This window comes from Saccopteryx bilineata, chromosome 5 (assembly GCF_036850765.1).
Source record: "Saccopteryx bilineata isolate mSacBil1 chromosome 5, mSacBil1_pri_phased_curated, whole genome shotgun sequence".
Classification (NCBI taxonomy): Eukaryota; Metazoa; Chordata; class Mammalia; order Chiroptera; family Emballonuridae; genus Saccopteryx; species Saccopteryx bilineata.
This window is the reverse complement of record NC_089494.1, coordinates 235,135,998-235,280,176: the sequence shown is the minus strand read 5'-3', so window position 1 is coordinate 235,280,176 and position 144,179 is coordinate 235,135,998. Positions and strand designations below refer to the sequence as shown.

The 144,179-nt window shown below is 38.4% G+C and overlaps 2 protein-coding genes, 1 long non-coding RNA gene and 1 pseudogene across 4 annotated transcripts in view; 2 read left to right on the top strand and 2 right to left on the bottom strand.

The window, feature by feature from the left end:
* Positions 1-13,547, top strand: part of TMEM33 (transmembrane protein 33) — a 19,290-nt gene extending 5,743 nt beyond the window's left edge. For both annotated transcript variants that reach the window (XM_066278649.1, XM_066278650.1), the window contains exons 5-8: positions 793-860; positions 2,165-2,298; positions 6,758-6,841; positions 12,103-13,547. In XM_066278649.1, the coding sequence (XP_066134746.1) occupies positions 793-860; positions 2,165-2,298; positions 6,758-6,841; positions 12,103-12,232 (416 nt within the window). In that variant the 3' untranslated portion in view covers positions 12,233-13,547. The remainder of the gene's footprint in view (positions 1-792; positions 861-2,164; positions 2,299-6,757; positions 6,842-12,102) is intronic.
* Positions 13,548-39,875: 26,328 nt separating this feature from the next.
* SLC30A9 (solute carrier family 30 member 9) lies at positions 39,876-113,735 on the top strand. Its single transcript, XM_066233628.1, has 18 exons — positions 39,876-40,114; positions 48,553-48,720; positions 64,508-64,570; positions 68,321-68,420; positions 71,311-71,403; positions 71,790-71,872; positions 75,487-75,545; positions 81,832-81,899; positions 83,950-84,052; positions 87,071-87,126; positions 89,167-89,302; positions 91,103-91,142; positions 91,900-91,971; positions 92,407-92,514; positions 97,859-98,024; positions 100,350-100,479; positions 104,102-104,215; positions 112,520-113,735. The coding sequence occupies exons 1-18, from the start codon at positions 40,003-40,005 to the stop codon at positions 112,562-112,564; spliced, it is 1,716 nt and encodes a 571-aa protein (XP_066089725.1). The 5' UTR covers positions 39,876-40,002; the 3' UTR covers positions 112,565-113,735.
* Positions 59,072-59,186, bottom strand: LOC136307094 (U6 spliceosomal RNA; annotated as a pseudogene).
* Positions 112,683-122,203, bottom strand: LOC136306871 (uncharacterized). Its single transcript, XR_010725697.1, has 2 exons — positions 116,209-122,203; positions 112,683-115,997 (listed from the first exon to the last, which is right to left on the bottom strand). It is a non-coding gene; the product is annotated as an uncharacterized lncRNA (long non-coding RNA).
* Positions 122,204-144,179: the final 21,976 nt, after the last annotated feature.

Sequence of the window (144,179 nt, the reverse complement as noted above, 5' to 3'; positions counted from 1 at the left end):
AACCAAATCATGTGTTAAAATATTTAATAAAATATACCACAATAATATTTCAACAATGTAAACTCAACAGCAGTATTAACAACTATTAGCACTGTAATTAACAAATGAGAAGAGACTTTAATGTTCAAATACTCTTCTAGTTGTCCGGGAACCCGCAGCAGCTAAAAAAATGAACATTCGCTCCATTCCCCCTCCACTTTGGGGGGAAAAAAGTGCGTCTTAGGGAGCGAAAAATAAGTTAACTCATTTGGAATTTGTATGTTTGCACATTTCAGAAGCGTTGTGGGGTAAGAATAAGTATTCTAAAAAAAAGGAGAGAGATGAAGGACAGAGTAGGCTGTTCAGTAGGTTGGGGAAGCACCAGTTTAACAGCTAAATAGGTTTCTTTGCTGTAGGACCTTTGGTACGCTGATACACTGTGAGCCTGAAAGAAGTACTGAGTGTGTTGTTTTCAGTGTGGCTCTCCTACTGTGGGTCATCCCTCAGGAAGGCGTTCTGTGCTTGGAGAAATGCTGCTCTTTAAGGTTCCTTCAATATTTATGGTACAACTATACATAAAGGAAGCACAATGAAATATATCTGTAAGACGAAGTATAAGAGGAAACATTTTTTGAGCACTTATTTTGCCAGCATATATGAATTTGACATACTTAATTCTTACAACACTGGAAAAAATGATCCCTGAACTCCTTTTAGCAGATGCCATTTCGGATGTGTGTATTTGGACATAATACATAGCCTGTTTTGTAAAGTAGAATTGTAAATGTTGTTTTCCTTAATTGTTTTCTACAGTGAGTATTTTCCCAGTCTTGTTGTTCTCTTTGCTTCATGCTGCCACATACACAAAAAAGGTCCTTGATGTACGTAAAACTGCTTTTTTTTTAACTCCTGGATTACAGCTAGTTGACATAAATTAAAGCTCTAAGGCATTTTGGCTTTTGTCATAAGAAGTTTCTCTAATCCCTACAAATTTGTTCTAAATTATTTAGTGATTTAAAAGTTTTAAGTTTGGAATAGTTGATTTACATTTCTTAAAATAGTGTATTTTGTAGATAAAAAAATTGAAATTTCTAAAATTTGAAATAGATCTCATTATTTAAAGGAATCAAACCTTTGAGGTTTGATAAGTTGTCAGAGATTTTTTTTTTTTTTTGTATTTTTTTGTATTTTTCTGAAGTTAGAAGCAGGGATGCAGAGAAACAGACTCCACATGTGCCTGACCAGGATTCACCCGGCAAGCCCACTAGGGGGCGATGCTCTGCCCATCTGGGGCGTTGTTCCTTTGCAACTGGAGCCATTCTAGTGCCTGAGGGGGAGGCCTTGGAGGCATCCTCCGTGACCAGGACAACTTTGCTCCAATGAAGCCTTAGCTGTAGGAGGGGAAGGGAAGAGAGAGAGAGAGAAAGAAAAGAGGGGGAAGGGTGGAGAAGCAGATGGGTGCTTCTCCTGTGTGCCCTGACCGGGAATCAAACCCAGAACTTGTACACACTAGGCTGACGCTCTACCACTGAGCCAACCAGCCAGGGCCTGTCAGAGATCTATCTCTTGATCTGTCAGTATTTAATTCTACCATACCAGTTAGGTAGAGTGTACTGAATTTCTTTTACTCTAATGTTCAAAACTGCTACTTTCTGAAAAGTTCTTATTCTTGGGTTGGAAAATTAAGCCTAATTTTAGTGTGTCAGGCAGATTGACTGCATAGGCACAGAAATTTGAATTAAAATATCCAAATTTGCCTCATGCCATTTTTTTTTATCCCTTTAGTTCTTTGATCACAGTCATAATTGGACTTGGTAATTTCTACCTTTAGTTTGCTAAGGAGTCACAGATACTTCCACTGTTTTACTAAGTATTCAGATTTTGTTATAGTTAGAGAGGAATAACCACTATTTTTGTGAAATAATCTAATTTTAAGAAAAATGAATCCTCAAAGATTGAAAAGGACTTGTATTAAAGTTGTTGTTTTTAATCTTCAACTACACAATATAATAAAGCAAGAAAATACAGTAAGTTTTGTCCTTAAGTAGTTCCTATACTTTATATCATTATTCCCAAATAATTATCCTTTGCTTGTATGGCTTGTTGAATATGCTGTTAAGAAAGAAAATAATTGAGTGATCAGAAATGCTTTGTTATTTCTAATGTCTGTTTTCTTATGTTTTAGGCAAAGGGTTCAAATAGTTTACCTCTGCTGAGATCTATCTTGGATAAATTAAGCACTAATCAACAGAATATTCTGAAATTCATTGCTTGTAATGAAATACTCTTGATGCCTGCTACAGTTTTTATGCTTTTTAGGTAAGAATAAAAATACATTTCTTTTGGGAGGCCAACAACTAAGTGAATATAATAAATTTATTAACTCAAATTTTATCCTGCTTAAATCCATTGAAGTGGATCCTGACATGTAGCGCTGGGCGGGTCTCAGCAGTTTTCCTTTCACTTACAGCGAGCACCTGAAACACAGCACACCTAGGATCACGTCTTAGTTATCGTTCTTTGTGATGTATAACATTTTGAACACAATTTCAGAACAACTACCTTTGCAGGAATCTCAGGAAGTCTAGTTTAGTCCCTTCTTCTATTATTGAGATGATTTTTCCTATATTAGAGAAAAATCTGAAAAATTATGATCTGGTATTATTGCCCACTAACACCTCCATAGTTTGTATTTTAATTATAAAAGTAGTGCAAAAGAAATTGTAATGCATGAATAAAGAAAGGCTTCCTTTTTATAAGAATATTAGGAAAGTAAGCTATCAACCACTCCATCAATGTTCTTTTTCTTTTTAAAAAAAATTTTCCGTTGATTCCGGGGGGTGGGGGAGGAGAGAGAGTGGGGGGAAGGAAGAGAGAGGAACATTAGCTTTGTTCCACTTAGTAGTTCCACTGAGTTGTGTACTCATTGGTTGCTTTTCCTACATGTCCTGACCGGGGGTCGAACCTGTGACCTCTAGCAGGCCAGATAAACGCTTTATCCACTGAACCACCTGGCCCACGGCCTCCATCAATGTTCTTGCATTTAAGTTTTAAAACTACATTTATGCCTATATTATTATTTTTTCAATTTTTAGTTTCACAAGTATTAAGACACTACTTATAAAAGCTAAAATATCATTTGACTATGAATCCTAGTGGTAATTCTGTCCTCTCCTTCCCAGAGGTAAGGAGTTTCACAATGTAGACATGTATGTAGTCCTTTAAAAATGCTTATGCAGGGCCCTGGCCAGTTGGCTCAGTGGTAGAGCGTCGGCCTGGCGTGCAGAGGTCCCGGGTTCGATTCCCAGCCAGGGCACACAGGAGAAGCGCCCCTCTGCTTCTCCACCCCTCCCCCTCTCCTTCCTCTCTGTCTCTCTCTTCCCCTCCTGCAGCCAAGGCTCCATTGGAGCAAAGTTGGCCCGAGCACTGGGAGTGGCTCTATGGCCTCTGCCTCAGGCGCTAGAATGGCTCTGGTCGCAACAGAGCTACGCCCAAGATGGGCAGAGCATCGCCCCCTGGTAGGCAGAGCGTCACCCCCTGGTGGGCGTGCCAGGATCCGGTCGGGCGCATGCGAGAGTCTGTCTGACTGTCAGAAAAATTTCCAGCTTCAGAAAAATACAAAAAAAAAAAAATGCTTATGCAGATAGGTAGAAAATATATTTCATTATGGGTGTGGGATTTTGTTTGTTTAGTTTTTATTTTAGGTTAGAAGTATCATATCAGTTGCCCATATCTTGCTTTTTACAGTCATAAAGTATGTTTTTGTGATCTATTTATATTGACATAAGAATTCTTATTTGTTTTAATGAGTGGCTATGTAGTGTTCCAGCATGTTAATATGCTACATTTTATTACACATTCCCCTGTTGATGGACATTTGTTTCAAAATATTTACTTTTTCAAATATTGATGTAGTAGACATGTTTTTCCTTGTCTGTTACACTTTCCTCTCAGTGTTATCTCTAACATAGATGCCTGAATTTTGCTGCGTCTAAGCTAGGTGCGTTTTATATTCAATAGTCCACGACAGATTGTCATCTAAAATGTCTGTACTACCTGTTTTCCATAATCTCATTAATTTATGAGACGAATGGGATAGCTACTACACTACAGAAACTATATAATCTCATTAATTTGTAACAAACTTGATTTTGTTTATGAAATGTTCTAATACTCATTGACTGAGGTTTTTATGTACCTGACAGTTCCTCTCTTTCACAGTCTCTTTTCAAGCTAGTAGAAGTTGCATAGATTTTCTCATAAAAGCATCTGTTTCATTCTTTTAATTATTGTTTTCTTCTGAATCCAGGCTCACCACATATTACTTAAGTTGTGGGTCCCAACTAGATAATATAACCTAAATAAAGTTCTGGAATGATGTAATGGGAAGACTTCTTACTGGGTGACAGGGACCTGAATGAATTCTAGTTGATTTGACCATTAACTTAGCCTTCTGAGCCTTGAGCCTTGATTTTCCACATTTAAAAAACTAGTAGTACAGTGGTTGAAATAAATTGCCTAAAATCCTTCTAGCTCTTACATTCCATGAATGCTGAATGTAGGAGTTGATGCAGCTGTATTTGTCTATTCTGCTCAAAAACTTTCACCCTAAAGGTTAGTTCTCTCTCTTTTGTGATTCTGCTTAGTCACTAAGCACTTCAGTTAGTAAAGGGAATCTTTTTGCCCTCTTACTTCCTTATTCATTTTTTTGTTTCTTGAGTCACTTAATCTTGGTCTTGGGTCACATGAGGTTCTGTGATTTGTTTCATATAATGGGATAAGAGTTAAAATGTAGATTACCAAAGCTAGTTCTTTATATGAGTATAATTAATATCTATCTGAAACCTCTAGATTCTGTTTAACAAGTAAAATAATTTACTCTCTTAAATCAACTTAAGATAATTATAATGACATGCTGCGATGTTATGCACACTTAAACAAAAACCTCATTTTGGGAACTGCAGTGAATATTTTTTGGAAGGCCAAGTTTTGACAGTACTGGTACATTAACTCAGTTCTGCTACTTAATCTTTTATTTAAATACTTCTATGCACAAAGTGGTTTTATTTTTTCAAGATAACTATAAAGGGGATGAGAATTTACCAGAAATATTTAACTAGAACAAATCACTTTGTTATTATAAAAAAAATTAAGGTTATAAAGTTTGATTCACTCTCTAATGGGAAAAGCTGTGAGTATGCCACTTGAATATAACATGAACTGTAAAGTTAAAAAACATTTTTAAATTATTATTTTTTAAATGGTCTTTTCCTGGTAGAAGCACTAAGTAATATTTGTAGCAGTATTGCTTAAAGCTGTGTATTTAAAAATGAACATAAAATAAAAGTTTACCTTACACATACATGCAGACGTGCAAAGACAGATTAAGAAGGACCATTGTAGCTTTATTTATTCACTATTAGAGAGCTTATTACATAATAGTACATGCATACGCTAGGATACTGGAAGCTGTAAAAAGAATGAGATAAATTTATGTGCTGTGATAAAGAATGATCTCCAAGATATAATAAATATAAAGGTTTAAGAACCTTATGGTAAAAACAAAAAACTGTATGGCGTTCTGCATTTAAATTGTGGGGTGTGTTTATGTGTTTGAGAGCATATATATGTTTCTTCCTGCCTTGGTTTCTTCATCTTTAAAATAGGAATGACAATACTTCCTTCCTTGAGTTGTTAAATAGATTCAGTGAATTACAAAGTGAGCACTATATCAGTGTTTGTTATGTATGCTTGTATATGTAAATTTCTGGAAGGACAGAGATGGTGCTATCTATACCTTTGAGAAAGGAGCTAACTTGGATGATGGAAAGTTTGTTTTTCGTTGAATATTTTTTCCTAGCTATAGTTTCTGTAGTATGAATATTAAGTTTTCAATTTAAAAAGTTAAAAATTTGTCACAAGATTGGGACAAATTAGTGAGAAGTTTATAATCATATAAATTATTTTTATTATGAAAGGAATATCACATAATTTAGAAGAAAATGTTAAAAATTAACCTAAACAAACATTTTACATCTTAATGTATTTGCTCCCCAAAAGAAAGTAAATATGTATAGTTTTTATATTCTGCTTTCTTCAAAGTTGTGTAGTTTTCATAATCAAGATTTTAAGTACTTGCTTATTAAGTCTATCAAATAAACATAATATAACTTACTTAGCCTGTTACCTAACTGTCCATGTTGTTGCTGCATTTTATTTGTAGCTCTTTCAGTGAATATCTTAATCCCGATAGTTTTTCCTAGGAAAGGATCCCAGGTTTAGAATTTCATAAACATATGTTTGACTCTTGAGTATTGTAATTTTGTTTCTTAACTAAGAAAAATAATTAGAATAGGCTATGTAAATTTACAAGTGAGCCTGTCTGATTTTATTAGTGTTTCTGTTGTATATATAAAATGAATCATTTTTTAATTTTAATGTTACAAAGTTTAAAATTTGATTATCAATTAATAATAATGGAAGCACTTATATATGGCACTTATATACATTTTTGATTTAGTAGCTTTAAAATTTTTTTACGTTATACATGCATGAATACATGTTAATATAAATTTCAATAGTAACATTTTACTCTTTACCTATTATATATATTCTTTTATTTTTTTTAAAGAATAACTTAGATTTAGATGTGATAGATATTACTCTGAGCAATTGTTGAATGAAGACACATTTCCAGTTAAATTGCCTTCAAGTTTTGAGAGTATTTGTATGAGTTGTGATAATGTATATTGATTACCTTTGTATTTATTTATTTTAGCGGTCAAGGAAGTTTGCTCCAGCCTTTTATATACTATAGATTTCTTACTCTCCGATACTCTTCTCGAAGAAACCCGTATTGTCGGTAAGCTGGTGATTAGTTCACATCCATTTTATTTGTTAAGAGTAATGGGAAATACGGTATTTGTAACCTGTAAGTTATTTTGCTTTTATGTTAGAATTAGAAGCAAGCAATGATTTTATACATTTAAGTCTAGGCCTTAGAACTGTCTAGGGTTAATGAGATGGTGGTTGTATTTTTTTTTTCTTTTTTTCAAAAAACGAGGCTGGAGTTACCTTGACTATTTCTAAAAGAGTACTAAAGCTTAAGGAATTTAAAGATGTGTAAGACTTAAGTCCCACTCTTAAGGAACTTTCCTATTTGAAGAAACAAAACACATGTCAAATAATAAAAGAGGAAAACAGTAGTCCAGGATACAGTATTCACAAGTCAGTTTAAGATTAATTGTTGCAGGTTTACTTTTATCATGTCAATACTGTAGTCGACAGGAGGGAGAAGTCATTAAACCAGAAGATAGAAGAGTCTAGATTGGGTAACAACATTTTAGGTATGCAGCGGTGGGAATACAAGCTCAGAGGTGAGAAGGTACAAGCCATGCTTAAGAGACATGGAGTAGGTCTGTGTGACTATTAATGGAGATTCTGAATGGTGGATAGGTGGAGTGATGATGACAATGGTGTATTGGGGCCATGTCATTAAATTTCCTGAGTTTCAGGGTAGGAAGTGTGGAATTTATCTTTTAGATGTATGGGGATGATAGTTTTGACATGATCATAATAATCTTCAGATAGCCCTGTGCAAAATAGTTTGGAGTGGAAAAGTAAGGAAGAAGAAAAATATTTAGTGACTTAATGTAGTGTTTGGGAAGAGAGGCTTAAATTATTTTATAAGAAATAATGCTTGCTTATCTCAAAAGTTAGAATAAGACTAAAATAGATGACTTTTTAATGGCCTCTTAAATGTGTTATTCAGATAGCCATGTTAAATAGTTTTTTGTTTTCAAATTTAAAATAAATTCATCTTGTAGTAGAATTCAGCCAGAGACCCATTGAGTACATTAGCCTGATCTCTTGTATTTTTCACGTAAAAATATAATACAAATACAAAGTAAAAAGAGCTGAATGTGAATGCTGGCCCATCATTTGCCTGGTGTGTGACTTTAGACAAGTTATTTACATTTTATTTTCTTCATTGGTAAAGGAGGAAACATGGGATGAAATGAAGTAATGTTTAGGTTCTAATAGGTTCTTAATAGTTTATTTTCCTTTTTCTGTGATTCTGATTCTTCTTGTTTGAGGGGTTTTAATGCTTTCTTACACAGTGTCTTTACAATATTTCGTAAAATGGAGTTTACTTACTTTAGTCGTAACTTCTTAATGAACCCCTCATTGCAAATAAGTCTTCAATTTTACTTGACTCCGTCAGTTTTTGCCCTTTTTCTTTCTGGACCTTGTATTCATTTCAGGCATTTTTCTGGTCCTTGGTCATCCATTTTTCAGCAGCAGTTTTGTTTTGTTTTTCTCACATTTTTTCTACATACCCCTAAATAAGATCTGGACAGATCGATGTGGTGGCTTTTTGCTCTCCCAGGACGGGAAAGAAAATACTGAGATCAGGATGAATAGAAGTTTAGAAATGTCTAGTGAATAAAAAACAAAGGAGAGCCGAGGATCAGAACAACAGAACTTTGTGCTGATAAATGTCTTCAAAGATCTCACACTTTTAACCAATACAAGAGAAAAGGTAATGGAAAAATATTTGAGCTTATACACATTGGCGTACAGGCTATCAGATCACATTTTCTACACTACACTTTGCTTTGTTAGGGTTTTGAGACAGTCTGTAGTTGCCAGTTTGTACCGCTTTCACCTACCAGGGTATTTATTCTCAAGTTAGTGGTACCAGTGTTTTGTAGATGTCTAGTGTAGATTGTCCAGAGCTGTGCTGGCTAATATGGTAGCCACTAGCCACATTTGACCTTTTAAATTAAAATTTATAAAATTAAAACTCAATTCCTGAATTATACTGACCACCTTTCAGTTGCTTAAAAGCTATGTGTGACTGACGGCCTGTGTATTTAACAGCAAAGATAGACTTTTTGGTCATCGAAAGTTTTGTCAGTGCCCCTCCAGTTCAACTCTGGAGTTTGGTCTAGATTATGTCAGGGGTGGAGCCAATAATATCGGGACTAGGGACTAGCTGTGTGATTTGGGGCCAGCTGCTTTAGGCCACATCTATAACTTGAGGGGAACTGACTATTTTCCATATGCCTTCTAGTGTCATTCATTAGACCAGTGGTTCTCAAAGTGTGCACCAGGGCGCACTGGTGTGCCATAGAAGATTTCCAAGTGTGTCTATGGTATTCAAGATAAATATGTGCCTGTTGGGGACCAAAAAACCAATAGGGTTTTTGGAGTTTAGATTTTGGGGGACAGAGGTGTGGGGAATTGGCTGTAAGCTGACAGTCTGCCCAACCCCCCACCTCACTTGCATGATTAAGTAGCAAAAGGCTGTTAAGCTGTGGTGCTGGATTGTTTACACTACCCCCCGTGTTCCCCGGAAAGATTGGAGGCAAGTTTCTTCTATCCTTTGTCTGGTGTAAAGTTAAGATGATATGTATGGTGGGGGTTTTGGATTGATGATTAAACATAAGGAATTGTCTCTTGAAGCCTTTTGGATTTATATAAAAGAAGAATATGTGGCAATATCTAAAAAAGCTTTAAACATTTTACTACAATTTTCAACATCCTATTTATGTGAATTAGGATTTTCTACCCTCAACACAATTACGAGTAAAAAGAGAGGAATTCTTCAATGTATTGATGAGGAAATGAGAGTTTGTCTTTCAAATATATGCCCAAACATTGAAGAAATCGCTAGGACACATCAGGTTCATGTTTCTCATAAACACAAGAGTGAAAAAAGACTTAACACATATGTGCCAGGACCTACTGAATTTACTAAATCTTACTAAGAATGTATCTATATATATAAAAAGATAACTTTTCTGTTGTTTTTTTATTTTTAACCCATTTTTTATGAATTCTAAAAAGTATAAGTCAAAAATGTAACATAAAAATGTTTTTTAATGTCAGAATAAATTTAATTTTGTCATATTTATTTCATCTAATTACCATAAAAGCACACTTGGACTTTATTTTTTTTCTTTAATATTTGACTTAATTATTATAACATATTTCTCAGAAATTTGTATATAGTGCGCCTACAATTATTTGTAGGATTTTAAATGCACCCTGACTTCAAAAAGTTTGAGAACCACTGCATTAGACTCATTTATTCAGAAGACAGTGGCTGTGTGTTGGTGATAAGTTTTTGTAGTGTTGAGATAGCTGCTTACTGGGGACTCAGAGCTAAGCGCGTGGACAGCTGCGAGGAGGGCCATGCTGCTGGGGAAATGCAGGAGGCGGAGGGAGAGAGGAGAGTGCAGCAGGGGCGGCCGTGGGAGCCAGGTCTTCTCACTTCCGAGTTCTGACACAGGGCTGCCTGAGAGGGCGTGGCATAGCGCTACATAGCGCTAGTTCCTGTTGCTTGAGTTGAGAAGTATATAGGAAAATAATATAAGCTGTATGCCAAGAAAGGTAAACGGAGTAGATCGTGAAAGTGTGACTTTTATTTCAAGGTAGATAGGGCATTTGATGTATCATAATGGGGAGGGGTTAAGAATGAGATGAACTCTGATTTAGAACTGCCATTCCAGGAGATGAATTACAGTCTCACCAAGATGAGAAAAAGACCAACCTGGAAACTGTTAGAGTAGTCCAGAGCCTGGACCAATTCACTGGTCAAGGAAAAAGGACATAAATGTGTTTCAAGCCCGGAAACCTAAGAGGAGTTGTGAGTAGTAGGGCTGTCACAGTTAGGAGTTACAAGAAGAGTGGCAGGTTTGGGGGTAAATAGACATATTTCCAGATTTCCTCCCTGTCTTTTTGTGAGCACAGACTACATCCTTTCTTTTTGTTTTTTAGAAACAGTAGATTATGCTTTTTTTTTCCTAACCATAAAAATAACACAGAGGCTACAGGAGTAGTTGTCTTTATTCAGGATGAGTCATCACATAAGGTGAAAATTGTATATAAATTACAGTACAAGATACATAATATTATGTCTGCTAGCCTGTACAATACATGTGTAATATGTACAGTATGTAATAGAGAGTACTTGCAGGCAACGGGCATGGTTAAGGCAAAGGCAAAGTCTCCAGACTGTTTTGGGCACACACATGCGACATACCTGGAACATGGGAGTCCTGGCAGGAAGTAGCAGGAAGTGAAGCAGAAGATTTGATTGAGACCAGACTTGGGAGGGCACTGTATGATCAGGAGCTGGGTTTCCGTCTGAAGGCAAATTGCCGCGGACCAGCGCAGCTTCCAAATAACGGTGCAGAATTAAGGAAACACACTTTGTCAGAACAAAACCGATGGGACCGGGAGGACTCCTCAAACTGCCTGGCAGCATCTGAGTGCCTCACAGCCTCAGTTCGCTTTATTATATGGACCTATGCAAATCAAGGACCCTGATACAAAGTTGCACATCAAAGGCTAAGACAGGAACTCTCCCAAGGCAAAAACAGTATACATTAGTGAATTTTACAAACATCTGAAAACAAAGAGTCAGAGGAAGGGTATGTATATTGCTTCCTGCAACCCAAGGAAGGAAGGGGAGTAGGTGCAAACACAGAGCATCAAAGCCAAATATGGAGATGGAGGGGGTAGAACTTAAGCCCCCTGCCAAGCCTTGAATCTATAATGGCTTTTTGCCATTACCGGTCCACAACAGCAAATGATAAGTGGATTCCAGTTGATAAGTGGAATGATCCGATTGGGAAGGAACATCCATTGAGCATCTGCTGTGCTGTCTCCTTGAAACTTCAGTGTGACTCTGAAGTACATGTTCCTGTTCCACAGTCGGAAGCTCTAAGGCAGTATTTCATTTAAGGAAATGGTAGGTGGGACTGCCCATGTCACAAAATTTTCACTTTCTTGCTCTTTTTTAGAACTAGTTGAATTTGCCTAAGTGAAATGTGAAAATGCTGTGATCTACTGTAAAGATAGAAATCATCTCTAATCTCAGCCCTTAGGGGTGGTAGCCCTTTATTAAATGCTTTCTTAAATGAACTTTTCTTCCCCAAAAGACAGGTGTTGATTGGGATTTTTATTTTGTGTTTTCTCGAGAAAACTGTTGGCAGTGCCCTAGTTATTTCTTCAGATTCTTTAATGGCTGTAGGAAATTCCTTTGTCAGCATTTGCTGTGCATTATGTTGCTTTTTTCCTGTGTTTCTGAAAGAAAACTATTTTATCTTGCAGGACCTTGTTTAATGAATTGAGGATTATTGTTGAACATATGATAATGAAGCCTGCTTGCCCGCTGTTTGTGAGAAGACTTTGTCTCCAGAGCATTGCCTTTATAAGCAGATTGGCCCCAACAGTCGCCTAGTTTAATACCCAGCTAAGTTATACATAATATAAATAAGCATTATTAGCAGCTGGTAATTCTGCTAGGGTTTGTTAATTCCAGGTGTGAAACTGACCTCAATCCAATTTACGTAATTTACACAAATGCATCTATAATGCAAATAATGTTCTCCTGGCATGTTAAATCCAGCCTTTATAAAAAGAAGTTTCCAAGAAAATTCTACTGTGTTGTGTTGTTAATGGTTAAGGAAGTTTGTATTTTGTAATAAATGTATCAGATTTTTTTAGATGCTGCTGTGCCTTGATCATGTACATTTATTTTTCCTGTAAAAATAGTTCTAATATTTGTTTCAGCCTAATTGGTAACCTGAATTTCTTTATATTTGGCATTAGTTCATTGTAATATTTGCATATGTGAATTCATTGTATTTTGAGACAGTGTTCTTTTGCCATGTATGAATTTTGATTGATGATTTTAACAGAAGCACTTCCCACTGTATTTGATTTCAAATTGTTATTCAACTGATTTTGTATTGCTTTGTTAGGACAGATTTATTTTAGATGTGCCACTGTAAGAGGAATTCTGTATGTGTCTTGTGCTATGACCTTCCACAATTTTATTTCCAAAATTACTTATGTGGATTTGAATTAAAAAAAAAAAAGTTCAACTGTAAGGTTGTTAGCCAATTGGGTAAATATTTGAGGTCACCTAACCATTTTACCTCAGAGAGCAGTACTACAACTTTCCTTCCAGTGACTCACTGAATAACATTTCTCAGATAGGAAACCCTTCTTTACCAATGTGGACACATTGCTTCCTGGTATCATAGTTTATAGAATTACCCAGATCAGGTTCTTGACTACCAGTTTTCTTGGTTTCTTAGGCTTAAATTTTCATAGATAATTGGAGCAGTTCAGATACCTTTTTGAAAGGAATGTAATTGAAGATTGATCATATGACTATACTTACACTGAAATAATGATTATCCTGTAGATTGCATACACAGCAAATCTGATTTGAAGATTAAATGGAAAGGTTCGTAGGTAAGGTAATTGGGAATGGTGTACTTTTCAACTTCATAATGGATAAATGAATGGGGGATTTGGATGTATTATGCAACTGTGATTTAAGTTGTATAATATGTTAAGTCCTGTTTGTTGAGCTTCTATCAACTTTACAAAATTTATTTTGTTTTTTATTGTTGCATGATTGGAAATGTTTAAAATGTTGTAAAAATAATAGTACAGATTGATGTAATGGTTTTTATAACCAGTTTTCTTCTGTCTGCATGTAATTTGGATTTCTCAAATACATTCATTGGTTAACTTATTAGTAATAGTTTTCTTTTTGTTTAACTTTTTAGTCTATAGAATGTGGTATCTACTTGATAGCTCAACTACAACCAGCTCTTTTTGTAATATTTTTCTACTAAGTTAGAGAAGCAGCCTCATAATACAGTTGATTTTGTGTATGTATGTGTGTGTGTGGCTGGCCTCATTATCACTACGTGTGTAATTTGATGATTTTAAGAACTAAATTTTCTAGAGCAATAAAGTGACTATAATGTTAATAGTATATTATTGATTTCTAATGATGTTTGTAAAAATTGTCTTGAATTATATCAAGACACTGACAAAATTATATTTTGGCAGTGAAGCCATGTTTATTTTGAAGTTGCTAGTTTTTTTGTTTTATTCTTTATTTTTTACAAATTTTCAAGTCTTGAGATAATTTTAGATTTATAGAGGAGATGCAAATATAGCACAGAGAGTTCCTACATATCCCTGAGCTTCCTTTATGTTAACATCTTATATAACTATACATTTATCAAAACTAAGAAATGAACCCTGGCCACATAGCTCGGTTGGTTAGAGCATCATTCCCATACACAGAGGTCGCCGGTTTGATCCCCAGGCAGGGCACAGACAGGAGCAGATCGATGGTTCTGTCTCTCTCTCCCTTCCTCTTTCTCTAAAATCTCAATGAAAGAAAAAGAAAAAATTTTAAATTATTTAAAAATACAGAACCTTTACAGATTTCACCAGTTCTTACATTTAATATTCTTTTTGTGTGTTTTTTTAAATACCATGATTATTGTTTATTTTAAATGACCTGTAAGTGTGCCTCTGTTTTCTCTTTTTATTTTGAAAATTATTTTTGGTCAAAAAGATTTTCCTAAGGAAAAGAATTCATGTTGGGTTTTAACAAAGAGAATTTTGACATTTAGACTTTTACAATTTAAAATACTCTGTGCTTTAAAAGTCAAGACTTTTTATCAAACACAAGATTATATTTTTGACATCCTCATGTTTGACTGTCTTTAAACCAGTGTTTTTCAACACCGGTCTGCAGACTGGTCCACCTGAAATTTCATTCCAGTCCGTGAAAGAGTTAACCACCCTGATGTTGTATGAAGACTCTAGACCAGTGGTTCTCAACCTTTCTAATGCCGTGACCCCGCAATACAGTTCCTCATGTTGCGGTGACCCCAAACCAAAAAATTTGGTGGCTACTTCATAACTAATTTTGCTACAGTTATGATTCGGAATGTAAATACCTGATATGCATTATGTATTTTCCAATGGCTTTAGGCGACCCCGCTGGGGTCGCGACCCACAGGTTGAGAACCGCTGCTCTAGACCCAGTGATCTTAGTCAAATTTGCTTGTGCTCAGGGTATTTCTGCCTAGTGGTCCCCCCCTAAACTGTATTTTGACCATTCCCCAAGTGTAAAAAGGTTGAAAACCATTGGAAAGGTTGAGTTATACATAAGATATTCCTACACTCCTGAAAAATAAATTTTGAACACTAGATTATTAGTTTGGGTGAACTTGTCAAAAATTCTGTGATACAAATATATACAACCAGCTGATACAGCATCTGAAATCACAGTGTAACGTGTACCCATCAAAATCAAGGAAATCCAAAAGCAGTATGTAGAATGAATACGTAGGAAAAGCAGCAGCATAGCTGAACTTATTTTTACGTACAGGCTTAAAGAAAAGTTGATATAACATCCAGAATACCTGACTCTTCAGGAAGTGGCACGGTGCTGCTGTCCTAGCACTTAGATATTACACCCTCTCGGACATGTGGAAGCCTCGGACAACGCCTACTGTATCTAGCAATGCGTCTGTGTTCCTTTTCTATACTTGGTTCCTCATGAATTTAAACTATTTAACATCATTCTAAAGAGAAATTTCTTCTTTTTTTTTTTTTTTACAGAGGCAGAGATAGACAGGGACAGACAGACAGGAACGGAGAGAGATGAGAAGCATCAATCATCAGTTTCTCGTTGCGCATTGCGACTTCTTAGTTGTTCATTGATTGCTTTCTCACATGTGCCTTGACCGCAGGCCTTCAGCAGACCGAGTAACCCCCTGCTGGAGCCAGCGACCTTGGGTCTAAGCTGGTGAGCTCTTTGCTCAAGCCAGATGAGCCCGCGCTCAAGCTGGCGACCTCAGGGTCTCGAACCTGGGTCCTTCCGCATCCCAGTCCGACGCTCTATCCACTGCGCCACCACCTGGTCAGGCTAAAGAGAAATTTCTTAACAGTTTGTACTTAAATTGACTTGGGATGAAATTTGCCAAGGTAGGTGCTCTTGGAAGTAAGCAAGAATGAAAGCTAGTGTTTTTGTTTGTTTGTTTGTTTAATTTAGCTATTTAGGAACCTCCCTTACAAGGAAAATCAAGGCATGTTAATATTAAACCAGAAGTTATAGAAGATTTATGAGGTCTGTTGTATAACTAAGAATTATAAAGCTGTCAGAATACTTCCTTCCTAAAAGTCAGGATCACAAATTCAATTAGGTTTATAAGTTTAGGACATAAATATCATTCATCCTGGAAAAGAAAATGAGTATATATGTAATTGATAAATTAAGTTTTTTTTTTAAGTTTGCGGTCAGAATGAATGAAATTAATTTGGGGGAATTGTGGTAAAGACCTCTACCTAATGCTAAGGAATTAATTTTGATTATTATAGTTATTCTAATGCTTCTTCCCTGCCAAATCCCCTTAGGATCTGCTAGCCTCCAAGCTGTTACCCAGATTTAGACTAATTTTGCTACCTATTCTGTCATGAAAACCTCAGGGGAGAGGGTAACCACAGACAGGTGTGTTTATAGGCAGTAGGTGGCACTCTTTCCTCAAGAAGCCCCTCAGTTTCATATGCTGTGTTGGAAGGTCAAAAGCTACTAAAAGGGCTGGGTCGGCTATAAAACCAGGGATCTTAATTCCATGGCCTTTTAAAATACATAATTATTCTATTCAACAAGTACTTAGCAAGCATTTATTCTGAGCACATTTTTTAAATATCGAAATGTTCCAAAGCTGGAAGAAGTATCCTGTTATATCTGCTTTCTAGGTAGACAGTGAAATAGGCCACGATTGGGAGTGGCGTTATTCAGGTCATGATCTCTTTCTTTTCATTGTAGGTCTCTACATCACCTAAACACATCAAGTATAAAGTTGTTCTTTATTTTCAAGTGTAGAAAAATGGTACTTAAATATTTTTCATGGTTATTTTGTAGGTACACAAGGTATAGGCAGTTAAACCTTAAAATTTAAACTTTCATAGAAATACAAATGTGTATTGAAATTTTTAGATAGTATCAGGAGTGATACCTAGATTTATAAATTCAGTTTGGGTTTCAGAGCCAACTAGTTTCTCTTAACACCTCATTGGATTTCTCTAGAATTAGAATTCTTCAGAGGCTTTATGATCGTATACAAAAGCGTATGTTTACATATCTAGGAATTATTTCCAGATACTGTTTTAATAAGCAGTCCTCTTATAATATTCTGGGTGGAAAGTTGTTACAGGATCTGGAGTTAAGGATAAGAGTTGAGCTGCTCAAGTTTTGGGAGGTGACTTGACTTGGGGTGGTAAGCACAGTACAGTGTACAGATGATGTGTTACAGAATTGCACACCTCAAATCTATATAATTTTATTAACCAATGTTACCTGAATAAATTCAATAAAAAATTTCGGGAGACTTCCTGGTAGTAATAAGTTTTCTAGGACATGGTTATCTTCTAAGGCAGGGGTAGTCCACCTTTTTATACCTACCACGCACTTTTGTATCTCTGTTAGTAGTAAAATTTTCTAACCGCCCACCGGTTCCACAGTAATGGTGATTTATAAAGTAGGGAAGTAACTTTACTTTATAAAATTTATAAAGCAGAGTTACAGCAAGTTAAAGCATATAATAATAATTACTTACCAAGTACTTTATGTCAGAGTTTCGCTAAGTTTGGCAGAATAAATCTTTATAAAACAACTTACTACAGTTAAATCTATCTTTTTATTTATACTTTGGTTGCTTCGCTACTGCCCACCATGAAAGCTGGAATGCCCACTAGTGGACGGTAGGGACCAGGTTGACTCCCACTGCTCTAAGGGGACCTTAAAGTGGGTTCCTAAAAGGAACACGATCCTGTGTGAGGGATTAACTCCAGAGCAGTCCTTCTTCTGTGCAGTGCGAATAGGAAAACTGATCTTCGACTTTGAGTTGATGTCAGAACAGAATAGAGTACGTATGGTATTTCTTTTAATTCTAAAGCAGATAGATTCTTTTTCTTAGAAAGTGATAGTAAAAGAAAAAAATTATTCATGCGTAGCTTTCCTGGAATCTAAAAATTAGCTCTTATTCCAGAAGATAGAAGGCCCCAAAATCACTTCACTTTTTTCTTCCTAGCCTTCTGAAGCTACATTTTTGATGTGCTCAGTATTTTTAAACTCTTTTTCCCTTGGTTCATGACAGTTCAATTTCAACCTGTGACTTTTTTTTTTTTTTTTTTTTTTTGTAACTTGGAAACAATTGCTGTTGACATGACTTTTTGCTTACATATATAAGTTGAGACCAGTGGGCAAAGTCTTGGGCAGGTAACATTTGTGATGTGTTATATTGGAACAAATGTAAAAGGGTTGCAGAGATTAGAGTCATAATAAAACTGCTTGATTTATAAATGCGTTATTTTTGGTGCTCTATATAATGGGATATATTGAACTAAAAAATTTGTATATACAGTATGTCAGCATTTCTTAGTAACTTCTCTTGAATCCATTTTTAATACCTAATATTGTACAGGTTGGGGAGTTACACTCTTCAGGCCAATACTATCCAGACTGTATAAATTTATAAAGTAAATTGAAAAATTCATCATTCTCCTGTATTCAAGACCAGAGCACATAAATGCTAATGTAGGGCTCAGAGGGGAAACAGATTTCTCCAGAATATTTGAGAAAATGTGAAGTCCTTTCAGGAAAATCTAATAAACATAATAATCATAGCCTGCTGACATGAAGGAAAAAGGACCTCATTTGCTCTTTCTTTTATGCAGCGACTTACTGGTCCCTCCTGATTTCCAAATTGGATCACTGTAGTCAATTATCTCTGCTGGTACCTGTGAAAGTAAGCCCTGGGATCCATATTTGTTTTGTGTTCTGCTTAAATCAGCAAGAATGATAAATTTGATGGTGTCAAAATGGAAGTGTCAAGGGCTTTCTTTGGTGATTGAGCAAAATAATGTCTCCACTTGTAATTTATTGTGCCCCCTTTTCACTGTGTGTGCTTTGTTTATCTAATATTTATTTCAGTACAAATTGTTCCTTCACCTGTATTGCTATATCTATGATTTTATTGATGTAAAATTAAATTCTGTAATAAAAACCTCTGAATTTAAGCAGTTTTGAAAATATGTTACAGAAAACATTTACAGCTAGAATCCAGCTTTCCACTGTGCTTCATTGCCCTATTGTTAGAATACGATGAACTTGAACACTTCCGTTGTCCTCAGTTCATCACCAGTAATAGAAATGATATAGTTTTGTTGTCTAATATGAAACTAGAAAAAAATAATGGTCTAAAGTAAAACAGGAAAAATATTTCAGGGCTCACCGCTTCCTTCTGTACTTTTTCATTGTGTGAAATTTACAGCCTAATGTATGAGTTATTTATAACCCTAAAATGAATCATAATATACAATATATCTAAAGTCATAAATCAATACAGGACAACACAGAGTGTGTCTGTGTGTGTGTGTGTGTGTGTGTGTGTGTGTGTGTATATATTTCCCCACCTGGGTGTTCAGTGTTGTCACATATTTACTGTGGCAATTTTTAACAATTTGTACTAAGCAAAAACACAGTACAAGCAAGTTAAACAAATCCTTGTCCATTTAGAGATTATAATCTAAGAGGGATTATGGAAGTCAGGTGTATAAAGGCAATTTCCATAGCTGAGTAAATATTGAAATAGTAAATGAATTAATTATCTACATAAGGGGAAAGAGTATTAGGAAAATGGATTTCCTAAAGATTTAATGGTGTACGGGTGTTAGGAATTTACACATTGTTGATTCATGTGTTTTTTAGCATATAGGATTATGTGGAGCTGTTTTATAAAATATAATTCTATACTTTGGGATGGGAAGGGCCATCTCATTCCTCAAGGGTGGTTGAATGGAGAAACTTCTCAAAGAAACGGTTAACTGAGACCCTTGGGAATTGTCCGTTCTAAGTAGGTGATTTGTCAACAAAGTGCTTTTTAAAATGTATTATGGTCCCTGACTGGTGGTGGTGAAGTGGATAGAGTGTCGACCCAGAATCCTGAGGTTGCCAGCTTTAGCATGTCACCAGCTTGACCCCAAGGTTTTGGCTCTGAGCCAGAGGTCACCAGCCCAATCCCCACTCAAGGTACTTAAGAGAAGCTGTCAGTGCACACTAAAGGGAACAATGAGTTGATGCTTCCCTCTCTCCCTTCCTGTCACTCCCTTCTTCCTCTTTTTTTTTTTTTTAAATTTTTTATTCATTTTAGAGAGGAGAGGGAGAGACAGAGAGGAGAAGTGGGGAAGAGCTGGAAGCATCAACTCCCATATGTACCTTGACCAGGCAAGCCCAGGGTTTCGAACCGGCGACCTCAGCATTTCCAGGTCGACGCTTTATCCACTGCGCCACCACAGGTCAGGCTCCCTTCTTCCTCTTGCTCTCTCTGAAAAACAAAAAAGTTGCTATGGTGAGTTTTGAACAGACATAAGAATGGAATGGCACAATGAACCTCCCTTTTATTACCCAGCCGTACCAATCTTCCAGCGCTGCTTGATCCTCACCTGTGTTCACTTTCCCTTCTGGCTTAAGCAATTTCACGTTAGTTTATATCACTTATTAAATTTTTCATTATGTGTTTCAGGTAAGAATCCTCTTTAAGAGCAATGTAAAAAAATAACAGGTATTTCAGACTGGATAACTAGAAGTGATTGACCTAGCATAATGCCCTGAAATGAAAAAGACTTACACAATTCTATAACAAGCATAAGATGAAGGGAGGGGGAAATTCCAGTATTTTTCAGTAAAAGGAAAATTTTTTTTCCCTATATTTCTGCTGTCACAGAGCATCCTCCTCGTGGCAAAATGATTGATTTTGTCTTCCTTCCTAAAGAGGAGAGTGTATCCAATGATTTTTTCCTTGAAGATATGGAAGTGTGGGACTTTGATGGTCTTTCCGGGAGCAGTGGGCAGATCACTTCTTCAAAGGAAGGGAGTGCTGTTAGTCAAAGAAGGGGATAATTAATTTGGGGCCAAGACACTAAAGTAAGGGGTTTGAGATTAGAACCTTGTTCTTGTTAAATTGCCTTGTAAATATTTCCAAGTAATTAAAAATTGTAAAATTTAGGTCAATTTATTCCCAATTTTGCTTCTAAATTTACATTCTTTAATAAAATACCCAGTAGTTGGTAGTAATTTTTCCCATTAAATTCTTCAAATTTGGAGCTCTGCAACTTTTTTTTTTTTTTTTTTTTTTTTTTACAGAGACAGAGTCAGAGATAGGGATAGATAGAAACAGACAAGAACGGAGAGAGATTAGAAGCATCAATCATTAGTTTTTCATTGTGACACCTTACTTGTTCACTGATTGCTTTCTCATATGTGCCTTGACCATGGGGCTACAGCAGACCTAGAAACCCCTTGCTCAAGCCAGTGACCTTGGGTCCAAGCTGGTGAGCTTTGCTCAAACCAGAGGAGCCCACGCTCAAGCTGGCGACCTCGGGGTCTCGAACCTGGATCCTCCATGTCCCAGTCTCATGCTCTATCCACTGCGCCACCGCCTGGTCAGGCTGCAACCATTATTACCTAGAGTTTCAAGAGTAGTGGGCTATTTCATTTAAGCAACAAACCCAAAACTCTGAAGACAAAGAAATGAAACTTGCAGTGATCCAGAATAAAGTAGATATGTCTTTTTTTTTTCAACTCATACAGTTGTATAAACAGGTTTCTCCAGTCTGAAGTAATGGCCCTTGACACTGAATTATCAGGTTTATGTTTTGAAGTTCAATTTAGTAATGTCCAAAGCATATAGTTCTTCTTTTGAAATGCTTAACAATTATATTTTTACCCCTTTATCAAAAGGCTAAACTTCCTTTTTGGGCTTATTGTACTATCTGGCTTATTTTAAATTAGTGTTTTTTATATGAGTTTTATATTTCCCTTTCCTGAGGACAGTCCTCAATTTCAAAATAAAAGCAGAACATTTCTTACAAAAGTATTGGAACAAGTTTTAGAAAGATATTTTAATTTGGGCCCTTTTATATTTTTAGTTATATGGATATATTTCTGGGAATAAAGTTTTTTTCCCAAAGTGAGTAGTACTTAAACATTTACGCTAATAATTAAAACCTACAAAAAGTTTTTTTTTTCTTTGACTTTTTATTGTGATAAAGCCAAATGATATGTAAGGCGTACTACAACTCTTTGGTTTTCAATGTTCATTATACTTCCTCTAGAAAGGTTTTGTGGAAGCTATAATTAACTATAGCTTTTTTTTGGTGCATATTTATACATATTTATATGGTGCTAATATGCTTTCAAAAGCATCAATATCTTTTAACCCTTTGACATTAAATTATACAAATAACCTTGAAGCCGGTTTATAAAGTCTTTCTTTGTCTATTTTCTATATACTGTTATCAGATTCTTAAAATTTAAGACATTAGAATCTTATTAAAATTACAAGCAAACTGACCCCTGGTGGCAAGTTTTCTGAAAAACAATTCTAGTGGCTCTCATTTTGCATATAATAAATGACCATGAGGTGGAAGAGGGAAGAAACATCGCTTGGCTCTTGATTTTATTTCCCATCGGTTTTTATATTAAAAACCTAATCAAGGTTATAAAGGACTTATGATTTTAATCTTTTAATGTTATAAAAGTTTTTAGACCATTATCATTGGTTAATAATTACTATTTGTCTTCAAGATGCCTAAGTAAGCTAATAATTTTTTCCATTATATTTTTGAGACAAGTAGACAGACTTTCTGTCTCTATCTTAAGACTGAGAAACCAAAATTCCACAGAAGAGTCAGTGGGAATTCCTGACTGATAACTTATGAAGGAAATCATTACAGAGTACCCTCGTTCTGACCATGTTCACTGAGTGTGCCTTTTGTAGTCTGAGCGACAGCCTTAGGAAACAGCAGCCAGGGGTGTTCTTTCAGATACCATCAGAATGGGCATTCATTCAATTAGCTCATTCTTTTAAAAAATGTGTAGAATGAATGATTCAATACGTACTTAGGAGATTCCTCCATATACTTGCTGTTTGTCCAACCACAGGATGTCATCTTAGATAATTACAAGTCTCAAAGTTTTGAGAAAGGATAAGAGGAGGTACTCTTCTGTAAATGAACATTTTTTGGTTCTCAATAATGGTTCACTTATAAATGAATCTAATTACCATGCCAAGAAAAAAAGTATTACATAACCATTTACACCAAATATTCTAATTCTTTCCTTGAGTTAATACATTGTCGCTCACAGACATCAGTAGATCTTAACACTGGTTATTTTAGTGTCATTTCTGTATAATCTTGACTTAGGTTTTGTTTTGATTGGCATTTTTTCCATCCCATCTCCTCCCTCCCCTACCATTTTGGAATTAATACACACTTGCTACCATTTTTTGTTGTTGTTGGTTTTTTTTTTCATTAAACTTTAGACGTTTGAACGTGCATACTTAATAAGTCTGAGGTTAAAAGGATTTACATTTGCTTCTGTCAAGTGCCCCGGGCACTACCAAGTTGGTACCACTTTAAATTTTTAGTTTTCTGTATTTTTTCCTATATAGGAAGAATAAATTTGGGACATAATGTTATGAATACTGGCTTGTGGTTATGACTTCTTAGGGGAGATTGTTTTTTCCACCTGGCACCAAGGTAGAAAAAGGCACTTTCCTCGCTGTCTCATGAGACTTCAAATGCAGTGGTTATGCAGACATCTCCCGTGAGGTTCCCCGCCTTGGCTGGGCCTGCTTCTTTATCTCCTGCATTCAGTGTCCCAGCCCTTACCCCACGTGTACTCAGAACTGAATATTGATAGATGACCTGTGTGCATTCACTCATTTGGAAAATTCTTTGCATTTTGCCTTCTTGAAGTTACTTTTAAGGTATGTGTGTGTTTTCTGTTTAATATATTTTTAGGTTGATTTGAGCTGAAAGATTACTTGGGGTATGTCTAGTTGGCCATACTACCAGAAACAAATCAGTCCTGAGTTAGGCTTTGAGATTTGAGAACCAGTCAGCAGTCAGTGAAAGGTTTGTTTGGTAGGGTTTTATTTTGAACAGTCTGAAGGACTGGAAGCTTTCTCCAAAGATAGGTGGGACCTACAGATCCTTTATTGCCCACCAAGATAGAGATGGGAACATAATGGGAGCCAGAGGGCAGGAAAAGATTTGGGAGAGGGGATGGAGAGAAGGAAGAAGATGATGGAGAGGCAAGGAGCCAAGAGAGAAAGGACTACTGTGATCTGTTAAGAGACTTCATGGGAAAAGTAATTAAATGTTTCATCACATTCTCTGGGCTCTTTTATTCAGGATGTCTCTGGTTTCCTTTCTGGTGATGGATTCAACTGACATACCAGTTCAAGTATTAAAGCATGGTCAAGGACTTACAAATACATACACCATCAGGATAAGGTCAAAGTCCACAAGTGGTGTTTCCAACCTGTGTTCACTGGACCTCAATTTCTTCATTTGTAGGATGTGGCTAGCACAAAATTATGTTAGGGTGAACATATCTGTACACTATAAAGGTTGGTACAAACAAATAGCTACATTCTATATTACGCTTCTCATTTCACCTTAGGAGATTCTGGGACTTTGAAATTTAAAGAACTTCCCCAAGGTCCTAATTGAAGAATCAGTGTTGGTTAAAAGTAATGTTGCTATGCTTTACTTCAACACCTTTCTGGGCCAAAAGGAAACTTTGGACCCTGTTAAGAGTTGTGTTTTTTTTTCCTTTTTCCTCAGTAAAGTACACAACCTTGTGTTGACAGTTGGATTTTTTTATTTTACTCTCAGATAAATTCCGGGGAAAGCAAGCGAAAGTGCTATGACTTAGCAAAATCAGATCAGCTTCAGAGACTGTAAGAGCTCTCTGCAGAAGTGCATCTTCAGAATCAGTGACTGATTCTGATCCACGTTCTTCGTCAGCTTTCCCAAATGAACGCATAAGAAGGATGCAATCATAGTCTATAAAATACTCAAACTCAAATTTATCTATAATGTGCTGAGAACGAGCCCCAGAATTACAATTCTGTCTTCTTTAGGGAGTCTGCCAAAAATTGGGAGTGACTTGATTCTTATCCTAAGAGGAACACCGAGGAGGTAGAGGAAGGACGACCGTCACCACAGCAGGGCGGTAGAGCACGGCCACACTGGGGTTCTGAAGTCTAAGCCCATTGCATATCTTAGTTGAGTGATCTCTGTTTCTCCTGTAAAAAGGGAGAATGCCATCGATATTGTGAGATGACAAAATGAGCCCATAGACTTTTAACATAGTGCTTCATGTAAACGGCCCAAAACATAGTAGCTGTCATAATCTGTAATTTAGAACTATTCTCTTACTATAATTTCCCAATTATCTATATCCCAAACAGTCCTGATAACTATTTTCCAGATACTATTTGTAGTCATGACCACATCCCATTTTCTCCCCTACCTAGATACCCTCACTTTTTTAATTGTCAAAGAAAGTTTAAGTTTTGGAGATTACAGGATATTGTGATATTAACAGTAAGAGCACAGAATAAGGGTTAGAAATTAGGTTTCAGTAGCAACTACTTCAATACGGATCTGTGACTGTGGATGATACATTTAACCACTCTTCATGTCTGTTCTCTCTTTTGAAAAATAAACTAGACTAATATTGCATCAAAATCATTAATGTATGTGTGGATGTATGATGGCATGGGGATTTCTGCCCTGCTGTTCCCTTCCATTGTCTAGAATGCTGAATTCTGGAGGCTACAGTAATAGCAGGGAGTTGTTTTATTTCAGGGTACTTTTAAAATACTGTATCTGTGAGACAAGTGGATATACCTGGTTTCGAACTCCTGCTTTTTTTTTTTTTTTTTTTTTTGTATTTTTCTGAAGCTGGAAACGGGGAGAAACAATCAGACAGATTCCTGCATGCGCCCGACCGGGATCCACCCGGCACAACGCTCTGCCTACCAGGGGGCGATGCTCTGCCCCTCTGGGGCGTCGCTCTGCCGAGACCAGAGCCACTCTAGCGCCTGGGGCAGAGGCCAAGGAGCCATCCCCAGCACCCGGGCCATCTTTGCTCCAATGGAGCCTTGGCTGCGGGAGGGGAAGAGAGAGACAGAGAGGAAGGAGGGGGGGGGGGTGGAGAAGCAAATGGGCGCTTCTCCTATGTGCCCTGGCCGGGAATCGAACCCAGGTCTCCCGCACGCCAGGCCGACGCTCTACCGCTGAGCCAACCGGCCAGGGCCCGAACTCCTGCTTTATAGGGAAGTAAACTCACAAGGTGGAAAATCCCCCAGATGTTGGCAGTATGTTCAAAATATTCTGGGCAGCCTTAAAATATAAATGTCCTTCATCGGCACTGAGTTCTATCATTAAAAAAAATTCCAGATCAGGAGACCTGAATTTAGTTAAAAAAAACAAAAAACAAAACTTTATGTTTAATCCAGAATTTGTTTTCAATGGCAACTGTTAAACAATCTGTCTGCTTTCAAATATATATGTCTTCATTCCTGACCTTGGCTCCAAGCCTTGCCGGTTGCATATTTTCTCTTTTGATATCTTTGTAAACAGCCAGAACTCCATTGTCTGGAATAGGGTTTCCATCATGGACTTGTACTTCTTGGCCTGGAGGGTGCAATGACTAAACAATTTGAAGCTTTCTTTACTTACAGAAAAGGAATAAGAGTATGAGCCCATTATCTGAAAAAAAAACAGCAAGGATGCAAAATATTGTGCCATTTCAGAACTTCTCACCTGTTGCCATGAAAACCACTGTATTCTACAGGTAGGTCAGTGAGCAGCCTGCAGCCCAGTTCACCCAGTGTATTAGATTCTATGACCAGTCTTGACACCATTTAATCACCTTTTCAATAACTTTTCTTTCTTCTTCTTCTTCTTTCTTTTTTTTTTTTTTTTTTGCAAGTATGGTACAGGAAGAACTGCTAAATTATTACATATTTCAGTTTAGTATTCACTATCTTTACTACAAAATTCAGTTTCTGAAAAACCATGTAGCAGATGGTACAGTGCAAGTTAATGAATAATTTTTTTTGTACTCTGGCCTTTGGTTGCAATCCATTTGTCACCACCATGTGGGTTTGGTAATTATCTTTTTGCTGCTTATTTTAAAGTTTTGTTTAGTTCTTTTCTATTTATTGAATTCTTCTATTTACCCCAATTCTTTGGAAAGTCTCATGGCTCCTACTGGTCTCCTTTTGTCTAAGTATAAAGAGGAACGTGAAATTCTTCAATTGTTTTATTCTTTATTGTAAATTAGCCAAAGCCATAGTCAAGGTTGTTTACCATTTCACGGGGACTGTTCAGGCCTCAGCTTTCAAGGGCGTATTTGCAGCTTGTTACAAACCATGCTGTGGCCTCCCTTCTCCAAAACTGGCTTCTCCTTAACCAGGAAACAGGGCAGGGACAGGCTTCTTTTCCTCTCTTTTCAAATTCTCTATAGCTGCTTGTGTCCAGGAGTAAATACAGCATAACCAAAATTAATACCAGAATTTACTCAATTCAACCTATTAAAAAAAAGAACAGGCTGAAAGGTAAAGTCCTAGATATTTTAAAGGGCAAATAATTGGTGTAAAATTTCAAAGAAATTTGATACATATACATGTCAGACAAAAGTATTTCCAGCGAGCTACCCAATGACAAGAGAATGAATGTTGGACGTGTCAGGAGAAAGTGTATTAAAGCTGGTGGGAACAATGAAATTCTAATGAAGATGTCCATGCTGTTGAAAGATTTGGAAGATGGGTTTGCAAAAGGTTGAGAATAAAATAGAGCAAGAATCTAGGCCCGTTTATCTTTTTACCTTCCTATTCTACTTGTATAGATATTGGAGGCAAGAAGATGAGGAGTCTCAATCGCTGTTCCTTTTTCCCCGATTCCAGCAGGGATGTTCAAGTGGAGGCCTGGCTTCAGACATGGACAGAGCTGGTGGATTTGAAAAACTGTCAGTATTAAGATGCATGTGTAAGGATTTAGCAATTTAAAAAAATATGCTATGCACATACACATGCATATATTTAGTAGAATCGTGGACATTGCCTTTAATATGTAGTTCTGAATTGCGACTCTGAGAGAAGCAGGTTTCTTTTCTAACGTTTCAAGGGGTATAATTCTTTGTTTTAACAGGCTGCCCTGTGCACTGTAGGATGTTGAGCAGCATCTTTGGCATCTGCCCACTAGATGCTAGTAGTATCTGCTTGTGACAACTAAAATGTCTCCAAACAACAGCCAAAAGTTGCCACTGGTTGAAAACCAGCGCTGCAAAGGCAGCATGATGTGGTTAGGCTGCGGCACTGGGGACCTTGAGCCAGGAGAGCAGGTGTAAGGCTGGAGGAGCAGAATTGTGAGGGTACTGATGGGAAATGGGAGGAGATGGCGGAGGAGGAAACTGAGTAGAATGCTCAAGACAGAGCAGGTCGATTCCTGAAAGAGGGGAAGGATCCTAAAGGCTGAGATAGCCTTTTAGGAATGTGGGTCAAAAGTCATTAACTATTTAAGGGGAAAGTCTGCTTGCTCTTCTGATGGTGGGGTCAGAGGGAAGAAGGAAAGAAAACAGTCACTACTTTAAGTGGCTGACTGTGGCAAGGATCCCCTTTCTGAAGGTCACGTGGCTTATCTAGCTCATTGTCAGTGAGAATGTATGGGACCTTGAGTTTCCCAACGAGGCCCATTGAGAAACTCAATCCCAACCAGCCCCTTATGTAGCTCTTTGCAAGACTTGCAGCATCTGTCCGCTGACTCCCCTCTGGCAGCAGTGAACAACATTTATTTGATAATATTAATACATATCTCTTGCTGCATGTTGTGGTGTTCCATGACAAGTCTACAGCTCTCAATCTCATTTACTCTCTGTGATTCCAACTCTGAGGTCTGTAGGATCAGACAGGATCCATCTGTATGTGACATGAATTCTCTCTGCTCCCCAGTGCTCAAAACATCCTCCCTATAGCATCGTGATGGGTCAGCAAGCTTGGTGGCTAAGCAAACATCCAGATGGGATGGAGATGATCAGTTTCCTCTTCTTGAAGACACCACACAACTTCACAAGTACCCTGGATTAGACACAAATTTCCTAATCAAAACTCAATAGCTACTAACTATTAATGAAACACATTAATAACACTGGGGAACAAAATTTTTGTTGCATCCACAAAAACACTTGTTCTTACCTAATTCGAGTGTGCTGATCTCAAATCTGACATTAGGTTTTCTCTGTAAGCTACAATTTTTTTGCAATTCAAGATTTTAGGTTTTCATCTTATTGTAAAATTTTCAACATTTAGTTTAATATAATGAAGTAGAAAGTCTTGGGCATCATCTTTGTAAAAATATAATAATCTATATTATGCAGTAAATGCACTAATACACTAAAAGATATGATTGCATCAGAATTTGTCTACAATTTTGAAATAGAACATATTAAAACACTTATTTTAATCATAAAATTTGCACAAAATTTATTTAAATTCTATTCAGGAAAATTTGGGTTTGTAGCTCATGCTTTTGTGTACTTGTTGAAGACAGTCTTGTTTGATGCTCCAGCAGTAGTCTGCTCATCACTAACAGCTCCAAGATTTTTGGGAAACTTATCAAGGTGACTGTTCAGGAAGTGAATCATAACACTCATGTTACATCTAATGTCGTGGAAAGCCAACAGCATCCTTTGAACCAGAAGTTCATAGTTTTCTGCTTTTTTGTTGCCAAGGAAGTGCCACAAAAGACTGCCATGCTGCTTTCTCCTCATATTCATCTTCCTGGCAAATTCTTCGTCATGTATGAGGGTTCAAAGTTGAGGTCCACTGAACACACCTGCTTTTATCTTCTCGAAAGGCAGAAAAAGCAAAAATAATATGTTGAAAGCATTCACTTTCTCTATTCAAAGCCTGAACAAACTGCTTCATTAAGCCAAGTTTGATGTGAAGTGGGGGAAAAATGATCCTGTCTCGATTAACTACAGGTTGATTCACAATATTTTGCATCCCTACTTCCAGAGCTTCATGTTTTGGCCACTCCTTCTGTGTCCAGTGTTTCTCCTGAGCTCGGCTGTCCCACAAACACAGAAAGCAAGGATACTTCGTGAAACCTCTCTGTTGTCCTAGCAGGAAATTTACCATTTTAAGATCCACACAAATGATGCAGTTATGCTCCTCATATTTCAGAAAGTGGAGGACAATTTTTATGTCATTATAATCTCCTCGCAGATGAGTTAAATAAACAATTGGAACAGCTGCATAAACATTACCATTGTGTAGGAGAACACATTTCAGACTCCATTTAGAGCTGTCAAGAAATAGCCGCCATTCTATTGGACTGTAAGTGGTAAGAGCTAGCTGGCTGAGAGGACGACTGATATCATGACAGTAAACAAAGTGTTTGTTTTTGGAAAAAAAGTCCATGCTTCTTGAAATGGGATACTTTAGCTGACCGGTGAAGAACATTCTTTTCTTGAAGACTGGAGGCTAATAGCTCATCTGCTTTCTTTGATAAGCCCAAATCTCTTACTAAGTCATTCAATTCAGGTTGGCTAAACTGCTGAGGGGTTAATGACTTCTTGTCATCAGAAGAAGACCCTTCAGATTCTACAACCATTTCCTCATGCATCTTATCAAAATACACTTGATCACCATGTTCACTTTCTTCATCCTTAAAAGAAATAAAACCATTGAAAACTGGAACCGGGAGTGTCTCAGAGTGTGGGATAGGTCATATTGCTGAAGGAGTATTAGGATATGCGATCATATGCCGTTTTTTTCTGGCTGATGCCCTTTGTATGGATCAGACAGAAATAACAGTCACTGCTGTGGTCCTTAGGTTCACGCCAAACCATGAGAATACCAAAAGGCATTCCTTTGTGGTTTCCTTTTGTCCAGTCACAAAGCATTTCCTCACAGTTATGACACACAATATGAGGATATCAATTCTTGTCTTGATTGCCAAGGGAACTTGAAAATAGGCAATATATGCACGTGTCACAAATGATGAAATATTGCACCTTTGACGTTGAAGTGTGTAACAGCCACATATATAACAGAAGGTGTCAGGACTATTCTTACATTTATGCCCAGTCAAAGAAGCCATGATTCAATCTTAAAATAAGAGGGTGTTTTTATCAGATAATAATTTTTTACATTTAAAAACAACTACAGTTATGTAAAAGTGATGTTTGTAAAACATTAATTGCCTTGTGGTTATGTTCAATCCAAGAGTCGTTGCCCTTTAACTCCAATTTAAAAACCAATGCATGCCATTAACTGTAACAAAAAGAAATTAAAATTGCATGAAAACTAGAGCATGCACCAAAAAAGGGATTTCAGATTTGGAATCAGCGATGCAGAAATATATAGAAGCAGTTCTAAAACCTCATGCAACAGAAAATGAAAAAAAAAAATTGTTCCCCAGTGATAATTTGCACAAATTGATAATTTAGTATTAAGAACTTCCTCTCATCAATAGACTCTACTAAGAAAATGATAAAACAATGCACAGTGTAGAAGATTTTTGTAATACATATATACAACAAAGGACTTGTTTTCAGACTATATTAGAAGCAAATACAAATCAATAAGAAAAACCATAGACACCCTAAAAGAAAGGATAGGGTATTTAAATGGTCAATATCCATTTGAAAATGCATCCAACTTCATTTATTATCAAGGAAATGCAAATTAAAATCACAAATTAAAACCATAGTGGCTAAAATAATAAAAAAAGATAGCAAATGTTGGTACAGTTGTGAGCAAACAAAACTTTCATATACTATTGTTGAAAGTGTATATTAGTACAATTACTTTGGAAACCTGCTAGGAAATGCTGAAGCTATGACCCAATAATTTCAGTTCTAGAAATATATCCATCAGAAATGGTACACATGTCCATGATAATTTATAATGCAGTCGTCTCTCGCCATATATCGTGGTTCACTTTTCAAAGTCTCACTGCATTGCGGATTTTTAAATTGTATATATCTAATTTTGTATCATGAATATTTTGCTATTATGGGATTTTGTGGTATATAAATATTTTTATATATTTATTATTTTAATTATTTTGCAGTAAAATAAGCATTTTCTAGCCTAAAAATTGAAAACTATAAAATATATAAAATATTAGTTAAAACATATTAAAAAATAAAGGCTTAAAAATATATAAATTAGAAAATAAATATAAGGTTGTTACTTCATGGATTTTCGCCTATCATGGGGGGTTCTGGAACCCAATCCTCATGATAGATGAGGGACCACTATACCTCCAAACTGGAACTACCAAATGCTAATTATTGGTAGAATGTATAAATTATAAGATATCCATACAGTGGGATCCTTTATAGCAATGAGAAAAAATACAACAATATGGACGAATCCTGCAAACATAATTTTAAGAGAAAAAGAATCCAGACTCTCATATGTACTGTGAAAGAGTACATAACATGCAATTCATGCATATAAACTCCCCAAACAGGCAAAATCTATCTGTAGTCAGAAGCAGGATTAGTGGTATACTTGAAGGTCAGGAGGGTAGTGACTGGAGGAGAGGCCTCGGGGAAGTTGGTAATGCTGGATACTAGTTAGTTTTGTTAACTAGTTAAAATTTTTAGAGGTGTGCCCTTAAGATTTGTGCCTTCTTCTGTGTATTATATACTTCAGTAAAAAGTTAAATTTTGAAAAACTTCATGAGAATTTCTCTTGGTACCCCAATCTGTGGCTTTGATGAAGAACTTGACTCTCTTTAGAAATGCTGTCCTCCAGCCCCAAGGACCTTATCTACATGCTCTCAGTCCCCAGCTTACTTTTCTCGAGGATAAAGGTTATCGAACAGCTCAGTCTCCCTTGCCTCCAGGAGTACTTAGTCATTTGAGTTTCCAAGCTGGAATAAATCCCAATCTTGTTCACTTACCTCTGAGGAAAGGAGTGGGGTTGTGGTGGAATACATTTATAGATAACGTCTTCTCCACTTCACTGGATGAATTTCAGGTGGGGGTATTACTGGAGAAGCTATGAAAAGTTGAATATAATAGCCAGGACCCAGGAATGTGGCTATCACTGGAGAAATCATTCTTTTTATTCCTGGCTGGAAGTGGCAAAGAATGAACTCATATTTAATGGTAATGGAGTACTATGTGGTTATTTCACATAATAGTAATAAAAACCCCACAAGTAACTTCATAGAATAATGTGGAGGGAAAATCCATCAGAACAACCAACCGTATCTCACATACACTGATTTGAAGTAAGAGGATTCGGGTATAATTCCATGTTCTAGCACATCCTTGCTGAGTGACCTTGGGAAAATTACTCAACTTCTGTGAAAAATAGAGGTGAGGATTAGTGACCTGGTCAGAACCATATCAACTGCACGATCTACTTCCTTTGCTTGTTTAGGAAAGGTTTGCTTATATACACAAAATATGTCTGCAAACCCACTTTGGTTGTACAGCAGAGAATGACACCCTCAGGTATGGCTAGAAATTTTCCTTTTTTTTTTTCACTACTAACATTTATTGAAATAGGCATTGTAGGTATATAGGTCGGAGATGAAGCAGAAAGGCAGAAATTGCACTAGGTTCTGTGAACAGAAGACATTTTTTTATTTTAATGGGGTGACATTGATTCATCAGGGTACATAGGTTTAGAGAAGACATCTCCAGGTTATTTTGACATTTGATTATGTTGCATACCCATCACCCAAATTCAAATTGTCTTCTGTCACCTTCTAACTGGTTTTCTTTGTGCCCCTCCCTCTCACCTCCTCCCACTCTTTCCTCCCCCCCCCCATAACCACCACACTCCTGTCCATGTCCTCGAGTCTCATTTTTATGTCCCACCTATGTATGGAATCATATAGTTCTTAGTTTTTTCTGATTTACTTATTTCACTCAGTATAATGTTATCAAGGTCCATCCATGTTGTTGTAAATGATCCGATGTCATCATTTCTTATGGCTGAGAAGTATTCCATAGTATATATGTACCACATCTTCTGTATCCAGTCATCTATTGAAGGGCTTTTTGGTTGTTTCCATGTCTTGGCCTTGGTGAACAATGCTGCAATGAACATGGGGCTGCATGTGTCTTTATGTACCAGTGTTTTTGAGTTTGGGGGGTATATACCCAGTAGAGGAATTGCTGGGTCATATGGTAGTTCTATTTTTAATTTTTTGAGAAACCACCATACTTTCTTCCATAATGGTTGTACTACTTTCCTTTTTCCTTTTAATGTCCGTAAGCCATTTTCTTTCTGAAGTTTTCAGGTAGGAAAACTCCCTCCTCCCCCAATCCTGCAAGCATTTTTTTTTTTTGTATTTTTCTGAAGCTGGAAACGGGGAGAGACAGTCAGACAGACTCCCACATGCGCCCGACCGGGATCCACCCGGCACGCCCACCAGGGGGCAATGCTCTGCCCCTCCAGGGCGTCACTCTGTTGCGACTAGAGCCACTCCAGCGCCTGGGGCAGAGGCCAAGGAGCCATCCCCAGCGCCCGGGCCATCTTTGCTCCAATGGAGCCTTGGCTGTGGGAGGGGAAGAGAGAGACAGAGAGGAAGGAGAGGGGGAGGGGTGGAGAAGCAGATGGGCGCTTCTTCTGTGTGCCCTGGCCGGGATTCGAACCCGGGACTTCTGCACTCCAGGCCGACGCTCTACCACTGAGCAAACCGGCCAGGGCCTCAAAACATTTTTTTTAATGTTCAACTAATATGTGTTCAAAATTAAATGTCATGACAGAGCCACTCACTTTACTTCATAATGGAGTATCTAAGTCAGCTTTCCAGATAAACAGTCATGTTTGTCTCAAGAACAGAATCATTATTTTCTCCAAGCTATAGACAAGATGAAACCAAAGAATTGTCAGCTCAGGTGTAGGAGCAAATTTTCAAAAGATGTTGGAATTTCTTTAGAGTTAGTGGAAAATCTTGCAGGCATTCTGATGTCTGGTAATAAACAAATGACACGTCACCTCTTTCCTACTTCTATTTCCATCTATCTGACTTAATAGTTACCTATATTTAGGCATCTATCTATATCACAAATCCTCATGAAACTCAGACAATATGTTGATCACACATAAATGGTGTAAAAAGATATATGGGGAAATGCTCTTTCTTGACCTACATTTCAGAAAATCATGTCTTTTGAAAGACCTCATATTTTCTTTCAAAGGACAAAAACTCACTGACTTAATCAGTGTGGTGGTTAAGACCAAGATGTTTTTGCCTTAGTTTCTTCATCTATAACTTGTGAAAGTGTTATGAATAAGATAATGCTCATAAAGGATGTGCATTAATCAATAGTACTACCAATACCACTATTTAAAAATGATCTCTGTGTTTATTGTAAAATAGTCTGTCTCCTTAAATAGAAATAAACTCCATGATGCTGGAATCTGACCTGTTTAGTACACACAGGCCGCTTCTGACTATGTCTCCAGTAGACCATTAAAGCAGTCTCTTGGTAAGAATGGGATTTCTCAAAAAATTTAGGGTTGAAGAAATTCCTCTAAAGAACTCTAAAAGTGACACTGCCTTTTTAGCACTTGGGAAAATTTTGAAGACTATCCAGCAGAACAAACATATGATGACAATACAGTGGTACCTTGAGATACGAATTTAATTTGTTCTGTAACCGAGCTCATAAGTCAGTCAACCCGTATATCAAACGCTGATACTGGACCCATGTGACAACGCGCCAACTAGCGGCAGCTTCCCGAATCACGACTCCTATCTCGGAATTTCACTTGGATCAGTAACAAAAATACAGACCGAGTAGCAGACCTTATTATGTGATAGAGCTTTGTGAGTGTCGGGCAGATAAAGTTACTGTTTCTCACCCTTTATTGTTAAAAATGGCACTGCTCGTTGCCCAGGCGATAATATTAATGCCCTCTTGCTTGGGAAGGGGTATGGTTGTGCTAATGTGTGTTGGGGGAGTGCTTTAGCACCAAAAGGTTTTAAAAGGTGGAGCTAGGAGGCCATTTTAGGGAGAGTGGCATTATTCTTGGAGGGAGGAGGAGCCCAGGCTGGAGCAGGGCAAGGAGGCCACGTGGAGGAGGCAGCAGAAATGGAGGAATGGGGAGAGGAGAAGCCATTTGTGGAGAAGAAGAAAATGGGGAACAGATGTGGATAAGACTGGTGAGGTGGAAGCCTTTGATTCTAGGAAAACTCAGATGTGTCGGTAGCTTTGTGAATGCTGAATGAGTGGGTTTTGGAGCCCAGTGTGTTTGTTTTTACTTGCTTGCCGACTGCGAGTCTAGAATAAAGAAAAATGGACCACCAGATTTTGGCTCTGTTGCTTCATTACCATCTGTCCAAATCAAACCTGAACCTGCGCTTGCCAGGAGGCTGTGATGGTGGCTGTGAATACTGGCTATACAGTGAGGGTTAAACAAGATAACAGCATAATCCACTTTATTCTTCAAACTTACTTGGCAAGTCAAGGTTTCTGGAGGTTTATCAGAATTAATAGTGTTTAAGTCGTTATACCCAGACGATATCAGGGGAAAGGAGCACGGGATATAATGCTGGTGAAGATGTACTACGCACCAGCTTTATGTTCTACACATCTCACAGCTGCGTTATTATTTTTAAAACCCTGCAAAAAGTGTATTTAAAGTTTTTTATATCACAGATGGAGTGAATATTCCTCTAAGAATGATTAGAAAATACATATAAACAAAAAGGAAATTAAAATCTTATTGTGCTTAAGAGACTCTAAGAAGCTTTGATTAGTTTTGATTAAAATGATAGTTGAAACCAGGGGCCATCTTAAGACTCCAAAGCATTTAAGAAGCATTATAGCAAAGGGTAATGATATTTACATACAGTTACCATAAAATTAGTTAAGCCCTTATATATTTTATATCATAAAGTTGAATTTCTATGAAAATCTATCTTAATAGTTATTTCCAGAGTTTAGAGGAAATTTGAGGTCAAGAATATTTATGCAACAACTTTTTTTGATATATAATAATTATTTATGTTAGTAGTAGTAGTAACAGAAAACAGCAAAGGCCAGTTGTGACAGGTGACATCTATATTAATTTGCTTGGGCTACCATAACAAAATACCTACTGTCTTCAACAACAGGAAATTAATTTTCTTATACAGTGTGTCCGTAAAGTCATGGTGCACTTTTGACCGGTCACAGGAAAGCAACAAAAGATGATAGAAATGTGAAATCTGCACCAAATAAAAGGAAAACCCTCCCAGTTTCTGTAGGATGATGTGGCAGCATGTGTGCATGTGCAGATGATGACGTAACACTGTGTACACAGCAGAGCAGCTCACGGCCATGTCAGTCGAGATGTGGACGGTACAGAGGAAAGTTCAGTGTGTTCTGTAGCTCGCTAAATTTGAATCCGTGACCAAAGTGCAACGTGAATATTGGCGCGTTTATAACGAAGCACCACCACATAGGAATAACATTACTCGGTGGGATAAGCAGTTGAAGGAAACCGGCAGTTTGGTGGAGAAACCCCGTTCTGGTAGGCCATCAGTCAGGACGAGTCTGTAGAGGCTATACGGGATAGCTACCTAAGGAGCCCTAAAAAAGTCTGTGCGTGAGCCCACATCGAACTGCACTGAATAGGTATGAAACTGGGGGAGTTTTCCTTTTATTTGGTGCAGACTTCACATTTCTATTGTCTTTTGTTGCTTTCCTGTGACTGGTCAAAAGTGCACCATGACTTTACGGACACACTAGTTCTGGAGGCAGGAAGTTCACGATCAGGGTGTGGCAAATTTGGTTTTAATGAGGCTTCTCTCATTGGCTTATAGATGGCTGCCTTCTCACTGTATCCTTGCATCGTCTTCCTTCTGTGTGTGCACGTCTCTGGTATTTCTTTGGATGTCCAAATTTCCTCTCCATAAGGACACCAGTCAGATTGGATTAGGACCCACTCTAATGATCTCATTTTAAGTTAATCACCACTTTAAAGGCCAAAATAGTCACATTTGGAAGTTAGGGCTTCAACATATGAAGGGGAGATGGCACAATTCAGCCCAGAACTAGAACCAATCCCAGGGTCAGGATCTCTGAGGATCAGACAGAAAAGACCCTCCCTAGTGATCCAGAAACAAAAGTGGGATCCAAACATGTCCCCGGGAGCAGCTGGTCATGCTGTGGTCGGCCAAGCAGCCCATCCAATTGGACTTGGCTATGGTGCCAGGTACAGTGCCTTTAGTTTTATCATCTATGGCTGGATTTGCCTCATCCCAGCCTGGCAGGTGTGGGTGAAAACAGCTCCATGGGTAGAGTGGGGAAGTGAGTGTGGGGAAATGCTAAAGGAAAAGAGCAGATGGTGGTGGAACAGTATTTTTTAATGTTTGACCACTTAATGTTTTAACTTTGTCTTAGGAAGTAAAATTTGCTTACCAATTTTGTGATAATTTAATCACCATAACTTCATTAATCTGGTTGTATTTAATTAGCATAAAAGCATAAAAGACTGTTGATTCTCTCTCTCTCTCTTTTTTTTTTGGATTTTTTTGGACTGGGATCCAACCCGCATGTCCACCTGGGGGCGATGCTGGGCCCATCTGGGGCTTTGCTCTGTTGCAATTGGAGCCATTCTAGCGCCTGAGTTGGAGGCCATGGAGCCACCCTCAGCACTCGGTCTAAGTTTGCTCCAATGGAGCTGTGGCTGCAGGAGGGGAAGAGAGAGAGAGAGAGGAAGGAGATGGGAAAGGGTGGAGAAGCAGATGGGTGCTTCTCCTGTGTGCCCTGGGAATCAAACCTGGCTGTTGATTCTCTTAAAATTAGGAATATGCTAATTATTTCTTCTTGAAATAGTTCTTGTGTAATAACATGGTTAAGTGACTCAGATTAATTTTAAAACAAAGAACTGTGCACTCCATTAAATTATTTGTTTTAACCCCTGGGAAACAGCAATGTACATAATACAAGATTCCAGCATGATGCTTTATTTTCTATTTTGATAGAAAATTAAATAGATACTTTCACATAGTGATAAGCATCTTGATATGTACACAGGACAAGGCAGAGAATAACCAGGCCTACTACAGCAAGGGTGATCAGGAAAGCCTCTCTCCAGTGTGAGTTAAGACCTGAATAAGCACTTCAGAGATAAACAGTTAACGCTGAGGTTCAGTGACCAGGGGTCCCCAAACTTTTTACACAGGGGGCCAGTTCACTGTCCCTCAGACCGTTGGAGGGCCGGACTATAAAAAAAACTATGAACAAATCCCTATGCACACTGTACATATCTTATTTTAAAGTAAAAAACAAAATGGGAACAAGTACAATATTTAAAATAAAGAACAAGTAAATTTAAATCAAGAAACTGACCGGTATTTCAATGGAAACTATAGGCCTGCTTTTGGCTAATGAGATGGTCAATGTGCTCCTCTCACTGACCACCAATGAAAGAAGTGCCCCTTCCGGAAGTGCAGAGGCTGGTAAGTGGCCTCAGGGTGCCCCATGGGGCCTGCAGGCGGTCGTATGGGGACCTAGAGAGAAAAGAGACTGAACCAGGGGTCCAGACTGATTCCTGTTTCGATGTCTGCACACCTCCAATTATGCAGACAAATCTTGAATTTATGAAAGTCTTATTGTATTATAGGCAAGAATCTGAGGTTTAGAGGGTGGTAGGGCAAGCAAGTGATTCCAAGTGGGTCCTTGCCTTCCTCGCACTGGGTGCACAATGGAATTACAGGCTAAGAACACTGTATTTTGGTAAAAGTTGGTACAGTACAGAGGACACATTGGCCTCATCTAGGAAGGCTCCAGAGGGAGAATTGGGTGACCAGCGTCCTTCCTTCGCACCTTTCTTCCCATTTCCAACACACCACCCAGCTATCAAGCTGGGGGGGGGGGGGAGGAAGAAAAGCAAGCAAAAGCCCTAAAGCCTGTCTCTTCTCTCAAAGGTTTTCTTTGCTGTCTAGATGTCAGCAACTTGCACAACGATTTCAAAGCAGGGCGTAAAAGTACAGGCGCGGAGCAGGATAAGAATACACCCCAAAATTCATCAGGAGCCAGGCCGCCACGCCCCCACGCCACCCTGCGGGGTGCACCGACGCCGAGCCTCGCGATTCGCTCTCCGTGCTCACACCACTTCCGCTGTCTCCGCGGCAGGCGTCAATAAATGACGTTACCGCTTCCGGGTTACTGAGGCCGCCCGCGGCGGCGCACGCGCCGTTGGTCCGTGGTACCCGGTCTATGGAGTTAGTTGGTGCCGGCGGCGGCGCTGAGGCAGGAGGCGGTGTCGGAATAGGGGCCTCTGCCCCGCCAGGATGTTACCAGGCTTGGCCGCCGCCGCCGCGGCCCACAGATGTAGCTGGTCCTCCCTGTGCCGGCTCCGTCTGCGCTGCAGGGCGGCGGCCCGCCGCTCCAGCGAGCTCCAGGGTGAGTGTCCGGTCCCGGCCGCTGACTGCGCGGAAGCCGGACTGGAGGACCAGAGGCCGAGCGCGCGCTTTGCGCCCTGCCTCGGGCAGCGAGCCCGCTAGCCTTTCCCCAGTCCCAGCCCCTTTCGGGTCCCCGCCTTTGCAGTTGGGCCCGCCCAGCCCGGGGGGCTCCTGACAGGCCTTCCTGACCCTGATGTCGCCTGCGATCCTAGCTCTGGTCCCGCAGAAACTGGCGGGCAGCTCGCGGGCCGGCTCGCAACCATGAAGTCGATCTCTTTGTACCAAATAAAACGTTACGTGCGCATCACGGTGTCCCGCGGTGACAACCCCGCACTCCTCACCCCCTGGGCTGTGGGAAGCTCCTGACTCCACAACGTCCCGGGGTCTTTTGACTTCACCGACTCACCTTCATTGAGTGCTTGTAACCGATTAGTTTTTGCTCAGCCCCTTTCTCATACTCCCAGCTTGTTTTCTTAAATTTCTTAAAAGGAGGAAGGCACGGCGGGTTGCTGTTCCACATTTACGAGTCACTTTTAAGTATGAGGGTATGACCATCCCATAGTCATTCAGTGAGCTCAGTTTGGGGATGAAAGACAAAAGAAGTCTTCAGTTCCGTTAAACAAGCTTTTTGGTGAAAAACTACCGGAGTTGTAATCCAGAAAAAGGTGATTGACAGGACTTTTTAATCCCTCTACTTCAACATTATTTTCTGACTCAAATTGTCCAATAGTTTACAAAATAGCGTTGAGCGTGTAAATTTAAATCAGACTCACCTCCGTTTTTGCCGTAGATTGGCATGCCATAGCTTGAATTTGAGAACCAAGATTGAAGCAGTGAGGGAGAGCACTGAACCAAACCCACCCCTAATCCAATCCCTCAAGTTCTTGAGGATGCAAAGAGGTTTTTTTTGTATTTTTTCTGAAGTTGGAAACAGGGAGGCAGTCAGACAGACTCCCGCATGGGCCCCACTGGGATTCACCGGGCACGCCCACCAGGGGCGATGCTCTGCCCATCCCAAACATCGCTCTGTTGAGACCAGAGCCACTCTAGCGCCTGAGGCAGAGGCCACAGAGCCATCGTCAGCGCCCGGGCCAACTTTGCTCCAATGGAGCCTCAGCTCCGGGAGGAGGAGAGAGAGAAGAAGGGGTGGAGAAGCAGATGGGCACTTCTCCTGTGTGCTCTGGCTAGGAATTGAACCCAGGATTCCTGGACGCCAGGCCAACGCTCTGCCACCGAGCCAATCGGCCAGGACACAAAGAGTTTTTACAGGAACATTTTTTAAAAATTCGCGTTTGAAGAACTTGTAGCATGTTTGTGTCCTCCCAATAGAAGTTGAAAGTTGTAGTCAAGTCATTCAACGCCTCTGGTTAACGCCTACGCGGTGCAAATATGTATAATATGTTTGTATTTATTATTTGCAATAAATGTAAAAACTAGCTCTTAAAATTTCAGAAATGTTCTTGGGGCTTTTTGGTGCTGATATAAAAGTATAGTTGTTGAGTTTATATTGGCAACATACCTGGTTGTTGTCTTATGAACAAAATGAATCATTTGGTTATACTCTTCTCCAAAATACCCTAGTAAGCTTTTTAGCACTGTTTTTATTGACCAAGCAATTTCTGCATTTTACACTTAAGTTAGGTGTTGCTTGTTGAATTTAGGCTCAATTGCCCTTTAAGTGTTGGTTAAAAGGAGTTGAAATAGTATAATTTGTAATCCCTGTTCTCTGTAGCTGTCATAATTATGTGCTCTTTGTTTCATCCATCTGTGAACCGTAGATAATAATTACCTATCTCACCAGTTAGTATGACTTTGCAGAGTTCTTTAGAATGTTTATTACCAAAAAATTAAAATGTGGTTTTACACTTAAAAGCACTTAGTAGGTTTAAAAAATAAACCTGTTTGTGAAAATTTTATTTCAGTAATACTGAAACATTTTACAAGAGCTACCATAATTATGGTAAGATTTAAAAATCGTTTAGAAAAAGTACTGTTTAAATTGGATACATTTAGAAAGAAAAGAATATTTGAAGAACTTTTGGAAAAAAGTCTTAAAATTTTACAGATACTTTTCTTTGCCAAGAAAAAAAAAATGTAGTTTATGCTTCTAAAATTCTTGTGTGGGAGAATAAGGGGTTGGGAAAAACTGATGAAGAATAAGGAGAGGAATCCTGGAGAAAAACAGTTGCTTCATTTTCATACTTAAAACGAGAGATGCCTGTTTGTCAAACTAACACTGAAAATATTTAAAGGTGAAAAGGAAAACAATCATCTAGTGCAGCCCTGTCCAGGAGAAACATGTGAGCCATGTATATAATTTGCAATTATCTGATAGCTTTAAAAAAAAACCAAAACAAAATTAATTGTTCTTTTAGCGAGAGAGAGAGAGAGAGAGAGAGAGAGAGAGACAGAAACACAGAGGGACAGACAGATAGGAAGAGAGAAAAATGAGAAGCATCAACTCATATTTGTATCACTTTAGTTGTTCCTTGATTGCTTTCTCATATGTGCCTTACAGGGGTGGGGGGTAGGTGGAAGGGTGCCCAGCTGAGCCAATGACCCCTTGCTCAAGCCAGCAACCTTGGGCTCAAGCCAGCGACCTTTGGGTTCAAGCTTGCGATGGTGGGTCATGTCTGTGATCCTATGCTCAAGCCAGTGACCCACACTCAAGCTGGTGAGCCATGCTCAAGCTGGCAACCTTGAGGTTTTGAACCTGGGTCCTTAGCATCCCAGATTGACTCTGTCCACTGCACCACCACCTGGTCATGCAAAATTAACTTTAGTACTATATTTTATCCATTATATTCAAAATATTTCAGCATGTAATCAATATTAAAATTGACATAGTTTACATTATCTTTTTGTACTAAAATTTTGAAGTCCAATGTGTATTTTACACTTACAGCACATCTTAGTTCAGAATAGGCAAATTTTAGGTACTCAATAAATAGTGACTACTGTATTGGACAGTGTGGTTCTAAAGTTAGTATCCTGAATTTATTTATTTATTTATTTATTATTTGTGTGTGTGACAGAGACAGAGGGACAGATAAGGACAGACAGAAGGAAGGGAGAGAGATGAGAAGCATCAATTCTTTGTTGCGGCACCTTAGTTGTTCATTGATTGCTTTCTCATATATACCTTGAGGGGAGCACTAGAGCTAACCGAGTGACCCCTTGCTCAAGCCAGTGACCTTGGGCTCAAGCTGGTGAGCTTTGCTCAAACCAGATGAGCCCATGCTCAAGTTGGTGACCTCGGGGCTTCGAACCTGGGTCCTGCGTGTCCCAGACCGATGCCCTATGCACTGCGCCACTGCCTGGTCAGGGTGTGTCCTGAACTTACGAAGAATTTTTACAAACCAATGTACATTCTAGGGGAAAAGTGAGCAAAGGAAATGAATAAAGAGTTCATAAAGGAGTTCAAGTGGCTGATAAAAATGAAAAAATGTTTTATACTTAGTAATAAACATAGAAATATAAGTTTAAAGGATTTACTACTCATTGCCTGTCTGTATTGGCTAAATTTTTCATAATGATACCTCATACTGAAGCTGCAGGAAGGCAGGAACTCTCTTACTACTGATTGGGACATGCAATTGAATATTCTTTTAGAGGTCAGTTATTCTTTGTATAAAAAGAACTTTAAAGGTTTATGCCTTCCGACCCAGCATTTCTACTTAAACAGATTTGCTTTAATGAAATAACCAGTTAATTAAAACGTTAAAGGTGATAATGCATTCCTTAAGTTCCGTGCAATTTTCAGTCTTGTTTTAATGCCAAATGTGTACTTTCAAAGTTGCTGATACCTGAAATTCTCCTGAAGCTAAAAATTAAGGACTTTTCAAAAGAGCTAACAAGGAAGCTATCAAAGATTAGCAGGATAGGATCAAAAGGACACAGGAGCCCTGGCCAGATGGCTCGGTTGGTTAGAGCATCATCCCGATGCACAAAGGTTGCTGGTTCAATTCCTGGTCAGGGCACATACCTAAGCAGAATGATGTTTCTCTCTCTCTCTCTCTCTCTCTCTCTCTCTCTCTCTCTCTCTCTCCCTCCCTCTCCCTTTTCTCTCCCTCCCTTTCTCCCTCCCTCTAAAATCAGTGAATTAAAAAAAAAGGGATGCAGGAGTTGATTTTAATAGAGTATAACTAAAAATGGGATAATTTGAGCATTAATTAGGATAATGACTAAAATGAATTAAAAAACATGAAATGATACTTAAATCTGTGAAATCATAACAGTACATGCGCACACACAGGTTAACGTGTCACTACAGCTGGATGGTAGTTAATAAACTCAGTATTTTGAGAACTAGAAAATAAAGGGAAAGAATGAAGCATTTAGCCTGATTTTCCTATAGGAACTATACTGATGGATAACCAAATAAATGAAGGGAATGTTCTGTTTGTAAAAGCATCCTTACCAATGATGAAGTGATAAAATGAAAATATCACTATTTAAAAATTTTTTATTCATTTTAGAGAGAAGAGAGAGAGAGCAGGGGGTAGGGAGGAGCAGGAAGCATTAACAACTGTATGTACTTTGACGAGGCAAGCCCAGGATTTCGAACCGGCAAACTCTGTATTCCAGATTGACACTTTATCCACTGTGCCACCACAGGTCAGACGATATCACCATTTTGTAACCATCTAATGAATAAATGATTCTAGGTCTGGCACAGCAACATAGATAGACAAGCAAATATGTGGCTCTTGATGAAAGAACTCATCCCCACCTAACAAAAACTAGAATTTGGCCGGACTAGGTGGTGGCACAGTGGATAGAGCGTTGGCCTGGGATGCAGAGGACTCAGGTTTGAGACCCTGAGGTTGCTGCCTTGAGCATGGGCTCACCAGCTTGAGCTCAGGGTTGCCGGCTTGAGCGTGGGGTCATAGACATGACTCCATGGTTGCTGGCTTGGGCCCAAAGCTTGCTGGCTTGAGCCCAAGGTCACTGGCTTGGCTGAATCCCTCTGGTCAAGGCACATATGAGAAAAAAGTGAACAACTAAAATGCTGCAACAAGTTGATGCCTCTCATCTCCCTTCCTGTCTGTCCCCCTCTCTCTCTCGCTAAAAACAAACAAAATCAGAATTTGGATAAAGCCTTTAGAGTCATCAATTTATAGAACATATAGAAAAACAAGATAAAATACACCAGGGAATTAAATCAGTAAAATTTAGACTGGAAAACTACTGGGACAAAGATTTAGGATGAATAAGATTGTCTCTTCAATATAAAAACTGGTCTTAAAAAAAGACATCCTGTAACTTAAAAGAGATTTAAAGGACATCTCAGTCAGTGGTAGTATGTGGACCTTATTAGGATCTGTTCAGACAAATTATAATATTCATAATTGGAAATTAGGGATTGATATTTGTAATATTAATGAATTGGTATTATTTGTTACTTGGTGTGGCTATGTTTAAAAAGTTCTTGTTTCTTAGAATCCATACTGAAATGTTTTATGAATGAAATTATTTTAGGTCTGAGATTTGCATCAAATTAATATGGAGGTCAGGAGATACTGGTGTAGGTAGAGATAAGACAAGGTTGACTATGAATTGATACTTGTTGAAGGTGGGCAATAGGTGTGTAGATGTTTATTGTACTGTTTTTTCTACCTTTCCATACGTTTGAAATTTTCGGTAATAAAATGTTTTAAAATCTAAGGAGAAAAAATAATCTAGATCAAGTCTTGGAAATATTGTCATCTTCTGAGGAAGGATTTGTTGGACTGTGGAGCAATCCCTCTTTAACACCTTACTGCAGTCTCTATTAAAGCACTTCGTCAGCCTGACCCATGTGGCACAATGTATACAGAGTTGACTGGGAATGCTGAGGGCACCAGGTCGAAACCCCAAGGTCACTGGCTCTGAGTGTGGACTTGTCAGTGTGGGGTCACTGGCTGAGCGGGACCTTGTCCACACAATCCCAAAGCTCAACACCTTGATCCCAAAGGTCACTGGCATGAAAAGCCTGAGGTCACTGGCTTGAGCAAGGGGACACTGGCACTGGCCCAGTCAAAGCACATACAAAAAGCTCATGTACAATTAAAGTGAAAACAACTTCCAGTTGATGCTTCTCACCCTCTCTCTCTTTTTCTTCCTGTCTCTTTTACTCTATAAATAAATAAATAAATAAATAAATAAATAAATAAAAGCATTCATCAGTGATTGGAAAAAGGTGGTTTGGCATATTGTCTTATTTAATGATCACAAAAGATATTTTGAATAAGGCTGTCAACACCAGTGGCCTGTTGTGAAAGTACTTTCCTGGATAGTGGGTTTTTTGGGAGAATTTACTTTAGCCTTTGTTTCACAAAATAATTGTGCTAGTAGCCTACATGTTTTAATGTGCAAGGAGATACACTCTTATATTGCTTTTCTCAACCTTTAAGAAATAGAGGCAAATGACCAAAATCATACTGGATCTTTAATAATAATTTGCTAAGTAAATGAAAGTGTAAGTTGACATCAGGAAGTTTTTAAAGCAAATTAGTTCTAAGCCTGAAACTTGAGTGAATACGTACACTGCAATGTCTCATGCTTTTCAAATGATCTTCAACATTTTCAGTAACTTATGTTTTTAATGAATTTGCCGAGCCATTAAGAAAAGATTTATTTTTTTATTTCAGAAGGCCTGTATCTGCACACTCCCATACATAAACTAGCATTTTTGTAAGATCATTTTTAAGCACGTAGAAAAGTTTAACTCTTAAATGCTTAGCCCGCCACTCTTGGAAAAGCAACTAATGATATAATTTCATTATACACCTAAAACTTTAGGAAATACATAACATATCTAAACAGGGTTTTGAGTTATTTTAGGAAGACTTCTGAGTACTTATATAAAAATAAAAGAGCCTAATCAGGTAGTGGCGCAGTAGATAGAACGTAGACCTGAGATGGTGAGGACCCAGGTTCAAAGCCCTGAGGTCACTGGTTTGAGCGCGGGCTCATCTGGCTTGAGCGCTGGGTCACTGGCTTGATTGTGGGATCTTAGACATGACCCCATGGTCGCTGGCTTGAGCCCAAGGTTGCTGGCTTGAGCAAGGGGTCACTGACTCAGCTGTCCCCCCCCCATCAAGGCACATATGAGAAAGCAATCAATGAACAACTTAGGTGCCTCAATGAAGAACTGATGCTTCTCATCTCTCTCCCTTCCTGTCTGTCTGTTCCTGTCTGTCCCTCTCTCTGTCTTTCTCTGTCTCTCTTGCTAATAAATAAATAAATAAATAAATAAGTAAATAAATAAAATAAGTAAAAGAGAACAAGGGTCACATGAGAGTTGAGACAGATTTGGTTTTCTACTTTGGGGAAAGTGTGGAATTTTTTTTTCTGTATTTCAGCTCTCTAAAGCCCATAGCCAACCCAGATTCAACAGCTGAAGTGCTTCATAATTAATATTCTGCTCTTCCCTCAATTAAAATTTTCATATACCAACATTTCATGGCATGTTGATCTAATTATCTGATTTAGAAAATCAGTGACAGCATGAATAAATGACTGATTAGTATAATTCACTTATTGATTGTGAAATGAAAGGAATCCCCGGCTAGCAGAAAGAGGACACAGCATATTTTTTTTTTTTTTTTTTTCATTTTTCTGAAGCTGGAAACGGGGAGAGACAGTCAGACAGACTCCCGCATGCGCCCGACCGGGATCCACCCGGCACGCCCACCATGGGGCGACGCTCTGCCCACCAGGGGGCGATGCTCTGCCCATCCTGGGCGTCGCCATATTGTGACCAGAGCCACTCTAGCGCCTGAGGCAGAGGCCACAGAGCCATCCCCAGCGCCCGGGCCATGTCTGCTCCAATGGAGCCTTAGCTGCGGGAGGGGAAGAGAGAGACAGAGAGGAAAGCGCGGCGGAGGGGTGGAGAAGCAAATGGGCGCTTCTCCTGTGTGCCCTGGCCGGGAATCGAACCCGGGTCCTCCGCACGCTAGGCCGACGCACAGCATAATTTTGAGTAGTTCAGTATAGGGGAATTTTAAGTGGAAAGCCCTTTTGACCTCTTCCCACCTCAAGAGTTCTGTATCCTGAAAAGTACATTATGCCAATATTTCTTTGGCATGTAACCAGCATACAAAATGAAGAGTATCTGTTATATGCCAGACACCTTTCAGAGTAGTTGAATAATATGAATTTTTTAAATATATTTAAAATTTTTTTCATGTGAATAAGTTTACAAATGAGAGAAATCAGGAGTATTAGCCTTTATTTTTTTTTCCTTAACAAAACAATCCCTGTGTATCTGTGAGTCAGTTAAACACTTCCAATGGAGAGGGTGGTTGGCATTGTACATTTGGGTATCATACAGTATGAAAGTTTTACAGTTATTCTGTAAAACTATTCCTTTCTAATCAAAATAGGCATGTTTTATTGGGTGTGAAAATCCTTGTGACTTTGTTTGAAATTAAAATAATTTTTTTTTTCTTTCAGAATGGCAGAATTTAGTGACGGTCGGCAGCTTTTCAAACATGGTTCCCTGTAGTCACTCATACTTTTGTACACTGAGTCAAGTAAAGCAGTACTCTACAAATGTTCAGAAAGAAGGGCAGGGGTCAGAGACTCTCGGAGTAGAAAAAGTACCATCATTTGATGAAGCAGGTATGTATAAATCATTGAAAATAAATTTTTCTGTGTACTAGAATAGTTTGTATAAGAGTATTTCTTCCTTGGAATTTTGATAGAACTGTAAAACTATTTCATTGATGTTTTTCTACTGTTCTGGAATTCTACAATTCTCTGTCACTATCCCCTCAGATTTTATCTCTTTCCCATTTCTCTATTATCTCCTTTTGGAACTCTAATCAGAACTGTGTTACATCTTGCTTTATTTTCCATATCTCTAAACCTGTCATATTTTGTTACTGAATTTTATACTTATATTTCTGTCATATTTATATTTCTATTCTGGTCTGAATTCTGGATTATTTCTTTCAGTCTGCCGAGTTTACTAATTACCTCTTTAGTTACCTCTGACCTGCTGATATATATATATGATTGATATCAATCATATATTGGGGTTTTAATAATGATGATTATGCTTTTCATTTCTAGAAAGTGTTTTTTACCTTGCTTGGTTAGTCTCATGTTCCTTGCTTATATTTTCAAACTTCTCTTTCATTACTTAGCCATATTGAACATAGCTATTTTATATTCTGACTGAAAATTATGCTATCTGAAATCTTTTGGTTCCCATTATATTACCTTTTTTTCTCTGTTTCTTATTCATGATGCCATATTTATATTTTTTAACCAAGAGTTGTTAACTTTCTATGAAGTTTTATATCTTGGAACACTAGGATGTCTCTCTGGATTGAAGTTATGGTCCTGCATAGTGAGTTTGCTTTTTTGCCTGTTAGCTTCTGGGAATACAGCTTGGGACCACATTAAATTCTCTGCTTTCCATTTGACCGCACTGGTAGCATGAGTTCAGACTGCAAGCTTGCATGAGGGCTGATTTGTTCTTAAGATTTTCAGTTGAGTTTTTCCCCCACGCTGTAACAGAAAAATAATGGCAGGCATGCTTCCCTGCTGTTCCTTCTGTGTGTATTGTTTCTAGGTCATAGTTTTGCCATGTGTGTAGCTTTTTTTCTGAGTGCCTTCTGTTGCAGACACTTATCCTGAATGCTTTCCTCTTGAGCAGAACTAGTTTCAAAGGCTATAAGCTTCAACAGAAATCACCAAGGAAAACATCAGCTTTGGTGAGCTCACTTAAGAGGTCTAGCTTTTCCTTGATTTTGCCCTCTTCAGAACATTTTTTGCCAGTTTAGCAATGCATTTGAAAAGATTTTGTTCAGGGTATGTATTTGCTATGCAACATTAAAAAGAAGTGCTTTATTCATTATTTTATTCAAGAAGTATTTAATGTAGTATTTTTTATATGGCAGCAAGTGAGAATGACTCCTTTTAATTACTAAAACAAAATTAAGCAAACAAATGTAATACTGTAGAGTAAGTCCTGTGATGGAGAAATACTGGGTGCTGTATTATGAGCATAGGGAGGGGTCCCTGACTCAAGTAGTTAGGAAAGATTTCCATAAGGAAATGGTATCTAATTAGGGACCTGAAAGAAAAGTAGGTATTGGTGTGATGAATGTGGAGAAAGGTAAAATTGCAAGTAATATGGTGTGATTCAACTAGTGAGTAGAGGATCTGCTGGGGGGTGGGGGGTTGGTAGTTTTGAAAAATCCAAAGAATGAAACTTAAGAGGTAAACAGTTGTCAGATCAGGGTTTTGTTCAGGAGTTTGGACTTTGTAGGCAGTGGGATTCTTTTGGAGTATTTTAAGTAGAGGAACTACCTGATCTGATCTAAGACTTTAAAAAACAACTGGTTGCAGACTGGAAAACGGTCTGCCAAGGAAGCATGATACAATCAGGATCCAGACCAGGCTCTTAGCAATGATTTTTTTTAAAGGAGTAGGTGAACTCAAGAGATTTAGGAGTTGAATAATTAGGGCTTAGTGATTGAATTTGGGGGACTGAAGGAGGTCAGGTAAAGTTTAATGTCTGGTTACTAGGTTGGGCAATTGTGTAGTGATTTCATTGGGGTCTAAAGTGAAGAATACCAAAGCCAGAGGGAGTATACTTGGAGAAGATGATGATTTAATTTTGACATCTAAGTTATAGGTGCCTCTAGGACATCTTAACAGATGACTAGTAGGCACTTGGGTCGTATACCACAGGCAAAACTCGGAGATGTGGGTTCAGTCCTGACCACCACAGTAAAATGAATGTTGCAGTAAAGCTAATCATACAAATTTCTTGGTTTCCCAGTGCATATAAAAGAGAAGTATATACTATATGTAGTATAGTGTATTGAGTGTGCACTGGTATTATGTCTAAAAAAATGTATCTTAATTAAAAACACCGTATTACTAAAAAAGGTTAATTATAATCCTTGCTTGCAGTGAGTTGTAATCTTTCTGTTTACGGAGGGTCTTGCCGTGACGTTGATGAAGATGTAGTGTCTGTAACATGCGATAGAGCGAGGCGCAATAAAACAAGCTGCACCTGTACTATTGCACTATGAGACATCATCATTTCTTGGCTGGATTACTGCAGTAACCTCCCTGGACTCCCTGCTTTCACTCTTGCTCATTATGTTTCAGTTAAACCAGTCTTCTTTTGGTTCTTAGAAATTACCAAGCTTGTTCTCATTTATAGGGTCTTTGTGAGGCTAGTTGCTTTCTCTTTCCAAGGTGTACTTCATGACTGACCCCTGCTGGTCATTACATTACAGTTGAAATGTCAGCTCTACACATTCTTTAATCACTCAAGGTAAAGTAGGCCCCCAGTCAGTCTTTAATATTACCCTAATTTGAATTCTCTGTGTAGATCGTACGAACTAACTCGTATTTTCAATATTTATTTACCTCTTTACCTCCCGCTTCCTTGCAAGCCCAATGACAGAAGAATCTCTGTGCCTAGAGCAGTGGTTTGCACATAGTAGGGTTTAATAAATAGTTGTAACTGAATGATTGTATAGCGTTCTAACCTGGAGATGTAGATTTAGGTGTTAGCTATACCCAGGTGGTAACGAAGTGATGGGTATGTTTGAGACTATGCAGGAAGAGTGTTTAGAGTGAGGAGATAAAGCCTTCTAGTACAAACCCCCAATGAGGAAGGACAGATGGAACAAAGAATACTTTAGGAGGAGCAGCCTGGGAGGTAGGAGAAAATCCAAGGAGAGTAAAGTGTCAGGAAAAGAGAGTGTTTGAAGAAGAAGAATAAACATTTCAAGGCTGTCTTTAGTTGGATAGTTTTCACAGGAAACGATTTAACAAATTCATTGAGAAGCCTGCATTCATGTTTATGATGCCTGTTTTTCTTCTACGTCTCACCCTCCCTTTGGGCTTACTGTGTAATTTTAGCCAATTTCTTTCCTTTTTTTGTGGTGATGGGGAACTGCTGGATAAATATTGATTGAGAGTTTTGATATTAAAGGATGAAGGAATGGAGAGTGTAGTGAGTCCCTAAGTTCCAGATATAAGCATATGGGAGAAGAAACAAGTGATGAAATAATATAATTGAGGGTAGATTATGTTATAATGCTCTCCTGAGGTGAACATAGACTCAGGCAAAAGATATTTAATGTTGGTTCCTTTATACATAATGCTTGAAATTGAAATCAGTGACTAGGTTTCTTTTTTCTGTGCTGATGGGAATAAAATTTTAGTTTATTTTCTCATATTAAAAATACATTGTTTACTGATGGTTTTATTTGGGGCTCAATTTTTCAGAATTAGCTTAGGCCAGATTAGATCTTGTTAGCCATCAGATAGACGGCAAGTAATTGCTTGATTAAAAGATAATTTGTCATTTAAGGGTTTAAGATTGACTTTTGAATAATTCAAACTGCATCATAAAGTCAGGAACAGCTCATTAAAAGGCATAGATTTGTTAAGGAATCCTTAAGTTTTTAAGGAGCATTCAGGTGTTTTAAATTTTAGTAAAATTAGTTTTAATTTTTCTAATGACAGCAGATGTGTGGCAAACAGCCAGGGCTTGAGCATAAAACAAAATGTCTAGAGATATGTATTTATAAATATGTTTGGTTGCTATTGAAATCATAGATTCTACTCCAGTGATACATGTCAAGTCTATTAAGATGGCAGTGTGCAAAATAAGTATTTATACATGTGTCTGGGCAATGTGCTAGCATTTTTATTTGTGATTCTTACCACCATACAGTTAGTACCATCTAGGCAGTGTGTAGTGAGAAGAATATCTAGAAATATCAGCCTTTCAGCAACTAATTTTCTGTATTTATTTGATCATTGTGGAAAGGAGGGCTATTTGAAATTTTTGACCATAAATATCAGTTATTCAGACAATAAATGAGTGCTGGAAGCTAATTATTTCACCATCCCTTTTCTTTCACTTTTTTCTGCCCTACTCTGTTCACCAAAGCAGAATTTTAAGAAATTGATATATAGATTCAATAAAGATATCTTTAGAACTTGCTTGCTTGCTCTGTAGGTAGACAATAATACAATTATAATAATTATCTAACTGTTAAATATCAGATGCTACAATCTATAGTTATTATTTAAATATAAGTATTTTTAAGTCTGTCTTTGATTTATCAATATGTCATTACAACCTACTTAAGATCTAGTGACTAGTTAAAAAAAAAGCCTTCGGGGATTTCCTGTACATAGTTTAGTTATCATAACATAGTATACTGTGTCATTTCATTAGTGGCTTTCACTGAGACATAATTAAGAAATATACTAGCCCTGGCTGGATGGCTTGGTTGGTTGGAGCATTTGTCTTGAGATGCAGAGGTGGCTGGTTCGATCCTTGGCGGGGCACATACAGGACCCAATTAGTGTTTCTGTCTCTCTCTCTCTCCCCCTTCCTATCTCTGGATTCAATTAAAAAAGAAAGAAAAAAAATATTAAAAAAAAAAAGAAAAATATACTAAAAGTTACATAAAATATTTTTTGCTTATATTTCAGTGGGAGTTTTGCCTTTGTTAGTGCCTAGTCTGTTGGCATTTAATTTATCCATAAAATCCCTGAAAGAAGATATATCAGAAATTCTGATCAAGATGGCATTGTAAATAGATGCTTTAAGGTACCTGTTGCATGTCTCACTTATTGGAGTGACAGATAAAATATTTAAAAAAAATTGAATAAACAACTAGACATAAGAAAGACATGGTATGTCCAAGAAATGGAAAGAAAATGCCAGCTTCTGAATTGATAAGTAGATACTGGCACCAGGAGTTTGGCTTGTTTAATTTAGGGTAATGGATTTACAGGTGCTCTATGCATAGCCAGGTACTGGAGTCAGACTCACTGTTTGAACTAATGTACCTACCTACCCACCATACAGGAGACTGAATAGCCTCTTTCATTTGTTCCCTGAGGCTGTGTCTGAAGGGAAGCAATAGGGTAGGAAGGCAAAAGGAAGAAGGGGACTGAAACCTGCCAGTTGCTGGCTTGGAGACTGGATTGAGGGGTAGAAATTTCAAACTGCCAGTCTGAGATCTGGTTCAGGTCAGAAGGATCAGATTGAATTCTGAGCACTCAAGCATGAGGAGAGTGAAAGGATGTAGTGTATTTAAAATAATCTTTCAAATTCCAAAATTTAAAAATAAAGGAAGGATCATATTGCAATATATTAATTTATCAAATCAATACATTATGCACCTTAAGTTTACAGTATATGTCAGTTATATTTCAATAAAAATACACAAAGAATCCTAATGATAAGAAAGCCAAAAAATGAACTATCAAATATGAATTATTTCCAGATGATATTAAAATAGCCTGACTTGCTTTAAAATAATTTAAATTCCTCAAAAGAATAAATGGAAGTACTCATATTTTGGAACAAACTAGCAGAAATAAAACCAGAACAAATTTGGAAAAGAACAAACTAGAAATCTTAGAAATGAAAATGTAGTCACTAAAATAATTTTATTTTTTTCTGAGAGAAAGAGAGAGAGACAGACGGGAAGGGGGAGAGATAAGAAGCATCAACTTGTAGTACGGCACTTTAGTTGTTCATTAATTGCTTCTCATATGTGCCTTGACGTGGTGGGGACTGCTCCAGACGAACTAGCTCAAGCCAGCAACCTTGGGCTCAAGCCATGGACCCCGCACTCAAGCTGGTGAGCCTATGCTCAAGCCAGATGAGCACGCACTCAAATCTGTGACCTTGGGGTTTTGAACTTGGCTTGACCAACAGTCAGGCTAAAATAAAAATCTAATAGTCATAGCCAAGTAAAGAATTCATAAATTGAAATTCACCCTGAATGTGCAAAGAAAAGCAAAAAAAATTTTTTTTAAATGAAAAAGCATTGTAAGAGGCATGAAGTTCTAAGTCTACATTTAATAGACCTTTCAGAGAGAGAGAGAGAGAGAGAGAGAGAGAGAGAGAATAGAGAAACGGAGAAGTATGTAAGGAGATAATGGATGAGAATTTCTTCAGAATTTGAGAAAAGGATCTTCAGATCAAAAGTACACTTTGAGTTTTAAGCAGGATAAGTGAAAAGAAATCTACAGATTTAAAAACCAAAACAAGAAACAGTCCAACTTGAAAGCTTCCAAAGAGAAAAGTCAGAATACTATCAGTCCAATTATCACTCTTTTGAAGTAGGCCTTTTATTTGAAACACTATGCAGAAATCAAAGGGACCAATGATTTGGATTAGTATCCATGAAAGAGTAAAGGAAAAATGAATGTCACCCTAGAATTTTACACTGATTTAAATAACCCTACTAGAGTGAAGGCATAATAAAAATGTTTTCACATATACAGTATAAAGATGAATGTAGCTTTGCATAGCAGCAGTATTGCAGCTGGTTGGGTTTATCTGACGTATGATTATTACTCATTGAAAAAGAAAAAGATGAACTATAAAAAACCCCGAATAGCCAAAGCAATCCTAAAGAAAAAGAATGAAGCTGGGGGCATTACAATACCTGACTTCAAACTCTATTATAGGGCCACGACAATCAAAACAGCATGGTATTGGCAGAAAAATAGACACTCAGACCAATGGAACAGAATAGAAAGTCCAGAAATAAAACCACATATATATAGTCAAATAATTTTTGATAAAGGGGCCAACAACACACAATGGAGAAAAGAAAGCCTCTTCAATAAATGGTGCTGGGAAAACTGGAAAGCCACATGCAAAAGAATGAAACTGGACTACAGTTTGTCCCCCTGTACTAAAATTAACTCAAAATGGATCAAAGATCTAAACATAAGACCTGAAACAATTAAGTACATAGAAGAAGACATAGGTACTCAACTCATGGACCTGGGTTTTAAAGAGCATTTTATGAATTTGACTCCAATGGCAAGAGAAGTGAAGGCAAAAATTAATGAATGGGACTACATCAGACTAAGAAGTTTTTGCTCAGCAAGAGAAACTGATAACAAAATAAACAGAAAGCCAACTAAATGGGAAATGATATTTTCAAACAACAGCTCAGATAAGGGCCTAATATCCAAAATATACAAAGAACTCATAAAACTCAACAACAAACAAACAAACAATCCCATAAAAAAATGGGAAGAGGATATGAACAGACACTTCTCCCAGGAAGAAATACAAATGGCCAACAGATATATGAAAAGATGCTCATCTTCGTTAGCTATTAGAGAAATGCAAATCAAAACAGCAATGAGATACCACCTCACACCTGTTCGATTAGCTATTATTAGCAAGACAGGTAATAGCAAATGTTGGAGAGGCTGTGGAGAAAAAGGAACCCTCATACACTGTTGGTGGGAATGTAAAGTAGTACAACCATTATGGAAGAAAGTATGGTGGTTCCTCAAAAAACTGAAAATAGAACTACCTTATGACCCAACAATCCCTCTACTGGGTATATACCCCAAAAACTCAGAAACATTGATACGTAAAGACACATGCAGCCCCATGTTTATTGCAGCATTGTTCACAGTGGCCAGGACATGGAAACAACCAAAAAGCCCGTCAATAGATGACTGGATAAAGAAGATGTGGCACATATACACTATGGAATACTACTCAGCCATAAGAAATGATGACATCGGAACATTTACAGCAAAATGGTGGGATCTAGATAACATGATACGAAGCGAAATAAGTAAATCAGAAAAAACCAGGAACTGCATTATTCCATACGTAGGTGGGACATAAAAGTGAAACTAAGAGACATTGATAAGAGTGTGGTGGTTACGGGGGGGAGGGGGGAATGGGAGAGGGAAAGGGGGAGGGGGAGGGGCACAAAGAAAACAAGATAGAAGGTGACAGAGGACAATCTGACTTTGGGTGACGGGTATGCATCATAATTGAACGACAAGATACCCTGGTCTTGTTATCTTTGAATATATGTATCCTGATTTATTGATGTCACCCCATTAAAAAAAAAAAAAAAAAGAAAAAGATGAATGTCATTTATTACTAACCCATCTGCATTAAAAAAAGAAACAGTTTAAGTATATATATTTTTACAAGATGCAGAGTAAACCCAGAGGGACAGAAGGGTTGGGATATAAAAAGACAGTGTTAGCAAGAAATGGATAAAATTTGTTGGTAAAATTAACTATTGATAGAAAAAATAATAAACTTTAATATTAAATGCTACAATTTTAGTTGAGAGTGGGAAGGTAGAAGTTTTAAGTGGTTAAAGGTTTATTTCTGTCCCTGGCCGGTTGGCTCAGCAGTAGAGTGACAGCCCAGCTGTGGAAGTCCTGTGTTCGATTCCTGGTCAGGACAGACAGGAAAAGTGATCATCTGCTGCTTCTCTACCCCTCCCTCTTCTCCCCTCCCCCACAGCTATGGCTCAAATGGGTAGAGCAAGTTGGTCCCTGGCTCTGAGGACGGCTCCATGGCCTTGCCTCAGGCACTAAAATAGTGGCCCCTGATGGGCGCCAGATGGACAGAGCATTGACCCATAGGGGGCTTGCCAGGTGGATCATAGTCAAGGCGCATGTGGGAGTCTGTCTCTGCCTCCTCGCTTCTCATTTGAAAAAAAAAGTTTATTTCTTATTCTAGGCAGGCGTCCCCAAACTACGGCCAGCGGGCCGCATGCAGCCCCCTGAGGCCATTTATCCGACCCCCACCGCACTTCCGGAAGGGGCACCTCTTTCATTGGTGGTCAGTGAGAGGAGCACTGTATGTGGTGCCCCTCCAACGGTCTGAGGGACAGTGAACTGGCCCTCTGTGTAAAAAGTTTGGGGACCCTTGCTGTAGAGGAAGGTGAAGGTAGTGATTCTGAGTAACTTTTTAGATGGTAAGAAAGATTAACAGGGAAATATGCATGTTAAATTTTTAAGTGGCATCATTAAAACAGTAGAAATATAATATTACAAATTCCAAACCAGGATAGGGAATGGAGTGGGAGAAGGATGTAGAAAACTTTATCAACCTAACAGGTGGATGGAAAGGCAAAAAACAACAACACTAAAAGCAAAAAGAAGAGTAAACTGAAATCAAACAAGATGGAAGAAGTCCAAATGTACCACTAGTTAAGTAGTCAGATTTCATGGTGTTACATATTATTTAAATACATTCATAGTCTAAATACGTGGAAACAGTTTGTTTTTATTTCATTATGTTTTCAGAGATGTGTGTTCTGTCTGGATCCTCTACCCTCTCATCTGCTCAAGGGCTTTGCTTTTGTGATAATCCTCTTAATTTACTATACCAACAGATCCTTCCTTGACTCCATCATTCCCATTTCTATATAAAAATACTATCAGTCTTTCCTTGATTACATTTTCCATTCCAGCTCCTGCTGCAAGAACAAATATTGGCTTTTACTTCATCATTTCCTATTCTCATATCAACCTGTAGCTTCCATCCCTATTTTTCCTGCTAAAACTGCTATTGTAAAAAAAAAAGCAGGCCCTGGCCGGTTGGCTCAGCGGTAGAGCGTCGGCCTAGCGTGCGGAGGACCCGGGTTCGATTCCCGGCCAGGGCACACAGGAGAAGCGCCCATTTGCTTCTCCACCCCTCCGCCGCGCTTTCCTCTCTGTCTCTCTCTTCCCCTCCCGCAGCCAAGGCTCCATTGGAGCAGAGATGGCCCGGGCGCTGGGCATGGCTCTGTGGCCTCTGCCTCAGGCGCTAGAGTGGCTCTGGTCGCAATATGGCGACGCTCAGGATGGGCAGAGCATCGCCCCCTGGGGGGCAGAGCACCGCCCCTGGTGGGCGTGCCGGGTGGATCCCGGTCGGGCGCATGCGGGAGTCTGTCTGACTGTCTCTCCCTGTTTCCAGCTTCAGAAAAATGAAAAAAAAAAAAAAAATGAAAAAAAAAAGCAGATATTTCTATGTTGCTAATCCAGTATTCACATCTATCCTTTTCCCCCATGAAAGTTATACAAACATCTACTCATGAATATTATTTATAAACATAGAGGCAATAAAGGAAAGTGGTTAAGACAAAGACAAAATAACTTGGGTTTTCAATCCTTACAGTGACTCTGTTTAAAATATTCTGTTCACAAAAATGAGGGGATATTTTATTGCTTCATATTCACTTTGTCATCCTTGCGCAGGGGCCATGCTAATCTTCTCTGTATCATTCCAATTTTAGTATATGTGCTGCCAAAGCGAGCACTGCTTCATATTCACTTTGAAAAATCCCCTCATTTTTGTGAGCAGTATACCAGAGCTGTGTGACTTTGGGGAAAGTTATAAAATTTTTTCATGCCTCAGTTTTCTCATGTGTAAGATGAAGATAATAGTACCTCAGAGCAGTGTTGGGAGGATTAAATGAAATCATGCACACAAAGCACATAGTATGTATGTGGCCCATGGCAAATGCTTAGTAAATGTTAGTTACTGTTACTAAACTCTGAAATAATATTTTGTTATTGAATGAGGATATAGATAAAATAAGAAAAAATGTTGTAAGGGTGAGATGTTGATTATAAAATATTTGATACTTATAAAAGAATATATATAGTGTATATGTAAGTTAGAAAACATAGTGCCTGGAAAAAAACAAAACGCCTGACTGGTGGTGGTGCAGTGGATAGAGCGTCAACCTGGGACGCCTAGGGCCCAGGTTTGAAAGCCCAAGGTTGCCAGCTTGGGCACAGGCTCATCTGGTTTGAGTACAGGGTCACCAGCTTAAGCGTGTGCTCCTCAACATGATCCCAAGGTCTCTGGCTTGAGCCCAACGTCGCTGGCTTGAGCAAGGGGACACTGGCTCAGCTTGAGCTCTTCCTCCACCCCCCAGTCAAGGCACAAATGGAACATAATCAACGAACAACTAAAATGAGGCAACGAGTTGATACTTCATATCTCTCTCCTGTCTTTCTCTTTCTCTCTCTGCAAGATAAAAAAAAGAGAGAGAAAAGAAAACATAATAAATGGGAATTTTACTTTTTTTTTCTTCTTGATTTCAGCGAGAGGAAGGGGGAGAGAGAGAGAGACAGGAACCGGTTCCTGTATGTGCCCTGACTAGGGATTGAACCAGCAACATCTGTGCTTTGGGACAATTCTCTAACCCAGTGGTCCCCAACCTTTTTTTGGGCCACGGACCGGTTTAGTGTCAAAAAATATTTTCACGGACCGGCCTTTAGGGTGGGATGGATAAATACACAAAATAAAATTATGTGATCGGCGTAAAAACTGTGGTATTTTTAAATATAATTGTCGAACTTACGATATTTATTGGACTAAGTTAGAGGAGGAATGAGCATGTACTCATTATTCAGGCTGTATTTAAATTTGTTATTCTGACAACGTTTCAAGTCTGACATCAATATGTAATATGATAGGTTCAGGCTCTCTATCAATCATGAACCTACAACAATAAAAATAAACATGAGTCCACTGTGTATTCGTATGCAACTTTATTAGAAGTGTCCTCTTAACATCGCACCAACAACATAACATTGAGTAACATTCTCTCTGCCTCCAAACACTTTCCAGTCGCTATGGTAATGTTTAAACATGCCTTAAAAATAAGATACAACACAAAAACAAATATAAAGTGCATGAAAAATACAACTCATCATTGTTATGAATATTGTAAGTTAAGGGTTATTTATTATAATGTTTATATAGAATGAGAGATAGTAGCCTATTTCTCAACAACCATAACGCTAAATCAGTGGGAGCCCTGAGCTTGTTTCTCTGCAATGACATGGTCCCATCTAGGGGTAATGGGCGACAATGACACCCGAAGTGTGTTGCTTATGTCCAGTCTATTCTGTAATTTTGTTTTGGTTGCTGTCACTGTAGAAAATCCCGCTTCACACAGATAGGATGTCGGAAATGGCAACAGGGTTTTTAGTGCTTTTGTGGCGATCTTGGGGTATTCTGCCATGACTTTAATCCAGAACACCAACACTGGCAGAGTTGTAGTCTCAAACATATTTTTAAGGCCGCCGTCATTTGCAATCACCGCCGTCATTTGCGATCACCGCCGTCATTTGCGTCCTCTTTTTGCATAAACACGCTGGATTCACCTGGTTTGTTGACAAATGGATCGCGGATCCATTCCTTGGCAATTCGTGGGTCTTTTGTGGTTGGGAAGTAGCGTTCAAACTCTTAAAAGCAAATACAGGTGATCATGCACCAGCTGAGACAATGAAGGCTTGGTCTCAGTCTCTTCCAAAATTCCCGTGAATGTTTGAAACATGTCAAATATACCCCTGTTCACGTGTCATCCCCACAAATCCAGTTTGGCTTTAAATACAGCTACTTTATCTGCCAACTTGAAGACAGTTGTCATTTTCCGATTGAGTTCATTGAGGAGGTTAAATATGTTGCACAAGTAAGCGAGTTTTGTGACCCATTCCTCGTCACTGAAATAAATGTGCTTGCTAGCGGTGACTTTTTTTCTGAGAGAAATCTCTGCAGCAGCTCTCGTAATTCAAACACTCTGGCCAGGGACCTCCTTCAGGATAACCATCTTATTTCTGTGTATAAGAGAAGGTGTCTGTGCTCCGCATTCATTTCCTCACAAAGCTGCTCGAACAGGTGTGAGTGAAGGGCGTGTGCTTTGATGTGGTTAATAACTTTAATGACATCATTCAATATGCTATTAAGTTCCGGTGGTATATTTCGGCTAGCCAGCATTTCCCTGTGAATGACACAATGTGTAGACTCGCATTCAGGTGCAACCTCCTTAATCCGAGTAGTTAAACCAGACATCCTTCCAGTCATGGCAGCAGCTCCATCTGTGCATATGCCAACACAAAAAGTTTTCCTGATATATAGTCATCCAGCGATTTAAATAGTTCTGCGGCTGTGGTTTTGGTTGGCAATGATAGTGCACATAACATATCCTCATGCACATCCTCTTGATGAAGATAACGCACGTAAACAAGTAGCATTGCCTTGTTGTCAATATCTGTAGATTCGTCAACCTGGAGAGCGTACCACGGTGATTTATTAATCCTTTCCAACAATTGTGATTCAATGTCCTCTGCTATTTCCTCAATGTGCCATGTGACAGTGGTAGCCGAAAGAGGCATCTGTGCTATCTTTTTAACCGCAGCCTCTCCAAGAAGTTCACGACAAATGTCTTTAGTGGCTAGATGGATCAATTCTTCACCAATGGTGAATGGCTTCTTAGCCTTAGCGGTACGATTAGCCACCAAGTATGATGCTTTCAGTGCACTCGCATTTATTGATGTAGTGGCCACCAGTAATTGTTTCCGTCCTTCTTGTTCATGCTTTTTTCTTTCGAAATACTCAGAAGGCTTGTCTTTTAAAGTTGGGTGCTTGGTCTCCAAGTGGCGAAGCAATTTTGAAGGCTTCATTGCCTCATTACTTAGCCAGTCGCCACATATTATGCAGAGTGGCCTTGGTGCGTGAGAATCACCAGTTGCGATAAATCCATACTTCAAGTAGGACTCCTGGTATTGTCTATTAAATGAAACCTTCTTTTTCTTCGAGGTTGTAGGTTCTTCTTCTGTCTCCTCACTGACCCTTTTCCACTTTGCAAAAAACCTTTCGATGGAATTTTGTTTTTCACTCATTTTGCTAGTTTATGGGTTTAAATTTAGCGGCAACGTATCACGTGACCAAGACAAGCGTCAGGAGTGAGTCTTAGACGGATGTAACAGAGGGAATCTGGTCATTTTTAAAAAATAAAACATCGTTCAGACTTAAATATAAATAAAACAGAAATAATGTAATTTATTTATTCTTTCTCTGTGGACCAGTACCAAATGGCCCACAGACTGGTACCGGTCTGCGGCCCGGGAGTTGGGGACCACTGCTCTAACCAACAGGGCTATCTGGCTAGGTAGGGCAGGAATTTTCCATTCTTGATCACATTCTCCTTTACCCTATGTATTCAGTGTGACTATCCTGAATTTTGTGTTTGTCTCTTGATGTAAAAAAAAACTACATTTAGATATTTGTATATATCCCTAATTGTTAAGTTTAGCTTTTGTTTGTACTTTCATTGTGATAGCTTATTGTATGTATTATTTTGTGATTTACTAATGGTATATATGTCTGGTTCATTAATTTTCATGGAGATAATTATAGCATGTACTTTTTAGGGCTGTTGTGTGAATTTAATGAGTTGGTATATGTAAAGTACTTAAAATAGTGCTTGGGCACAACACAGTAAGGGCTTAAAGAAAGACAGTCATTATTATGTTTATTATTCTTCACTGTTGTGTGAAATGTTACATGAACAGGACATGGTTAGTTTATTATCTTGTTTATGAGTATTTGGGTTGTTTACAATTTGAAACAACAGAACATAGTGCTACTCTGCTTGTTCATATACCCCTCTTCTTGTGCCCTCTGGCAAGTTTCTACAAGCTAAGTATATTGACCTAGAAGTACAATTGCCAGGTCACAAATTATGCTAGTGTTCAGCCTATTAGATACTACCAACTTGATTGTCAAGGTAACTTTTTTTTCACCTCATGCCTGTTCATGCTTTCACCAGCAGTGTGTGAGTTCCCATTGCTCCACACACTTGCCAACATTAGGTATAGCCATTTTTTTCTAATCTGAAGGCTGTAAAATGGTATCTGGTGGCTTCGCTTGGATTTTACTAATACTGTACTCATCTTTTCATATGTTTACTGGCTATTTGTATTTCCTTTTCTGTGCAAGTTTGTTCTTCTGCCTTTTTTTTTCCTAGTAGGTTGTTTGTCTTTTATTGATCTGAAAGAATTCTGAAATATTCTCAGTACTTATCCTTTGTTGATTCTAGTTGTTGGAACTATCTTCTTCCAGTTTGAGGCTTTTTTTTTTAATGGGATGTTTTGATGAACAAATGTTCTGAATTTTAATTTAGCAGAATTTATTTTTCCTTGTGTTATTTATATCTTCTTAAGAAATATGACTCTACCATAAAAATAGTCTATATATTGTTGTCTGTTAGGCACGTAAGTATTGTAACATTAAAGTCATTAATGTACCTGGAATTGGTTGTTGATATGAGGTAGATTCCAATTTCCTTTTATTTCTTTTTTGGGGGGGAGGGAGAGTTGTACAGTAGTTTCAGTAACGACTTAATAGTTATTCTTCATTGAAGAGTATCTCTAGAACAGTTTTAAGGAGAAGAAGCAACAGTATGTCCTTGTTTTATTCCTTATTTTAAAGAAAAATTTACACCTTTGAATATAGTGTTCAGGTTTGTTTTACTCTTTAAGGAAATTCCTTTTTGTCCTAATTTTCTAAAAAGAGTTTGAAATTTGTATGTGTGTCGAATTTGTTAAATGCTTTTTCTTTAGTTCCTGAAATGATTCTATAGTTTTTCTCCTTTAATCTGTTCGTGAGGGGAATCACTAGCTTTTCTAATGTATAATTATTCTTAACGTTCCTAGGATAAATCCAACTTGTCTATGATATATTATCTTTTTACACATTGCCAGAATGTTAGCTAATAATTAACTTTATAGGTTTGTATGAAAGCCACTGCTTAATATAAAATTTTTAAAATAAACTTTACAGCAGAAAACATAGGTGCAGAACTCAAAGCTCCACTTATGAAGCAAGAACCTCTCCAAGTAAGAGGTAAGTACATTTTATTCTATTTTTTATTATAATGGTGTTTTGAATTAAATATATAAAATTAGTTTACATAGAGCCCTTTATGGTTATATTATAAAGGTTAGGGTTAGAGGTGATCTATCATAAGGATTTATTCTCCTATTCATAAGCTAATTTTCTACTGAAGTTTACTTTGCATTTTGGTCCAAATTATGTGGTAAATGTATTTTTCAAAAGCCCAAGGAAAAGAGTAATGGCAAATAAAAATCATCAATTACTTTTTCATTTTAGAAAGGTAATGTGATTAAAGGACAGGCGGTCAATACCTTTCAGCTACAGATTTTTGAAATCCAGATAGAGCTTAGATATTGTTGTCTTTCTTTTCTAGGAGTAATTGTGTGATTAAGGAATTCTTTTTTTTAAATTGCGTGATTAGAACAATTATTATTATTATTATTATTATTATTATTATTATAGTTTAAGTGAGAGGAGGGAAGATAGAGAGACAGACTCCCACATGCTCCCCAATCGACTGGGATCCACCCAGCAGGCTTCATCTGGGGCTGATGCTCAAATCAACTGACCCTCAGCACCTGGGGCAACACTTGAACCAATTGAGACACTGGCTGCAAGAGGGGAAGAGAGAGAGGAGGAGGAGAAGGAGGGGAAGAGAAGCAGATGGTTGCTTCTTATGTGTGCCTTAACCAGGGATCAAACTTGGATCATTTGCACACTGGGCTGTTGCTCTTATCCACTGAGCCAACCAGCCAGGACCCTTATAATATTGTTGTTTTTAATTTATTGGGTTGACATGGTTCACCAAACCATACTGGTTTCAGGAATTCTTGTTTGCAGCCCTTTCCTTTCCTTTTTTCTTTTTTCTTTTTCCTTTTTCCTTTTTCCTTTTTTCCTTTCCTTTCCTTTCTTTTCCTCCCTCCCTTCCTTCCTTCCCTTCCCCTTCCCCTTCCCCTTCCCCTTCCCCTTCCCCTTCCCCTTCCCCTTCCCCTTCCCCTTCCCCTTCCCCTTCCCCTTCCCCTTCCCTTTCCCCTTCCTTTTCCCCTTCCTTCCCTCTCTCCCTCTTTTTTTTTTTTTTTTACAGAGACAGAGAGAGAGAGTCAGAGAGAGGGATAGACAGGGATAGACAGGGACAGACAGACAGGAACGGAGAGAGATGAGAAGCATCAATCATCAGTTTTTTGTTACGACACCTTAGTTGTTCATTGATGGCTTTCTCATATGTGCCTTGACCAGGGGGCTACAGCAGACCGAGTAACCCCTTGCTTAAGCCAGCAACCTTGGGCTCAAGCTGGTGAGCTTTGCTCAAACCAGATGAGCCCGCGCTCAAGCTGGCGACCTTGGGGTCTCGAGCCTGGGTCCTCCGCATTCCAGTCTGACGCTCTATCCATTGTGCCATCGCCCCGTCAGGCACCTTGATTTTACTGAGAGGAAGGGAGGGAGAGAGAGAGAGAGAGGAACATCAATCTGTTTCTGCATGTGCCCTAACCAGGGATCAAACTGGCAACCTCCGTGCTCTGGGACGATGCTCTAACCAACTGAGCTATCTGGACAGGGCATGCAGCTCTTTATAATAGCTATGGCTCCTAATGAGCTATGACTCCCATTTTTATAATAGCTATGGCTCCTAATGAGCTATGACTCCCATTTTTATAATAGCTATGGTTCCTAATGAGCTATGACTCCCATTTCCAAATCAGCATGTTTCATGGAGGCAGAACTGTGGTTAGGAGTGCTGTGGCTTTGGAGTCAGAGAAAACTGGATTCAGTAGGATCCTATTAACCAATGTCACTCCAATAATTTTTTTTTAAAACTGGTTTTAATTTGTGACCCCAGCATGTACCAACCGTATAGCTTTGTGCAGTTTACTTGACTTCTCTGAGCCATAGTTTTCTCCTCTACAAAGTGATGCTAAGAATGACATTTTTTTGGGCCCTAGCCGGTTGGCTCAGAGGTAGAATGTTGGCCCAGTGTGTAGAAGTCCTGGGTTTGATTCCCGGCCAGGTTACACAGGAGAAGCACCCATCTGCTTTTCCACCCTTCCCCCTCTTCTTTCTTTCTGTTTCTGTCTTCCCCTCCTGCAGCCAAAGCTCCATTGGAGCAAAATTGGCCTGAGTGCTGAGGATGGCTCCATGGCCTGCACCTCAGGTGCTAGAATGGCTCTGATTGCAACAGAGCAATGGCCCAGATGGGCAGAGCATCACCCCCTAGTGGGCATGCCAGGTGGATCCCGGTCGGGCGCTTGCGGGAGTCTGTCTCTCTGCCAGTTCGAGTCTGTCTTGTTTCTTACTTCAGAAAAATACAAAAAAATATAAATAAATAAAAATTTTTGTAGGATAATTTTGAAGATGATACATAGGGTGCAGTCATAATTAATGTTGTGATAGCAATAATTATTATTAATAATCTGGGCCAGGACAGGACAATAGGGATTTCTAGCTACTTTGAAGAGATTTTTCAAAAAGTAATTTGAAAACAAACCTAATCTTTTGAAAGGGTGATGCAACTCTCCTCCCTGCTCCAGAGGAGCTCACCAGGATTTTGAGTTTTAGGATTATTAGAGTAAGGCAGTTCAGAGACTTGAGCTCATGTAAAATGAAGCCTTAAGTTCTTTATATACTGGTTTATTTTCAAATAAGGTTTTAATTTTTATATTGAACTTTATTTTTGTTAAATTCTTCTGAAGTACTATTTGTGCATTTGATTTTAATAGTTCATGTGTTATTTTAAGAGTCTTTTTACCTACTGCAGTGATAGATAATTTTAGTCTTCATTTGCTCTCTCAGCTTGAAAATAGAACAGAAAGTTTAAGAATTAACAGGTATCAGAATAGAATGTGAAGTGATTAGGTGACAATTTGTAACAACACACGAGTTTATTCTGTTTTTTTGCTCTTGCCATCAGATACTTGCTCAAGTTATTTATCTATATCATGTGACCAAAAGTCTTACTTTATGACTTACAAACATAGGCCAATGTCGAGTGTAATTTTTAATTCACAGATTATAATTGATACCAAATTAGTATTTTGTTATTGATGTCTGGCTTTTTTAATGCACAGTTTGATATTTGATATAGGTAAATAATTTAATAGATGATAGTGTTTTACCTGTAATCTATAATAAACTTCCTATAATTTTAACTGATAAAAATGTTCCTTTTGTTTACTTCAGCTTTGTTGCATTGTGTGAAAGTCCAATGACTTTTAAACTTTTTGACTGCAACCCACATAAATACTTAGTTTAAACAGAGAGTATTATGTGTAACTGCAAAAAAAAAAAACCCCAAAAAACGCTTTCACAAAAAGGGCTTATTCTTAATTTCATGCAGTACCCTTTGATTTTTTTATTTTCATTTTTTTTATAAAATGCTGTTTTTATTCCACAGTTTTAAAAACACTGAACTAGCCTGTAATATTTAACTGAAACTTAAATTCATTTTTATTTAGAGCCTAAATGATTTAAATTGTGTTAATACAACTTAAACCTACCAGTGATAGCTATATAAGGTGTCCATTAGACAAAGGGCTGGCATTTTGGTATCGGTTGCAGATTACAGGGAAAAAAGCTAGATGGCTATAAATGTATTTCACTCTGTTCTGCACCTGGAGAATTTATTTTTCTGATGTCATTCAGTATATCAGGAAAAAGGTTGGTATTTTATGGAATTCATTAGCGAAGCCTCAGCCTGTGTTTATCTTTAACTATCACCTTTGTTGTGTATACTTTTCTGTTTTTCTATTTATTTTTTGGTTTTAGTGAAAGCAGTCCTTAAGAAGAGGGAATATGGACCAAAGTATACTCAGAATAATTTCATCACTGGAGTTAGAGCAATAAATGAGTTCTGCCTTAAATCCAGGTACAGTTATTTTTTTAAAAAGGTAGTTTGATCTATCTAATCTGAATAATCATTTTCTTTCTTTCTTTCTTTCTTTCTTTCTTTCTTTCTTTCTTTCTTTCTTTCTTTCTTTCTTTCTTTCTTTTCTTTCTTTCTTTCTCTCTTTCTCTCTCTTTCTCTCTCTCTTTCTCTCTCTCCTTTCTTTCTTTCTTTCTTTCTTTCTTTCTTTCTCTCTCTCTCTCTCTCTCTCTCTCTCTCTCTCTCTCTTTCTTCCTCTCTTTCTCTCTTTTTCTTTCTTTTTCTATTTTTCTGAAGCTGGAAACAGAGAGAGACAGTCAGACAGACAGACTCCCACATGCGCCTACCGGGATCCACCCGGCACGCCCACCAGGGGCGAGGCTCTGCCCACCAGGGGGCGAGGCTCTGCCCCTCTGTGGGCGTTGCTCTGTCGTGACCAGAGCCACTCTAGCGCCTGGGGCAGAGACCAAGGAGCCATCCCCAGCGCCCGGGCCATCTTTGCTCTAATGGAGCCTCAGCTGCGGGAGGGGAAGAGAGAGACAGAGAGGAGGGAGAGGGGGAGGGGTGGAGAAGCAGATGGGGCGCTTCTCCTGTGTGCCCTGGCCGGGAATCGAACCCCGGACTTCTGCAGCCAGGCCGACGCTCTACCACTGAGCCAACCGGCCAGGGCCCATTTTATTTCTTAGAATGTGTTATCTACTACCATCCATGTGGAAACTTTCCCTTAGCTGCTTTCTTAATTAAAGAAATATTTTTATTCACTTAAAAAAATGTTAATTATTTGTTTACCAAGTTGAATTCTGCTCCATCATGAGTAATTTTAGTCTTTCTGAGCTTCAAAAAGGCAAGTTTTTTCATAACCTCTGTATTCACAGATCTTAGGAGTTTTATTATCTTCATAGATATCAGAATTATAAATAATAAGATTATTTGCATCTTTTTTTTTTTACTTTTTAAAGTTTTGGCTAGCAGAATTGAATAGTACTTATTTAATTAAATAAATAGTACATTTATGTGTATATTTCACATGTGCTTTCTGTTGAGTATATTTTTTGTTGTTGTTGAGTATATATTATTTTAACTTCTTCTGGTATCGTTTGTTACTAATGTTCTTATAATAATAGATTTATTGAAATAATATTTGTTGCCTGACCAGGCATTGGGGCAGTTGATGGAGCACTGACCTGGGATGCTGAAGACCCAGGTTGGAAACCGTGAGTTCTCTGGCTTGAGTGCTGGCTCATCCGGCTTGAGTGCAGGGTCACTGGCTTGAGCTTGGGATCATAGACATGACACCATGGACACTGGTTTTAGCCCAAGGTCGCTGGCTTGAGCAAGGGGTCACTGGCTCGGCTGTAGCCCCCCCCCGTCAAGGCACATATGAGAAAGCAATCAATAAACAACTAAAGTGCTGCAACAAAGAATTGATGCTTCTCATCTCTCTCCTATCCTGTCTGTCCCCCTCTCTCTCGCTTGCAAAAGAAAAAAAGAAAAGAAATTATATTTGTCACATACTTAAATTTTTTTCTTCCTTTATGTGTTTACCTAGAAAAGCCATCTTTATGTAGAAGGTTCCTTGTTTTTTTAGCGATATCAGATGTGGTCTACTCTTTTGTTTTCTTCTCCCTCATGGTCATCCTCCATGGTATAGTATCAAGACATGAAGAATTCTACAATCATTTTTTAGCATATAACTAGCAAAAGAATAATCAATTATAACATTGATGTAAAACTATTCTGTTTCACATAGAGATTTTATTTATTTTCTCAGAAAAATTTTGTGTATTAATTAGGTTAGATATTACTGTCCCCACATTATAGGCCAGGAAACATAATAAAGATGTTAGTGATGACCCAGCTTATTTAGTGAGTCAGTGACAGAGAAGAAACTAGAATAATCTTTTGATAGTTGGTCCAAAGTATTTTACCTATGTGTGATGGTTGGCTGTTGTTTTTTTAAACTCCAGATTTAATTTCTACAAGTTAATATTCCATAGTTACCACATTTTAATTTATAGTCTTTCATTGTTGTTACAGAATTTTCTTAATAATGAAATATAGAATGACTGTTTAGTTGTGACTTGATGAATATGTGAACTTTTCAGAATTTAAGAGAAGGGAAAAATTATTAAATAGCATGGAATTTACATATAATCTTTGTGACTTGATACCTTTGAACTGTATTAACACAGTATTAATCTGGATGTAAACAAATAGGGCTGTAAATTTTAAATTTAAATTCTTAAATAGAGGGATGATACTCAAATTCATGTTCTTTCCAGTTTTCATCTTTTTCCCCATATGTCAGATATTGCATTGGTGTGTCCATAGCAGATAAAATGTAAGCACTTATGAAGGAACTTAATCTCTTATATGTTATGGTATCTTTATGGTTATTATTTTTTAGAGAGAGAGAGACAGGTAGACAGACAGGAAGAAAGAGAGAAGGAGATATGAGATGCATCAACTCATAGTTACAGCATTTTAGTTGTTTATTAATTGCTTCTCATACATGCATTGACCTGGGGACTCAAGCCAATTCAGCGACCCTGTGCTCAAAAGTGGCAAGCCTGTGCTCAAGCCAGCAACCTTGGGGTTTTGAACCTGGGACCTCAGCATCCCAGGTCGATGCTATCTGTATACATTGCACCACCAACAGTCAAGCTATGGTATCTGTATCAAGCATCAAGAATAATTTTTTCTCACTCTCTCTAGATCAGTTCTTGTGTATAAAATGTAGTCTTTATAAACTAATCTTTAATGCTGTACAACTCTGTAGGCTTTTAACAGGATCAATGTAGTAGCTTTTATCTGCTTTTAATAATCCTTTTAAGTACAATACATAAACTGTATGAACATTGTGTAAATAAATTCAACATGTTTCTTTCTTCAGTGATCTGGAACAGCTTCGAAAAATCAGACGACGAAGTCCCCATGAAGACACTGAGTCCTTTACTGTGTACCTGAGGTCAGATGTGGAGGCAAAGTAAGAACAGAGTTCCTTAGCATAACAGTACATGCCAAATTGGGGATTAATGGAAACACATTTTAGACAGACCCAGAGTTTTTTAAATGACATATTTTATTTTTTTAAGTAGAATATTTTTATATTTGCCCATTTATCTGGAAGTTACTAGTGTTTACTACTTAACTAAAAATATGTCCTAATTTATAAGAAAATTTACTGTTGAATTTACTGTTTTGTTTTAGGTTTCATTTAGAGAAGTTTCTTACATGCTTTATATTTTTCCAAAGGACTTTATGCTTTGTTTTAAGATTCTCATATCATTATATGGTTCATCTAGATTTAATTATGCTTACAATAAAGTTATTAAAATTGTTCATTGTAGTTGCTCATGTGTTCATGCACAGATCTTTGGAAGTTTGGGGAAGCCCTGAAGCTCTTGCCAGAGAGAAAAAACTGAGAAGGGAAGCAGAAATAGAATACAGAGAAAGTGAGTATATTCATATTTAAAGCTAAGTTAGTTGGAAAGTACAGTTGCACTTCGGAGATATTGCAGGCTCAGTTCCAGACCACTGAAGTAAAGCAGGTCATAATCTTTTTTTACTGGTGGGGGCGGTTTTGCTTTCAATTTCTTAAAAAACTCAATATATGTGAAGTACAGTAAAGAAAGCTTGATAAAATAAGGTGTGCCTGTAACTCATAGGTAAGAATAGTGCCTGTAATTCCCCGGTGGTTGCATACCTTTGGCTTTGGCTCTGTTGGTTGTAGCAAATAATCAGTATCCATTTTGGGATTCAATTACAATATGAAACAATATCTTTTTTTTTTCCTTTATAGCTTTTTAAAGATGACCAGAGGAAGTGAAGTTAGTTTTTGGTTTCCATAAGATATGAATATTAAAATGATGGTCTGGGCCCTGGCCGGTTGGCTCAGTGGTAGAGCGTCGGCCTGGCGTGCGGGGGACCTGGGTTCGATTCCCGGCCAGGGCACATAGGAGAAGCGCCCATTTTCTTCTCCACCCCCCCCCCTTCCTCTCGTCTCTCTCTTCCCCTCCCGCAGCCAAGGCTCCATTGGAGCAAAGATGGCCTGGGCGCTGGGGATGGCTCCTTGGCCTCTGCCCCAGGCGCTAGAGTGGCTCTGGTCAGGGCAGAGTGACGCCCCGGAGGGGTAGAGCATTGCCCCTGGTGGGCGTGCCGGGTGGATCCCGGTCGGGCGCATGCGGGAGTCTGTCTGACTGTCTCTCCCTGTTTCCAGCTTCAGAAAAATACAAAAAAAAAAAAATGATGGTCTGAATTAAAGATTATACTTGTTCTAAAAGTGATAGACTAGATAGTGCTTTCTTATAGAAAAATGTTAATTCAGCTACCACATTTCTACTCTAATGAACTAATTCAACAGGTATTTGTCAAATATCTGTGAACTCAAAACTGCTTGGTGCTTGAGATTTAGATGCACATAAGATTCTCAGGGAATTAAAAAACCCAATGATTTAGTGTCAAAGCCACTTTTATAGAATTAGGATTTATATAATATGAATAATTTTCAGATAATATACATGCATCTGTGCTTATTTATGACAAAAGTGATGCATACTTGTGATTTTAAAAAGGATACAAAAATATAAAGAATAAAGATCTTTTATTTTCACAAATATTGTCATTTTTCTTTCTAGAGATAACTGTTGTTGAAATTTCTCTTAGTGTGAATAAGTCATCAAACAGATAAGAAACATTTACATGATTCCAAAGTCACATCTTACAAGACAAAATACTTAAGAGAAATTTAGCCTCCATCCCTGTCCTCTCCATCCCTGTTCCCTTCCTCTCACATAAGTAACCATTGAAAAGTCAGTTTGGGGGTTTTTTCCATTTAAAAATAAAATAAAATCGCATACATACATATATTACATACAATATATAATACAATATAATAGCCTACCACCCCCCTTTCATAAATAAGACATACTAAACATACTTCATGTTTTTGCTTTTTTTTTTTTTCCTTGAGAATATGACCCAGGGAGCATTCTGTAGGATAAATAGAGGCTTTTCTTTGTTCCTTTTATAATACTCCATTTTGGGGAGTAAGTATAACAGTTTATTCACTTATTCCTCCATAAGTTGTTTCTGGTCCTTTGCTATTAAAACAGTAATACCATGAACAGCTTTGTCCATATATTAAAGGAAATATTTAAAGTAACAAAATTTGGGAAAACATGGTAATATTAGGTATTTTATCCTATATTTTTAAACTTTGATTTAAAAATGAGGAATTGGACCTGACCTGTGGTGGCACCATGGATAGAGTTCGATCTAGGAGGCTGAGGTCCCAGGTTCGAAAACCCAATGTCGCTGGCTTGAGCACAGGATCATCAACATGATTCCAAGGTCACTGGCTTGAGCAAGAGATCACTGGCTCGGCTTAAGGTGCCCCCCGCCCAACCCACCTCATCAAGGCACATATGAGAAGCAATCAGTGAGCAACTAATGTGCCTCAACTATAAGTTGATGCTTCTCATCTACTTTCCTGTCTGTCTGTCTCTTAAAAAACAAACAAGAAACGAAGAATTAGTTCTTATATTGGGCTTAAATAACATTAATTTTAGGTGATTTTGAAAAGAGCATCTTACCAAACTTCCATTATCTCATTGCAAATACAGATTTCTCTGTACCTTTTTTTTTATTGTAAAAAAACCGCATTGTAAAATTTATTATTTTAAGTTTTTAACTCTACAGTTCAGAACTGCTATGTGTATTCACATTGTTATGAAATAGATCTCCAGAAAGTTTTCTTTTCCAGTACTTTTTCATCTTACAAAACAAACTATGCTTGTTAAATAAGAACCGCCCTGTTCCTCTCCCCCTAGCCGCCGGTAGCTACTATTCTCCTTTCTGTTTCTATGAATTTCACTATTGTAGATACCTCATATAAATGGAATCATACAGCATTTGTATTTTTGACTGAGTTATTTTACATAGCATAAAATTTTTAAGGTTTACCCATGTGATGAGATTTCCTTTTTCAGTATGAGTAATATTCCATTGTATGTATATATCATATTTTGTCCATTCATTTATCCATGTACATTTTGCTTGCTTTTACTTCCTGGCTATTGTGAATAGTGCTGCTATGAACTTAGATGTGTAAATATCTCTTTAAGACTCTGCTTTTAAAATTTTTTATTTATAGCCACAAGTGAGATTGCTAAAGATTACATGATCATTTTAATTTTTTGAGGAACTTCCATGTTGGTTTCCATTGCACTTGTACCATTTTACAATCCCACTAACATATATAAGGTTTCCAACTTTTCCACATCCTCACTAACACTTATTTTCTGTTTTTCTTTCTTCCTTTTTTTTTCATTTATTTTTTAAGGATAGCAGTCATTCTGATGGGTGTGAAGTGAAAACTTAATTTGTTGTTTTGATTTGCATTTTTCTGATGATTAGTGATATGAGCATCTTTTTGTGTGCTTGTTGCCATTTGCATATTATCTTTGGAATAAGGTCTATTCCAGTGCTTTGCCCATTTTTTAATCAGGTTGCAAATCTAAATTTCTTATAATAACCTGATTTTTTTTTTCTTTTTTGGATTTTTCTGAAGCTGGAAACGGGAAGAGACAGTCAGACAGACTCCCGCATGCGCCCGACCGGGATCCACCCGGCACGCCCACCAGGGGCGACGCTTTGCCCACCAGGGGGCGATGCTCTGCCCCTGTGGGGGGGCGCTTTGCCGCCACCAGAGCCACTCTAGCGCCTGGGGCAGAGGCCAAGGAGCCATCCCCAGCGCCCGGGCCATCTTTGCTCCAATGGAGCCTTGGCTGCGGGAGGGGAAGAGAGAGACAGAGAGGAAGGAGGGGGGGCGTGGAGAAGCAAATGGGCGCTTCTCCTATGTGCCCTGGCTGGGAATCGAACCCGGGTCCCCTGCACGCCAGGCCAACGCTCTACCGCTGAGCCAACCGGCCAGGGCCAATAACCTGATATTTTTGCTGGTAGCTAATGAAGCCTTTATAACATAGTCTTAAAATAATTTTGCTAATCTAAAATGTGATTGATAAGAGTATGTATGAGCTAAATGTGTTTTGTAATTCTTTTCTCATAGGGCTATTTAGAAACCAAAAAATCTTAAGAGAATATAGAGACTTCCTTGGAAACACCAAGGTAAGGTATCTTTCTGACAATGTTACGCATGTGTTGCACAGTGAAATTCTAGTGCCAGTCCATTGTGAGATACTATCATATCATGTCTGTGATCCTAATTCAAGATTTTCTTGAGCACATTGTAATTTACTGAATTACAGTCTATTTGCTTCTGTCTGACTTATTGAAATTTTAAAAATTGAAACATAAGTTCTCTTTAAATTTAGGACTATATTAAACCATAAGTATATAAATATAGGTGAAGGAAAAGACTTTATTTTCTCAGATTTGTGAAAAGATTTAGCTCTCTCATACCTACCTTTAATTTTCTTTATCTCTTCTTCTACTCATAACCCTGGTTAAATATTTTAATTGCTAGTTTTCTGCCAAATTCCTGAAGTTCAGCCCCTAGAAGAGAAAATTACACCGCTATTTTGATCGTTCTTATTTTACTTTGTTAGTATACAAAATCAGTGGACATTCACTGACAGTCTTAAAACCTTCCATAGTATATTCACTATCCCACTCTGAAATAGCTATTGAATTCTTTTTTGTGTCTGTGTGTGTGTGTGTGTGTGTGTGTGTGTGTGACAGAGACAGATTCAGAGAGAGGGAGGGATACATAGGGACAGACAGACAGGAAGGGAAAGAGTTGAGAAGCATGAATTCTTCGTTGCGGCATCGTAGTTGTTCATTGATTGCTTTCTCATATGTGCCTTGACCAGAGGGGCTACAGCAGACTAAATGACCTCTTGCTCGAGCCAGCGACCTTGTCTTCAAGCTGGTGAGCCTTGCTCAAACCAGATGAGCCCATGCTCAAGCTGGCAACCATGGAGTTTTGAACCTAGATCCTCTGTATCCCAGTCTGATGCTCTATCCACTGGGCCACCACCTGGTCAGGCAGCTGTTGAATTCTTTTCCCTTTCTTTCCACACTTTCTACAGCAGGGGTCGGGAACCTATGGCTTGCGAGCCAGATGTGGCTCTTTTGATGGCTGCATCTGGCTCGCAGACAAATCTTTAATTAAAAAAATAACAATGTTAAAAATATAAAACATTCTCATGTATTACAATCCATTCATTTTCTACTGCTCATGGTCATGGTTGCGGGTGGCTGGAGCCAATCACAGCTGTCCTCCAGGACAACACCAAATTTTTATTGGATAATGCATAATGTACACGGGTCATTGTGAGGTCAGGAAGTAAACTTCCCTCCTTTTAATCAAGTAGTCAGTCGGCTAATTGCAGAAGTGCTTTGACGAAGAAGATGGCTAAAAGAAAAAAAAATGAGGAGTATCGTACTTTTCAGCAGGAATGGACAGAGAAATTCGCCTTTGTGGAGAGAGCAGGTTCTGCAGTGTGTCTAATATGCAATGATAAAATTGCATCAATGAAACGGTCAAATATAAAGCGGCACTTCGACACATGCCATACTATAGTTGCATCGAAATATCCAGCGGGGGACAGCAGGAAGAAAGCATGTCAAGAGCTCCTGTGCAGAGTGCAAGCTAGTCAGCAGCAACTCCGTGTTTGGACCCAACAAGGTGACTGGAGTTCAGCTAGCTTTGCTGGTGCTTTAGCAATTGTGAGAAACGGAAAGCCATTCACAGATGGGGAGTATGCCAAAACATTCATGCTTGATGTTGCCAGTGAACTTTCTGACGACTTTTTAGACAAAGACAAGATAATCAAATGAATAAAAGACATGCCTCAGGCCCTGGTCGATTGGCTCAGTGGTAGAGCGTCGGCCTGGCATGCAGGAGTCCCAGTTTCGATTCCCGGCCAGGGCACACAGGAGAAGCGCCCATCTGCTTCTCTACCCCTCCCCCTCTCTTTCCTCTCTGTCTCTCCCCCTCCCTCAGCCAAGGCTCCATTGGAGCAAAGTTGGCCCAGGTGCAGAGGATGGCTCCAAGGCCTCTGCCTTAGGCGCTAGAATGGCTCTGGTTGCAACAGAGCAATGCCCCAGGTGAGCAGAGCATCGCCCCCTGGTGGGCGTGCCGGGTGGATCCTGGTCACGCACATGCGGGAGTCTGTCTGACTGCCTCCCCGTTTTCAGCTTCGGAAAAATACAAAAAAAAAAAAAAAAGACATGCCTCTGTCGGCAAGAACTGTTCACGATCGTACCATCATGATGGCAAATCAAATTGAGGCAACACAAGTGAAGGACATAAATGCAGCACCATTCTTTTCTCTCGCTTTGGATGAGTCAATAGACGTAAGCCATTTATCCCAGTTTAGCATGATTGCAAGGTATGCTGTTGGTGACACACTACGTGAGGAAAGTCTTGCTGTTTTGCCTATGAAAGAGACAACAAGAGGGGAGGATTTATTCAAGCCTTTCACTGAGTTCGCTAAAGAAAAAAAGTTCGCTAAAGAAAAATCTACCGATGGATAAAATATTTTGGTGTGTACTGATGGTGCTCCGTGCATGATGGGGAAAAACAGAGGATTCGTAGCACTTCTTTGTGAACATGAAAAGAGACCCATCCTAAGTTTTCACTGCATCCTACATCAGGAGGCGCTTTGTGCTCAGATGTGTGGCGAGCAGCTTGATGAAGTGATTTTGCTGGTCATTTGGGTGGTCAACTTTATTGTTGCCCGAGCTTTAAGTGATCACCAGTTTAAAACACTGCTGGATGAAGTTGGGAATAATTATCCTGGTCTGCTTCTGCACAGCAATGTGCGTTGGTTGTCAAGAGGGAAGGTGTTCAGCCGTTTCGCGACTTGTCTGAGCGAAATCCAGACTTTTCTTGAAATGAAAAACGTCGAGCATCCTGAGTTAGCTAACACTGAGTGGCTCCTGAAGTTCTACTATCTTGTGGACATGACTGAACATCTGAACCAGCTCAATGTGAAAATGTAAGGGGTTGGAAATACAGTCTTATCCCTTCAACAAGCAGTGTTTACATTTGAAAACAAGCTGGAACTCTTCATCACTGACATTGAAACAGGTTGTTTACTATTCTTTGAAAAACTGGGAGAGTTTAAAGATGCATGCACAGCAAGTGACCCTGCTCAACATCTTGATCTCCAGCAGCTAGCTGGCTTCATATCTAATCTCCTGCAGTCATTCAAAGCGCGCTTTGGAGAATTTCGTGAGCGCACTCTTCTTTTTAAGTTCATCACCCATCCACACGAGTGTGTAGTGGACAGCGCCAACCTGAGTTACATCCCCCATGTCTCCGTCAGAGATTTTGAGCTACAAGCTGCTGACCTGAAGGCCTCAGACATGTGGGTGAATAAGTTCAAGTCACTGAATGAAGATTTGGAAAGACTTGCACGACAGCAAGCAGAGTTGGCGAGCAAATGCAAGTGGGGAGAAATGAAAAAACTTCAACCGCGGACCAGCTGATTGTCAAAACTTGGAATGCACTTCTTGTCACATACCACACACTGCAGCGTGTGAGTATTGCTGTACTGACAATGTTTGGCTCTACGTATGCATGTGAGCAGTCTTTCTCACATCTAAAGAACGTTAAGACAAATGTACGATTATGTTTAATGGATGGAAATCTCAATGCCTGAATGAAGCTTAACCTCACCACGTATCAACCAGACTACAAAGCCATCAGCAAAACCATGCAGCACCAGAAGTCGCATTAATGGTAAGAAGTACTTTATTCATCATTGGTTAGCAACAGCATAACAATGTAATTAAAAAGAATTCAGAGACTTATTGTACTTTAAAAGTGTTGGTCTTACATAAAATGCACACATTTACTTGTATTTAGAGTTAAACATATTGTATGGCTCTCATGGAATTACATTTTAAAATATGTGGCATTCATGGCTCTCTCAGCCAAAAAGGTTCCTAACCTCTGTTCTACAGCCTCACTGTTGAGTCTTCAGCTGGTGACCTTGCTTCATATTTCATTGAAAAAAAAAATGGATGTAATCTGATAAAAGTACCTCAGTTTCTATCAGCAAATTTATTAACTTACCTATATATGTGCCTGAATACTGTGTTTTCCTAATTATTAGAAGGAAATTCATACTGGGACCAATATAGAAAGTTTGCCTGTACCATCCCACCTCTAATTCTTTCCTGAATCCTTTTCAGTTGGACTTTCATCCCCATCACTGCACTGAAATGGCTCTTACAAAGTCACCATCACCACCAAGATGCCAAGTAGTCATGTGCAGCCAGCTTTGCAGTTAAACTTAGCTGGGAGGTATCTCCTATCGAGAAGTGGATGTCATATCTAGAGAAAGGATAACTGTGCAGTTTGTTTCCTTTCTTCTGTTATACTCGAAGCACTGCTCCCTTCTTACAAAATATAAGAATTGTCAGGGACGAAGGCCCCTCCCGTTTTTATATTCCGAGCTTCTTGATTTCCATTTCCCCCGTGAGCCCTGTGTTCCTGGTCCCCCAGTGCTGCACTGAGGGTGTGCACTCTGCATGGCAGCATTTCACTTCTGTGCCAGGCTGTTAAAATTTCTTGAACCTTGTCACTGTTTTTGACCTAGTTACCAGCAACACATTTTTACCTTTTCTACAGCTTTATCAGAGCAATTTAACTTCAGTGATTGTTTTTCCTATTATAACATTCTGTTCTTGTTTTAAAGATCTCATTTCTCTTCCTGTCTGTCTTGTTTATCCCATAATTTCTGAGACCTTTCTTCTAAAGAAATCTTTCAAATCTTCTATTCTAAGCCTCATGTTTTCATTTATTTGTATTCATTTTTTACTCCTAAATTAATTTTATTTTTTCTCTACTCAACCAAAGGATGCATCATATTTTCTTTATAATAAAACACCAACACACACTCTGTTTTTTGTTTATCAGTACACAATAGAACTCAGAGTTCTAGAGCCAGAGTTAGTATTTAAAGTTTACAAGTCTAAGTTCAAGTTGAGACTCTATGGACAAGGTTTGTCCCTACCTAGTTCCTGTCTTAGCCTTGAAAGTGGCTCAAAACAGAATTTGGGGCATTAATTGCACACTGTGAAGACTTGGTTCTAACATTTTAAAGCTTGAAGCTCCCTCCTTTGCCTACCAGGAGCATAGGAGGTGTTCTTTAAAGTCCTGGCCTGCAGACCTGACCGCAAAACATTGATATTTGAGCTCTCTGCCTTTGCTTTTGCCCCCATAACTCAATCTCTACCTTATAAACTGTGTCCTTTTCAAACATAAATCAGACTTTATCAAGGATCTGCTTAAAATCATCCGGTAGCTTCTTCTCGCTAGGGTTTTTGAATGTGCTGTACAGTAAGTATACTCTGCTTGAAACATTGTTCCAGATTTTTTTTGGTTGCCTTCTTATCAGTGAGCTTCTTTCCCTGACTGATAAGCTAAAATAATCCATTCTGTTATATACCTCTACTCCCTATGTTACTCTCTCAGTTCTGTTTTCTTTATCATATTTATTACTGCCTGATATGATGTATTTCTTTATGGATTTAGTCTCTATCTTCCTGTACTGGACTGTGAGATCTGTGAAGGCAGGGACTCTATTTTGTTTACTGTCATGCCTCAGCATCTAGGACTGTGCTAGGTACAAAGTAGTTGCACAATTGATACCTCTTGAATAAATGGCATAAGGCAGAATATATGAAGTGCTTTAATAGAAATGTAAAATGCAACATAATGTGTAGCAGGTTGGGGACCAAGGATGGCTTTGGTGACACTTGGCCAGAGATGTAGAGGATGAATAAAACTTGGATAGATTGCAGTGGAAGATGACAGCATTTCAGGGAGAAGAAAGAGCAGGAGAAAATGCAAAGTATATATTCAAGGAATAGCAAAAGAACATTTAACTCAAAAATATTTTCCCTGAATATGTGTCTTTCTTTTTTTTATTTCCTTTTGTTTTAGTCTGTTTTAGAATTAAACACATTATCATTTGAGGTCTTTGGTTTTTATTGAGTAGTCAGGAATTAAATTAGAGCCTCAAACTTGTTGTCATTGGCCATTCTGTGTGTAAAAGTTTAAAAAAGTTGCTTAAGAAATGGAAAAATTTTAGAGTCAATTTTTGTTCAATATACTTTTATCATTGGAGTCAATTTTTGTTCAATATACTTATATCACTTTATTCCTAGTTTTTATATAGCCAACTCAGATTCTTTTTAGAGGCAGGTAGGAAATCAATTACAAAACAAAATAAACAATTAAGGTGCTGAAAAGGACCCAGATATACTTTGAATTTTCATCTTCTTCTTTCTATAGAGGAAATTCTGGAGAAACAAATAAGTAAACCTAGTTGTAGAGGTATTGATAGAGGAGATACTTTCTAGTGTGTCAGTCATTTGTAAGCATTAAAATGCTTCTAGAAATTTTAGAGATTTTTTAATTGTTTTTCTTTTATAGCCACGTTCCAGAATGGCATCAGTTTTTCTTAAGGGGCCAGGAAAAGTGGTGATGGTGGCCATTTGCATGTAAGTACCTAGCCTTCTAAAAAAGGCTAATTTTACATGTATATTCTTGAATGTATACATTTATTAGTTGGCCTCTAATAAAGAGTTACAGGTTTATATTGTTTTAGGAGGAAGTTGAATGTCTTTGGATTTTTTAGTAAATTGATGGGGGAAGAGTCCACATAGATACCCATACTTGTGCTATATATATTTTTGCTGTAGTTAAGATTTAAGAACAGTTGCTATCTGAAAATTCCCTCTCATTTTCATTGAAGTTGATAGAACTCTATTTTAAAAAGCTGAGATAGCCAAGGTTATTTTTAGGGTAATTAAATCAACCTGGATTATAGCTACTGATGAATATCTACACTCGTATTTTTCTCCCTCTTAACTTGGTGTAGAACATAATTGACATTTTGACATTTTTTGTCCCTTGTCTTCTTGATTTCTATTGTTTTGTCCATTTTGTTGAATAATCTATTTTAAAATGTTGAAAAACATTAATTCTATAATTCATTAGTTTTTTCTTTTATTTCATATATATATTACATGTGTCAGGAATTATTGGGCCTGGGAATACAACATTGTTACCTTCAAGGATTGGAGGGGCTCTGAACTAGAGGAAGTCGTTTGCAGTAATACAGGAAAGAGATGAAGACACACTAAACTAAGAGAGTGGTAGGAGGGACGGAGAGACAAGGTTAGGTTCGGAAAGTATTAGGAGGTATGGAAAAGGATGTCGCCCCTATTTCTGGGCAGTTCGATATCACACCATCACTGAGTGAAGGAACACTGGGAGTAGGGCCGGGCTGGGGCAAAGGAATGCTGAGTTCAGTTTTGAGTTTGAGTGTTTATAGGACACCTAAGTAGGGTTGGTTAACAGGATTAATTTTTAGTGTGTGGGTAAAATGGGGTTAGCAATTAAAATTTTATTCATCACAGGGATGTATGTAATATACATAAACTGCATAATGTAGTACCTAGTACATAATGTGTACTTTATAATTATTGTTAATATATATTGGTGTGATGCTCAGGAGGGAGATTTGGATTAGAGATTTAGAGGTGAGAGTTATTAGTATATAGATGATAATTAAAGCCATAGAAGAATGTGTATAGTATGAAGAAGGAAAGGCCCTCAGGAAAAAACCTTGATGAGTGCTAACATTAAGAAATGGGTAGAAGAAAAAGAGCTTACTGAGGTAAAACAAGGGGCAATGTGGGAGGAAAACTGGGAGCTTCGTGGACACCAAGGAAGACAGTGATTAAGAAAACAGTGGCAAATGTGTCTGTGAGATTAAGAAAAATACTAAAATGTTTCTAGGAACTTTATACCAAGAAGTGCTTGGTGTTACTGGAAGCAGAGACCTTTATTTAGTGCAGTGATAACTGTACAAAGTGAGGAAAACTGAGAAGCAGGATCAGATGTGATTGTTTCAAGAGATTATTTGAGGTGGAGGAAGGGAATGTATGGTTTCCTCATTTATAAAATGAGGATGTTAATATTTGTATAATAGAGTTATAATAAAACATGGTACATCTAGTGTAGTATCTGAGATAAATCATGCTAGTCGTCACTATTGAAATCTGAGCAGCTGGATTGCTCAGAGATAATCATATTTATTTTAGCATCTGTGGTCTATTATGACCTAGAGACTGCTTGTTCTAGATTTGTCTTTACTTAAATAAATAAACCTTCACTGAAGTCTTGCCTTTGACCTTGATCTACTGGACAACATTGAGTACAGATCATTTACTGACCTAAGACATAATTTCCTAATTTTGTTTTGTCCAAATGTCGAACACTTTCTTTTCTTAGCAGTTCTCAAAATGTACTTAATTTGCTTACATGCATCATGGATCCTTATTTGAGTGTTTAATGATACCATAATCTATATTTTTCAAATTTGTATTCTTGTTACCTAAAACATAGTAAGTTCTTGCAGGTTAGAGATTCTTTGTAATTTACCTTGAACACAATCTAGTATAAAGATATATATGGTAAATTAAATAAGCTTTTGGTGAATATTTTTGTCCAAACCAGTGCTAAATTGTTTTCTCTTTTTCCTAGCAATGGATTAAATTGCTTCTTTAAATTTCTTGCTTGGATTTATACGGGTTCAGCAAGTATGTTCTCCGAAGCTATACACTCTTTATCTGATACCTGTAATCAGGTGAGGGGTAAAAGCTTTCTTATTAATGTTAAAGTAATTCTTTACTACTTTAATGTAAAAGTTGGCCTGTTTAAAAATTAAATAATCCTGGCCCTGGCCGGTTGGCTCAGTGGTAGAGCATCGGCCTGGCGTGCGGGAGTCCAGGGTTCGATTCCCGGCCAGGGCACACAGGAGAAGCACCCATTTGCTTCTCCACCCCTCCCCCTCTTCTTCCTCTCTGTCTCTCTCTTCCCCTCCTGCAGCCAAGGCTCCATTGGAGCAAGGTTTGCCCAGGCGCTGAGAATGGCTCTGTGGCCTCTGTCTCAGGAGCTAGAATGGCTCTGGTTGTGGCAGAGCGACGCCCCAGATGGGAAGAGCATTGCCCCCTAGTGGGCATGCCAGGTGGATCCCGGTTGGGCGCATGCGGGAGTCTGTCTGACTGCCTCCCCGTTTCCAGCTTCAGAAAAATACAAAAAAAAATTAAATAATTCTATAGTTGGTACGTGGAAGAAAAATAAAATTGTTTTACTTTTGAACAACGAAGTACATAGAAATACGATCATGGTATTTTAAAGCAGTTTAGGCTTTAAGAACTTCCAACAGTGGAATATAAAGTATAAGATTATAGGTTACTAATGTTTGGGCAGGAATTTTTGTGGAAGAGATTCTTACAGTAGGTGGAAATTTTATTTCAGTATGAGTTCTGATGACTACAAGAGCCAATGAATTTAAGTTTTTTGAATAATGATATAAATTAGTCTTATGTAACTGATGAATTAAAATTTCACATTAGACTAGTATTTTGCATTCCTTTCCTGAATTTGCAATTGAAGAAAGATTTTTAGAAAATTAAAATACCTTCTTTAATCCAAATTTTGAATACCATAAACCTAAGCCTTTTTAAAGAACATGATAAAATTTTCTACTTGTGTTATTTAACATTTTAAAGAATGTGGTGTATTAAGATAATGCCTTTTCAGTATTTATTTGTACTCCTATTATGTAAGAATGAATTGGAAGAATTTGCAGTAAAAGACAATACAGTCAATAAAACCATTTAAGACAAAGTTAAAAATGATAAAATGGTAAGGAATAGCGAGTACAATCTTAACTAAAAATCAAACCCAAGAACTCACTGTCAAATGGGTTAAAACCTTTTGCGAAAGTAAGGAAAGAAGTTAGACACTTGCTGTTAGTACTAACAAAGCTTTCCCCTGAGTTAATATTTTTGTACAATAAATGCTTAATAACTACTGTTAATTTAATATTTTCCCAGTTCGGTTGTGGTAGGAGAGAGGGGAGAGAGGTTGAGGAGAGATATGTAACATATCTGTTTTGTTGAAAACTTATTTGAACTTAAGGAAATTGAAATGAAAAGTATTTGTATTTATGGACAAACTTATTAATTTCATTATTACTTTTATTAAAACATTGAAGATAGTTTTTCAGTGTACTCTTCATAGCTTTAATAGAATGTGGTAGATATAGCTGTGTACCTGGCCTGAAATAATAACATGATCATTTGAGTAAGAAAAAAATCAAATTGTAAAACATTAGAGACCTGCTTCCAGCCATGATGGACTAATGAGGACTGAATTTAGTCTTTTCCTGAGACATATGGTATAGTGAAGCAGAGTGAAAAATAACTCATTAAGTTGAGAAGGCAAAAATTGTTTAGGGTTGTGTGAGGAGGCTAGAAATGATGAGGCAGAGTTCACAGAGGATCAGAGTGCTAAAGGATCAAGCTGCAACTTTATTACCTGCCAGAACAAAGCCCCACAGTCTAGATAGAAGACAACAAAATCCAGACATTTAGTATAACATTCACAATGTTCAGCAGTTAATTTAAAAAAAGAAAAAAGTTATCCAAGAAGCAAAAATTTTGACTTGTAACCAAGAGACAGATCAGTCAATAGAAAGAGACTCAACTGACATAATAGAATTAGGAGACAAGGATGTTAAATGGCTATTACAACTACATTCATGGTTTTGCAATTTTACTAGTAATGTTTGTATCCATAATATATACTGTTTTAAAATTTTTAGTCTTAGCCCTGGCCGGTTGGCTCAGCGGTAGAGCGTTGGCCTGGCGTGCGGGGGACCCGGGTTTGATTCCCGGCCAGGGCACATAGGAGAAGCGCCCATTTGTTTCTCCACCACCCCCTCCTTCCTCTCTGTCTCTCTCTTCCCCTCCCGCAGCCAAGGCACCATTGGAGCAAAGATGGCCCGGGCGCTGGGGATGGCTCCTTGGCCTCTGCCCCAGGTGCTAGAGTGGCTCTGGTCGCGGCAGAGCGACGCCCTGGAGGGGCAGAGCATCGACCCCCTGGTGGGCAGAGCATCGCCCCTGGTGGGCGTGCCGGGTGGATCCCGGTTGGGCGCATGCGGGAGTCTGTCTGTCTCTCCCCGTTTCTAGCTTCAGAAAAGAAAAAAAAAATTTTTTTTAGTCTTTTATTTGTAGTTACACAAGTTACCCATCATATAAAAAACCCTATTGTAGACCCCCTGTTCCTGCTTCTCTCCTCAGAGGTAAAAATATAGTTAAATGTGCATTTTTCCAGACCTTTTCCTGTGCTTTAACAGAATGTGGTAGATATAGCTATTATGTATAGTTTACAAAAATTATAAAACGTGGGTTCTCTACTGTATAAACTGTTCCTAAACCTGCTTTCCCCCGGTACACTCAATGGTCTGTCTAGGAGCTTTTAGCATGTCAGTACATAAAGCTCTATCCCAACTCCGTTCTCTGAACCTGTTGTAGAAGTAATTTATGGTTTGACTATACCATTATTTATTTAGCCATTTTTCAGTGGTAGATTTTAGGTTGTTTTCAAATTTTTCATCTTTAGAAGCAATGGTGTTTTGAACCCCTTTGTGTTCATCTTTATTCCTCTTGGGTAAGAGAAACCAGAAATGCTGGGCTATTGGACGAGTGTATGTTGTTTCTTTGCCCTGTTCAGGCTGCATCCTCCAGATTGACTTTACCACATTATACTCCCCATCTTGCTAATGATTATTTACCTTTTTCCTTCTTCTCCTTAGGGTTTACTGGCATTGGGCATCAGTAAGTCTGTTCAAACACCAGATCCTACTCATCCGTAAGGACACTGCATTTATTTTTTTGTTTTGGTGGCAAGTCATTGAAATAAAAGCAACTGAATTGTAGAAACCTGATGTTTATGTACCAGCTCATGATAAAGATTTGTCATTTCTTCCACTGAAGTATCTAAAATGTAGGACTCACTACTGTGTCAAAGTAAATTCAATATGAAATTTGAAAATGGAGTTTAAATTTGTATGCTTTGTAATATAGCATAGAGAGCTTGTTCTTTTCATATTTAAATTTTATATATTTAATTTTCATAATTAAAAACAAAGTATATATATTTTTTTATCTCAGACTTCTATTTTATTTGGTCAAAGGAAACATTTCATACTTAGACTAATAGGCCACTTAATATAAAATCTTACTGATAACTTCTAGTAAATTCATTAATCTACTTTAATTTTTCTGTTGTGATTTGGAAATAGTATTCTGTTAATATTTCAAATTATTTGTAAAATGAGTGCTTTGTAGAATATATTATTTTGAATCCTGCCAGTTGATTTTGTTGTTGCTTCTAGCATAACCAGCTAGCACTTTTGAATTCTACATGCATCATTTTTAAAAACACACTCTAGTAGTAGAATTTGATTGATCTTAAGACAAAAAAATAGTTATTTTGTAAAGCAGTCAATCTCTATGCATTATATAAATGCCTTTCTTTACTTGAAAGCTAGACACTACTGCTTTCAATATTGTATTTTCTGAGCAGTTTTATATACCAAAAATTTTAAAACAGGGTAAAATTTAAAAATTTTAGTTTATGAAGATTTCTTCTCAAAGTATTATCAATAACCTACTTTAGGGCTGTCCAGTCTACAAAGTTTTCTACCAAATCTGTTCAGTCGTCACTGGGTGCACATGGCTGTTGAGCACTTGAAATGTGACCAGTGCAAGTGAGGAACCACATTTCACATTTTACTTAGTTTTAATTAATTAAAATTTAAATAGCCTTATATGGTTAATGATTTATTTTAGACAGTGCAGATTTACTGAATTAAAATTTCAATGAGAACCTACAGATTTCTAGAAAATATTGTTTTAATTTAGATCTCCATTTCCATTTACTTTAACTTAAATAAATACATATATATCTTATATTACTTTGGTGGGGGAAACTTTTAGAAGAAAGTAAGTTTTTGTGAATCAGGCTCATAGAACATTATCACATCTGTAAGCAGAGAATTGCCTATGTTAAGGTTACGTATTTACAAAAAGGATTTAAGAATTGTTTTTAATAAGAATTCTTATTTAAATTTTCATCTGCCAGAAGAAGGGTGCCATAGAGTTTGCATTTGGGAGTAAATTTCCTAAGAAAGTATTTTTATTAATGAGTGCTTTTTTTCCTTTTAAAGTATGTCATATTTTTTAACTTAATGCTGAGAATTTTATTGAGTACATGCAGAAATACAAAAGAATTCATGTAAAGACCAAAGGTACTTGAAAAATAATTGATATTAAAACAAAGAAACTGTCATAAAAACATCCAGAAAACTGAAGCTCTTAGTCCTAATAATAGCAGTTATTTGCTGTGTGCTAAACTACATAGAACCAGCAACAAATGTCCAGCATCCAGTTATAGGTAATATAAATCATTGACTGTACAAGAAGACCAAAACAACTTAATTAGAAGCTGTATACAAAGAAATTTAAATGTTATCCTGTTCATTAAACATCTGAATGCATTTTTTTAAAAAGATTAGTTTTACCAGCACTTGTGGTACATAAAAGTAAAATACAGTAGTTCTACTAAATCAAAACAAACCATATGGAAAATGAATTAACAAACACTTGTATTAAATCATATTTATTCTATTTATGTATTTTCAAAGATCTTGCAGTTTTTTTCCATCTTATATGTTGATATTCTGATTAGATTTGAGTTTGGCACTTAAACTTTACTTAAATGAAAAGCTATAACACCTTAATATTGTAAGAGATTTTTGTTTTCTTTTTCATTGACCTAGTAAACATGTATTTTGACAGGAAATCATATATATTTCTTGTAAACTATATTATTATTTTTATTTTCCAGGTATGGATTTTCAAATATGCGCTATATTGCATCACTAATTAGTGGTGTTGGTATTTTCATGATGGGTGCAGGATTATCTTGGTACCATGGAATTATGGGATTGCTTAATCCTCAACCAATGGAATCCCTTCTCTGGGTAATCTTCTTTTCCCCTTCAGTTTTGAAGTAATATGAAATAGCGTTTAAATAGAGTAGAATGCCTTTGTCGTATTGATATTAAAGAACAGCACTAATACATACCTTCTTGACTGTGTCACATAGGGTTATGAATCTGTAGTTGTGCTTTTACAACATCACTGAACATGACCTCTAAATTATTTGATTCAATGATGTTGAAGAAGAACAGCTTTGTAGGTTGAATTATTAAGCACTATTTCCTTGGTTAACATATTGGGCAGTTCCATTAATTTTTTTAGTTTCTGTTGAAGAACAAGAAGATTTCTGTTCACTTTTAGCCCCAAGAATAATCTCCTATAAGTAATTAAAATATCCAGTCCCATATAATAGTCATATGTTGACATTGTATATAAAGTGAAAGCTGCTCATTTCCCTCAGCCTGGTAAGAAGCCTACACTACAGGAATGGGAGGGTGGGAGCACAGTCGTGTTATGTATTTTCCCTCGCAGGGCTCCTACTCTTCTGTCCTACTCCCTAGGTTGCTTGTGGCAGCAGTGAAGTTAGGAATAGGGGACAAGAAAGTATTACTTCAGTGGCATCAATGTCATTTTGCCAGCTTTCTCTGGACTTTGCAGAGATGCAAAACTGGTTTTTTTTCTCCCGATTGTGGGCACTTCGTGGAGATTGCCTTGCTTGGTCACTCTGACTCTAGTTCCCTTGACAAGCACAGATTGGTTATATGGCACACCCTCTTAGCTTCTGTGTCTCATGGTGTAATTCCGGACTATTTTTGCTGAGATTGCTTTGCATTTGGCAAGAAGTCTTTGGGGCAGTTGGTGTCTTTCCAAAAGACCCCTACTCAGTTCCATGTCTGAGTCCTATGTGTTAAAACACATATCTTGAACACATTCTTGATGAGAGTGCAGTATTTTCCCAAGCCCAGACATATACTCTGCTGACACAGCCAATATCGGTTACTAGACTTGCCTATAAATTTATTTTTCAAGCGTGCATTAGACACAGCTCACTGTGATCTCTAACCTCTAGGGGCACACAGACAACTTTCTGAGCAATCTCAACAGCTCAACAGCTTTTCCCAAAGAAATATTTACTTTTGGCCTCCTAACCTCAGTTCTACTTATGTGAGCTAGTAGATGTAGAGCTAGGAGTTGTAAAACCAGGCTCTGGCCACCTTCTGTGCAAGGCCTGAATAGATGGTATAGCGCCTCATTTTGGAATGTTGAGTACTTGCAACCTACCTTGTTCTCAATTAGAGTGAATCTCATTTTAACATTTGGTTACATACACCTGTATGTCTACATAATAACAAACCTATTAAACTAGGCTTTTTCTACAGTTTTTATTGACTAGTTTTCTACCGTAATACATTTCATATAATTAAAATGAAGAGGGGCATTTCCTCTATTCTGCAAAGGTTCAGCCACGTTATAGATAGCTCATTCTCAGAGCATTCATCTAATTTGTACAGTATTACTTTATAGAGGCAGAGAAGTCAGTAATTCTGTAGTTAGGGATTGATTAATTAAATTTCCAGTTGTGTTTTAAAGCTTCTAGAAGCCCTTCTATCCTTTAGTAAATAAATGGGATTCCATCAGACTATGACTCTTTGTTAATAAATAATAGATTCAGCACACCATAGACCAATTTATATTTCTTAGGTTTTATCTGGGAATCTTGGAAAGGTGCTGTCTCCCTTTATTGGGTGATATCTGTGTTAAATACTACAAACTTTATGCATGAACAATTGTGATTTTTTAGTGCAATTAATTTGTGCTTTATTTTAATACTTATTTTCTAGGCATATTGTATTTTAGCAGGATCATTGGTATCAGAAGGAGGTATGTACTATCATAGTATCTCTTTATTATTAATTTAGTAATATACAGCAGTTCATTAAAAAAATTGAGAATAGGAATCTAAGCTTTGTCTACTGTTAGGGAGTAAATTCTAGTATGATGTCCTGTGACTGCTTCTGTAATGAATGGGGGCAAGGGAAAAGCAGTTTTTCCTTGTGTATCATATCGTAAAATTCAGAACATTTGAAATCGAGTATAAAATATAACTAAATACTGAGTTCTAAAAAATCAGACTTTAGTATATTAATCAGAGAAGGCTGTCTTTTTTTGCAATGAAAATATTTCAGTTTCTAGAATTTTCAGCTACAGCAGAATTATGACAGAGAAGTGCCTAATTCACTGTTTACTAATATGTTTACTTCTCAAACATTGTCACTTTCTGTGCACAGTGATTCCTTCATCTTTGACAATCTATAAAATGATGGTAACACCACCTGTCTCAAAGGTTGTTGGATCAAAAGTGATTGTGCTCAGTGTGGTGACTGCCAAATAGCTTGTCCAGTAATTAAGGCTGTTATTGTGGTAATGATATTTAAATTATTGTGGTTTAAAAATATGGAATTTTTATGTTGTGATGATTAATTGAGCTCTTGATAATGACTAGTTAATACAGAACTTTTCCTTATTTCCAACCCTGGCATTAAAGTGTTATACATATTTATTTATCTTTTGAGATGTCATCTTTAAAGTTTGGAGGCATGAAGTTCCTTCCTTGCTTATCAGAATGCTTTTCTTTCAGCAACACTTCTCGTTGCTATAAATGAACTTCGTAGGAGTGCACAGGCCAAAGGAATGTCATTTTACAAGTATGGTATGTGTCTAAAAACCAGGTGTATTATTTCATCTCCTTTACTTGCTTAAAATTGCCCAGTATTATTGCTTTGTTGATTATAGATATTTATAAAATATATGTTAGTGTCTTCCCTATGTATGGCTCTTTACATATACATCAGTCTCTTAAAAAGAGAAATGCAGTGTAATTTGAACATGAACACTTTATATTTGGATTTAACTTAAGTAAATTACAGTATTTCTGAATACGCTTATATAACTTGAGACAGTAATTGGAACATGTAAACCAAGGAATTACGTTTGTATTGAGCAGTGTTTTTAAAATCAGGATCTCATACATTTTTAATCTTAATTTTTATCTTAGTTTAAAATGGATACTTATTGAAATGTTACCTAAGAGTATCAAGTTAAGATTTCAGGAAGCTTCTTTTTTGTCTCTTCCCCACTGATTAAGTAATGGAAAGTCGTGATCCTAGTACAAATGTTATTTTATTGGAGGATACTGCAGCAGTCTTGGGAGTGACAATAGCAGCCACTTGTATGGGACTTACTTCTATAACAGGTAAATATTTTTTATATCACAAGTGGTTTATTTGTACTATTGTATTTAAATAATTCTCTAATATGTAGAAATATTCTTTTATATAAATGAATAATTTTAAACCAGTAGGTTGTTAGATACTAATTTCATACTAACCTCTTATTAACTTATTTGTATAAAACATTTGGTGTAAATTTTTTTTGAATTATAAATTTTTCTTAGAAATAAAGAATGCTGTTATGTTAATAGAGTATTTCTGTAATGCTCTAAACTTTTCTAACTGACTTAATAAATTACCCAATCTTTACTTATGAAAGTATTGATATTTATCCTAGTAACCTCACAGTTTTATAATGATAAATATAAGAGAGAAGTTGAATAAATTCTAAAGCTCTAAATAAATACATATTGTGACTCTTGTTAATTTGTCTTCTCCACTGTTACTACCAATAGTGATACTCCTTTCCTGTTTTCTTGACTCTTGAGTTGATTCCAACCTCATTTCAGTAGCTAGTTAAGTGTTCTGAAGGCTAGTACAATACAGACAAATCTGAAGACAAAAAAATAATTTTATTTTTGTTTTCTAAACAAAGAACTGCTTAGTATGCAAAGACTCAAATTTCTGAGGCTGGCATTCTCTTGGAATAGGACTTCTTCCATTCTTTCCCATTTCTTCTTGCATATTCCAAATAATTTGAGGTGATGAGCTTTCATACTTCTGCAGTGTTTCTTTTTTTTTTTTTTCTTTCTGAAGTTGGAAACAGGGAGGCAGTCAGACAGACTCCGGCATGCACCTGACCGGGATCCACCCGGCATGCCCACCAGGGGGCGATGCTCTGCCCATCTAAGGTGTGGCTCTGTTGCGACCAGAGCCATTCTAGCGCCTAGCGCCTGAGGCAGAGGCCACAGAGCCATCCTCAGCGCCCGGGCCAACTTTGCTCCAATGGAGCCTTGGCTGTGGGAGGGGAAGAGAGTGACAGAGAGGAAGGAGAGGGGGAGGGGTGGAGAAGCAAATGGGCGCTTCTCCTGTGTGCCCTGGCCGGGAATGGAACCCGGGGACTCCTGCATGCTAGGCCAATGCTCTACCACTAAACCAACCAGCCAGGGTGCAGTGTTTCTTAAAATATTCTAAAATATGAATGTCTTTCTTATTTTGAATGTAAATTTTAAAACTAAACCAACATTTTCTGATTTTGACTGCAATACAGAATATTTCTAAAAGTTTTGTTTTTCTGGTTGATATTATCATTTTAGACGTTTTTTGGATATAAATAATTGGCAAAATTTTAGGCTTAAAAAAATTGTGACTTGATGAATAAATCAGCTTTTAATAGATTTTCTTTTATATAATAATGTTAAACCAGTCAAATCAGACTTATAAAATTTTTGTTTTCAGAGTATTTCACATGAATTATATTTTATTTAATTAGTTAAGTTAACTCATTTAAATTAAATAACATGCTAAGATATAAATAAAATATTTTCTAGCTAATATTTCTGTGATTTCTGTAGAATCATTTATATATATATTTTAAAATAAAAATAATTAAATTTGAATTTCTAAAGAGCAATATATTTGATTTTGAACTCTAATTTTAGGTCTAGTAGATTATATTTCACTTACAAGTGGATTATTTTTAAGAGTACAGATAAGTCAGTGTACTTTGTTCTGTTTTTAACTTAACGTTAGTAAAACTAATATGTGAATTGAGATTTTTTTTAGTAAAATATGTTCTGTTAAGCATTAAGAGATTTAAATTTAATGTTAGCATTTAATCTTTAGAATAAAAAGACTTCTAATTATAAAATTGTTGGGTGTAAAATTTATTAAAGATTCAAAATATAATATTTATTGATATCTGTTCTATAAATATTTATCTACACATTTATAAATCATAACTTCTCATTGGTCCTGGGAGAGAATTAAGCCCTAGCAATCGAAGACAATTTTTTAGAATCATAATCAGCTGGAGGTTGCAAAGATACAGAATCTTAGCCCCCACCTCTTGTGTTTTTGGTTCAGAAGATCTAGGGTGAGGCCTGAGAATGTGCATTTCTACTAAGTTCTCAAGTGATGGTGAAGCTGTTGGTCTAGGGACCATGCTTTGAGAACCACTGTTGTAAGGTACCCATAGCATGCAATGAATGAACTTTCTTTTTTGTATTTACAAAAGTACTAGGTTATGGCCCTGGCCGAATAGCTCAATTGGTAAAGCATCGTCCCAATACACAGAGGGTGCTGGTTCGACCTCTAGTAAGGCACATACAGAAATAGATCTATCTATGTTTCTGTCTCTCTTTCCTTTCCTCTCTCTGAAATCAATAAACAAAAAATATTTTTTGAAAAGCATTATTAGTTATGTATCACTCTTAGTTGAATGATAAAAGAATGACCCATATAAATTTTTTGTATGGCTTAATTCTCTCATAGAACCTTAGTAAGAATAAGACACAAAAATGGTTATTTCTTTCAGCTTTTGATCTCACAATTACATTGTCAAGCTGGGATAGGAAAAGTGCTACTAATATTGCTAATAAAAATAAGCTATTATATTACGTATTAATATGTATTTGAATTCTCTAATCTGAAAATACTCAACCATTACTTATATAATGACAAGATACAAGAAACAGACCTTAAATAATTAAACCCCATGATACCCCTATGTAATATTGAAGCAAGTTGTATCATTCCCATTTTGTACAATGGTAGAACTATTAGAACAGGAGTCGGGAACCTTTTTGGCTGAGAAAGCCATGAACGCCACATATTTTAAAATGTAATTTCATGAGAGCCATACAATGTGTTTAACTCTAAATACAAGTAAATGTGTGCTTTTATGTAAGACCAACACTTTTAAAGTACAATAAGTCTCTGAATTCTTTTTAATAATGTTGTTATGCTGTTGCTAACCAATGATGAATAAAGTACTTCTTACCATTAATGCGACTTCTGGTGCTGCATGGTTTTGCTGATGGCTTTGTAGTCTGGTTGATATGTGCTGTGGTTAAGCTTCATGCAGGCGTTGAGACTTCTATCCATTAAATGTTCCATCCATCTTGAACGTTAAGACCAAGGTGATCATACATTGGTCTTAACGTTCTTTAGATGTGAGAAAGACTGCTCACATTGCATATGTAGAGCCAAACATTATCAGTACAGCAATACTCACACGCTGCAGTGTGTGGTATGTGACGGGAAGCGCGTTCCAAGTTTTTACAATCAGCTGGTCTGTGGGTTGAAGTTTTTTCATTTCTCCCCACTTGTGTTTGCTCACCAACTCTGCTTGCTATCGTGCAGGTCTTTCCAAATCTTCATTCAGTGACTTGAACTTATTTACCCACATGTCTGAGGCCTTCAGGTCAGCAGCTTGTAGCTCAAAATCTCTGATGGAGACACTGGGGATGTAACTCAGGTCGGTGCTGTCCACTGCACACTCGTGTGGATGGGTGATGAACTTAAAAAGACGAGTGCGCATACGAAATTCTCCAAAGCGCTGTTTGAATGACTACAGGAGATTAGATGTGAAGCCCACTAGCTGCTGGAGATCAAGATGTTGAGCAGGGTCACTTGCTGTGCATGCATCTTTAAATTCTCCCAGTTTTTCAAAGTGTAGTAAACGATCTGTTTCAGTATCGGCGATGAAGAGTTCCAGCTTGTTTTCAAATGCAAACACTGCTTGTTGAAGGGATAAGACTGTATTTCCAACCCCTTACATTTTCACATTGAGCTGGTTCAGATGTTCAGTCGTGTCCACAAGATAGTAGAACTTCAGGAGCCACTGAAGTTAGCTAACTCAGGATGCTTGACGTTTTTCATTTCAAGAAAAATCCGGATTTCGCTCAGACAAGTTGCGAAACGACTGAACACCTTCCCTCCTGACAATGCACATTGCTGTGCAGAAGCAGACCAGGATAATTATTCCCAACTTCATCCAGCAGTGTTTTAAACGGGTGATCATTTGAAGCTCGGGCAACAATAAAGTTGACCACCCAAATGACCAGCAACATCACCTCACCAAGCTGCTCACCACACATCTGAGCACAAAGCCCCTCCTGATGAAGGATGCAGTGAAAACTTAGGATGGGTCTCTTTTCATGTTCACAAAGAAGTGCTACGAATCCTCTGTTTCTCCCCACCATGCACGGAGCACCATCAGTACACACCAAAATATTTTATCCATCGGTAGATTTTTTTTCTTTAGCGAATTCAGTGAAAGTCTTGAATAAATCCTCCCCTCTTGTTGTCTCTTTCATAGGCAAAACAACAGGACTTTTCTCATGTAGTGTGTCATCGACAGCATACCTTGCAATCATGCAGAACTGGAATAATGGCTTACGTCTGTTGACTCATCCAAAGCGAGAGAAAAGAATGGTGCTGCATTTATGTCCTTCACTTGTGTTGCCTCAATTTGATTTGCCATCATGGTGGTACAATTGTGAACAGTTCCTGCCGACAGAGGCATGTCTTCTATTCATTTGATTATCTTGTCTTTGTCCAAAAAGTCGTCAGAAAGTTCACTGGCAACATCAAGCATGAATGTTTTGGCATACTCCCCATCTGTGAATGGCTTTCCGTTTCTCACAATTGCTAAAGCACTAGCAAAGCTAGCCGAACTCCAGTCACCTTGTTGGGTCCAAACACGGAGTTGCTGCTGACTAGCTTGCACTCTGCACAGTAACTCTTGACATGCTTTCTTCCTGCTGTCCCCCGCTGGATATTTTGATGCAAATATAGTATGGCATGTGTCGAAGTGCCGCTTTATATTTGACCGTTTCATCGATGCAATTTTTATCATTGCATATTAGACACACTGCAGAACCTGCTCTCTCCACAAAGGCGAATTCCTGTGTCCATTCCTACTGAAAAGTACGATACTCCTCATCTTTTTTTCTTTTAGCCATCTTCTTCATCAAAGGGTTTCTGCAATTAGCTGACTGACTACTTGATTAAAAGGAGGGAAGTTTACTTCCTGATCTCACAACGACCTGTGTACATTACGCATTATCCAATAAAAATTTGGTGTTGTCCTGGAGGACAGCTGTGATTGGCTCCAGCCACCCGCAACTATGACCATGAGTGGTAGGAAATGAATGGATTGTAATACATGAGAATGTTTTATATTTTTAATGTTATCATTTTTTTTATTAAAGATTTGTTTGCAAGCCAGATGCAGTCATCAAAAGAGCCACATCTGGCTCGCGAGCCATAGGTTCCCGACCCCTATATTAGAAGAAAGTCATTAAAGGAGTCAGAATGAATTTTAAGACCCTTGATCTGCCGATTATGTTTCTTTGCTCACTAAGGCTCATTGAAATAGTACACAAAATGTTAATTTACTGACTTCTTATGTGTTTTATTTAGGCAATCCACTGTATGACAGCCTAGGTTCTTTGGGTGTGGGCACCTTACTAGGTGTGGTCTCAGCATTCCTCATCTACACTAACACTGAAGCACTGTTGGGGCGATCCATCCAGCCCGAGCAAGTACAGCGGCTTACTGAACTCCTGGAGAACGACCCATCAGTAAGGTCAGCTTATTCCAGTGAAGCTGTTAAGATATACACAATCATTAAAAAATAGAAATGCTTGGCCTGACCTGTGGTGGCGCAGTGGGATAAACCTGGAACACTGAGGTTGCCAGTTCGAAACCTTGGGCTTGCCTGGTCAAGGCACATATGGGAGTTGATGCTTCCTGTTCTTCCCCCTTCTCTCTCTTTTTCTCTCTCACTCCTCTCTCTCTAAAAATCAATAAATAAAAATTTTAAAAAAATCTTAAAAAAAAAAAGGCTGGAGGAAAGTAAAAAAAAAAAAAAAAAGAAATGCTTGGTTTTTTACTATTCCCAGAAGAGGTTTTGGATCCCTAGCCTTCAGAGTTTGTTAATCTATTACTTTTTAGAATGGCAACCTTACAAGACAGGAAGTGAAACCATTTAGGAAACTCCTTAAGTCTCCTCTTTAGTTTTGTGTCTTTAAGTATTAGAATAAAGAACTAGATGTAATGAGAACAGAAGTGTGCAAAGTAGTTGCTTCCTTAATGTGGAACCATTTAGGTAGAACTTTCATATTTATATTTGCCTTATATTTGTATTGCAATTACACACTGAACTTATTAAATTTAAGAAGATTTTATTTATGAGGAAGTGATTACCAAATTAAATATAATTTATATTTCCATTGAAAATAAACATTGTTTTAGCTTATTTTAAAAGTTTTTCCTTAAAATTTTTATATTTTAAATTATGTAAGAATAAAGAATGCAGGACTTCGGAGAGAATCAGAGATACAGAGTTCTAATAGTATTTTTTCAGTGAAATTCAGTAGCAGTGTGGTTTCAGAGTGAAATGGAAGAAACTCACCTTTAAAATCTCTATTTTCCACTAGCTACATAGATACTTTAAACTTTAAAATAAGAATGTATTTTTGTTCTGTGTTATAATTAAAATCTTTAAGTTAAATCTTTTAAGAATGGCTTCTTTGGTAAAACAAATGATTAAATGATTAAGTCCTGTTGGTTTACAACCTGGAGAAATAGTTACCTAGCTGGATCAAGATTAGAAATTGAGCGTTCTTAAAATAAGTACTAGGCTTAGTAACTTAATGTAAGATAATCCATATTAATATCTTTTTTTTGTATATGATATCTTTGTTTGATTTTGGTGTCAAGGTAATACCTTATAAAATAAGTAAGGGAAGTGTTCCCTTCTCTCCTATTTTTTAGAAGAGCTTGTGAAGAATGGGTAGTATTTCTTCTTTAAATGTTTGGTAGAGCCCTGATTGGGTCACTCAGTTGCTTAGAGCATTGTCCCAATACGCCAAGGTTATGGGTTTGCTCTCTGGCCAAGGCTCATACAGGAATCAAGCAATGAATGAATAAATAAGTGGAACAACAAAATCGATATTTCTCTCCCCACCCCACCCCTCTTCCTTTCTCTCTAAAATAAATTTTAAAAAATTTTAATGTTTGGTAGAATTCATTAGTGGTGCCATCTGGGTATGGGTTTTTCTTTGAGACTAGTGTTTTTATTATTATTATTATTATTATTACTACTACTACTACTACTAATTCTATCTCTACTTGTTACAGATCTGTTCAGATTGTCTTTTTCTTGAGTTGTTTCGGTACTTTGTGTCCCTCTAGGAATTTGTCCATCGCTTCTAAGTTATCCAATTTGTTATCATACAACAGTTCACAGAATTTCTTTGTAGTCTTTTTTATTTATTTATTTATTTATTTATTTATTTATTTATTTATTTATTTATTTATTTTGGTATTTTTCTGAAGCCGGAAACAGGGAGAGACAGTCAGACAGACTCCCGCATGCGCCCGACCGGGATCCATGCGGCATGCCCACCAGAGGGCGATGCTCTGCCCACCAGGGGGCGATGCTCTGTCCCTCCGGGGCATCGCTCTGTTGCGACCAGAGCCACTCTAGCGCCTGGGGCAGAGGCCAAGGAGTCATCCCCAGTGCCCGGGCCATCTTTGCTCCAGTGGAGCCTCGGCTGCGGGAGGGGAAAAGAGAGACAGAGAGGAAGGAGAGGGGGAGGGGTGGAGAAGCAGATGGGCGCTTCTCCTGTGTGCCCTGGCCGGGAATCGAACCCGGGACTTCTACATGCCAGGCCGACGCTCTACCACTGAGCCAACCGGCCAGGGCTCTTTTTTATTTCTTTAGGTTTGGTGGTAATTCTCTCCTTTCAATTCTAATCCTAATAATTTGAGTCTTTTCTTGTTTTTCTTGGTCAGTCTAAGTCCATTTTCATCCCTAGTGGGAAATACTTTTAGACTTTGTGCCATTCAGATATATGTGCATATATGTGTGTGAATATACATTTGTAAGCACTGTTATTGATTGCAGGGCGATTCATGATGTTAAAGCCACAGATATGGGACTAGGTAAAGTAAGATTTAAGGCAGAAGTAGATTTTGATGGACGAGTTGTTACAAGATCATATTTGGAAAAACAAGATTTTGACCAAATGCTACAGGTAAGTTTATGTATTTATTATTTTCTTATAAAGTCAATGGTTAGAAAAATTACTTTTTAGGTAAATAAAACTTTTCTTTTACAATTCATAAAGTCACTTCAGCTTTCAACTTCTTAGGGTTCCAAAATTTGACAGAGATCCTTTTACTTACTATAGAGTGGATTAGAGGAGATAGAAGTACAAACTTACTATTATAAGTGCTTGCCATGCATTTTATATGTTATTTAATTTACTTTCAACAACCCTGTGAGGTAAAGAAATAATATTTTTATTTTTATATATAGGCATAGAGAGATTAAGTACTTGCCTAAAATTGCAGAGCCATAATATGGAGTCACATGTGAATTTAGATCTCTGAACGTCCAGAATCCATGTTTTTTTTGTTGTTGTTTTTGTGACAAAGACAGAGAGAGACAGATAGGGACAGACAGACAGGAAGGGAGAGAGATGAGGAGCATCAATTCTTTGTTGCATAACTTAGTTCAGTGGTTCTCAAACTTCCTGAAGTCGGGGCGCATTTAAAATCCTACAAATAATTGTAGGTGCACTATATACAAATTTCTGAGAAATATGTTATAATAATTAAGTCAAATATTAAAGAAAATAATATAAAGTCCAAGCATGCTTTTATGGTAATTAAATGAATAAATACAACAAAATTAAATTTATTCTGACATTAAAAAACATTTTTATGTTACTTTTTTTATGTTACAGTTTTTGAGTTATGCTTTTTAGAATTCATAAAAAAGAGGAAAAAAAAACGACAAAAATGTTATCTTTAGATAGATAGATAGATAGATAGATAGATAGATACATTCTTAGTAAGATTTAGTAAATTCTGCAGGTCCCCATGTGAATGTGTTAAGTTTTTTCATTCTTGTGTTTATGAGAAACATGAGCCTGATGTGTCGTAGTGATTTCTTCAATGTTTGGGCATATGTTTGAAAGGCAAACTCTCATTTCCTCGTCAGTACATTGAAGAATTCCTCTCTTTTTACTCTTAATTGTGTTGAGTGTAGAAAACCCCCACTATACATATCATCTTAACTTCACACCAAACAAAGGATAGAAGAAACTTACCTCCAGTCTTTCCGGGGAACATGGGGGTAGTGTAAACAATCCAGCACCACAGCTTAACAGCCTTTTGCAACCTAATCAGGCAAGTGAGGTGGAGGGTTGAGCAGACTGTCAGCTAACAGCCAATTCCCCACACCTCTGTCCCCCCAAAATCTAAACTCCAAAACCCTGTTAGTTTTTTGGTCCCCAACAGGCACGTATTTCTCTGGAATACCATAGGGTGCATCTGGCAATCTTCTAGGACACACCAGTGCTCCTAGGTGCACACTTTGAGAACCACTGTCTTAGTTGTTTATTGATTGCTTTCTCATATGTGCCTAGACCGGAGGGCTACAGCAGACTGAGTGACCCCTTGCTCAAACCAGATGAGCCTGTGCTCAAGCCGGCGACCTCGAGGTTTCGAGCCTGGGTCCTCCACGTCCCAGTCCTACGCCGTATCCACTGTGCCACCACCCAGTCAGACAGAATCCATGTTTTTTTTATTAATAGTTTAAAAGAGAATTTACAGAAGATAATATGATGAACAGCACAGAGGTTACCATTTGCCTTTGTCAAATTGTAACATTTTACCATATTATATTTGCTTAAGGTTTTTAAAAAAAGAAATAAGTCGTTGCAAAAACAGTAGTAGCCCTTGTTTTCTCATTGTAGATTTCATTCTTCTTCCTTCATCCCTAGAATTAACAGTTATCCTGAAACTGAAAGGCAGAAACCATGGGCCGAACCAAAAACATGAGGCTAGTGTGTTCCAAAAGGAAAATTTACTTAAAAAACACCTGAGTGCAGGCGGGCTGAGACCGGCAAAGGGTGTCAGCCCGTAGGGAGGTGTAGGACAGGGGTTCTATGGATTGTCAAAGGGCCTTGGGCAAAGGTAGCTGCAAGATAACTTAACTCTGTTTGTGATTGGGAGAAGCACCACAGCTCCTCAAAACTGCACCCTAATCCAATCATCCCTTATCAGCATCCACTACAAGGGGGGTCTAAGCTGGATTACTGAGTAGGCAAGTCCTACTTCCTCCTTCAGGCCTGCATTGTTTTTAAGAAAGCTGGTAGATGAGTAGCCTTTTTTTTTTTTATCATAATCTAGTACCTATCATTTCTATTTAGGTTTTTATACCTCTCAATATATTTTTCTTAGCATAATATATAATAATATTTGTATGTTTAAACATTGATATAAATGATATCATACTATGTGACTGCCTCTACAGTCTCCTTAATGGCAACTTTTTGAGATTCTTCCATGTTAATATACATCATATTTTTTGCTCCATAAGATGCACTTTTTTCCTGAAAAAGTGGAGGGGAAAATGCCCATGTGTCTTATGGAGCAAAAAATATGGTATTTTATTAAATATTTTAATGTACCATTTGGTTCAGATTTTTTTTTTCTTATTTTCCTTCTTAAAACCCTAGATGTGTCTTATGGTCAGGTGTGTCTTATGGAGTGAAAAATACGGTATACCTTTAGTTACCATACTTTAATCGCTTTATAATATGCCATCTTATGACTATCAGCAATTTATCCAGTTTCTAAGTAATGGACATTTATTTATATATTGTTTCTGATGTTAAGCTATTAGAAACAATTCCACAGTGGCATTCTCATACACGTTTTCTTGTTCACATGTGCATGAATTTCTTTGGGTAATATATATATAGCTAGATTTAAAGTAGGTAGGCCTCTGGGTGCATGTATCTTCAGCTTCTCTAGATATTGACAATTCTTTCCCAAAGTGGGTCAGTTTAATTTGCATCACTAGAGTATCAAATTTCTATTGCTTTACATTCTTACTAGATTATATTGATAGAGTTTTGAAATGTTTGTCATTATGATAGGTGTGAAATGGTATCTTGTTTTAATTTATATTTCCCCGGTAGTAGTGAGATTAATATACATTGATACTCACTGACCACTGGATTTCCTCAACTTGTTTATATTTGTTTCCTTAATTTCTGTTATTGTGACAGATTATAAACATTTAATTTTTAATATGCTTGATACTAGTTCTTCCTGAGTTGGATATATGCAAATACATTTTTCTGGTTTGTGATTTATCATTTTACTTTGTTGTGCAAAAGATTTAGTGTGGTTTTTAATTTTACTGTCAAATTTGTCATTTCTTTATTTATGTGTTTTATATTCTTGCCTGAGTAATCTTTCCTTATCCCATTACTGTAAGCATACTTTTTTCCCCTAAAAGTTTTATGGTTTTTTAATTCACTTAGAATTGTTTGTTCTGTTTAATGCTAGGTGGTAGGGGTTTCGTATTTTTTTTTTATAGGAAAATAATTGCCCTGACACTATTTATTGAAAAGTCTATTCTTTTACCACTAATTTCTAATGCTACCTTAATATAGCTTTGTATTTAATTTTTTCTTGAATTTAAGTTTTTTGGAAGTAGGTGGTTTATTGCCTATGGTTTGAAAAATTTTTATTTTTTTTATTAAACTTAATAGTGTTATAATTTTTTAAAAGAAATTATCAATGTACTACTATGATTTAAAATTTTTTTGTTTTGTTTTCCTGCTATTGTCTTTATAGGAAATTCAACAAGTGAAAACTCCTGAAGAACTAGAGACCTTTATGCTTAAACATGGAGAAAATATTGTTGATACTTTAGGAGCTGAAGTAGATAGACTTGAAAAGGAACTAAAAGTAAGACGTTTATTATAATAATATAAATCTGTTTTTGAATACTTATTCTATGTTATACACTATGCTAATTGCATCACATGTTTATTCTCTCAGTAACCCATTGGTTGCTTCGGGTGAGGAAATGATTGGGTTAAAGAAGTTAGATAATTTATTTGAGAAAGTAGGGGAATTGGAATTTGAACCTATGTAGCTCAATTTCAACTTCTATACTTTTATCACTATTCTGTACTACTTGCTTAATATCTAAAATAGTCAAATGTTTTTGTTTGTGTTTAAATAAGAATAATTTAGAAAGTTTCTAGAGAAAGGTAAAAGGGAAGGTTTTTTTAAATAGTTTTATTTAGACAATTTTAATGGGGTGACATTGGTCAACTAGAGCACATAGATTCAGAGAAAACATCTCCAGATAATTTTGACATTCAATTTTGTTGTATATCCATCACCCAAACTCAAATCATCCTCTGTCACCCTTCCTTTGGTCTTCTTTATGGCTCTTCCCTCCCGCCACCCCCTTCTCCTCCCTTCCCTGCCCCTGGTAACCGCACTCTTATCTATTTCCATGAGTCTCAGTTTTGTGTCCCACCTATGTATAGAATCATACGGTTCTTCGTTTTTTCTGATTTACTTATTTCACTCAGTATAATGTTATCAGGGTCCATCCACGTTGTTGTAAATGATCCGATGTCATCATTTCTTATGGCTGAGTAGTATTCCATAGTGTATATGTGCCACATCTTCTTTATCCAGTCTTCTATTGAAGGGCTTTTTGGTTTCCATGTCTTGGCCACTGTGAACAATGCTGCAATGAACATGGGGCTGCATGTGTCTTTACTAAGAGGGAAAACTTTAACTTTTGAAAAGTTTGGGAGCCTGGATTTTGTGGTGGCACAGTGGATAGAGTATTAACTTGGAATGCTGAGGTTGCTGGTTCGAAACCCTGGGCTTGCTTGGTCAAGGCACGTACAAGAAGCAAGCAATGAGCAACCAAAATAAAGCAACTGTGAGTTGATACTTCTCATTACCCCAACCATTTCTCTCTGTAAAATTAATAAATAAAATCCTAAAGAAAAAAAATTAGGGAAAAGTAGCATGTGACTGTAAACATACACATACATCTTGCTTTTTAGTCCATCTGACATTATTTTATATTTTCTGTTTGGTTTTGTTCAGTTGGAGATCATTACAACCTGTTGAATATTTTACTGAAATATTTCTTGATCACACTGTTTTTAAAAAGCTCTCAGTGCTCTCAAATTGTTACTTATTGACATTTGAGTTCTGTTTGTAGTGAGTAAAACTTTTAAATGATCTTTAACATATATAGCTTGTTGAAGGCAATACATTGTCTTCAGTTGAAGTTGCTCATTGTTTAGTTTTGTTAAAAATTGAAGGGAAATAACAAAAGCTGAAGGGAAACATTTATATCACTGTTTACTATTTTTTTATAATCTAGATAACCAATGAGATTAATAGAAGTTCTTCAAATAAGATGATTTTGTTAATGTTAATGTAGTTCAAAAGGTTTGTCAGGCATTACTTTTGAAGTCTGTACATGAGTAATTTTTAAATAGTTTCATGTTAGGATCCTTTACATTCTTAAAAATTATTGAGAACCCAAAGCACTTTTATTTAATTTATAGTTATTACCAAATCACAAATTAAAACTGAGAAATTAAAAACATTTATTTAAAAACATAAATCTATCACATGTGAATATAAATAACATTTTAACAACAAAAAATAACGTTTCCAAAGTGAAAAAAATAGAAGAGTGGTATTGTTTCATATTTTTGCAAAAGTCTAAGACTGCTAGATTCCCATATCTGTTTTTGCATTCAGCCTTTTGCCGCATGTTATTTTGGCTGAAGAATATAGAGGCGCCTCTATAAATATTCTTACAGCATTTTCAGATGATTTTGATATTCTCTTTTGATATCACACAGAACCTGACAACTGGTAGCCTCTTAAAGCTTAGCTGCAATGTGGAACCTGAAACCATATCAATAACCTTTTAATATGCTTGTGCAGGTAATGGGCATAGTCCATAAAACCACTCTTGTTTCTAACTCAGGGGCAAAGTTTGAATGGTTCCTAAGAGCACCCTCAAGTTAGATAATTTGCTAGGAATTTCAGAACTCACTAAATGCTATTACATTCACAGTTATGATTTTACAATAAGAAGATATAGATTAAAACTAGCCAAGGGAAGAGGTGCATAAGTCTGAGTTCAACACAAAGCTTCAGTTGTCCTCTTTCCATAGAGTAATGGACAGTATTTCTTTCCTAGCAACAATGTTTGACAGTTTGCAAGGAATATTGCCAGTAGGGGAATTCAACTAAACCTTGATGTCCAGAGATTTTTATCAGGCTTCATAGTTGACTGTTTAAGCAGCTGACCTTACATCTTCAACTCTTTAAGGAGGTTAGGTACTGTGTGGCCGAAGACAGACATAATTATCAGGCAGGACACTCTCAGGGCTTAGAGACTCCCCCTCCCCCCATACCCTCTCCACTGTAGCTAAGGGGAAAGGCCAGACATCTCTTTGGGTAGTATTGTACGTTGGTCTTTTGGAAAATAATTGGTTGACTGAATCTATGCACGTCTTTCAAATGTTACATTTTTAAGTAGAAGCCGTCAGGCTTACAGTGGTGGATATGAGTTTTCCAACATTCTGATTTTTACTTGAAAGCTTGCATTTTATCATTAGCAATAAATACTTTTAGTTGTTTTCTTTGAAGTAATAGACTCATTTATTTTTTTTTCAGAAGATGCCTACCAGATACCCAAATTTGAATAACCATAGTTTGTTAGTTATTCTTTTAAGTAAAAATAGTGTTTAAATGAAAAAGCATCTGATTCCGCTAAGCAGTCAAGAGCTGCTCTTTCTTGTGAAGTCAGACTTCACTGTGAAACAAAAGGGCTTTATACATCCTATTTTGTCACAGAATATTTTTAAAAGTGTACTCAGGAGTTCAGATTTAATATGCCAGTACTTTTTACTACTTCATGAAGGACATTTTAAAGTGAAATTACATTTTGTTTTTTAAACTGAGTTTCTGGCAGCAAAGGAACAAAATGACTGCCGGCACAGCTTGGTACTGTTTGTCTTGAATTCTGCAAAGGTGCCAGCAGTTTTATCCACCATTGCTGTTACGCCATCAGAGGAAATGTCACATAGTAAAAAAAGCAAATAACATTTTAGTGTTATTATGAAAATAGTTTTAAATAAAATTAAAAAAAATTTTTAAATAGTGTTGACCTTGGAGTTACCCTGAAACGGCCTCAAAACCCCCATGATCCTGCAGCCCACTTCGAGAGCCATGTTCTAAATAAAATATGAGATGGGTATTTTTGTGCAGGGTATCATGAGAATGAATAAACTTTGCTTTTCATTCTATCTCTTCTTATTTCCCTAGCAAGGAAAAGAATGGACTTTTAAACTCAACATTTTAGCTTTACTCGCTAATAGAACCAATAAGTCAGAAGCCAAATTTAAGAATAAATACACAATTGATCATCCTCAGTTATACTCTTACAATATCAGATAAGCTTATTTTTTTTTGCTAAATTGGTTTTAATAATAAATAAGTCATTAATTGTTTGAACTCTCTCATAAGTATTTTTTAAATTATATAAGCCTTTTAATCCAGGAAGCCAAGTTGAACCCACATTTTCAGGTGGAAACACCTCTGACTAACATAACAGGCATAAGTAACCATAAGTCCAAAAACGTTCTTCATAGTTAAGGCACCAAACAGAAAATGCATGGATATAATTCTTCTTTCTTCTTAGGATAATATGATGTTTTTTGAAAACTGATCCTTTGTACACTGGCATATACCCTCTAGTATCTAGGTATGGATGTCATCTAAGTTTAAATTTTACTAATTATTGAATTATTGAATACTTTGGAAGGTCACACTCAGAAAATTCTGCAGCAGAATAGCAATCTCTGTTGAGAAGTGCCATTGATCCAACTATTAGAATAGATGGTATTTTAGTTTAACTCTATAACTTGTACAGTTCTATGTAAAGATATTTAAAATAATAGGATCTAATTTATAAAGTTCCATATTACAAATGTGAAATATATTTTGTTCATATTTTGAAGTTCTTTGAACTGTTAACTTGACAGATTTTTTTTTTTGTTGTTCTACCTCTATATTTTAGTCTTGATTGACCCTTGTCTTTACCTTCATGAAGTTTTTTGTGTTTGGGAGGAAATAATTCTGTTGCAAATGGGAAGATGACATAGCATTTCCACATTTCTAATAAGTAATGTTCTACTTCAGGGGTCGGGAACCTATGGCTCATGAGCCAGATGTGGCTCTTTTGATGGCTGCATCTGGCTCACAGATAAATCTTTAATAAAAATAATAATGTTAAAAATATAAAACATTCTCATGTATTACAATCTATTCATTTCCTACTGCTCATGTTCATGGTTGCGGGTGACTGGAGCCAATCACAGCTGTCCTCCAGGACAACACCAAATTTTTATTGGATAATGCATAACGTACATGGATCATTGTATGGCTCTCATGGAATTACATTTTATAATATGTGGCGTTCATGGCTCTCTCAGCCAAAAAGGTTCCCGACCCCTGCTCTAGTTAAATGCTCTGCCTTGGACTTTGTCTTTTACTTTTCTGATTGAAGCCTCTCATAGCATTTTCTTAACTTGACTTCAGCATTGCAAAATAAATTACATGATTGTGTTTTTATCTCTCCATAAGATGAGTGTTGGAATGAAATCTGTGGTGTGTAAAATGTTCCAATTTGCATTGAATAGTGTTTGGGACATAATAGATCAATAAATATTTGTTAAATAAGTGAATGAAAATTACAAGTTGGACACCAGTGACTGATTTTCAGTTCTAGTTAACAAATATTTATTAGTTTATTTATCAGTTTCTGTTATGTACATTATAGTTTGTTAGGCACTAAACATTAAAGTGTAAGGATATTAATCTTATATTATTCATTCCTTCGGCAAACCTTTATTTGTGTGTCTGCTTTGTGGTGGGTACATTATATATAGTTTATGAATTTGATTAGTTGTCTCTCTGAAAAGGAATTTTAAAAGAACAGAGTAAATTAACTTTTTGTTTTCTTTTATTTGAGATTATATTTTTATTAGTAACCATCTTTTATATAATGCTTTTTAAGTATAATAATTTCAAACTTTCCATGAACAGCTAAAATTTTCTAAGTCATATTGGAATGGGTAAGGATCGAATGAAGTGGGAAAATAAAATTCCATTTTATTTCTGTTTGAGAAAACCTTTTTGTTATTCCATGTTGAATCAAGAGTTCTAGATGCAGGAGATTGTTTAAGATTAAGAAAACATTGAGAAGAAAAGTGTACCCATGTTTGGGTCCCTGGCCATTTTACATTAGGATCCAGGGGAAAGTACTCCCAGCTACACTTGAGCAGCACATGTTAGAAATAAATCCCAGTCACACTCAGTACAGTGCCCCAGCTGGAGCTATGCTCCAGGGTTTGTCCTTTTTTTATTTTTATTTTTGAGACAGTGACAGAGAAAGAGACAAGAGAGGGACAGATAGGGGCAGACAGGAAGGGAGAAAGATGAGAAGCATCAGTTCTTCGTTGCAGCACCTTAGTTGTTCATTGATTATTTTCTCATATGTGCCTTCACCAGGGGACTACAGCAGAGCGAGTGACCCCTTGCTCAAGCCAGTGACCTTGGGCTCAAGCCAGTGACCTTGGGCTTCAAGCCAGTGACATTTTGGCCTCAAGCCAGCGACCCTGGGGTCATTATGATCCCACACTCAAGCCAGCGAGCCCATGCTCAAGCTAGTTAGCCTTGCTCAAGCTGGGTGAGCCCACGCTCAAGCTGGCAACCTCTAGGTTTTGAACCTGGGTCCTCTGCATCCCAGCCTAAGGCTCTATCCACTGCACCACTGCCTGGTCAGGCATGGGGTTTGTCTTTATAACTGAATTCCTCTGATATGAATAATATGTAATATGTGCCTAGTATATTTCTAAGCTAGGACTTATTGATCATGACTAGTTATCAGAATCATTTAAAGGATTTTTTCCCTTTGCTGATTTTTCTGTCCTTTTTTTTTTTTTTAATTTTTCTTAAGTGAGAAGTGGGGAGGCAGAGAGACCGACTCCCGCATGCACCACAACCAGGATCCACCCAGCAAGCCCCCTATGGGGCATTGCTCTGCCCATCTGGGGCTGTTACACCTTGCTCGGGCACCTAGCTATTTTAGCGCCTGAGGTGAGGCGCTTGCTCCAACTGAGCCATGGCTGCCGGAGGGAAAAAGTGAGATAGAGAGAGAAAGAAAGAAGAGGAGAAGGGGTGGAGAAGCAGATGGTCGCTTCTCCTGTGTGCCCTGATCAGGAATCAAACCCAAAATTTTCACATGTAGAGCCGTCGCTCTACTGCTCTACCACTGAGCCAAACAGCGAAGGCCCCTTGCTGATTTATTTTTAAAATTTTTATCAAATAGTGTACAAAGTTTATAAAATAAAACAGAACCGAAAAGTTTACAACAGAAATATCACCTGCTTCACCCTCCTCAGTTCTTAATTCTATTTCTTAAAGGTAACCATTTTTAATATTTTTCACATTTTAAAATATCACTGCCATATTTTTACTTACAGTCTTATACTGCTTCTCCTGATTTAAACATTATTTTGTCTTTCATAGGTATAGATTTAGTTATTTTATACACTCTCTTCTGTCCTCCATTCTTACAATGTCATTACATTACATTTTATTACACTTTTAATTCCCCCCAAATTGAGTTAGATGTCCTTACTTCATGTAAGGACCCTTGGAGGTGGAGGGGCAAAACCTTTACTTTGCTCTGTAGTAGGAGACTGTTGTAATTGCTTGCTTGCTTCTCTCTCTGCTTCCTCACTAGACATAAGTTCATCAAAGACAAATGCTGTTGTGTCCTGTGAATTGTTATACCCCTCAGTGCTGGCACAGGGGGGCATGTTGTTGGTACTGATTGACATTCCTAAGCTGGCACTGAAGATTTTCACAACCTGCTGCTGAGAGTTCCAGGCTCTCGTACTGTGCTTATGCTGTTTCTTCTGTCTAGACCAGGGATAGTCAACCTTTTTATACCTACCGCCCACTTTTGTATTAATATCTCTGTTGGTAGTAAAATTTTCTAACTGCCCACCGGTTCCACGGTAATGGTGATTTATAAAGTAGGGAAGTAACTTTATTTTATAAATTTATAAAGCAGAGTTACAGCAAGTTAAAGCATATAATAATAATTACTTACCAAGTACTTTATTTCGGATTTTCGTTAAGTTTGGCAGAATAAATCTTTATAAAACAACTTACTATAGTTAAATCTATCTTTTTATTTATACTTTGGTTGCTCCGCTACCGCCCACCATGAGAGCTGGAACGCCCACCAGTGGGCGGTAGGGACCAGGCTGACTCCCACTGCTCTAGACCCTCTTCATCATCTGTCTGGAAAATACCGCATTCAAAACCTCACTTAGACATGATATCCGCAGTGAAGTCTTTCTGGCTCTCATGTGCATGAGTAATATATCTCACCTCTTTTCCCCAGGGTTATTATTTAACATACTGTAATGGTTAGGAGCTTGAGGTCTGGAGTCTACCCTGGCTTCATTACTTACTTAGCTGTGTGACTTTGGGCAGGTTAGATTTTTTCTTCAAACTTAAGTTTTCCCATATGTAGAATGGAAATAATTGGGTTATTATGGAAGATTTTAAAGAACATGCATGTGAAGCCCCTTATTTAGTACAGTGCTTGATACAAGGGTAGTGCTTATAAAATGGTAACTGGCATTATTACTAACTGTAGTGCTTAATCTCATAAATGGAATTGTTACACTTGTCTCCCTGGCTAACTGATTTCCTCAGGTCGTAGCTCCACTTCCTGGCACAATACCTGGTCCAAGACCATATGGATTGTTACTAAAATAAGTGACTATCAATGTATTTTTTCTGATCATTGTTTGACTGTGACTTCTTTTGCACTACAAATGAGCATATTTTCAGTGCTTTGCAATGCTTGACACGTAATAAAGTCTCAATCCGTGACAGTATTAATGCACATAACAACAAACTCGGAGGGGAAACTACCTGCTGTATCATTTATAGTGTTTGATCTATTCATGTATTGATTTTATTTATTTTTTCCTGCAAATAATTTTTCTTGCTGGTATGCTACAATGAAATAGTTTGACCAGATTTTTTAATGGCTTTAGTGATCAAAAGGAATAAAAGGAAAGAGATTGTGTTTGGCTCTGAATAATGTGGTGGTGATTTTCCTTCCAGAAACGAAATCCTGAAGTTCGACATGTTGATTTGGAGATATTATAGATTTGATGGAATGAATCACTTCAGAGTCAACCTTGGAGACAGACACGTTTGTTGAGCTTTCTCCCCGACATGGAAGGAGCCAGCGCCATTCAGAAGCCATTTTGTTTTAAGATGAAGGACGTGTTTTGTGTAAAGGGCAATTCAACAGTCCTCAGAACTAAAACTACTTCTTCTAAGAGACACATTACAAGTTGAATCAATTTGAAAATCATGTTTTTATGTCTTAGTACAAAACATTTTAGTTTGCTTAAATTGATCTTAATTTCTCATTTTGGCCTGTCAGAGTATATTGTACCTTGCAATAATGTTTCCTTTTTTCACATTGGTGAAAATAAGCAGCATCCATAGGATTATGGTTTTTATTTTGTTTCTACTGGAGATTTTACTCCGTCAAAATCTACCAATCTTGAACACATTGGCTAAATCTTGGTTTGTGGCTTTTAAAGAGTCACTCCCTTTCAAAGTCTGTCTGTCTTATAGAATGTGGCAATTACTTCTACTACCTTGTAATTTCGCCCTGAACACTAAGAGGAACACTCTCTTAGCCTGATTATCCATAACTGTTCATTCCAGAATTGGCTCAGTTACTGAATTGAAGGAACGCATTTCAGTACACTCTTTGAGGTCATAGTAGTTGCTGTGTTGTAAAATTTCTTATCTTTCCTTTGCATTTTTTCTTATTTGGTTCAATTTTTCTAATGGTGAAAGATATAACCCTAGATGTTTTCATTGGCCAGTGTAATGACTGGTTTTTTGTTTTTTAACTGACTTCAGTGCCATCATATGTATAAATACTTACTAGGACCTAATAATGCATTTCTAAGTATTTCACGATTCTGTAAAATGGACTAGAACTATTTATAACTTTACAGACGGGACAGCATTTTATTTTTAATTTATTTAAAAAGAGGCACTATTTATGTAAATCTAAACTGTGGGGGTAGTTCTTGCTTAAAGAGAAAGACAAGTAAATCTCATATAGAAACTTGTGGCCACGATTTTGTGTAATATCATAGTCAGTAGTGTGTCTGTAATATGAGTTTCTCCCAGTTACAAATGGGCATTTAGCATAATATAGTGCTATAATATTCTGTAAGTAACTTTCTAATGAACATAAGGTATCAAGGGGAAAAATACAATTCAGTAATTGAAAATTTAGTGCAAAACTACATTCATCAAAACAACTCTTGCACACTTTAAATTGTTCAGGTAGCACTTAGCGTTGTCCATGCAGGAGTGGTGAGTGAGTGATCTCTTTGTCAAGTGAGTGCTTGACGGGAGGACCTAACCACCTCTTGGAGGTCAGTGTCTAGTGCTATATAGATGGAAGTTTATGAAGTACAATAAACTAATATTGGAAACAAAAAGTTAGCTTTTGATTAAAGGGTTCATAATGGTAATATTTGATCAAGAAATGTCATTTCCTGGAAAATTGTGAAAATTTACTTTTTTTTTACCATTACAGAGCATTTTAAGCAAAATAACATTCCACTTTTATTTTTTTAAGATATAAAATTGTTACATGTATACAATTTGATTCTCTGTTCTTAGGGTTTCAAATTCTTCACCCCTACTTTTTCCTGAAACTCCTTTTTGCCGGTTATAATTCGCGCTGTACTTTATGCTCTTCCTCCCTCCCCTCCCCACCTGCCCTTTTACTCCCTTCCCTATCACTGCCGCCTGGGAGGGTACCAGTTATATCCAACCCCTCCTAGGAAAACTACTCTGAAAAATTTCACATAATTAGACAAGAATAATATATGTATTTTTTTTATAAGAGAAAAATTTATTTAGAAAGTCACAGAGGAAATGGGCTTGGGAAACAAGTTACAGAGGCAGAAGAAGGGCCCTTGGGGCGGAGGAGAGAGGAAGGCGACAGTCACCGCCTGGGGGAGGAGCGCGGGTCGGGAAGGCACGCCTGCTCCCGGGAGGAGAGCCGCTAGCAGGAACAGTCTAACTCACTTTAAAAACCCTCAGAGTTGATGTGCAAAAGTTACTGCAAGTGGTAGTGTTTTGTTTTGTTTTTTACAAACTCCCTAGAAGAAGCCATTACCTGAAATTTAAGTTTTCTAATCTGATTTAAGGTTATACCTATTCTTAAATAATAATTGAAGGCTTATGTTTCTGTCATATTTTCAGCCTGTCAAGCAATTTGAATATTTCTGTGGAATCAGGAAACATATGACATCTTTAGACCTTTTTCCTTTCAAATTAGAGTCAAATTTGAATTTGAAAACCAGGGAATTGATGTCTCTTTCTTTAAAAACAAGATAATATCTCATTCAGGTTTTTTGTCTTTTTCAAATTAATACTTCTCACTTTGTCTTGCCCTGATCCATAGCATTGGAATATTTTAACATGTAAATCTCAGTATTTTCAAGGAAAATAGCTTCTTTAGTAGAATAACTGCAAAAATAATGTTGGACAGAAGAGGGCCGTTAGGGACTCCTCTGGTTCTGAGCGGAAGTCCGGCAACTGTCAGAGGTGAAAGTGTACTTGTCTTCAGCTGGGGCTGAGAGCGGATCTCTAATGAGGTCCCCAACTGGGTAAGGCGGCACATGTTTAGACCATGGCAGAGGGAGGGAGGATGAGGGCTGAAGATTTATTTTTAAGTGGACCATATTGGTGGCCAATAGTATCCAACTCTGAAGAGGAAGACTCCTGAATTCCTGAACATATAGAGGAAACTGAGGATCAGATTGGAGATCTTTCCTACCAAAAGTCAAACCCTGCATACATCATCCTACACACACACACACCACATAACCAGAATAACAAAATGGTGTAAGGCTTGAAATTGGGGTGATTCTAGTGCTACCTTAATTATCCTATGATTTGGATAACACTTTCTGCTAAAATTGTACCATCTAAAGGAAATGGCTTAAGTCTTAAATATGATAACTTTTTGAGGTAGAATGCTGAGAACTACGGAAAATTGCACAGGCATTTGGAATTCATACTATTTCAGATTGTATTTGTCAAGCTTTGGCATTTAAAAAAAATGTGATAACCCCCAGTTTGCCAAACTGTCAGAAGTCAATGAAGCAAAGAGTTGAAGGTAAAATGTTGATTCAAAGATTGTCTCTTCTAAATCCCTCATGCCTGTCTCTGAAATGGAATTTTGGAAGATATTTATAGAGAAAATTGGTCTGGCAGCCTTTATATTTGCATTTAAGTTTACTAGCATCCCTAGACTTGGTTTTATGAAAAAAAGAACTTTGTTCTATTAACTGTATTTCAGTCACCTGATTTTACTGGCAGGTTAAGATGGCCCTGGCCCCTCAGGACGCTTTTTTCTTTAATAAATGTCTTATGTAATAGCAGTTTGCTTAATAGTTTGGGATTTTTCCCCCTGATAAATAAATGTTTTTAAAACACAAATCCTTCTTTACCTCATGTGTTAAGAATTAAACTGTTATTGGATACATTTTACCTTTAAAACCATTTCCAAAGCCTGACCTGTGGTGGCACAGTGGATAAAGTGCAAACCTAGAACACTGAGGTTGCCGGTTCAAAACCCTGGGCTTGCCTGGTCAAGGCACATATGGGAGTTGATGCTTCCTGCTCCTCCCCCCTTCTCTCTTTCTTCTCTCTCTCCTCTCTCTATAAAAATGAATAAATAAAATCTAAAAACAAAACAAAACAAAAAAAACCATTTCCATGTTTTTAAACAAAATTTATTATTAAGTTTCCTGATTTTATGAAGCCAACATATAACAACTCTTACACATGTTATAATCAATTTTCAGTATAAGGAGAACTATACTCATAAAAATTGGGGGATATTTTATTGCTTCATATTCATTTTGAAAATATCCCCCTATTTTCATGAGCAATATATTATTGGCCCTGGTTGGTTGGCTCAGTGGTAGAACGTCAGCTGGGTGTGTGGATGTACTGGGTTTGAATCCTGGTCAGTGCACACAAGAGAAGTGCCCATCAGCTCCACCTCTCCCCCTCTCGCTTCTCTCTCCCCCCCCTCTCTCTTTCTTCCTTCTCTTCTCCTCCCCTCCTGCAGCCAAGGTTCAATTAGAGTGAGATGGCCCCAGGCGCTGAGGACGGCTCCATGGCCTCGCCTCAGGCACCAATAATGGCTCCAGTTGCACCAGAGCAAGGGCCCAGATGGGCAGAGCATTGCCGAGTCTGTCTCTGCCTGCCCTCCTCTCACTAAATAAAAATTTTTTTTTTAATTTTTATAAAAAAGAACTGACATTCTGTCAGGATGTCAAATGTTTGTTGAAGCACAAATCTAAAAAGATATCCTGCCCTGACCAGGTAGTTCATTTGGTTAGAGCATTGTTCCCATACACCAATGTTTAATACCCAGTCAGGGTGCATGCAAGAGTCAACCAGTGAATGCATAAATAAGTGGAACAACAAATCAATGTTTCTCTGTCTCTTCCTCTCTCTAAAATAAATAAAATTAAAAATTTATATCCTTTAATGATAGATATTATTGCCTATTTATAAACTAGAGCAAATACAGAATTGTTTCTTTGTCTTTAAGGGCTTGTAAAGGTGTAAAAGATTTTAAAGTAAAAATATACCCATTATAATAACTATCAACAGGGTAATTGGAGCTAGTTACAGCAGGTGGCATTTTATATACATTAAAACCCATTTAATTCTTACATGGGGCTATTTACTCTTTAATTAAAGAAAAATTAAAATTTAGTTCCCCAGTTGCTTTAACCACATTTTCATCTGCCTAAGCTCCATGTGGCTGACTAGTGACTACCCTACTGGATAGTGTAGATATAGAACTTTTTTTTTTTCTGAATTTAGAAGCAGGGATGCAGTCAGACAGACTCCCAAATGCGCCTGACCGGGATCCACCAGGCATGCCCACCAGAGGATGATGCTCTGCCCATCTGGGGCCTTGCTCCCTTGTGGCTGGAGCCATTCTAGCACCTGAGGCGAAGGCTATGGAGCCATTCACAGCAGCTGGGCCAACTTTGCTCCAATGGAGCCTTGGCTGCGGAGGGGAAGGGTGGAGAAGCAGATGGGTGCTTCTCCTGTGTGCCCTGGCCGGGACTTGAACCCGGGACTTCCACACGCTGAGCTGGCGCTCTACCACTGAGCCAACTGGCCAGGGCCTAGATATAGAACATTTTCATTATCACAAAGTTGCTTTTTTTAGGGGGATAGCACTAATAATGGTAGATTAAAATAATCCTAATCTCTTTTTATATGAAAGAATCTATAGTGTACCATAAAATAGTGCCTAGTTTTTGTTGGAGTCAAGAGTGAGAAATTATAGCCCTGTCCCAGTAGCTCAGTTGGTTAGAGTGTCATCTCGACATGCCAAGGTTGTGGGTTCATTCCTGGTCAGGGCACATACAAGAATCAACCAATGAATGCATAAGTGAAGCAACAAATTGATATTTCTCTCTCTAAAAATTAAAAAAAATATATAATTTAGTACTTAGAAATGTACTAATATATAATCAGCTCGTGGGCTAAAACTTGTGTTACTTTGAACAAATTTCTCATCTTCAAAATCATTTGAACTTGACTTCAACTCTCATTCAAATGCACAATCAACATTCTGAATGTTAAGTAACAAGTCGACCCTAAAATGTGTTCTTGAGCCATCAGAAGCCCTCACCCAGGTTAATTATGTAATTATGCAGGATAATGTTAATTTACATGGTGTTCCAGCAGAGAGCTAAATCAGTGTGACACCATCACCTAACGATGAAATGGATCAGTGGGCCCAAATGGTGAGAAAGGAAGGAGTTACAGCTTTTCCGCACTTTATATGAAAAATGTTCCAGAAGTTATATAAATTAAGTATTTTAAAATCTGTATTTTTAAAAGTACTAGAGGAGATTATGATTTAAAGATATCCTTTTGCATCATGAATTCCATTGTTTATCTTTTGTTAAAAAAATCCTATTAAAAAATTGACTAGATTGTTTCTGGACCTATGGCTGATCAGGTTGAAGTTAGAAGGACATTAAGGGATTCGATGATTTCTAGTATCAGTAGTATTTGAAGTTCCAAGAAATTACTCCAATTGGCTCAATATTCTTGTGATACTTTTTGTATGGATTGACAGCATATGTCAAAATTTATTGAGCACTTACTGTATACTATGATATATATATCATAGTATATATATGGTGAGGTACTGGATGCCTATGGGACCCTTCCAGAAGAAGAAAGATAGTGCAAGCTTTCAATCAGATAAGCTGAATCACTCCTGATGGTCAAGGGTGGTAGGTATCTAATCCTCAAAGAACCAGAACAGAGGAAATTACTCATGGCTTCAACCTCTGGCTTTCTTAGGATTGAGGCCTCCCTGGATCAGAACCAAGCAATTGGTAATTATGGGCCAGTGGTGGCCAGGCTATTTCAAGTATAGACTATGTTGAGATCCTAATACGAATTCACTTAATGAGTACCTGAGCCTGCCCATAATCAATTTGCTTTTCCAGGTACTTGAGCTTCCTAAATTTGACAATGTATAAGATCACTAAATTCCTGGGTTTTTATAAACATGCTGTTACTTCTCCTGTCTTGGAAAAAGAGACTAAAACAACACATACAAAAACCCTTTAACTACTTTCCTATTTCTTTTTCCCTTTAGAGCAAAACTCAAAGGACTTGTCTATCTTTCCAGCATGCCTTCCATTTTCTCTGAAGCCCACTCCAATCAGCCTTTTGTCAGTATCTCTCCACTCACCCTGTCCTTGACCTTTGTACTACTAACTACAGTGATCAATCTTAAATTCTTATCTTAGTTGACCTATTAGCAGCATTTGACACCAAAGTATGGGTTTCCAGAACTCTGTTCTCATGAGTTCCCCGCCTACCTCACTGGCCACTCTTTTCCATTGTCTTTTGCAAGTTCCTCCTCACTTCTCTCAACCCAAGCATTGGTGTACCGGGGCTACCTCTCTTTGTCTATACTCATTACTGAGTATATCAACCCCATTACTTAAAACCATTAGTGAAGCCTGAACCTTGAACCCTAGACTCAAATCCAGTTGTCCAATTGACATTTCCACTTGGCTGATGTGGTAGTTAATATGGTTATCCCCAATTATTCACTTCTCTTATATAAGAATGTGCATCCCTATTGAATAATCATTCCATTGCCATGTGACTTGCAGTACCTCCTATTGACATTAGGTTTGGTCATGCAACATGCAAAGAGCTTTGGCCAATAGAATGTAAGCATTAGTAGCATATGCCAGTTCTGAGCAGATATTGTAAGAGCTATCACACTATTCCGCCAGAGCTGTTTGCTCTCTTCCTTGAGAATGGTACGTTCCAGATAGGAACTGTTTTTCAGTCTAGATTCTTGACTGAAAAACACGGGGGACAGAAAGGCAACTGACCCACAGCCGATGTATTGTGAGCACCACTGAGATTTGGAAGATGACCAATATCTCCAACTCCACATATTCAAAAGCAAAGCCCCCAGTTTCTTCACTTCACCTTCAAAAAAATCCCTCGCAGTCTTCACCTTCTCAATAAATGGTATTTTCATCATTTCTGTTGCCCAAAACCTTGGATTCATGCCTAACTCTTCTCCATTTCTTATGCAATGAACATTCAACACCTGAGCAACATCCACTGACACATATTTAGAATCCATTTATCATCAATTTAATTATCTTAATTATCTTAATGTCAGCCATCATCATATCTTGCTTAAATTTTCAAAATAGCCTCTTAACTGCTTTCCCCATAATCCTAGCCTACGCATTCTATTTCAACACAGCAGCTTATGTTTTGAAAATATGTCAGAACAGGTCATTTCTTTTCTCAAAGCCCTTCTAAGGCTTCTCATCTCACAAACAAAATAACCAAGTGCTGACAAGGCTTCCAAGTCCTCCCTGAGTTTCCCCACTATCTCTGACCCCATTTTCTACCATTCTCTCCTTCCCTGTTCCAGCCACTGGCCTTCCTGCCTTTCATACGCAGGGCCTCTCTGCTGCTCGACGTACAGTACTCGTCCTGCCGCATAACTGTCCTGCACAGCACGCTTCTTCAAACGTCTGCTCAGATGCCACCTTATCGAGAGGCCTTTCCGCGCTGCCCCTTATAAATGGCAAACCCTCTCCTTTTCTCCCTCCTCCAATTTTCCCCTGCTTTCTTTTTGACCGTATAGCATTTATTTCCTGGAAATACTATAATTTTACTCTTATTTTCTGCCTATCTTTGTCTCTGCTAGAGCAGTGGTCCCCAACCTTTTTTGGGCCAGGGACCGGTTTAATGTCAGAAAATATTTTCATGGACCGGCCTTTAGGGTGGGACGGATAAATGTATCACGTGACCGAGGCAAGCGTCAAGAGTGAGTCTTAGATGGATGTAACAGAGGAAATCTGGTCATTTTTAAAAAATAAAACATCGTTCAGACTTAAATTTAAATAAAATGGAAATAATGTAAGTTATTTATTCTTTCTCTGTGGACCAGTATCAAATGGCCCACAGACCGGTACTGGTCCGCGGCCCGGGGTTTGGGGACCACTGTGCTAGAGCATAACATCATGCATTCGAGCCGGACCTCCAGAAACTAGAATGGCATCTGACACATAGTAGGCATTCAGCAATTAGCTGTTGAATAAGTGAGTGTGTCATGTATGGTGCTAGTCTCTACGGGTATAAAGATCTGAAAGACCTAGTTCAAGTTTGTGAGACAGGCCTGCAGATTTGCTGCTGAAGGGACTGAATTTGGGCCACTGACCTGGAGCGTAGTTTTGCAGTAGGTATCAGAGTCTGGAAAACGTTCCTACCTTTGACCTCATCATTCCGCTTCTAGGAATACAGTCTAAGGAAATAGAGTTGCTTCAGTGTGAAAATACTAGGGAAATGGTTAAATATATATGGCATATTTACAAGGTAGAATATAATGCAGTCCTTTTGGGCAGAATATTTAATAATGTGGCAAAATGCTTACAATAGAAAAAAGTAATAAGACTACACACTTAGCACTTCAAGTTGTTACTCTAGGTTTGGGTTTGGGGTAGGAGGTGTCCTTTACTTTTTATTGTGCTCTCTAGAAACATTTTTATGAACAACTATTAGTTTTGTTAATTTTAGAAAATGCTTAAAACTTTAGGGGAAAATTCAGAACAGCACGTGTGACTATATTCAGGATAGTTTCAATCATGTGTACATAAAAAGAGGCCTGAAAGGAAGTACACTGAACATTAGCAATGCTCAAAATGGGTAGTGTTTCTTTTGCGTTATTTACAGATTTTCTACAATAAGCTTGTCTCTTGTAATAAAAAGATGAACAATTCTCTCTTCTTGAGCTCATGAAAACATTACAATGTCATAAAACTGTGATAATTAAAATTTATTTTTAAGACCTCCATTCAAAAGGAGTTAAGAACAAAAATTTTCCAAAGGGAGAGACTGAAGATAAGCTGGTTTCTTAGTTTTTAACTTGGGTTAGCATCATTAGACTTCAAAAGTTTCCCCTAGGGACTTCCTACCCCTAGTAATAGGGGCATATGCGGTTGGGACTCAACATGGAGTGGTCTCAACTCTTGTTTCCATAATTTGAAATACTCTCAGATCTCACTATGGGTCATTGTAAAAACAATGTATTTGTCAGAAGACTGAAAAAAATTTGTTGGCCCTGGCCGGTTGGCTCAGCGGTAGAGCGTCGGCCTAGCGTGTGGAGGACCCGGGTTCAATTCCCGGCCAGGGCACACACTCCGCCGCGCTTTCCTCTCTGTCTCTCTCTTCCCCTCCCGCAGCCAAGGCTCCATTGGAGCAAAGATGGCCCGGGCGCTGGGGATGGCTCCTTGGCCTCTGCCCCAGGCGCTAGAGTGGCTCTGGTCGCAACATGGCGACGCCCAGGATGGGCAGAGCATCGCCCCCTGTTGGGCAGAGCGTCGCCCCTGGTGGGCGTGCCGGGTGGATCCCGGTCGGGCGCATGCGGGAGTCTGTCTGACTGTCTCTCCCTGTTTCCAGCTTCAGAAAAATGAAAAAAAAAAAAAAATTTGTTAAAAACTGAGCCTTTAGTTATTATATTCATTCAACAAATATTTGTTGAGGGCCCTATGTCCCTATGTGCCCATAACCACCTAGGCAGTATGGGTAGGAAGCCTCCTCCAGGAAGTGCCCTTTGAAGCCAAGCACAGAAAGGGTGGGCGTGGGGAGTGTTCTAGGCAAGAGGAACAGAATGTGTGCAAAAATATGACTACTGATCTTCAATTGCTAGCTATGTCTAATCAGGCTGACCCAATCTTATTCGAACAGGAATTTCAGCATGCATTTTCCTATCTGGGAACACTTTCCCTGAGTGTTAATACAGATTGTCTGTAGCCTTCAATATCGAGTGAGTTTCCACTTTGCTACATTTCTGCTGGATCTGGAGAATCATAATGGATACGAGTCCCACGCCTGTTTGGAAACGGTGTATAGAGTGTCTCTTGTGGTTCTGTATATTTAATTTGTTTCCTCACAAGTGTAGCTTCAAGGTATTGTTTCCTGCCGGAGTCCTGAATTGTCATTTATCCATTCTCAGTAGAAATATTAAATAAATCTGAGAAAACTCCCAAACCCATTTTTATTGTAATTTTTCTTATTGAATTCTAGATGTCGCCTTAAGATGACTCAGTAAGTGATGAAAGGAGAGGTGGCTGTTAAACTCTGATTGAAGCAATTTAAAATTTATGGGCAGTGTATATTCGATATAGAATTTCTCAGTTTATTCTAAATGCAAAAAAGTTCGGACCTCCCGAAGGAAAGAAGTCCAGGGCTCTGCGGTCTCCACCTCATCCGATCCGTGGGCCTTTTTCCTGCAGCTCTGCAAGGCTCCCGCTGGAGTCACTTAGCCACCTCTGATGCCCAGGGCCTTGCTGCAATATGATGGTCCTCAAAGCCTGGCAGTGTTTTCACATGAAAGGGATTCACCTTTCCTATCAGTTATTTACTGCATTTGTCTTGTGGAGGTATAATGGGCATACCACATTATAATAGTTTCAGGCATACAGCATAATGATTCAGTATTTGCAAAATGTATATCACAATGAGTTTAGTTAACAGATGTCACCAAAATTACAAAAAAAAAATGTTTTGTGTGTAATGAGAACTTTAAAAAAAAATATTTTAGAGAGAGAGGAAGGAGGGAGAGAGAAAGAGAAACATCAGTTTGTTGTTTCACTTATTTATGCATTCCTTCCTTGGTTGATTCTTGTATGTCCCCTGGGTGGGGATCAAATCTGCAATCTTGGTATATTGGGATGATGCCAAGTGAGTTATATAACCAACTGAGTTGCCTGCCCCGGGGGTGATGAAAACTTTTAAGATTTACTCACTCAGCAACTTTCAAATATGCAATATACTATACAGTGTTATTAACTATAGTCACCATGCATGTACAATACAGCCCCATGACCTGTATTTTATAAAACTGGCACTTTGTATCTTTTGACTTTTTTACCCATCTCTCCTGCCCCCAACTCCCACCCCCACTCTGACAAGCACCAATCTGTTCTCTGTATCAATGAACTTAGTTTTTTTAAATTAAATTTACTGGGGTAACATGGTTAACAGTCTGGAGATTTCAGGAGCACAGGCTTACACTCTAGTGTGTGTGCTCCACTGCGCGCTCCCACCTGGCGTCTCCTGCCAGCCCCGTGTATATATTTGGTCCCCTTTACCATTTCTGTCCTCCCTCACCCCTCTGCCCCTCTGGTGACCACCATTCTGTTGTCTGTATTTATGAGTTTCATTGGGGGGAGGTGTTTGTCTTGTTTATCCATTTGTTGCTTTTTGTTTTATCTGTGCATCTGTTGATGCACAGATGAGTGAAATCATATGATTTTTGTTCTTTTCTGTCTGACATTTCACTTAACACGATACTCTCAAGATCCTTCCATGTTGTTGCAAATGGCAGGATTTCATCTTTTTTATGGCTGAGTAGTATTCTATTGCACATATATCCCACATCTTCTTGATCCACTCATCCGACAAAGAACACCTAGGTTGCCCCGTGTCTTGGCTGTTGGGAATACCGCTGCGTTATTCCCAGCATAGGGGCACTTCTACAGGAGTTGGCAAAAGGAAGTTTACAGTTATGAGTACACGAAAGAGTTTATTCTTGTTCATTAATTATAGTATTTGTATCACAACTGTAAACTTTCTTTTGCCTACCCCTGTATCTCTTCGAATAAGCATTCTCAAACTTTTGGGGTAGATGGTAGATACTCCAGAGGGAGCGCTGGGTCACACGGGAGTTCCAGTCTCAGTTGCTTCAGGAGCCTCCATGCTGTTTTCCATAGTGGCCGCACAATTCACATTCCCACCAGCACTGGAGCCTTTTTTTTTTAGATTCCACATACAAGTGAGATCACACGGTACTTGTCTTTGACCTGCTTCACTCGGCATACTGCCCTCAGCTCAGAGTCCACTCATGTTGTCACAAATGGCAAGGCTTCCCGCCTTTTTATGGCTGAATAATTTTATTTGTTCATCCAGCAATTATTTTCAATATTTTCCTATTGGAAATAATGCTGCCGCGAACATGGGTGCCCATATCTTTTCACGTTAGTGTTTTCATTTTCTTTGGATAAATACCCAGAAGTGGAATTGTTGGATCATAGGGTAGGCCTATTTTAACTTTTTGAGGAAACTGCACACTGTTTTTCATAGTGGCTGCACACGTTACATTCCCACTAATATTGCACAGGAGTCCTCTTTTCCCCACAGCCCTGCCGGCACTTGGTATTTGTTATTTCTTGTCTCTTTGTTAATAGCCATTCTAACAGGTATGAGATGATATCATTTGGTTTTGATTTTTATTTCCCTGATGATTAGTTATTTTGACTGCCTTTTATTGTACCTGGTGGCCTACTGTCTTTCTTAGAAAAATGTCTATTTAAATCTTCCAACGATTTTTTTAACCCAAGCAATCTGTCTTTTTAAAAATTGAGGTTTAATTGACTTATTCCATTATGTTAGTTTCAGATGTACAACGTAATGATTTAATATTTGCATACATTTCAGAATGATCACGATAAGTCTGCTTAACATCTACCACCATACGTAGCTACAGGGGTTTTTTGGGTATTTTTTGTCTTGTGTTGAGAACTTTCAAGGTTTATTCTCTTAGCAACTTTCAAGTATGCAATATGGTATTATTATTATTATTATTAGTGAGAGAAAGAAATAGACATACAAGAAGGTAGAGAGACGGAGAAAGCTGAGCAGCATCAACTCGTAGTTGTGGCACCTTAGTTGTTTATTGATTGCTTCTCATACGTACCTTAACCGGGGGGCTCCAGCTAAGCCAGTGACCCCTCGCTCAAGCCAGAGACCTTGGGCTTCAAGCTAGTGACCATGTTGATGATCTCATGCTCAAGGCAGCACCCTGAGCTGAAGCTGGTGAGACTGTGCTCAGGCTGACAACCTCGCGTTTAGAACCCGGGACTTCAGCATCCCAGGTCGATGCTCTATCCACTGTGCCATCACCAGTAAGGCTCCAGTGGCTCGTCCCAGGCTAACCCCCTGATCCTGCCTCAAAGCCCCTTTCCTCTGACTTCCCAGGGAGCTGACAGCGGCCCCGCTTGGCTCACTTCTGTCACTGTGACTTGTTTTTCAGCAATCCAGAGCAGCCCTGCCTGGGCGCTCTCCTGTTGCTGCTGCTGTCCTAAGCCCTCCTTGTTTCACTGTCCCTGCTTTAATATACATACTCTCAAAATCACCTGGACTCGTGGCTATCAATCTCTCCTGCATGAGGTCCCGAACCATGCACTGCAGGCTGGCCCGAGGCAGCCCCTTCCCGGGCCTGCTCCCTTTCCAGTCAAAGGACTCGAGCAAGTGTTCCTATATTGTCAGGTTTCTCTCCCTTCTGACTGATGGGGGAACAAACCACTCCCAGCTTTGTGTGAGCTCTGGGGATTGTTAGGTCTACTGATTTCCAGTTGTTTCCCAACTTTTGAGGAGTTTCATTACATATGTACACAAATTGGTACTTAGCCAGACTCAAGGGAATCTCTCCAGACACGCAGAGCTCTCCCTCTGCAGACCTCCCTCCTCTCTGATAACATGCTCAGCACATCTGTCTCCCTTGAACTCCAGTTTCATCTCAGAGAGCTCTCAGGCTCCGTCTGGATGTCTGTGCTGCAGCCGAGAAACTGCGTGGCGCGGTGAGCGGGGGCCATAGCTGAAGACCACCTCTATTTGAAATACCTTCAAGAGTGATAGTAAAATCAGGTTAATCAGTCTCTCACTGGGCATGAAACAGTACAGAATTTTTCATCTGATGTCTTATTTAATTAAGGTGAGCAACTGTTTTTTACAATGATAGGGTGATTGAAGTCCTTTACCCTCTGGCTGGGGAGGAGAAACGTGAACTATTTACTCTTAAGTGTCCTTGGTTAGGGAAGAGAGGATTTTGTGATCTACTAGAGGGCTGTGAACTGCTTGACCATTTAGCTATCTGTCTCAGTTTCCCTATTCCACTTGTCCTGGCTTACAGGCCTGTTTCACTGAAAGGGCCACACCTTCTTCATGAGGGTAAATTAGCCTAGGTGTAAAGGCTTCTCTGACCTGCGCTAACAAAGCTTAAATGCTTACCTCTAAAGTACCAAACTGATCCACAAGTAATTCTATGCTAGAACAAAATCCAACACTTTATAAAAAGAATACAAGTCTGACCAGTGGTGGTGCAATGGATAGAGTGTCGACCTGGGATGCTAAAGTCACTGGCTTGAGTGCAGGCTTCTCCGGCTTGAGCACAGGTTCACCAGCTGAGTGCGGAGTCTCTGGCTTGACTTTGGGATCATGCTGGCTTAAGCACAAAGGTCGCTGGCTTGAGCGAGGGGTCACTGGCTCCGCTGGAGCCCCAACCCTCGGTCAAGGCACAGATGAGAAAGCAATCAATGAACAATTAAAAAGTGCACCAACAATGAGTTGATGCTTTTCATCTCTCTCCCTTTCTGTCTGTCTCTCTTTCTTGGTAAAAAAAAAAAAAAAAAAGGTAGACCATATGCTTGGCTATAAAACGTGTCATTAAAGTTTAAAAGATTTAAGTCATACAAAAATATGTTTTTTGACCAAAATGAAATTGAATTAAAAATCCATAAACTGATAAAATGTAGAATTAAAATATATAATAATAGCAGTCGCACAAAGGATAGGAAAGGAGAAATGGAAGAGCACTGTTGTAAGATTCTTAAACGAGTCATAAAGTGGCAGGGCTTCATTTCAAGGCAGACCGAGGCAGGTTGAAGATGTACATTGTACATCACAGAGCGACCCCTAAAACACACGCGCGCGCACACACACAAAGAGGGGTCATTAATAAGCTGACAGTGGAGATACAATGGAACCAATAAATACTCAACTAATCCACAATAAGGCAGTAAACAAGGAACGCAGAAAACATGAGAATAATCAAAAATAGTGAGATGTTACCTTTAATTCTTATATTAATTTGTAGAGGTAAATATCATTTTACAGATCAGGAAACAGAGACTTGAAAGATTTACATCATTTGTCCAAAGTGACACACCCAGTGTATACTGGGGCCGGGATTTCCACTCATTATCCCCACACTACCGTCCTCACCTCCCCCACCCCCTTTTCTTCCTGCAATCCCCACACTGTTGTCTCTGTCTGTAACTTTTTTCTTTGCTTAATCCCTTCACTTTTTTCACCCAGCCCCCTGTTGGGCAGATAAAATATATTATGCTCACTTTGTTAAAGATGGCACTGCCCACATGGAAGCCCATTGCCCAGGTGATAATATTAGTTGCCCTTCTTGCTTGGGATGGGCATGATTATGTTAATATGTGTTGGGGGAGGGCTTTCGCGCCAAAGGTTTTTAAAAGGAAGAGAGATCACATTGTGCCAGGGGAAGAGGGATTACGAGGAGCCCATGCTGGAGGAGAGCAGAGAAAGGCCACGTGGAGGGAATGAGCAACAGCCAAGATGGCAGAATGCTGAGGGAGAGGCCAGTTTGTGCAGAGTTTGTGCAGAGAGAAGGAGATGGGGAACAGAGGTGAATGGGGCTGGTGAGCTAAACACCTTTGATTCTAGGAAACTCGGATAAGTCAGTGACTTTGGGAGCCCTGAGTGGAAAGGGAAGTGTTTTCCCACTGTGTGTATTTCTTGCCCGCTGGGTGCAAGCTAGGATAAAGATGATGGCCCACCAGTTCTTGGCTCCGTTCTTTCATTACTGTCTCTCGGAATCAAATGCAAACCTGCATGGGCCAGGCGGCTGTAATGGTGGCTGTGGCTGCTGGCTTTACACCCCCCAATCCACATTCCCTCTGACAGCTGTCAGTCTGTTCTCTGTATCTCTGAGTCTGTGTCTATTTTGTTTGTTAGTTTTGTTCAGTTCATTAGATTCCACATATAAGTGAAACCATACGGTACTTATCTTTCTCTTACTGTCCTATTTCACTTAGCATAATATTCTCCAGGTCCATCCATGCTGTTGCAAAGGTAAGATATCCTTCTTTTCTGTGGCTGTGTAGTATTCCATTGTATAAATGTACCACAGCTTTTTTATCCACTCATCTACCGATGGGCACTTGGGCTATTTATGAATCTTCGCTATTATAAATAATGCTGCAATGAACATAAGGGTGCACATATTCTTTTGCATTATTGTTTTGGGTTTCTTTAGTTATATTCCCAGAAGTGGGATTGCTGGGATATATAGGAGTTCCATTTTTAATTCTTGAAGTAACTCCATACTGCTTTCCACAGTGGCTACACCAATCTGGATTCCTCCCAACGATTCACGATGGTTCCCTTTTCTCCATAGCCTCGCCAACCCTTGTTTGTTGATTTACTGATGATAGCCATTCTGACAGGTGTGAGGTGATAATTCATTGTGGTTTTGAAAAGACATAAAAGGTAGAAATATTTTGTTCCCTGACATCACAGAACTAAAAGTTCCATGAGGAATACAAGTTTTATACAAAGAATCACACATATAATGATAATATTGTCATAGTGCTATGAAAGCAGCAAAGCACCATGATTGATAACAGGATGACCTATTTGGAGAGATTTGAGAGAAATAAGAAGTACCTCTGCCTCGCCCTGAGAAAGATTACTATGGTCATTGTAAAGCCAGTAGCCACAGCTGTCATCACAGCCGGCTGGCCCGTGCAGGTTCCCATTGGATTCGGACAGACGGTAATGACACAACGGAGCCAAGAACTGGTGGGCCGTCCTTTATACTAGCTCACAACCAGCAGGCAAAAAATACACACAGTGGGAAAACCCTTCCCTTTCCTTTCAGGGCTCCCAAAGCCACTGACCTTCTCTGGTTTCTCCTAGAATCAAAGGCCCCACTAGCCTCAGTCACCTCCTTTTCCCCATCGGCATGCTTCCATCTTGCTGCCTTCTCTCCTCTGCCTCCACTAGCCTCGCTCTTCCCTGCAACAACGTGGTCTCCTCTCAAAATGGCCTCCTAGCTCCTCCTTTTAAAACTTTTCTGCACGAAAGTCCTTCTCAAGCACACATAACATAACCAAGCCCCTTCCCAAGCAGAAAAGCAATTAGTCATATCACCTGGGCGATGGCCATTCACATGGGCAGCGCCATTTTTAACAATAAAAGTGAGCACAACCAGAAAATACAGATTTTACAAACTTATTTGCCCAACATTCATGTTGCTTGTTTTGCATTTAAATTTCCAGGATATATCTGTGGCTATTCATTGTTACCCACAATTTCCACAGGAATTGCATTTTCTTCTTTTTAAATATTTTTAATATTTATTTATTTATTATTCTTTTTCAAGTGAGAGGAGGAGAGATAGAGAGACAAGCTCTTGCATGAATACCAACTAGGATCCATCCAGCAACCCCTGTCTGGGGCCAATGTTCTGCCCATTGGAGCATGGCCCCAAAAAGCTTGTTTGAGGCCATGCTTTCAACCAAGCTATTTTTAGCGCCTGAGGCACAGGCTCCACGGAGCATCCTGGGGTCAGTGCACTCAAACCAATGGAACCATGGCTGTAGGAGGGGAAGGGGGGGTAGGTGGAAAGGGTGGAGAAGCAGATGGTCACTCTTCCTGTGTGACCTGACCAGGAATTGAACTTGGGATATCCATACACTGGGCCATTGGGCCAACGCTCTTCCACTGAACCAGCTCACCAGGGCTATTTTCTTCTTTTACCTACATATTGAAGACTTTGAAACTATCACAAAACCACCAAGTTAGAAGTTGACAATAAATAATATAGTTTAGTAATAAAACAATCTTAACACTTCAACTTGTTTGGACCTAGGTGATTTATTTTTCACAAGGTATTTCTAGTATATTCTCTTGAATAGAAAAGACTGTTACCTGCAATTATTTTAAGAGTTATTCATTCTCTCCATTCTACTAAATGAATGATGGTTTTTAAGAATAAAAATTTAACCAGGAATTTTTTTTTTTATATAATCATAGGACTTTAGAAGAAAACTCCTCACTTCCAGCACTCCATTTGAAAAGTGGGTATGGATGATTTAAAGAAAAGTTTAAGGAAAAACGCTGTAAGATAAGCTGCAGGAGTGTCATGCCAGGGACCCACCCAGACTCTACTGCATTCATCACAGACCGTCCTGGGAGAAACTGAGTCACGCAGAGTACCTGGAGGAGCCCGCTTCTGTCTTGACAAGACCAGCTCTCAGAGGGGTTGTTTCTGATTCTCTCCAACCAGAGCCCACTGGGTAAAGCCCACTGACAGCTGTAGCTGCTGCAAAAGGGGCCCCTCTGCCATAATGAAAAAAATCACAGTGTTCTTCCTCCGGGTCCCATCTTTTCCCGGGTGACAGGCCACTGGGGACCCCAGGGCAGGGTCCCTGAGTGGCAGTTCGCATAGTGCAGTGAACATGGGTCCACATATTCTTTCACATTCGTGTTTCGGGATTCTTTGGATATGTTCCCAGAAGCAGAATTGCTGGGTCATAACAGTTCCATTTTTAATTTTTTGAGATTACTCCATACGGCTTTCCACAGTTTTTAGCATATATTAAAAACTCAATAAATGCTTTAAAAAGGAAAAAAAAAAAAAGAACAAAAGAAAGAAATATAAAATGAAATGGGGGTTTGGCTTTGATAGCGCAAAAGGGAGATGGAACCAAAGTTGTTTTTTGTTAGTTGTTGGTTAAGAACCAGGAGAGGAAGAGACAAGAAACTCGGACTTCAAAGGTACTTTCACAGAAGCATTGGCGCCTTCCCTTGTTTGTAAAAGTAGCTTCATTCTAGGAACACACTTAAGTGGCCAGATCTTCAGTATTCTCCCCAAGCATTTTCACGGCAAGGTGCTGGGTACCTAGGCCATAGGAGCACCTGCTGGCGGAGCAGCTATCACTGCGCAGAGCACGGGCACGCCGCACTCCGACAACGCCCTCCGCTTTTCTGATGAGAGCGCGGGGAGGGGATGACGTGCGGGTGAGTCTGCAGGACACGCCCCCTGCAAGGTAACGGGGCGGCTTGTCCGCTAACAAAATGGGAAGGGTTGTGTCCAGCATGGAATAATTAATTGTCCCCCAAAATGTTTCCTTATAAATATTTTTATTAATATACCATAAAGTTTATAATAGTAAACTATAGATGAAGGCTTGGCATAATTTTGAGAAGTAGGTGCGTTAATGTTTAGGGTATTCGGAGGAGCAAAGCTGCTTTATTTCAATAATGATTGTAGCATAATGCTTTTTTAGTAGCGGAATTTTCACTTTGAAACAAGATCATACGTTTGTCTTTCTTACACCCTCTTTCTAGACTAATAATTTGAGCAATTCATCTTAACATTTTAAGCAGTATATTTTACTCCAAAGCCTTTTCTTCCTTTTTTTCTTTCTTTCCTTTCTTTTCTTTCTTTTTTTCTCTTTCTTTTTTATTCTTTTCTTTACTTTTTTTTTTCTTCCCTTCCCTCTCCTCCCTCTCCTCCCTGTCCTTCCCTCTCCCCCTCCCTCCCTCCCTTCCTTCCTTTCTTCCTTTGTAGCCAACAAGTGCTATAAGAAGAAACAAAGTATAAATTCAGCTGTGTGTGTGTGTGTGGGGGGGTGATTCTGAGCAGAGGATTAGGAGTTCTTACCATGGAGACCATGGGTAAGCTTTAGGGGATTCAGGAAACCCTTGAAATTTCCTGGGAAATTCTGACTATATGTTGTTCATCTAGTGAGAGAGTCCCCTGTTTTTATAATTTTGTCAGAGTGGTCTTGACCCAAAAGAGGTAGAATCACTCTTGTAATGCGTCAAGATAGACTAAGTTATGCTGCTATAACAAGTTAACCGAGACCTCTGTAACTTAAAACCTTAGTTGCTTCTCCTTAAATTACTTCTCCTTTCAATTTTTTTTGGAGGGGTGGCAGAGAGAGCGACAGACAGGAAGGAAGGGAGAGAGATGATGAGAAGCATCAACTCATAGTTGTGGCACTCTTACACCCTTAGTTGTTCATTGATTGCTTCTCATATGTGTGACTAGGGGGCGCCAGCTGAGCCAGTGACCTCTTGCTCAAGCCAGCAACCTTGGGCTTCAACCAGTGACCTTTGGGCTCAAGCCAGCGACCATGAGGTCATGTTTACGATCCCACGCACAAGCTGGCAACCCCATGCTCAAGCTGGTGAGCTCACACTCAAGCCAGATGAGCCCACACTCCAGCTGTTGACATTGGGTTTTCAAACCTGGGTCCTCAACTTCCCAGGCCAACCACTCTATCCACTATGCCACCACTTGTTCAGGTCCCCTTCCAATTCTTGGAAGACGTCAGATACATGTTCAGAGCTTGCTCTGCTCAATGGCTCCTACCAAGGACCCTAGAAGGGGGGAGGGGGTCAGGTGACCCAGACATCTCGTGGACTCACCTCTGGGCAAGATCCTTACTTTTCAGTATCCATAAAATTTTTACCTCATCATAGACAAAGAGGGGACGGAACCCTGGAGGGGAAGTGACGACAAGGTTGTGAAGATAGACTCCAGATGCCTAAGATAGCTTGAAATGTTTTTGTTTGTGTGGGTATGGGGGGGGGAGGGGTGAAGGAGATGTTTTATTTCTCAGAGTGGCTTTGAACATCATTTATGTTCTGGGAAGCATGCTAATATACTTCACCTACTTCCAGGTAGAAATAGACAGCATGTGATAATAAAGCACTGCTATAATAAACTTCCAAAGGTAAATGCAAAGACAAGAACAGGAAAAGATGGTTGATGATGGTGGAGAACAAGCACCCCTGAAAAGCTGAGCGAAGGGAGCATCAGCTGAGGTAGAACTCAACAGGGACTTTTCTGGCAACTGAGGAAGAAAAAGAAGAAACCAGTAAGAAATTTGGCCAAGTGGTTGTAGAAACCTCATGGTTCAAGTGGACAGAATTATTCTGATATTCATTTAGGCACTGAAAATAAATAGCTGCATGAACTTGAGCAAGTTACTGGAAATTTCTGGGCCTTCCTTTTCCATAAGAGATGGTAAAGTAGGGCCCAGAATTAGGAATAAGGCTGAATCCATCAATCCTTCTATGCATAACTTCTTTTTTTTTTTTTTTTTTTTTTGTATTTTTCTGAAGCTGGAAACGGGGAGAGACAGACAGACTCCCGCATGCGCCCGACCGGGATCCACCTGGCACGCCCACCAGGGGTGACGCTCTGCCCACCAGGGGGCGATGCTCTGCCGCTCCAGGGCGTAGCTCTGCCACAACCAGAGCCACTCTAGCGCCTGGGGCAGAGGTCAAGGAGCCATCCCCAGCGCCCGGGCCATCTTTGCTCCAATGGAGCCTTGGCTGCGGGAGGGGAAGAGAGAGACAGAGAGGAAGGAGGGGGGGTGGAGAAGCAAATGGGCGCCTCTCCTATGTGCCCTGGCCAGGAATTGAACCTGGGTCCCCCGCACGCCAGGCCGACGCTCTACCGCTGAGCTAACCGGCCAGGGCCTATGCATAACTTCTTAATCATTAACGAGACCTCAAAGAAATGACTTCCTTTATACTTTTCTCCAGGTTACATACTTCTTCATTAAGGAAATGTTTATCGTTCCCTGTAGATTCATGAGATTCTTTCTACTAAGTATCCTTAAAGAGAAATATGACAGGATTTTTAAATTTTTACGAATTTGAAAGCTATCCTATAGTTCATATTATGTGCCAAAGTTTTGGCTTTGACATTCTGCAGTATTCACAGAAAAAACAGCCTATCCAAAACTATACCAGAAACATACAGGGTAATTATGATATTTAGCACAAAGTGTTAATAAAAAAACACAACACAAGCCTCAAACTTTTTTTTTTTCAACTGAATGAAAATGCTTTTGGTTTACCAAGAAGGAGATCAAATCATAATTGGCACAAAATAAGAGACAGACTAAAAGACATTTTCATACCCCTGCCCCTCCCATCTAGACAGGGCATGCATTTCTTCTTAGAATCTCTGGACAGTGAAGTGTCTGTTTAAATATGACTGCTGGGAAACGGACCCTAGGTTTTAAAAAATGTCTTTATGTATGGTCACATTTTCTGGTCCCTCTGCTTCTGTTCCACCTAAACAACAGCCTACTGTTAATTATATTCCATGTTCATTAGCGGTACTCTTAGCCACTCTGGTAGCTTGATGAGTTTTGATACTTAATAGTAAATATGGTAAAAAAAAAAAAAATCAGGATTAATCTGGTCCATGACTTTATTTTATAAAATTAGAATAAATGTTTACCTTAAAGCTGTATTTCAAAACCATGGTTGAACCCAATTTATTAAAATTTGACAATTGTTAAGTCCAAAGACCAAGATATTTTATTCCACTTTCTTCTTCCTCCCTCCCTCTCCCTCCCTCCCTCCCTCCCCCTCCCTCCCCCTTCCATCCCTCCCTCCCCCCTCCCTCCTCCCCCTCCCTCCCTCCTCCCCCTCCCTCCCTCTCTCCCTCCCTCCCTCCCTCCCTCCCTCCCTCCCTCCCTCCCTCTCTCCCTCCCTCCCTCCTCCCCTCCCTCCCTCCCTCCCTCCCTCCAGTCGGGACCAGTGACTGCAGGGGACTGCTGGTGGAGGCACTGCATCTGTTTGTGGAGCTTCAGGACTGAATCTGAACCAAAATTCACCTGGGACCTAGGAATTGCCCCAGTATTCGTCTGTGCAGTTTTTTTTCAGAATTTTGAGCACCAGCCTTCTCAGGCCAAATTGAGAGGTGAATTATACTCTGATCAGCCAGAGCTGAATATCTTATGAGGTATATAGTTACTGTTCTATCAGCTTCACTGATGCAACTTTTAGCTCAGTCTTGAACGTCTTAGAGCAATTACCTTTGAAAATCAGTTCTACTGGATTAAAACAAGGGCTTCATCCCTGGAGTTGGCTCACCTGCACTATTAGTATCTTGGCTTCATTGCTACTAGCACTGAGACCTTTGGCAAATGTCTCTAAGCATCAGTTACTCATCTTTAGAGTTGGGGTAAATATTAGAGTTTACCTCATTGACTCATTAAAAAGTTTCAAAGCACTAATGATAGTAGAACAATTACCTACTGACTTAATAAGTGTTAACCATTCAAATTTATAAGAATGAAGAAAGTTGTTTATGTAAAGAAGTCAACTCTCTAGATTTCAATGAGGTGGAACCAGAGAGAGACCTTTGAACTATCTGACTCATCTCCATGATCGATTGTGCCTAATGCCTTCCCTTGATCCCCTCTGTACCTTGTTCATGGCCTTCCGAGGGGGCTGACCCATATGGACATCAGCAGGGTCTCCTGCCCTCTGGTTTCCCCTGACTCTCAGCTGGAGTGGAGGGTCAGGGATAGAAGGGAGGAAGGCGACCAGAGTATGGCTTCCCCCGGCTCCCTCCCTGCACGCTCTGCGAAGTCTGCATCTTCACAGAGATCTCCTTTCCTCTTCCATTGCAGTGCCACCGATCAGGCACTTGCCCTTCCCCTTAAGGCCAATGACAGCACTCCTCCCGTGATCCGTCTGGATGGTACACTCCCCACCCGGAGTTTCAGTCCTCCCTGCTCACACCGTTGTACCGAGTGTCTCTGAAACACTTCTCACGTCAACTGTGCCATGTTTCCTGATAGAAGGGCTGAGACAGCTGCTGTGCCTCACTGATGGTGTCCGTGTGAGGGCTGACCACAGCTTTGAGAGGGGAAAGAAAAAAAAATGAGTCAGCCAGGATTTGGGAGTACACAAAATCATAGATGAAGAATTCTTTCCCTGAGCTGGCAAGGACTTTGGCTGAGATGGTCAAATGGAAAACTGCCTTGGTGTGAATGGGGACAGACACAGTGTAGTCATCTTCTCATTTTATATAATAGTTTTTTTTTCTTTTTGTATTTTTTCCAAAGTGAGAAGTAGAGTGGAGACAGACAGGCTCCTGCACGCACCCAACTGAGATCCACCTAGCATGCCCAGCAGGGGGTGATGCTTGGCCCATCTGGGGCATTGCTCTGCTGCAACCGGAGCCATTCTAGCGCTTGAGGTGGAGGTCATGGAGCCATCCTCAGCACCCGGGCCAACTTTGCTCCAATGGAGCCTTGGCTGCAGGAAGGGAAGAGAAAGACAGAGAGGAAGGAGAGGGGGAGGGGTGGAGAAACAGATGAGCTCTTCTCCTGTGTGCCCTGGCCGGGAATCGAACCTGGGACTTCCACATGCCGGGCTGATGCTCTACCGCTGAGCCAACTAGCCAGGGCTCAGTGCAAATTGGGATTCTCTTATAATTTATAATAGGTCTTTGTTATTTTTCAAACAAGTACCAACTTATTGGCTGTCTTCCTTTGGTTCTTGGGACATGGCACCTTCTATAGTGCCAGGCATTTCAGGCCCTCAGTAACATAGCATAAATGGGAACATAATTATGTAAACTGTGTACTGAGCAGCATTCTCTAAAATTGGCCTATTTTCACTATTTGGATATTTCATATAAATGGAAAATGAAACATGGCCTTTTTTGTCTGGCTTCTTTCATTTAGCATAATGTTTCCAAGGCTCATCTATGTAGTATGTATATTTCATTCCTGTTTTATAACTGAATAAAATTTCATTGTGTGTGGATACACATTTTATCCACCCATCAACTAATGGACATTTGGGTTGTTTCCACTTTCTGGTTACTATAGATAGTGCTCCGGTAGATATTTGTGTACACTTTTTGTGTAGACCTGTTTTCAATTCTCTTGGTTCGATACAAGTGGAATTGCTGGGTGAAATGGTAACATTATATTTAACATTTTAAAAAATTATTGATTTTTAGAGAGAGGGAGGGAGATAGAAAGGGAAAGAGAGGAGGGAGAGAGAAACACTGATTTGTTGTTCTACTTATTTATGCAGTCATTGGCTGATTCTTGTATGTGTCCTGACCGGGGATCAAATCCACAACCTTGGCGTAAAGGGATATCGCTCTAACCAACTACAAGCCAGGTATATATTTAACGTTTTAAGGAACTGCCAAACTGTTCTTCAGACTGCACTAGTTTGCATTCCTACCAGTAATATATAAAGTTTCAAGCTCTCCATGTTTTAGTCAACATTTGATATTTTTTTCTTTTTGGCCTTCTGTAGTTTGATTTGCATCTCCGTAATGACTAATGATATTGAGCATCATGTTTCATTTTTCTTTCTTTCTTTCTCTTTCTCCTTCCTTCCTCCCTCTCCCCTTCCCACTCCCTCCCCTTCTCTCCTCTTCTTTCTCAAGTGAGAGGAGGGAAGATAGAGACCCCCACATGCACCCCCACTGGGATCTACCTGGCAAACCCAGCAACACTGTTTTATTCCGTTTTTTGGAATAAAACAAAATACAAATTTTTCTTATCGTCAATAAACTTTATTAAATAATATATTTCCACACCAATCCTATCTTCTGAATATGGTCCGAAATGGTTTGCTGAGCTGAATTAAGCCTTTCTGCGATCTCCGATGTTGTCCGAAAAGGATCTTGCTCCAACATGGTCTTAACAACATCGTCATCAATCAAAGATGGTCGCCCAGAATGTGGCTTATCAGAAAGGTCGAAATCACCTGTTTTGAGTTTTTCGAACCATCTTCTGCATGTCCTATCAGAAACTGTACCTTCACCAAACACTTTCAATAAATTTCTACATGCTTCTGTAGCATTTCTTCCTTGTTGAAATTCGTATACAATACAGTGGCGTAAATGAACTTAATCAGTAGCCATGGGTACACTATCGCTTCACACATAAGACTAATGTGAATCAACTTTGTTTTAGTTAATTTGCTACATCAGTATGTATACATTAAGTGATAAAAAGAGAGGCACACATGCGCCAAATAAACATGTGCTTACGTGTCGAAACTTGTTGTGATAGAAACGGACAGAACTTTCCGGTAGACCTTATATTTTCTCCCATTTTGTGGGTTGTATTCTTGTAGTGTTCTTTGAGGCACAAAAGATTTTCACTTTGAGGAAGTCTTAATTTACCTATTGTTTTGTTGCTTTTGCTTTTTAGGTGTTATGTTGAATAAATCATTGTCTGATCTTACATCATGAAGATGTACTCTTGTTTTTTATTGAGTTTTATGGTTCTAGCTCTGTGATCTATTCTGAGTTATTTTTGTACATGTAGGGCAGTGGTCCCCAACCCCCGGGCTGTGGACGGGTACTGGTCCGTGGGCCATTTGGTACCGGTCTGGAGAGAAATAAATAACTTACGTTATTTCTGTTTTATTTATATTTAAGTCTAAACGATGTTTTATTTTTAAAAAATGACCAGATTCCCTCTGTTACATCCATCTAAGACTCACTCTTGACACTTGTCTCGGTCACGTGATACATTTATCTGTCCCAACCTAAAGGCCGGTCCATGAAAATATTTTCTGACATTAAACCAGTCCGTGGCCCAAAAAAGATTGGGACCAGTGAGGTAGGGGACTGACTTCATTCTTTTGGATGTGGATATCCTGTTGTCCCAGCTCCATTTGTTAAAAAGATTCTTCTTTCCCTACTGAGTTGTCATGGCCCCCTTTTTGGCCATCTGGGTTCCTTGCATTTTCATATGAAGTCAGCTGTGATTTGGATAGAAAGTGTAATAAGCCATAGGTCATTTTGGGGATTATTACTACCTTAATAATATTAATTCTTCCACTTCATTATCATGGGCTATCTCACCGTTAGTTTTAGATCTGCTAAAACTTCTAATGATGTAATATAGTTTTCACAGTGTACAAGTCTGGCACTTACTTTGTTAAATTTATTCCAATTCAAACCGATATTTGGAATAAATTTTTGCCCATTCATTGAAAACTACTAATGAGAACACTGCATCTTCTAGTGCAAAAATAAAACATCTTTATATTTTTCCTAAAATGAAACCATGTGTTCCATCTTAGTTTTCACTCAGTCTGACTTACTAATGCTGTTCTCCAGGGGTTGGTATGTCAGAGGCCCCCACCCCCGATAGAATGGTACTGTGGAAGGAAGCAGATGTGTTTCAAGTGTGAATGTATAAAACACTGATGGAAATGTTGGATTCCATGTCACTCCTAGATCATCACTGGTTCAAACTTTCATTCACTAGATTAAACAATTTTTTTAGATGATCTTTGGTCAGTTGCCCAAATAGCTTTTATTTGGGCATGAAGTATATATAACATTTTCTTGGCATTCAGAGACAAAGAGAAAACCCTAGCATCAAGGAGAAAAATGTTCTCTTTTTCAAAAAATCAGAAAAGTGTCTTTAAAGAATTGGAGAAAGATGCAAAAAAAAAAAAGCAAGTTAAAACACTTAACAGAGACTTGACATTTATTGTGCAATTTTATCTCCAACAGAACATGTGGCATTCTAGAGGTATATGAGGTAATAAAATCAATACTCCAATTAGAACACCTGAAATAAGTGGCTCTAGTAACAAATGTTTCTTATAATTAAAAAATATTGAATGTTTAAAAAACTCTTATAACATTTTATGCTCCTAAAAGAAATGCGCTAACACTTAAAAAACAACTTACTCTTCTATATAAATTGTTCACAAAAAATCTTGCTATTCTATATTATACTATGCATTTATAGTTTTATTATTAACATCTCCCTAGTGGGTATTAACTCTACACAGTACAATCAAATAGAAATTATTCATAGAGAATCAACAAGACTCCAACAATAAAAATATTAGGATTAATGGATTTGTCACAGTTTCTCCACAAGTGTTCATCATAGAAAATAGAGTAAAGGCAAGTTGGCCCCAGTGTTGGCTGCTACACGAAGTTCCAGAGGAAAAACATAAAGGCAATGCTTAAATTGGGCAGGGCCAGGCTGGACCAGTGACCTGGAAGTTTCAGGACCCATCTCTAGGTGTGGCATGCCCTGTTCCCAAGAAACACAAGCTAGGCCTTCGTGGCCTTGGCATGCTCTTGAACTTAAACACAGCCAGAGATGTTAAAGCCACGACTACAGGAAAGAATGAACAGACTACTGTATTTTCCTACAAAATCTTCACAACGGTTTTCATAGTGACACCAAAAATTAAAACCCTCTCTTCCAAACCAGATTCCTTAAGCCTAAGGCTACAACAAATGTGAAAAGTGAACACTGGCTAACTGATGCTATTTCTAACATCTAGGGGTGCCCCCCCCCAAATATTACTTCACTCAATTTAAATTTTGCTTTTATAGACCTGTATTTTTGTACTGGGGACCTATACTATAAATCTGATCAAATAATACATTTGAATTTATTCACTACTTTAAAAAACTTCCTACTCTTTATTGTAGGATTTTACACAAGTGAAGCCTTATGCAGAAACCTTGGAAATTCCCACAGGATATGCGGTTTATATGCTCCTAAGTGTCAACACACTTTAAAGGTGGTTTTAAGTAACACAAATATCAACTTTCCTTCAATGGCATAAATAAAACAAATCCATTCCAAAGTGTTGATGGGTTTTGAGAATTTTGCTTTGACTACAGGGAGAACTGAGCTACTCATTCTGCTTACTAAGCCTACATTGATCTATTAGCTGAGTATCTTGGGCAGTGTCCTTTATCAATCAAATAGGAATAACAACAGTAACAGCTTCAGAAGGTGATTGGAAAGTGCTCAGCAAAGTAACTGGCACACAAAAACTCAATGAATATTAGCTACAATTATTGCTGGTGTCGTCAGTGGTTTGGATGAGCCTGAATAGTTTTCCAACAATGGCCAAGACCGATGTGGCCACTTGGATTGGTGCAAGTATTCAAAGAATGAATAAGTTTTGAATAAGTCTCACTAGCAGATATATTTTCATTGCAATTTGGGGAACTGTGATTTAGTGAAAGCCTAGCCCCTAAATTAGCCAGCAATGGATTAGCAGAAGAAAAGTTAACCTGGTTACTCTTACCACAAATATTGGTAATTTAGTGCTTTCAATACCCAAACTGATTAAGCTGGTCGTTAGATGAGCCAAGTCCAGTCCTTTCACTATTTCTTACAACTGAATATACCGTGGATAAAAGTGGTCTCCCATGTGTAAATAAATCAGTTAGTTTGGAATTTTACATATCAAAGAAGGCAAATATTGATGGGTTATTTTTGCACTCCATGTAGTCTGATATCAATTCTTCATTCTCCTCTACAAAAACAACATACAAATAGAAGAACCAATGCCATTGTCTAACAATGCAAGTAACTTTGCAGAGGGCCATCAGCTGGGTGACATTTTCTTAATTATTCCAAGAAAAGTGGTTATATTTCCAGTACTTACACCACTGAAAAAAGCCATCACTATGTTTACAAAAATGTATCACAGTGATACGCACTGCTGTTTAGACACGTTTACATTAGAATTCTGACTCGAGCATTCTATTTGACGTTTTGCCACACGGTTTTGGTTAAGTGTCGCCAATGTTACAGATGTCAGCCAGACTTGCACCATATGTGCAAAATCATTTTCTATTACAGTGCTAAACATTTGTATACGAGCTGTCAAAAAGCACATAGATCTGTACTGTGAAATGACACAGCACCAAATGAGAAAGTTGTAGATTTAAATCTTTTCTAAAAATGAAGTTATTTTAGATTTTTTTAACTGATAGAAATCTAAGAAAAAAAACTAAGGAGGTAGTCAGTGGGTATTACGTTTAGGTTCTAGAGCATTTAATAAATGATCGAATCCAAATGAAGGCAATATTATGTTAGCTTTTCTGAAAATAGTGCACATTTCATTTTACTTGATGCTCCATCCATATTCTGATAGCAAGAGAAGGGAAGAAAACCATTAAAGGTGTGAGAAAAATGTAGAGATCATGAACTTGTAGATTCCCAAGTTTGGAATATTGTCCAGATTTTGAGAAAACATCTGGTATGACAAGAACAGTTACTGGACTGCAGGAACCATTCTATCAATATTGGACGCAGGGAGTAGTTAGATCAAGTACATTGTAATAATGGGTAACTCCCTATAATCCTAATGAAGGTATTCCTTAGGTCAATGTTTTTATGACCGAGGAAGGGCTAAGAAAGACCCAGAATATTAAATCACCACTTGCTCTACAGCTGTGAAGTAGCTACCTGTCTCGTTCGATTTCCCTACCAAAGGAGATGACAGCCATTTCCTGCAGATGCTCTAATATTACCCTCTACATTCCTAGTGACACCTTATGGAACACAAACAGTGACCATGACCGAAACCCTGTGGTGAAAATGAGGAACAAAAGAGTGATGTCCACGGGCTGGATGATGTATTTTCAAAGGGATGGTATGAACTTTCATGTTTAGTTTATCCTCAAAGCACTTAGCATTGAAGTTCACTGAAAGATTCTGAAGTGTGCACTTTCAAAGACAGTGAGAAATGCGACTTTAATAACTACTTGTAGACGACAGCTCCCCTCCAAGGTTCCCGGCCTACATCCTCCAGTGCAGGTCGCTGAAGGCTTGGCCTGTGAAAGCAGGTATGCTTTCTGTGACTGATTTTAATTTGGGGAAACTCAGGACACAACTTCTGACCGCTGGGACACGGCCCGCAGCTGGTCACTGACAAGGACAGCAGGCTCAGTGCCCGGTGAGGACCGGTCCTGCAGCCCAGCCCCGGCAGCAGAGCCCAGCTGCAGCCGAGCTGAAGCACATCCATCTATGTACACCGATGCTCGCTTAACTCAAGGAAGAGCCCAAAAGTGCAGTCTAAGTTTCCCGTCGTTAAGAGCAATTTGGCCAATTCCAGGCAAAGATGTAGATAAGTAAACCAAGAAAATAAGCCACATCTTCAGGTCTCCAGAGCTGCGACAGCAGCCAGTCTCCTTAGCGGTGAGCGTCTAACCTTCCCCCGCACACAGCCCACACTGGTCTCACCAGGAAATAAGGGAATGGTCTTTGCAAGCCCCGATTTAAAAACCCGGTGACCACGCAGGCTACCCCATGAACCAGGGAAGACAGCAGCCTTGAAGGCGAAGCTCAGGTGGCGGCGTGGGACATGCACTAAGGACAGAGCGGAGTGCCTAAGCAGACCCCAGGTGTGCGGTCCGCCCCGGGAGGCCAGGCTGAGGAAGATGCACGGATAACGGTGAAGAGTGTAACGTATCTCTGACCTGGGGGTGCGGGGACCTCCGGTAGTAGGTCCTAGTTCTAGGGGAGGCGCTAGAGCTGGCTGCGTGACGCTCAGTCAGTCATCCTTCTGGGCCAACATGAAGTTCCAGTGTTTTTGCAACGTGTGAAATACTGAAAAACAACTGACAAAGAAATAATTCACCTGGAAAGGAAGTGAGAGCAGAGAGACCAGGTGGGCCTTCGGAGCCAAG

Bases quoted from the DNA above. Each gene is read 5' to 3' on its own strand.
- SLC30A9 (XM_066233628.1), top strand. From the start codon at position 40,003: ATGTTACCAGGCTTGGCCGCCGCCGCCGCGGCCCACAGATGTAGCTGG. The intron at 92,515-97,858 runs GTAAATATTTTT...TGTTTTATTTAG, and splicing joins GGGACTTACTTCTATAACAG to GCAATCCACTGTATGACAGC. The intron at 100,480-104,101 runs GTAAGTTTATGT...TTGTCTTTATAG, and splicing joins ATTTTGACCAAATGCTACAG to GAAATTCAACAAGTGAAAAC.